Raw genomic sequence first — 127,067 nt, 5'->3', positions numbered from 1 at the left:
ATCCCCAGCTTGGGGTTGGGGTGTGGATAGGGTAAGGGAGCAGAGCTGTGTAAGTGTTCCATTGCTACTGCTTGTGCTGCAGAATAGTAAGTCTTCTGCAATTTATCTATGGTACTTAATGGCCCTCATTATCAAATTAACTGAATGCTCTCAATTTTTAAGATGTATTTACTCAAACAACACATACTCCTCTGAGGTAAGGAAGTACTATTATCCCCATTGTACCTGAACAGAACTGAGGCACAGAGAGACTAACGTCTAGATCCACAAAGGTATTTAGGCTTCTAACAGCCACTGAGATCAATACCTGGATCTGGACTTGGCCACGGTCACACAAGAAATCTGTTACAGAGCAGGAAACTGAATCCAGGTTTCCCAAGTGAGAACACCCTAGTGTTTTAACCACTGGATATCCTTCCTCTTTCACACAAAGACAAAAAGAGTCCTGGCCTGAACAAGCATGTGAACCACAGTGATGTGGAAGCACCTTGGGATTGGGGAAACATAGGAGGAATTTCCCTGAAGATCTTGCCCACAAGAATTTAATAACGAATTAAAGATTCTCTACAGAACATGTTAACCATCCTGCAAAATGTATTGTAAAGAATAATATCCATGCTATAGGGTATTTTTAAAATTCTCTGTTGAATTATATAGGTTAGTGGAATAATTTCTATAGACTCCTACTGAGTTTTCCCAGTTCAGTTCTATAGTACTCTTTCAATATGCAAAGAAGGGCAGTTTGGTCATTGTAGTGGTGGTGATGCCAGGATAATGAAATTGCAATGTAGTCATGCATTTTTGTACTCACACTGTGCAGACACAACAACAGGCAGGCCTGGAGGGATATTTGCCTAGGTGATGTGAAACATGATGGCACTGGCAGAGCTTGGAAGTCAGATGCGTAGGCTGAGGCTTGGTCTACACCTTAAAAACAAACAAACAAACAAAAAAAACTTAGGTAGACCTAGCTATGCCACTCAGGAGTGTGAAAAATTCATATCCCTGAGAGATATAGGTAAGTTGACTAGGACTTACTCTTCTGCCGACCTACATATCGCCTCCTGAAAGGGTGGATTTAATACAGCGACAGAAACCTTCCCCACTCCCCACTGCTATAGCAAATGCCTGCAGTATACTACTACTGCAGCGATACCATGCCATTATACTTGTAGCCTGATAACTTATATGATGCAGTTGCATGTAGTCAATAAAAATGGCTTTGGCATATTAAAAATAAACTCTGGGGACAAAATTAAATAAACTGAATGCATTATCAAAATGAGAAACGCAAGAGTTTCTGCACGGGTTATATTAATCAGTTCATGGAAAAACCTACATTTTTAAAGTGTAAATGAAACTGCCTTAGGGTATGGCTACACTTGAAATTTCAAAGCGCTGCCGCGGTAGCGTTTTGAAGTGTGAGTGTGGTCGGAGCGCCAGTGCTGGGAGAGAGCTCTCCCAGCGCTGCACGTGAACCGCATCCCTTACGGGTGTAGCTTGCAGCGCTGGGAGCCGCGCTCCCAGCGCTGCAGCACTGATTACACTGAGGCTTTACAGCGCTGTATCTTGCAGCGCTCAGGGGGGTGTTTTTTCACACCCCTGAGTGCGAAAGTTGCAGTGCTGTAAAATGCCAGTGTAGCCAAACCCTTAGAGGTTGCAGTTTGCTGAATCACAGTACTGCACAATCCAGGAATTACATGTGTTAAAGCATATTGAGTCAAGTTCTCTGCTGGCATAATTCCACTGATCTGTTTCTTTACGCCAGTAAAGAATTTGGCTCATTTTCAGGAAACAGACAATCACTTCCTGACCACCCTATTTGTTTGTTCTTTCTCTCTTTGTTCTGTCTTTTCTAGACTTTGAGCTCTTAGTGGCGGTGGCCTGCTGTCTTGTGGATTCATACTGTACCTAGCACATTGTGGATACTCCCAGAAACTTATACTAAATACATGTAAGGGGACTGTTATCCCCTTACTAACATTCAGTGGGGGTGCTTGGTTGCTAGCTCCCAGCCCTAAAAGGGGAGGGATCGATGGCAAATCAGGACCCTGAGGCTGACAGTTCTCAGGAACAATGGCGAGAGGCCAATGCTCCAGGTCAGCCTGATTGACAGGGCGGGCAGGCTAATCAAAGAGACAGAAGGCCAGGGTGGGTCCTGTCCTCCCTGTGACCTGAAATTGCCTGGGTCAGACAGAATGGGACCGAGCTAAGGCTAGAGTAGGGCCCCAAACCAAGCTGCTAGGAGCAGAGCTGCAGCCCAAAAAGCCAGAGCACAGCCCAGAGAGAGCAGACCTGCCCTGGGAGGGGAGCTGCAGCAACCAGAGCCAGAGGGGCCAGACAAGCAGCCCAGGAAGCAGGTGAGAGCTGAAAGCAGAGTCACAGAAGCAGCCTGCAGAGCAGACCTGCTCTGGGAGCAGAGCTGTAGCAACTGGAGTCAGGGAGGCCAGAGAAGCAGCCCAGGGAGCTGAAGGCAGAGCAGCAGCAGCAGCCGTGCTGAGGCAGTGTGAAGCTGGGGCTGGAGCAGTCCGGAGCAGGGTGCGGTGAGCAGCTGGGGAGAGCGAGGGGGACCCTGGGCAGTGGGCCCAGCACAGGGGGACACCTCAGCCAAGAGGCTCTGCAGGCCAGACTTGGAGGGGGTTCATAACCCTGACAGAGCAGGGGTGACATTGGGGAGAAGGGTCCTGCCACCCAGAGCCTGAGAGAGTGTGGTCACTGCCAGAGCAAGTGTCCAACCTGCAGCGTCCCTGCAGCAGAGCCAGGGCCTGAGAAGGAGGCCTGGGACCTACGAGGAACAGACTGTGAAGTGCCCTGATGTCCAGAGACACTGTTTTTAATGGTCCCTGCCACAGAGCGGGGTGATGTGTTTTCCCTTAACCTTTCCCATTTTTCCTTATTCTTTTTTTAAATTAATTGTTAATTCAATAACTTGTATTTGCTTTAAATTGTATGATGTGATCAGTGGGTCAGGGAGGTGCTCAGTGCAAAGAGAGTACCCCGGAGTGGGGACACCCTAGCCCCTGTCCTGGGTGACCACAGCAGGCTTGGGGGTTGAGCCCCCCAGGAATCCTGGGCCCAGCCTTGTTGGGGTTACGAGGACTCTGCCAGACAGGAGAGTGGAAGGGGAGTCCTCAAGGGCAGGGAGGCCTCTGGGTAAAGGAAGTGAGAGTGAGGACTCAGATCCTTTTGCTAGCCCACTTTACCGAGGTAGTGCAGAAGCCAGGAAAGTTCCCCACAATAGCGGGACCATTCCCCCGCTTACATACAGGGGCGGCTCCAGGCCCCTGCTTGGGGCAGCATGCCGCGGGGGGCGCTCTGCCGGTCGCCGGGAGGGCGGCAGGCGGCTCCGGTGGACCTCCCACCTGCGGGAGGTCCACCGGAGCTGCGGTACCAGCGACCGGCAGAGCGCCCCCCGCGGCGTGCCGCCGTGCTTGGGGCGGCGAAATGGCTAGAGCCGCCCCTGAGTAAATAGCAATAGTGAATTTGCAAGACACCATTTTATCCACAGTTTTATTTGCCCTCCCCACCTGCACTGCACTTCAGTGTAACAGAAGCACACAGAGAATTACTGAAATGACATCTTCATTAAAGAGCCTAAATGGCACAGCTGCTTTCCAGTCTGGGCTAGGCTTCTCCCTAAGGTTTAATTTGAATAGTTTAGCATGTGTTAAAATATACACTGTCTTGTCTATGCTAGACTTTTAGAAGGTGTTAGTTAGCAGGTGTTCTCTCACACATTCTAACACCATGCCTTCAAATCCTACTTCAGACAAAGTCTTACTGATGGAATTAAGAATAAATAACATGCTAAAAGACAGAGTTGCAGAGCCAGACAGACAGAGATGATACAATAATTAGATAGATTGTATCCTAGTGTAATTACACTGAAGTCAATGGGAGTTTCATCAAGAGTGAGGTGACCACTATTTTTTTTTCTGATTTTCTATTTGGATCAGGGAAACTAAGCTAAGTTTACCCAACCCCCATTCCAAAAAAAATCAAGTAAAATGGCTTTTGCATTCCCTTGAGGACATGTGGTTGGGCCATCTATGTAAAAGGAACAAAGCTCTCAATTCAACGGTGATAAACTACTTGGAATGATTGCAAATCTACAGATACACCTAAAAAGGCTTGTATTCATCTTTGATGGAAAGTTCAGACCCAAACCAAAATTCCAGAAAACCAATGCCAGCACACAAAGCCTGTCTGAACTTGACCAAGACTGATTTCAACTTCTACAGGTTTGAGTTGAATGTGTGTTTTAGGCTTTGATTTTGTGAGTTGGACAAGGGAGTCTGTTTCCTTTATGCTGAGTGCAACTAATAACAGTTGTAAAGTGGTGCTGGCTGCCTGTCAGAGCATAATACTTTTATCCTCTGACCTTTCTGGGAGAAGCAGCAAGGTTAGAGTATATACAAACCTGCACATTTTTTCCACAGTATAACAGGGCTGCCCAAAGGATTCAGGGGACCTGGGGAAAAGCAATTTTGGGGGCCCCTTCCATAAAAAAAAGTTGCAATACTATAGAATACTATATTTTTGTGGGGGCCCCTGTAGGGCCCGGGGCAAATTGCCCCACTTGCCCCCCCCCAGGCGGCCCTGAAGTATAAAATATTATACTGATGCAATTAATATTACACAAGCATAATTTTAGTTTTGATCATTTTTTCTGAGAATGATGAACAGTTTCCACAGCCACTAATTACTAGACAAGTACATTTTACATTCATATTTAGTCATCTTATCTGACTTGTAGTGGGCTCTCACTATCAAACTTTATGTTGAATTTAGGGTTATCAGATAGCAAGTATGAAAAAATCGGGATGGGGTGTGGGTGGGGAGTAATAGGAGCTTATAGAAGACAAAGCCCCAAATATCGGGACTGTCCCTATAAAATCAGGACACTTGGTCCCCCTAGTTGAATTCTACAATATCTCTGGCCTGAGTTTGTTATTATTTGATCTCCAAATTCCATTAAGTTAACTTGGGTTATCATTCTCTCTGCAACATACAGGGCCATATTATAACCCCACATGAGAGTTTGGGAACAGAAGCCAATCTTTTAAACTTGGGACTAAAGTTAGGCCATAAATAAAGTATCTGATTTTCAGAAGTGTAGTTGTTTGAAAATCAAGCACATTTAATGTAGGTGCCTAAATACAGATATATAAGTGCCTAACTTTAAAGAGACAAGTTGGAAATGTTGGCCTCAGTTTCCATACATGGCCTTTGTCCCATTCATTCACACACACCGAGATGGCAGGAGGTACAACCCACTAAATCCAAGAAAATCCTAGTGCCACAAAGACCTTGGGATACATGAGGCCTAATCCTCTAAGACCTTTGCATAAAAAACTCCCACTGATTTCAGGACTGGGTGCTTAGAGGGACAGGGACTTTTGCGTGGAGACCCAAGACTGCCACCTTTCCAATGGCTTCTCTCTTTCCTATGCTAAAGGAGCTATGTTGCCATGTAGCATCTGCTGACAGCAGTTGCCCAAAATAAACCCAAGCAAATGTATGGGGCAAGGGATGTATTTGCAGTCATACAGACTTCTAGTCATATGGCGTATAGTCCTTGTTGGTGTGACCAACAGTAACTTGTGGCAAATCTGCTTGCACCCAAAGGGAGCATGCTGCATCCCACTAATGCTCTTTTGGACCTACTCTTTAAACTGTAGAATTCCACCCGCACCCCGTGAGGCCTGTATGTGAGAACATGTGCACATCACCTGGGCCTCCTGTGAAGACTCTCTCCAGCTGCACAAACCCTAGCCCAGCCACAATCACATTGACCTCACAAGTTCTCCAAAAGGATGTAGAAAGGAACATTTGTTTACACCATTCCATAAAAATGCCTATACCCCCTGGAAATAACTGGAAATGAAGGCTACATTAGGTGGAAAAGCTATTTCATCCGTTATCTGGAGTAAGTAATGTGTTGGCTATATCACAGACACTGGGCAAATAGAATGCACGTTACAAATGGATCTGCAAATGTGAAGGTCACAAAACATATATTAGTAACCAAAAACATAAAGCTAGTTCAGGACGCTACCAAAAGAACAGGTTTAGCAAGACCCCCAGAACAATCAGGTTGAAAGATGTAATTCTCAGCTCTCATCTCAGGGCATCTGAAATGCCCCCACATCCCTAATACTAGCATTCAGAATAACAAAATAATCACATTTCAGCATAAGGAAAAATGTTTAACACGCTTGTTATTGTCCCTGACAAAACACAGGCCTCAGTGGGTATGTCTACACAGCAAAAACAAAAATCTGGGGCAGCAAGTCTTAGCCCGTCGACTCTGCCTGTGTCTCTCATGGTGGTGGAGTACAAAAGTAGACGTGAGAGTGCTCGGGGGTTGATCTATCATGTCTAGACTACACGCAATAAATCAACCCCAGCTGGATTGATCGCAGCCCGCTGATCCGGCAGGTAGTATAGACATACTCTTAGACTCCCAGTCAGCTGACTTGGGCTCACAGGACTCAAGCCATGGGGCTAAAAATAGCAATGTAGACATTTGGGCTTGGATTGGAGACCAGGCTTCAAGATCCTTACCCCTTGCAGGTTTACAGAGTCTGAGCTCCAGCCTAAGTGTCTACCCTGCTATATTTAGCCCCACAGCTTGAGCCCTGCAAGCCAGCATTCGGAGCCTGTCTACACTAGTGCTTTAAAACGCTCAGACTTGATGCAGTAAGGGAGGTGATTTTTCACACCCCTGAGCCAACAAGTTAGAGCACTATAAAATGTAAGTGTAGACAAGGCCTAAGATCAATGTAGGACATTTTAATTACATCAACCTAACTCCGTAAGTATCTACAGTAAACTGTAACTCCAACCGATGTAACTTACCCACTACACCGATTTAATAACTTCACCTCCGTGAGAGGCGTAGCGCTTAGGTCAACGTAGTTAGGTTGACACAACATCAGCATAGACACCACATTGCTTACATTGACTGTTGCTGCCTTTCAGAAACCATCCCACAATGCTCCACACCAACAGTTAAATCAGTGCAAGTGCCCCTGGTGAAGGCGTGCAATGCCAACACAAGGAGCATAAAGTGGACACCCAAGAGCGATTTAATTACTGCCATGGCTGTATGTCTAAGTAACTTAGGTCGGTTTAATTTTGTAGAGCAGACTTGCCCTTTAGTCAGTTGACCCAGGCTCTGGGACTCACTGCCACAGGGTTTGCATAGACATACGAAGTGAGGCTCCAAATAAGGAGAACGGCATTTTAGCTGTTGAACACTATCTCTGAAAGAACATTATTTAAATCCAGATTTCACCCATAATGTTTAATTCCTGACATATTTTTAGCAAATGAGGCACATGCTAGGGAAAGGAAAGGAATACACCAAATAGTTTTTGATTCTCTCATATAATTTAGTTAAGGTAGAGCATGCTATAGCCTGCTGGCATATCAAAAACACACAGGGAGGTGAGCTTTACTGCATGTTTAACATACCACAAAATGTAGCAGGAGTCGAACATTATGGGTGAAATCTGGAGCATTGAAGGGACAGCACCAGCACAGGCCTAAGAATTATAGAAGCTCTATTTGAGGATATACGTGGGGATTAAATTGTGGCTAGGCCTTGTACTGGCTATTGGCAGAGATGAGAATTTCACCTTTAATACAAATCATTTGATTTTGGGTGTGAGCGACACAACATACTGGCTTTCCTCACCCAACCTGTTCACCAGGCCACCAGCTCCTCTTCATTCAAAACTCTTCCGAAGTTCACTCTGCTGTGTCTCCTACAAGCAATGAGTTAATTAATCACATTCAAAAAATTATTTGCTGGAGAGTGTAGTACATTTTGTTGCTTCTTTTAGACTGAGCTTACACCTGGGGTTCTTTGCATCTCTCCACTCTCCTGCACAAGGTCCTGGTGTACCACCACCTTCCCATCCTCCTCTATCTTAGGGACCGACGGATACCTCTCCCCCCCACCAACCCCTTCTTCATGCCAGGGGTTGTGTGTGTATCCCATTCTCCTCTTTCCACAAGCTCTGATTGCTCCTCCTATACCAGGGATTCTGTGTGCATCTCCATTCCTCCCCTTTCCCTGCAGTGGTCCCATTCCCCTCATCTCCCTGTGCCAGTGACTGCGTGTCCCCTCCCCCATGCTCACACTGATTTTATAGCACAGGTGAGCATCAGTTATAATGCCTGAATTAGGAATGTTATGAATTCACATTTTGGGGATTTTATGGGTAATAAATGCTGGCTGGTTGTTTCCACAGAGAACTGATAAGGACACCAGATAATGCGAGACATTTTAGAGCAGGGGTAGGCAACCTATGGCATGTGTGCCAACGGTGGCACGCAAGCTAATTTTCAGTGGCACTCACACTGCCTGGGTCCTGGCCACCAGTCTGGGGGGCTCTACATTTTGATTTAATTTTAAATGAAGCTTCTTAAACATTTTAAAAACCTTATTTACTTTACACACAACAATAGTTTAGTTATATATTATAGACTTATAGAAAGAGACCTTCTAAAAACATTAAAATGTATTACTGGCATGCGAAACCTTAAATTAGAGTGAATAAATGAAGACTCGGCACACCACTTTTGAAAGGTTGCTGATCCCTATTTTAGAGTATGCAGCCTGGCTATCAGGAAAGAGAGAAAGGGATCCATGCCAGCAGACAGGAGCAGATGTGCAGAGGGGCATCTAAGATCAGGAATAGGATCAAAAAGGAGAATCAGTGGGAACTAGTAAGGTTGATTGCTCTCAAATTATACATTGTGACCCACATTTCTGAAGTTCTTGAGCAGTTTTTATTTAGACAAATCTCTAATGAATTCACTGATATCAGAACTTTGATTCAAGCACTTTACAAACATTAGTTAATTAAGCCTTATAACAGCTCCGTTCACTTAACCACTGAACTCCAGCACACTCTGGGTTGAAATATGCTAACTGTTCAATAGTACTCAGCAGGACTATGCAATGGTTTATTTCAGGAAGCCTGAAGTGCTTTCTCCTTATTATCTCCCTATTTTGCCTTTTCCAAGAGGTATCCTGAATACACCCACTCCACGTGATACCTCATCATCATAATCCTGATACTACAGAAAACAAAACAAAAGCAATAAACAAAACAACCTGCTGCACAAGGAAGCACATTTACAGAGGAAAGATAAAACCAGAAGAGAGCATGAAATCTATCTGAGACCATTTTTTGCACTAGACATTAGACAGTAGATCCCAACGATTATGACATTTATTTCACAAAATCCACTTAAGTGGTTTGTTTATACACATAAACTAGTGCTGTTAAAAGTAAAATGCTGGTTTGGCAGGAGCCTCTTTGCCAGGCATTTATATCAACATAAAAGCCTGTAGTAATAAAAAAAACAAAAATACAAACAAGTGGTTTATTAAGGGTCTGAACCTGCAAGGTGCTGAGCACCTCAGCTCTTACTGATTATACAGAAACAAGCTGATATCCACTGATATTAATGGGAGTTGAGGCTGCTCAGCACATGGCAGGAGATATTCAGCACTGTATAGGCTTGGCTTTTGAGGCTTATGTCCCATACTGCAGCTGCATTTCCCCTCATTATTCCAGCAAGGCACCTACTCTTAGCCTTTCAGCTCCCCAGCTGTTGCATTTCTTGGGTGGAGACCCACATCTCACTCTCTTCAGACTGGGGTATTTCCAGGCTGCACAGTTCCAGGCCTTCACTGTGTTATTCCCAGTAAAGACAGGTTACCCAAGCACAACTGCTTCCTTTCTCTTCATAGACACTGACTTTTATTTTTCTAGGGGAGGGGAGTGTGTGCGCTCTACTCCCTCTCCATCCCGAGGTCCTGCCCCCATCCTGTCCCCTCTCTCAATCCTGTCCCCTCCCCCAAGGCCCCATCCTTGCTCCACTAATTCCTGCCCTAGCTCCAACCCCGAGACCCACACCCGCTCGCCACTCACTACTCTCTGCCCTCCCCCAAGCACTTCCCCCAGCCACCAAACAGCTGATCAGTGGTGCCACCAAATGGCTGATTGGCGGCACTGCCACACAGCTGTGACTGGTGGGTGCTGAGCACCCACTATTTTTTTCCCCCATGGTGTTTGAGCCCTGGAGCACCCAGAGAGTTGGTTTCAGTGTTTCTCTTCAGAGACAGTTAACATTGTGACTTCCCACACTTATGGAAACCACACTGCTCTTTTTATACAAGCCTATTTTATTCTTAAGGTAAATGCACTACAGAGAAAACATATTAAAGACAACAAAAGAACCTACCCACATGCTAATAAGCTTATCAGAGCTCACCGCATCCTAACATAAGCTCTGGCAGGAGCAGTCCTTCCAAACCCTACCCAAAGGATTTCCTTGTGGATTCACAGCTTCTGCTTAGAACAAGCATCCAGTCTTGTGGAGCCTCATTAGGCCCAGTCCTTTCAGCCCTCCTTCCCTAAGTACTGTGGCCTCCATGGACCAGGGATCCTGTTAGTCTGCTGGATCAGGAAGGAGGCCCTCAGTCAGTTTAAAACCAGGCTATTTATCCAAAAATCCTTTCTTCGTCCGTTGATCCCTAGAGAATCCAGTTTGAACTAGTTAGTGCATAGCTCTCCAGGAGGTGCAGAGGCTTCAAAATGCTGATAACTGAAGGAATTACATGAGCATCCCCCTCCTCTTAGGGGAGTTACATTAGGATGACCACTCACGTATTCTCAAAATACCAGACATTCTGGTACTTGTGGGAATGGTGTGTCCCACCCCCAGCAGCGTGACCTCACACACAATGTGAGTACAAGCTCACACTGGACAGAGGACGTTCTTTGGAACATCACACTGCTCTGCTTCCATTGGCATGGACTCACGCATACAGTGCATGTGAAGTCACACTGGCAGGAGGGAGGGAGCACCGTGCTTTTCAAAATGGCATCCCCTCTCCGATTCTGGACAAAACCACATCTGGTTTTGTCTCAGTACCAGGTGGAGGACAAAGCACTGAAGAAGAGGACTGTCCGGTTTAAAAATGAATGAATGGCCAGCCTAAGTTACATACAATTCCACTATAACACATGCACAATTGCATTCGTAATACAATGGACCCCCAAAGCTTTAAATTTAATTCAGTAAAGTTCATACTTCAGGAAATGGTCAGTCTGCTACAGCTTTTACCCTTGATGCTACACCTCAGCATCAGCAATAAGTAATAACTGTTTTATCCTGTGTTGTGTTGTCGTCTCTTCAGCAGGTCACATCTGACATGAAAAACTTTGGCTTTGGAGAAACAGTGTGTAGATCAGGGGTCCCAAACTCAATTTACCTTAGGGCCAGTGCCAGTCCTCAAATCCTCCCAGCGGGCCAATAATGTCACTCATGCTGCCCAGAACCCGCCCCCCAAAACTCCGCCCCTACCTGCCTAAGGCTTTGGGAGGGAGTTGGGGTGGGGGAGGAGGTCTGGGATAGGGGATTGGGGTGCAGGCTCTGGGAGGGAGTTTGGGTGTGGGGGGGTCTGGGGTGCAGGCTCTGGGATGGAGTTTGGGTGCTGGGTGCAGGCTCTGGTCTGGGGCAGGAGGTGGGGATGCAGGAGGAGGGGGTGGGTTTGCAGGCTCTGGGAGGGAGTTTGGGGTGGGAGAGGTGTGTGGGAAGGGGGAGGGGGCAGGCTCTAGGAGGGAGTTTGGGGGCAGGAGGGGGTATGTGGGGAGAGGGTGGCGGTGTAGGCTCTGGGAGGGGGGAGGAGATGCAGCACTTACCTGGGGCTACAAGGCTGGGGTACCTCTGCATGCTGCTGCCCCCAGGCACCGCCCTTGCAGCTTCCTATTAGCCGCAGGGGCACTCGGGGCGGGGCCATCACGTGGAGGGGCCATCACGTGGAGGCACAGCCCCTCCCCACCCTGCCTTGAGGCAGCAGGGAGGGGCCAGCAGACCCTGCAGCTCCACTGCGCTGCCGGGGCCCCAGGCCATTGCAAATTGCCTGGGCAGGAGGAGCGCCCAGGGCAGCAGGTGGAGCCAAGGGAGAGACCTGGCCCCAAAATTGCTGGAGCCCTGTGGGCCACATTGGGGAGATTTGCGGGCTGCAGATGGCCTGGGGGCCGTGAGTTTGAGACCCCTGGTGTAGATGCTGATTTTCTTTTACGTGTTTTTATGCAGATGACAGAATAAAAGAACAGGATGTAAAGAGGCTTCTGTCCCACTTCCTGTAGCATAGCCTTTCTGTCTCATTTGTGGTAATAGGATTATGCCTAACAACATTCTAAGCAATTCAAGTTTTGCATATATGCATCTTATGTTTTCTTTAAAATTATTCTCATAGATCTGCTTAAAGAGGAGTACAAAAAGTCTTATAATTAAAAAAGTAAAAGATGGCAACTAGAAATATGTATGCAGTAGCTGTGAGTTGGGATCCAATATAATCTATGGAAGATTGATTTACATTGTCTTAATGCCATACTGCTTATTGACTGGTAACTCCTCTTTTGAGATTTTGTTCCAGATTCTGTCTGCATGTTTGAAATTTAAGTTCTTTAAAATACATAGGTCACATATGTATACGTGAAATAAATGACTGAGCTACTTAGCTATAATTGGATACCACAAACATACTCCTGGAATGCAAAAAGGTACAATTAATTTAGTCCAAAATGTTAGTAATTAAATAATATAACTGGAACCTTCTGTTGCCATATTTCATCTTTCAGAAATTAAAGAAATCCTCAAGCATTAGCAGAATGACTTTCTCCTAGTCTAATAATGTTAAAAGGATTATTCTACAATAATGGAAGGACATGGAAAATGTATCTACAATAACCTGACAGACCTTGCAACAATAATCTCATACAAAAATATTGTATTTGGAATAAAAGTTAAACTGAATTACTTTAATTCAATATAGAATCTATTTCTATATTTCATAGGGGAAAATCTAGAGACTTGAGGAAGTACAGATAGTTGTTTTATAGTGCTATGTGTGAAATGTATACATGAACATACAGATCAATACAAAGTAACATGCATGGGCCTGTTTGCTGGGTGGGAGTATTTTTATTTATTTCTATATTTGCATAGTTGTACTTTGTTGTTACATGTTGTACTGCGGGCCAAAGATTATTTTCTTTATGCGATTATTCATATAAACCAGGCAAGCAGGACTGGTCCTGTATGCACCTTTAAGGACTGAGTATATTTTTTTATATTTCAGGCATGCTTTTTTGAGAAGAGATTAGTTTTTATGTTCTTAGTTGTTTGATTAAAACATGTCTCTTCTGTAAAATTAATAAACATGTTATAAATGAAGCCATTTATCAAAAATAGAAGGTAAAACTACTCTTGAATAATGAATAAAAACAATGTCCAAGTGAAGAAAAAGCCCCAGTGAAAAAAATAGCACCCTCATCATTGGGACATTTGAGGTGAAATCCTACTTCAACAGAGCTGGAATTTCACCCTGGGTTCCTGCACTCTAAGAAACTATTAAATTATATCTTCTTCTTATTAAATTATATCTTCTTGCAGCAGCCTGTGTCAAATGGAATCTTTTCTGCCTACGCTTGGGAGAGTAACAGAGATAAAGATTATAAGTGTCTATGGCTCATGCAGGAAGTTTCAGTATTCATTCCTAGAGTCTTGTTCAGAAGGGTTCTCCACGGATTATAAATTTCAGTCAAGAGTCTGAATGTATCTCTGATATAACTATTCACTTCAATGGGGACACATTAGGAATGAACTTGGCCCAATATGCCTTCTCGCTCTGCACTCTCAGACTTGATGACTACAATGGTTTAGACTTCAGATTATGAAGCTTTGCAAAATTGTATCTACGTGATTTTCAGCTACTTTTAGAAACACTTTATTATACATGATCACCTAGCCAAGTTATATTTGGTAAACAGGGGAATGGCTCAGGGTCTTGATAACGAAATACGAAGCTTTTCACTGTAGGTCTCAGATTCAAATTTGGAGTAGGTCACTAGTGCTCAATAGTCATTGTTATCCAACTACTGTTCGATGGTCTATGTGAAAAGCATTAGAGGTATCCATATCCGGGGGAGCATGGTCTACATCAGTGGTCTCCAACCTTTTTACGCACAAGATCACTTTTTGAATTTAAGATCAACCCAGGATCTACCCAGCCCCTTCCCTAAGGCCCTACCCCAATCACTCCATTCCCTGCTCCCTCTGTTGCTCACTATCTCCCACCCTAACTCACTTTCACTGGGCTGGGACAGGGATCTGGGGTGCAAGAGTGGATGCGGACTGCAGGCTCTGGGAGGGAGTTTGGGTGCAGGAGGGGGCTCCGGGCTGGGGCAGAGGGTTGGTGTGCAGGAGGGGGTGTGAGGTGCAGGCTCTGGCTGCAAGGCACTTACTACAGGTGGCTCTTGGTCAGCGGCACAGCAGGGCTCAGGCAGGCTATCTGCCTGCCCTGGCCCCATGCCGCTCTGGAAGCAGCTGGCTGCTGGCACATCTCTGTGGCCCCTGAAGGTGAAGTGGGCAGTGGGTCTCTGTGCACTACCCGCGTCCACAAGCACCGCCCCACAGCTCCCATTGGCCAGTTCCCAATGGTCCTGGGGCAGCACACAGAGCCACCTCTCCCCTTCTCCCACAGGGGCCGCAGACACATGCTAGCAGCTTCCGGAGCGGTGTGAGCCCAGGGCAGGCTGGCAGTCTGCCTGAGCACCACTGCGCTGCTGGCTTTTAGGAGCTGGAGATCGCAATTGACTGGCAGAGGCTCCAGGATCTACCAGTCAATCGTGATCGACCAGTTGGTGCCCACTGGTCTACATCATAACCAACTACCCACACAAAATACAGTAGCACCTTCAGCAAAAACACCAAGGAGCAAGTAGACCTAAGAACAGCCAATACCAGGTCAGGCCAATGATTCATCTAGCTCAGTATCTTGTCTCTAACAGTGGCCAGTACCAGATGCTTCAGAAGGAACCAACAGAGAAAGCCAATTTGAAGTGGTCCATCGCTGGTCATCCCAGCTTCTGGCAGGTGGAAGTTTAGAGACACCTAGAGCATACGGTTGCATCGCTGACCATCTTGGCTAAATATCATTGATAAAGCAATCCTCCATTAACTGATCTAATTCTTTTTTGAGCCCAGATATACTTTTGCCCTTCACAACATCCTGTGGCAATGAGTTCCACAGCTTGATGGTTGCATTGTATGGAGTACTTCCTTTGGTTTGTTTTAAAGCTGCTGCCTATTAATTTCATTGGGTGACCACCTAGTTCTTGTGTTATGTGAAGGATTAAATAACACCTCTCCATTTTCTACTTCATTCGTGATTTTATACACCTTTATCATATTCCCCTTTAGTTGTCCCTTTTCACAAAGTCCCAGTCTTATTAATTTCTCCTTATATGGAAGCTGTTCCATATCCCTAATTATATTTGTAGCCCTTTTCTGTACTTTTTCCCAATGCCAATATTTCTTTTTTTGAAATAATGCAATCAGAACTGTGTGCAGTGTTCAAGGTGTGGGCATAACATGAATCCATATAATGGCATTATGATATTTTCTGCCTTATTATCTATCTCTTTCCTAATGGTTCCTAACATTGTTAGCTTTTTTAACTGCCACTGCACATTGAGCAGCTGTTTTCAGAGAACTATCCACTATGATCCCACAATCTCTTTCTTGAGTGGTAACAACTAATTTAGACCCATCATTTTGTATGTATGGTTGGAATTATGTTTTCCAATGTGCACTGTGATAGGCAGTGCTCACTGGCAGTGTTGCCTATAGTTATAGCACTAGGTCTCTGCTCATCCCACCTCCCACGTCTCTCACTGATCGCTGTCCTGCCCTGTGACAGTCTGCCCTTTGGTGGAGGGTTGACTCGCCCTTCAGTGAGGTCATAAATTAACTTTATCCCTACTTGGGATAACAGAGTCTCAAGGAAAATATTGGGTCCCCTGCCTTCATGAATGCAGGGTGAGAGTGAGGGCTTCCACCCATGTATTGACCCCATCCCCAGGCCTCAGTAGATCACAGCTTAAGATGCCAGATTCAGGACAAACTGCTGAGAAATAGCGCAGACCCATCCCAGACTGGTGGTTATTCTATCATTAGATATACCAAGCCAGTAACAAAGTAAACTTCTGTCTCACCACACTGGTTAACAAGTCAAAAATGCAGTCTCCAGCTGATCAGTGGGCTGCTGGTGAGTGCTAAGCACACACTATTTTTTTCAGCACCTATGGTCTGGGCCCTAGCCCAGGGCCCTGTAAGAAGCCACTAAGTCTGGCACTCAGGAATGTATTAAAGCTGCCTCCCTAGGCCACTTCCTACCCACCAAAGTCTTACAGTTTAACCCACACTAGTAAAGAAAAAGAGTAACTGAATCTTCAGCCTTTCTAGGCTCAGCAGGCCTCTCTCCCTTCCCCATCGCCCGGGAAAGGCTTCTGCAATGCCCTTCTTCAGGAGTTCTCAGGTAGTTTCCTCTCCCTGCCCTGTCAGCCCCTTACTGAGCTGCCTGGCTCCTTTTTAAGATCCACTTCCAGATGGAGCATGCACTGTAAGTGCAAATGGGCAGGGTCACCCTGGCCCAGAGTTATTTCTTAACCCTTAACCCTTTCAGTTCACCTGTTGGGTTTAATACACCCCCTGCATTACTTCATAGTTACCAATATTGAATTTCATTCTGTTAGCACCTTGAGCATCCAGTGGCACTACTAGAGAGCCCAAATTCCCCTCTCATACTCAGAAGCCACCAAGTCAGTTCTTTATAGATAAATAGCAGATTCACTATGGGGAATCCCCCATTTTAAATACGAGTTTTGGTACAGAATACCTCAACCCCTCCTTTTAGTCATTTAGATGTACTTAATATACACGTATCCTCTTGTACCTTTTACATCAGTCTAGTGTCTATGCTGCACATTATGACCAGCATTTTTATTGACTCAGATTGTGAGACATATGGAAAATTCATAATAGAAATCTTGGTACACCAATCAGAACTACAGGCTTTCAAAAAAGAAAAAAGAGAGACAAATTAAAACAGATATCAGTCAGTGGTGCGTTGTATATTTAAGAGAGACTCATCTCTTTTCCAACTCTAGCTTGTCAATAGTGAATGACCAGATCACAATTAATCCTCTGTTATACTTTTCCCCTACAAACTAATTCTCTAAGTTTCTAATAATCACTGGTGCCCAGAGAGATAGCAGGATAAGAAAAATGTGATGTTAATTAATCAATTGATGCAAGACTGGAAAGTGTTCTGGAAACCAGGCAAAACACTGCACAGCAACTGAGAAGCTCTTGAACACCAGAGGGCAGGAGATCATCTTTTAAAATCTCAAGTCCAATTCAATGGTAGCTCTTTAATTGGGTCAAGAGTTCTACAGAGTAGGGAAAATGCCTGTTCAGTCTTGGTAAATGTCAGGATTTTAAGTCCCCAACTTTGGCCTAGATCATTTCTTCAGCCCTAGATTATGTCTATTTAATTAACAAAATATCCTTTTACTAATACTCTCCAATTTTGAACTATATCCTCGCTTCTACTATCTGACTGGTATACCTAGTAAGTAGTCTTAAGTAAGGGGGCTTTGGTGAAATTAGGCTATACTCTTTCCACTCCTTGTCAGGAGTTTTACATGCTCCCTGGCAGCATTAACCCTACATCATCCTTCAGATTAATCACGCTTCCTTATAAACTTCATGCTTAACTGTAGGTTAACTCTCAGTGGTTTTACTCTAGAGAGCTGGAACCAGTAACCTGGGTAGAGGCAAAGCCTTTCATGCTGGCTGTATTAGGGAGGAGAAACTTCCCAGGAGAGCATGGACCCCCTGGTACTCATTGAGAACAAGTGTCTTTGCTTCTTTTTAATAAAAATACTGGGTTTGAGTCAACAAAAATCTGACCATTTGGAAACTGCACAATGATCAGTCACAGCAGACTGTTAAGTCTCCAGGTCTACATTTCAAAACAAATATACATGTGCATCTTGTTAAGCAGAGAATTGTTGGTTCAAACAATTTAGAAGCTGTGCTACCAAATCTGGTAGTACATGTAAGTTGCAACAGCCAGTTACTTTCAGGTGTTCTTTTTATTTCCCCTTATCCTCCTTAAAACTTTTTGTCCTGGTAAAAATATGGAATTGATGATATTTATACTGTGGTACCACAGAAAGGCCATAGTCAGGATTACTGCTATGTACAGTATGAACACAATGGTTGATATGGTCCCTTCTCCAGAGAGCTTATTTACTATCTACTTTAAGATAAGATGCAACAAATGAGGATAACAAGGAAAGGGAGATGAGAAGGATAAGGGTAATACTAATAATATGACATTGTTAGGGAGGTTAGCTATGTGCTGAACTTGATAGATATTGTCGAGCCCTTACACTGGTAAGCACTTACTCAAGTACTTCCATTGGTATAAATAACCATCTGGCCTTTAATGACTGACCTGTTATCACTGTTTTTCTGTTATGTTATAGAACAAATTAAATTTCTACTGCAGAATAGTATAAAATAGGTTTCTTAACAATATTGTTATAATAGTATTAGTATGGTTTAGTCATCAGAAAATTATGTCATTAGATGTTTTGAAAATAACCCAGTGTTTATTTTCTCTGAGTTTTTACAATGTAATTTATTCATAACTATTTACTTTTGTGAATGTTACTTACATTTTTAAACTAGCCCCCATAAATGCACCTGCCAGCTGACACTTTGACAGTCTGGATAGATTGATCACCTTCACTTTCTGACTCTCGTGCATAGTACGGTATGCTTATTCCTTGGGTTCAAAGAACTGTAGGACGATGTTCAAATTTTAACAAATCTGTTTTCAGATTTTTTTTAAATAATGCAAACATTTCCGTTCAATGTAAGTTTTGTAAGCACTCATTACTCTTTGAACAAATCTAAATTTGGCTCTCCAGCAAGAAAACTGTCCCCAGGAATATAATCTGTCTCTCTCTTTTTCTGTATCCTTTAATTTTAAACAGGAGTCTTCAAATATCATTCAAAAAGTAATTCAGCATGTTTTCCTTTAAAAAAAAAACACTGCCTTTTTTTTTTGTTTAGTGATGTGATTTATTGAAGAATCTTTTGATGTTCTGTAAGCAGATAGCTTCTCCAGCTGCAGTTCAGTTGCTGAAACTGGCCCCTTGAGGGTCTTATCTCAGGATTTTATTACCCAAAACAGCTAAAAATCAATCAAATGTTTCCCAGAAAACACTCAAAAACAAGATGCCTAGTTAGGTTAGATAAGAACAGTGTTACACATGATCTCTTTTATAAAAGTTTCATATTAATCTCCCAAAAGAGAGAACAATTCAAGGTAGACAAAACAGTCCTTAACATATTAAGTTATAAAAAGGCACATAAGCTGTTTATGTAAGGTATGACTAAACATTTTCATATACTCAGTCATCTTTAATTTGGATGGTATGATGTAAATATAAGGATCCCAAAATGCTCTATAAAATTATATAATACATGAGAATCAGCCACGGCTGAAATGCAGCAACTGCCAGGGCAAGATGAGATTGCTGTTAAATAGTGAGCAGAAAAACAGCACATTTAGGATGGTAAGACCTTAAGCTAAAGCTTATTGAAGCCAATGAAATTAGTAGAAAAACTCTGAATGAGCGTTGGAGTGGTCCCCAAGTAAATATCTTAACACTTCTTTTCAGTCATTTGCAGAATTATATTTAGCATACATTCTGTAGCTGCAAACTATTGCTCCAAAATGTCACTTTGCAAGTGCATCAAGTCTGGAAGACTGATGAGATCCACATGTGTTGCCACAGAATGATACTCAACAGCAACCAGTATGGCTACCTCCAGACATAAACTTTGCCATCACTCTAAGCTCCTGCTCTTGGTAAGGAAATTTAGTAGCATCATGCTGGGTACATCATTCAAATTCCCCCTGAATATCTTCTGAAGAAGATCTTTGGTAATTAAATACATGAAGGTTCTTATCGTCATTTTAAGAAATCACTTAAAGATGGTAACATTGCTGCTGACATTTGGAAATTCTGGCAGCTTATTGAATTGAGTGGAGAAACATTGTCAGAAAGGGAATAATGTTCTTTGAGGAAACCACATTGGTAAATCTCAGACCATTTTTGATTCCAGGCCATCTGGGATTTCTTCATCCTTTCCTATCACCTGGGTGCTATACTGGGAACTGAATCCCCAAAATAAAAAAAAACAATATTTACATTAATTCCAAAATAAATGTATAATCATAGAGGCCAGATTCCCTTCTCTAGATCTGATCTTTTCTATTGTTCAGAAGATGATGAAGAGTCAGAGTCTGGCCACAGCTGAGAATTTCCTCAGCAGATGCGAGGATTGAGAAAGGTTTTGAGCTCAGCCTAAACCAGCACAGTAGTTCCAGCATCCACCACCCTTTCCTTTGGAGAGGGGATGTCTCGAGATTAAGACAGCAGCCCTCTGCTGGTTCTGAAGTGGCAAATTATATGGTTTCTACAGAGACATGCTCAGTTGGTGTAAAAGAACCATTGGTTTGCTGAAACTCATGTCATGGCTGTGAAAGAATCGAACAGCTGTACCAGCTTCCTGGCACCCTTTTCCTACCCCCTCCTGAACAGAGCAGATGTAAATACAAAGAGGAATCTACCCATGTGCATATTAATATATATTTAAGCCCTGAAATGTTTTATATGAATGGTTTAATTCTTTAATAATGAAACTGAGAAAGTAAATAAAGAGGTATGTAATTAAATAATTTTGAAGAAATTATAGAAAGGAACTCAATCAATGATACTTTATTATCTCATGCAATTACGTGAAAGTTAGTAATACTTTGATTTACTGATACAAAATGTGTCTGTTGTTCAAGGACAAATTTTATAAAGTAACTGCAAGAAGAAACCCCTATAAAGACAAGAGCCAACTACATATTCATCCTTTTTAAAGATAAGAAGAGTTAGTTTTCCCATTTAAAATTTTTAAAATATATGCAGACAGAGAGATTTTGCCCTTTCTAACTGGTACAGCTATGGGTTTGTTTTGAAAACTATGGTTATGTTTGAAATGTTATAAAAGGGGGTGGATGAATCCTCTCACTGTAAGTGATAATAAGAAAAAAAGAATATTTACTTTTCAGTTTGGTCTTTCATATTTTTAGATGCATTTCGTATGCTTTTACTATTCTATGGTTTGATATTAACATTTGAATAGAATAAGGATTCATTTAATGTATTCTGAAACATTTTAGTGATTTTTAAGTTTTTTTGTTTTTGAAATGGTTAGAATGTGAAAGATTTATATCATGTTTAGCTTTAAATATTGACTCAAATTAATTAGGCTTTATTAATAATGTATGCTTTAATTATTTATTTTGAAGTATAGAGGGAAATTACTTAAACTTTGATCTTAAAATTGGGGGAAAAATGGATTTTGTGCAAACCTGGATGTCCCAAACACAGAAATTTAAAAAATGTACTTTAAATATTCAGGAATTGAAGAATATGAACTATTAACATGTATCTAGCTCTAATGTATGTAAAGTTTCAGGACAACAGATCCCTGAATTGCAAGTATCATTTGAGAACAAATGCCACCTGCCACTAAGCTTAATCTAGACACCTTTATCGGCCAGTTAGTCAAAGTCTTATCAACTTCATTTGTATATGCAATGCTTCAAAAATAGTGCAGCCAAATCTTTAAAAGATTCCTCAGGCAACTGAACCCAGAAGAGGGCTGATCTATAATGTCATATAAATCAGTGAAAGACAGACATAACAAAGGCCTGATCTCTACAAAACTTATTGTATACCTGCCCCAAATTAAAACAGTATGAATTATAACTTCAGGGCTATATAATCACTCAGAAACCTGTAGAATACCAAAGATATACAACAAATATGAATAGTCACTTAAATTTATCATGCACAAATGTTGCATTAAAAATAATTCAGAACTTGAGTTATCTAACTTTACTTGCTGAAACGAATGTTCTGCTTGCATCTAACTCTGAGAATATTTGTGCTTGCAAGAGCTTAGCTGCTCCCTTTTCAACAGATTTCACTGGATGTTTGTTATGGTGTATGCGGTTCAATGCCTTCGTCTTCCATTTATAACTCCTGAATTAACTCATTCTCTCCGTTTTTCTACACTTTTAATAACCGTCAGCTTTTCAATATTATCAATTTATTTTATTTTACCTGTGAGACCAAATGTTTTGGGAAGGATTTGGAGGATGGATGGACAGAGTTTGTTCTATCTTAAAATAGTATCCTCCATCCAGATAACCCAAGCATTGAAAGACATCTGAGAATTTTACTAGTATGCAGTCTGTGCTGTTTGCATTTTGGTGGCAGGCATATAGATCAAACATTTAATTCATTGCACGATTAAGTAGATTTTTAGATGTAACATAAGTAGTACATCTGCATTTACTATGTATTAAGTCATACTGTTTTTAAAAAACACATTATAGGTCACTTGTACTACTATTTTATTTAGAATATGAAACAAACTTTGCCTTGTATTTCTGCACCTTTTCGTTAGCTACTGTACTATATATTACAACCCTCCCCTAACAAAACAAACAAACAAGGAATTGTATTCCAACATCCTATCTGAAGACTATAATTCTGCCATTAGGGTTTACCAATATTTGCACATCTACATTACTTTACTCTGCAGTCGCTACAAGGAAATTTGCATCATGGCCTTTCTTGGCCTTAATACTATGACATTCTTTTGAAAAATTATTTTCCCCCATCACGTTTATGGCACACTTGACCTAAGGCCAAGAAAATATTTTACTTCACATTCCCAACCATAGCTAGGCACTTGCTACATAGATTAACTGCTCAGTTAGTATTGGGTCACTTGTGAGCCCAAATCGTCCTTTCCGATATCACTGCCTCTGGACGTCCATGGTTAATATTTCAGGTTAAATAATAAAAGCACAGGTTGAGCTAGTCTAATCATTAATATACAGCAAGTAGTGCAAGTGTGCTATTGCTGGGGAAGGATTTCTGCCCTCATTCAGTATTCCCTAGACCTTTTAAACGAGTGGTACTTGGCCCAGTGTGGCAGCCCAGGCCTCCTCACAATGGGGGGTAACAGAGACAGAAGAGAGAGCCTCTATGAATAATATCTTGTAAGGTGCTGAATCGTGCCAGCCCTCCCCCCGCGGTCAGTCCTTTAAAGAAACCGTAGGATTAAATACATAATAATACCATCCCCCCCGCCCACGCCACTTTGGGAGCTTTCTCTTTCTCTTCATCTGAGCCTGAGCCTTTAGGGTGCAGCGGAGCACGCGTTCCCCAGGGCTCTGGGGCCGTTCCCTCTAATGAACGCGGAGGCTCTGGCCAAATAACAAGACTCCAGGAGCTGAAGACTTCAGAGAAACAGCAGAAACGTCACAATCACTGGCAGCGCTGGGTCACAGTCCCGCTTTCTCCCCCGGGCCCTGCCCCAGAAGGGAGCGAGACAGGGTAGAGCCGCCCCCTTCTAGCGCCTCGGCTCGGCTCTGCGCGCGCTGTGGGAACCATCCGCGCAGGGTGGCGTTTCTGAGGGGAGTGACTTCGGGGAGACACCGGAAGGGGGGACGATACCGCGCGCACGCCAAGAGAACGAGGCTGGCAGAGAGTGCGGGGTGCCCGTGCCGCGCGCTTGGCGCGTGACAGCTAGACCGTTACCTGAGTGAGCGGCGCGTGCGGAGCATCCCGAGGCCACCCGGCTCGCGCGCGTGGGGAGATGAACCTGGAGCGGCTGAGGAAGCGGGTCCGGCAGTACATAGACCAGGTGAGGGGGCAGCAGCCTCTTTCTCCGTTCAGCTCCTAACCCCGACCCGGCCCTGACGCCCCTTTGCTCTCTGAGTGGCTGTGGGCCCTGGGGAGGTGCGCTCCTCGGGCGGGGCCTGGGGTGCGTCTCCGCCCCTGTTTCCTAGGGGCCCTGACAGCGGAAAAGAGGAGACTAAGGGGGGACATGATAGAGGTCTATAAAATCATGAGTGATGTGGAGAAAGTGAATAAGGAAAAGTTATTTACTTATTCCCATAATACAAGAACTAGGGGTCACCAAATGAAATTAATAGGCAGCGGGTTTAAAACAAATAAAAGGAAATTCTTCTTCACACAGTGCACAGTCAACTTGTGGAACTCCTTACCTGAGGAGGTTGTGAAGGCTGGGACTATAACAGCATTTAAAAGGGAACTGGATAAATTCATGGTGGTTAAGTCCATAAATGTCTATTAGCCAGGATGGGTAAGGAATGGTGTCCCTGGCCTCTGTTCGTCAGAGAGTGGAGATGGATGGCAGGAGAGAGATCACTTGATCATTGCCTGTTAGGTTCATTCCCTCTAAAGCACCTGGCGTTGGCCACTGTTGGTAGACAGATACTGGGCTAGATGGACCTTTGGTCTGACCCAGTACGGCCGTTCTTATGTTCTTATGGGTGCGAGAACCGGAAGTGTAACGGTCTGCTCTGGAGGGAGCCCCTATCAGCTCTGGGCCATATGTGTGTTACTGGGAAGGTCCCGTGTGTGTCATGTTAAGTAACGTCACGCACCGAACAGCTCCAGGCCATTATTGCCATTTCAGGGGTTAGGAGAGTCCTCGTGCACGCCATGGCGTGGTTCTCCCCCGGGCTGGGCAGGGACTGCGGCGTGGTCTGGTGGGCCCCTGCCTTGTCTGCTGCAGCCCTGGAAGGGGTGTGGACAATGAGCAGAGGGTGGCAGGATGGTCTCATGGTAAAGGCTGATTAATGTTTCCCCTGGGAACTGGATTCTATGGCTGCCTCTGCTACAGAGTTTGTGGGCAAGTGACTTACACCAGCCTTTTCACAGGTGGCCATTAACAGCCTGTCCCGCTTTTTCTGGGTGCTTGAGACACCTGGGGTCTGATGTGCAGCAGTGCTCAGCACTCACAGCTGCAGCTGAAGTCAATGGGATGGAGTAGCGCTTGGAACAGATAAAGTGCCATATAATCCAAATGACTTTGAAAAATCAGGTCTGATTTGTTTCAAATTGGATGAGTGGACAACTAATCTTAGACATTTTGTGCTTCAGCTCCCTGTCTGTAAAATGGGGTAATACCACTCACTTGCTTCACAAGAGTGTTTGAAGATAAATTATATCATAGAAATGTAGGACTGGAAGGAATCTCAACAGGTCATCTAGTCCAGTCCCCCAGGTCTGAGGCAGGACTAAGTATTACCTAGTCCATCCCTGACAGGTGTTTGTCTAACCTACTATTAAAAATCTCCAGTGATGGAGATTCATAAGTTCCCTAGGTAATTTGTTCTAGTACTTAACTCCTTTCCATTTAGGAAATCTTTGTTAATGTCTAACCTAAATCTCCCTTGCTCCAATTTAATCCCATTACTACTTATCCTGGCCTCAGTGCTTAAGGAGAACAATGTACCATCTTCCTCTTTACAGCAAAATTTTATGCTCTTGGAGACAGTTATCACACCCCCTTCAGTCTTCTTTTTTCCATACTAAAGAAACCCACTCTTTCAATCTTTCCTTGTTGGTCATGTTTTCTAGACTTTTAATCGTTTTTGTAACTCTCTGGATTTTCTCCATCGTTCCCAAAGTGTGGTACCCCAAAATGGACACTGTACTCCGGTTGAAGTCTTATCAGTGCTGAGTAGAGTGGAAGAATTACTTTCATGTGCCTTGGTTCCAACACTGCTGCTAATACATCCCAGAGTGATATTTTTTATTCTTTTGGAACAGCTTTTTTTGGTTGACTTGTACCTAATTTGTGATCCGCTATCACCCCCAGATCCTTTTCTGCAGTATTTCTTCATAGACAGTCAGTTCTCATTTTGTATTTGTGCATTGATTATTCCTTCTTAAGTGTTGTACTTTACTTTTGCCCTTATTGAATTTCATCCTATTTATTTCAGATCATTCCTCCTGTTTGTCAAGATCATTTTGAATTCTAATCCTGTCCTCCAAAGTACTTGCAACTCCTCTGATCTTGGTATCATATGAGTGTATTCTGTATGGCATTATCCAAATTGTTTATAAAGATATTGAATAAAATCAGGACCGATCCCTGTGGATCCACTCAATATGCCCTTTGAATTTTACTGTGGTCCATTGATAACTATTCTCTGAATATGGTTTTCCAACTAGTTGGTGCACCCACCTTGCAGTAGGTTTGTCCAGGTTATGTTTCCCTAGTTTGCTTATGAGACAATCATGTGAGATGGTATCAAGAGCCTTACTAAAGTTGAGATATATCAGCTTTACTGCTTCCTCCATCCAGATGTTGACTTTTAAGTATCATCTTTTCTTCTAGTTTCTTACAAATTGATTATTTGCTGCATTATCTTCTGAGTACCAAAGTTAAGCTGACTGGTCTACACATTCCCTGGCTTGTCCTTATTCCCCTTTTTATAGATAAATACTATATTTCCCCTTTTTCAAACCTCTAGGCTCTCCCTTGTCCTTCACAAATTCACAAAGTTCTCTTCAGCTAGTTCCTTAAGTATTCTAGGATGTATTTCCTCAGGCCCTGGTGACTTGAAGACATCTAACTTATCTAGAAAATTCTTAGCCTGTTCTTCTCCTATTTTAGTCTCAGATCCTACTATGTTTACACTGATGTTCACTATGTTAATCGTCCAATTAATGCTAACCTTTTGGGTGAAAACTGAAATGAAAAAGGCTTTTAAAACTTCAGCCAGTCCTGTATTTTCTGTTATTGTCTTTCCTTTCTGCTTAAGTAATGGGCCTACCTTGTCCTTGGTCTTCCTCTTGCATCTAATGTATTTGTAAAATGTTTTCTTGTTATCCTACCTTAGCTAGTGTAATCTCATTTTGTGCTTGGCCTTTCTAATTTGGCCCTACACACTTATGTTGCTTTTAATGTTTGAAGCACTGTAATTTTATGATAGATGCCGTAGAAAAGCCAATGAGGAAATTAGTAATTTTCTTCAGAGCAGGGTTTGAATAGTGTACAGTAAATAAGGCTTAGGGCCATGCATAGAACAAGGAGGTGAAAACAGAATATTGCTGCTCATCCTGAGCACTGGAAAAAAGCTCTCTAGAGTATTTTTTAAATTGCAAATTAAAAAATGTTTTTAATAACCTAGTTTTTAGAGACAGCTTTAAGAAATAGGCTGAAGCAGATAACCACTATGGAAAATCTTGGCCCAAATGGTAAAAGTTTGGTGAAGTTATAAGCAATTGAAATCAGAGCCTTATAGTGGTTTGTGTTGGACAACCTTAATAATAAGCTGTGCTATTAGCCTTGCCTATAATAATTATATTTGACATTTATATAGCATCTTTCTTCTTGAAGATTCTTAAAGCACTTTAGCCTTAGAGATTTCATGCAGCCTCTTCTGGGATGGAGGGTCACAACAAATGGTATAGAACGTATGGTCTGCAAAAATTCCCATATGTTGTGAATATCGCTTCATTCAGATCCCAAATACTTGTATAATCACTGACAACAAAATTAATTAATGCTGAGTTAAGCTTGCCCAGTGGTATCTTATACTCTTCCAAAACATCAAATTCAGAAAAACTCAAACTTCTGAAAACCAAGAAATATAGAGTTAAAGCACATGCTCACCCAACCTTAACTCTGACCTCTGGACCAGCAGTAGCCACTGAGAATTATCTGTGTACAGTCCAGCTGCATTTACTGTGCTAAGTGTAGCTGTATTGAATATTGGACAGATTAATTAGAGCAGTTTATCAGAGTTGTGCTATGGCAACATCTTGGGGAGCTGTGCCCCCTTGGGGAGGATTAGCTCCTCTGCCTAATCCCCTGTACGTATGATCAAAGGAAAAATGTGCAGATGTATCTTGGGCATTCCAGTATGCCTTATTTCAGCACTAGGTTATGTCAACTGTGGGGTATATGGGTCTTCTAGCCTTGGGAATTGTCAGCAGTTAGGTGAGAGATGAGTGTAGTCTGTGAGTTTAATGATGGGTAAGTGAAAATATAGTGTTTGGCGTTATGTGCATAAGGGTAAAGTGACTGTAAAAAGGGTGGTAAGTTTTAGCAGATGAGCTGTTTCCTGTAGAGTAGAGTGAGTGTCTGAGGAGAATCTGGGGCTGACACACCCTCTGTCCCAATCCCTCCCACATGGCATGCCAGCCACCTCCGTATCACCCATCTCTTCCTCCACTTCTTCTATTTCCAGGATCACTCCAGAAGGAGAAATGGTGGTTACTGAGATGCCGTCTGTCCTTCTGGAGTGGAGAAACTGGGTCAGAAGTATCAGAATGCTGTTCCTACTCCCCCAACAAATGCCAAAACACTATTCAAGAGCATTCTGGCACAACTAAAGCATGGCACAAACCCTCATTCCTCCTCCTTTCCTAGCAAGCACTTGACTGTATAATTTTTTTTTGAGTAGTTTGAATGTGTTCTGAATTTTCAGCAATACTCTGATTATGTTCCCCTGTCCCCCAAACAATACTCTGACAGACCATGTCTAAATTTCATTTTCAGATTTCTGCTAGAGTTGGGTTTGAATTTATAGTGACTGGGTGTTGCTCAGGTTTAGTGCCCTTAACATGTCTTCTTGAACGAGGAGTACTTGTGGCACCTTAGAGACTAACTAATTTATTTGGGCATAAGCTTTCATGGGCTAAAACCCACTTCATCAGATTCATGCAGTGGAAAATACAGTAGGAAGATATATATACACAGAGAACATGAAAAAATGGGTGTTGCCATATCAGCTGTAATGAGACTAATCAATTAAGGTGGGCTGTTATCGGCAGGAGGAAAAAAACTTTTGTAGTGATAATCAGGGTGGCCCATTTCAAACAGTTGACAAGAAGGTGTGAGTAACAGTAGGGGAAAAATCAGCATGGGGAAATAGTTTTTACTTTGTATAATGACCCATTCATTCCCAGTCTTTACACAGCTCTTAATCTTATCTGTAGCAGAGCTGGCTCTCCAATATAATCAAATGCTATTCTTCCATCTCTCTTATTCCCAGGATTCACAGTAAAGCCCCCTGCCTCAGTTTAGGGTAAATCATAAATGTTTGTGGAGTGCCTTAAGTAGTCTTTACAAACATGTTAACTGCTTTGACTTATTTGGCAATCAATTAACTCAAAGTGTGTTGTTTTGTTTTTTTGTTTGTTTTTAAAGATAGTTTAGACAGCCACCAGTGAAGAATCTGGTGTTATGCTCCACCTTAAGTAACAGCAAGATATATCAAGCTAAATAATATATTTAAATAAACAAACCCTAACATTTCTAACATTCTTTTCCAGCAACAGTATCAAAGTGCCTTGTTTTGGGCAGACAAAGTTGCTTCACTGTCTCATGGTAAGTAATCATTACGTTGTATTTCACTTAATTTAAAATATTAGTTTCATTAAAACTTTTGCCTGTGATAGTTTTTTTCAGCTTCTTGTATATTGTTGAGGTTCCACTGTATATTTAATATTCTTGTGAGCCTCTCTGCAATACCATCTACCCATACAGAGCATTAAATTTTTGACCTGCTAGAATAGATAGCATGCAATTCAGCATTTGTGCATGTTTAACTCTTGTGCTTGAAAAATGTACTCTAACTACTAGTGCAAGAACTAAGCCTGTTTCCCAGGCTGGAAAACATTCTATCCTTCAGGGCCAGGAAATGCATGGAGGGTCAACTCCTTCCACTTGGAAAAATCTCTATTGCTCGCAAGAACCTTTTTGCAGATTCATAAACACTGAAATTAAAAATAATGATTTTTTTATTATTTAGTCTAGTCCACTGCCAATGCAAGATTGTTTCCCACAGTACCTTTTCTAGTGCTTAATCTATTGCACAGGTGGCCAAACTTACTGACCCTCTGAGCCACATATGACAATCATCAGAAGGCTGAAGCCCTAAACCACAGCAGGCACGCCCCTCGGGGCTGAATTCCTGAGACCCTCCATCTCTGCTAGGCAGACACCAAAGGAGATGTGTGGGGAGAGCACATGGAGTCACATTCCCCACCCCCCAGATTTTTACCAGGGTTTGCTGGTCCTGGTTCATCACATAGTGCCACTGGGCACCCTTCTTGCACGGCAGCTGCTGAAGTCTGCAAGCTGGGAGCTGCGACCATGGGGAGAGGCAGTGGTGAGCAGCAGGGAGAGCTGCTGCTGCTTCTCCCTGTGGAGCTAAAGTAGTGACCCCTTCCTGCAGCTCCCACCTGTTTGCCACTGCCTCTCCATGCAAAGCTAACACCTGGGAGCTGCAGGGAGGAGCCACTGAGGGTAAGGGGCCGGCATGACTCAAGCTGTCGTGGGGGTGGGTTTTAAATTTTTGCACCTCCCCCCCACTCTCAGCAAGCACCAGTCATCTCTGGCAGAAGCCTCTATCTAGCCCATCATCCTGCTGCAGGGTGGAAGCCCTGAGCTCCTGCCCCGGCCTGGTAGGTGGAGAATGGAGGGTGGATTATGCGGCTTCGGGAGCCATACTTTAACTGTAAAAGAGCCGCAAGCGGCTCACGAGCCACAGTTTGGCCACCCCTGGTCTATTGTATTTATGGAGTAGTAATTGATAGGGTAACTTTTTTTCTTTCCTTTGAAGTCATTTTTGCTTTTCTTCAATATTGAAGATTCTCTCAGTGCATTATGACTCTCTTTAAATATAGTTTTTGGTAGATGCATGTCACCTGGACCAAATTATTTGTCTGTGTTCAGATTCTGGAGTATTTCCTTATCTGCTGTTTATATCTGTTTTGCAATGGCTTTATTACTTACTAAGTACCTGATCCTTCAAATGAGATTATGCACAGTGTGTAAATTTAAGCACGTGCATAAGTTTTGGGATCAGGACCTAATTGTCATACTTCTAGAACTTGAAAATAATATTTTGCTTTTGGAGGCACTAATTTCTGCACAAACTTTGAAAGAAAAAAAGCAGTTTTCTGCTGTTACTTCATTCAAAGTCTGGAGTCACCTACAGCATACGTGTGTTATTTTTCTTTTTTCCACATCAGTTTTATTTCCCCTCTGTTACTTATGGTATGCAGACTGGTGTTAGATTTTTTTTTTTTTTATATCCTCGTTTGCTGCTGAGAGTGCGTACAGTCTTGGTGTTAGGGTTTGGTTTAATTCTTAAATTTTCTTATTTCTGAGGTGTGCAAAGAGATGCATTTTATTTTTAGAGTAATTTCTTGAGATGACTGTTTGAGGAAGAGCAGTATACCTTTTAAATGTCTGTAAGCAGTATCTTTTAAATGTCTGAAAATCTGAAAATGTCTATGCCATGCAAAATTATGATAAAAGCAAGTATTTTAGGATTGTACTTAAAAGGGTTTTATATATATTTTATATATTTTTAGAGGAACCTCAGGACATCTATTGGTTGGCCCAATGTCTCTACCTGACGGCTCAGTATCATAGAGCAGCACATGCCCTTCGATCACGCAAGCTAGATAAGGTAAGTAATTTCAAACAAGAAATAATACTTCTGTTATTTATTTAGAACCATAGTGTTATACCTGGTGCTAAACAGCAGCTGAACTATGCTAAATGCACTATAAGTTCTTCACCTTCAGAGCTAACAATCAAAATTTAAAGGAAGAGTAGTTATGTAAACTGCATAATGTAAGGTCATGGTGAGAGAATGATCCATAGAGAAAAGAAATGGGCCAAGGGCTGACCAGAGAGGGGACCAATAGGTTTAGGGAAGGAACTGTGTGCTGTCCTAGTTCTCCTCCCACTTTAACTAGAGTTGTGGAAATCAAAAGAGGAGAAAGTGTCTCCAGAGTTGGAGAGGTTCAAAACAATAGTATAGAACAGGGATCGGCAACCTTTGGCATGCAGCCCATCAGGGAAATCCGCTTATGGTCCGGGACGGTTTGTTTACCTTCAGCTTCCATAGGTTCGGCCGATCGCAGCTCCCACTGGCCGCGGTTCGCCATTCCAGGATAATGGCTGCGGGAAGCGGCGGCCAGCACATCCCTCTGTAATGCGTAATCCCATGACCAACAAGGTAGGTAAACAGGTAAACAAATGGTCCAGGCCCGCCAGTGGATTTCCCTGACAGGCTGCATGCCAAAGGTTGCCGATCCCTGGTATAGAAGAAATTTACAAACTGGGCTAGAAGGTCATTAGTGATTTTGGTCAGAGAAGTTTTGCTGAGGTGGAAAGGGTGAACCACACTGGAGGAGTTAAAGGGGAGAGAGCCGAGGAAATCTAGTAGTTTGAATAGATTACATGCCCTATGATTAAAGTCAAAAGGTAGGAAGGAAATAGGGCGATATATAAGAGTATGCTTATAGGGAAACGGGGAAGAGTCATAGGGAAAGAGTATCTCAAGATAAGGGAAATGGAGGGGATAAGATAGGGTTAAGGAAAGAGGATGATGGATTGAGGTTTCCCTGTTTACTGTTTGCCTCAAGACTTAGAGACTTGAGAGAATGATTTGGGGTAGTAAGAAAGAAATCTTTAGTCAGATGAAAAACAGTCATTGATGTAGGAATAACAGCTTTTTGCTATTAATACTAGGGAGTTTTGTTTGTAGCTTCCTGATAAATTTAAGTATTTCAAACCTCTTTATTTCTCTTAGTTATATGAAGCATGTCGATACCTTGCTGCTAGATGTCATGTGAGTATATATTTTAGTTTATGGTTGGATAAAATCAAATTAAACAAAGAATGCTACATAAATACGCAAACCACATATGGCACACTTTACGCTAGAAGGGGAATATTTAGAGGTCTAAATTTCGGGGTTGAAATGGTTATACTCACTGGAACTACAGGTTCAGATCCTGTGAGAAAAGACTTATTCCCTCATCTTTGTAAGATGGGTAAACTGAGTTCTATACAGCATGTACAGTGTTACTCCTGAGGGAATTCTGCACCACAGCGCTATGGAGAATTTTGCAGAAATTAATATTGTGCATGCAGAATTTCTTTTCCCCCACAGAAATGGGCTGCAGAGCTGCTGGCTGTCACTAGGGGCTGCTGGACCTGGCAGAGACCAGCTCGCACATAAAAGATATTGCTGGGGGTGGGTGGGGAGGGAGCTAGAACAGTGGTTCTCAATCTTTTGTACTGGTGACCCCTTTCACGCAGCAAGCCTCTGAGTGCGACACTCCCCCCTTATACATTAAAAGTGCTTTTTAATATATTTAATGCCATTATAAATGCTGGAGGTGAAGCGGGGTTTGGGGTGGATGCTTGCAGCTCATGACCCCCCATGTAATAACCTCGTGACCCCCTGAGGGGTCCTGACCCCCAGTTTGAGGACCCCGAGCTAGAGGGTTTCTGTCAGCTGCAGTTCCCCGCATGCCCTGAGGGAAGGAGATGGCAGTGCTCTGGGGTGGGGGGCTAAAGGGGACACAGCTGGGCTCTGGGGGGGAGGGTTTATGGGTGTCTGACCTCCTGGCTGGGCTCGGGGTGTGGGGGCAGAGAAACAGGAACTGGGTTGTCATAGGGATTTCTTTAACTCCTGGAGGGAAATTTTGTGTGTCTGTATTGTTACAAACATACCCGCTGACAGGTATTTTGAAATAAATTACCAAAATAACTGAGACTGGCGTGATTATGTAGAGTTATTTTGACAAATAAAATTTGCAGAATTTTAAAATTGTGTGTGCAGAACTTTTATTTTTTTGGCGTACAATTCCCCCACAAGTAGTTTGTGGGTCTCTTGAATGAGACCAGAGAACAACAAATATCTGCCTGCTCGGCACAGATGCTATAGATCCCAGGACACTTCCTTTAGAGGAAGGTGTTTGACCTGTTGTTTGTGCTCCAGAATTTTCCTCCTCTCTAATAATGTATAGTGTGGTTTATACTGGTGGTTTGCTGAATTTTGCCCCACAGGTAGCTTTGTTTTATTGGTGCTATAAGTATATAGTTGGCAGTATGCTTTTGGTCCCTTCTGGATTAAAAGTGCTATCTAAACAAAGCGCAACCAAAGAAATGAAATTGTCTGGAGGTTGAGTAAAATAAATGGAACAGCATGTATTTTGATTGATTGTAACTACGGCTGTTGATTAATTGCAGTTAACTCATGCGCTTAACTAAAAAAAATTGTGATTAAAAAAATTAATCGGTTTTAATCGCACTGTTAAACAATATGATACAAAGAAAAATTTTAATAAATTTCAATGATTTTCTGCAGTTTCGAATATATTGATTTCAATTACAACACAGTATACAAAGTAGACAGTGTTCACTTAAATATTATTTTTTATTACAAATATTTGCACTGTAAAAATGGCACACAAAAGAAATAGTATTTTTCAGTTCACCTCATACAAATATATAGTGCAATCTTTTTATGGTGAAAGTGCAGCTTACAAATGTAGATTTTTTTTTGTTACAATAACTGCACTCAAAAACAAAACAATGGAAAACTTTAGCGCCTACAAGTCCACTCAGTTCTACTTCTTGTTAAATCACAAGTTTGTCTACATTTGCAGGGGATAATGCTGCCCACTGCTTGTTTACAATATCACCTAAAAGTGAGAACAACGGTTTCCATGACACTTTTGTAGCTGGCATTGCAAGGTATTTACGTGCTAGATTTGTATGCCCCTTCATGCTTCGGCCAGCATTACAGAGGACATGCTTCCATGCTGATGATGCTCTTTAAAAAAATAATGCATTAATTAAATTTGTGACTGAACTCCTTGGTGGAGAATTGTTTCCTACTGTGTTTTACCTGTATTCTGCCATATATTTCATATTATAGCAGTCTCTGATGATGACCCAGCATGTTTGTTTTAAGAACACTTTCACTGCAGATTTGACAAAACGCAAAGAAGGTACCAATATGAGATATCTAAAGCTAGCTCCATTACTCAACCCAAATTTTAAGAATCTGAAATGCCTTCCAAAATCTCAGAGGGAGGAGATGTAGCATATGCTTTCAGAAGTCTTAAAAGAGCAACACTTCAATGTGGAAACGACAGACCCCGAATCACTAAAAAACAAAATCAACCTTCTGCTGGTGGCATCTGACTCAGATGGTGAAAATGAACATGTGTCAGGCCGCAGTACTTTGGATGATTATCGAGCAGAACCCGTCATCAACTTGGACGCTTGTCCCCAGAAATGGTGGTTGAAGCATGAAGGGACATATGACTCTTAAGTGCATTTGGCGCATAAATATCTTGTGACGCTGGCTACAACGGTGCCATGTGAACACCTGTTCTCACTTTCAGGTGATATTGTAAACAAGAAGTGGGCAGCATTATCTCCTGCAAATGTAAACAAACTTGTTTGTCTGAATGATTGGCTGAACAAGAAGTAGGACTGAGTGAACTTGTAGGCTCTAAAGTTTTACATTGTTTTATTTTTGAATGCAGTTATTTTTGTACATAATTCTACATTTGTAAGCACAACTTTCATGATAAAGAGATTGCGCTTCATTACACTTGTATAAGGTGACTTGAAAAATACTATTACTTTTGTTTTTTACAGTGCAACTATTATAAAAATAAAGTGAGCATTGTACACTTTGTATTCTGTATTATAATTGAAATCAATATACACCTCTACCCCGTTATAACGCGACCCCATATAACACGGGTTCGCATATAGCATGGTAGCAGTGGGGCTCCAGAGACGCTTTAAAGGGTCCGGGGCTCCTGCTGCTGCGGGGAGCCCAGGGCCCTTTAAATCACCACTAGAACCCTGCTGCTGTTATTCCGGGGCTGCGGCAGCAGGGCTTGGGCAGTGGTTTAAAGGGTCTGGGGCTCTGGCTGCTGCAGGGAGCTCCAGGCCCTTTAAATTGCCGGCTGAGCCCCGCTGCTGCAGCCCCGGGGTAGCCGTGGCAGGGCTCCAGCGGTGACTTAAAGAGCCCGGGGCTCTTTAAATCACTGCTGCAGACCTGCCACCGCTACCCTGATATAACGGCGTTTGACCTATAATGTGGTAGGGATTTTTGGCTCTCTACGACCGAGTTATATCAGAATAGAAGTCTATTTGAAAATGTAGAAAATATCCATAACTACTTAAATAAATGGTATTCTATTGTTTAACAGCACGATTAATCTTTTTAATTGTGCGACATCCCTAATTGTAACAAATGATAGAAAACCCTATCTTAATTCATTTTAAGATATGTTTGTATACTTTTGTGATCACATCATGATAGGCACTATGATAATTTTGCAGGTATTTATTTTCCAAATGTTTGGTTGAGCAATACTGAAATATTGTGAATTGTTAGTGTGAGGTGGTCACGGCTCTCTCCCTGTCTGTCACGGAGGTAGTCCATGCCCCCTCGCTACAATGCCTTTTGAGCAGCTCAGTTCAGGGGGGAATTAGCTGACAGTTAGTAGGCCCAAGCCTTCAGGCCAGGCAGCAGTTGAGTCTGTGACCCTCAGCCAGAGCGGGCAGCCAAAAATTAAGGGCTCTGGCCTGCATTCAGTCAGAGCAACACAGCAGTCTAGGGGAATCAGCTCTCTTGTGGGGCAAACAGCAAACCCAACTGGCGTCCTCTTGGCCCAAAGGTAGGGAGGCTGCCTCCTCTAGGAGAGGGGTGGCAGTGAGGGTTGAGGGACGCACCCCCACCTGACTCCACTGTGTCCCAGTCCAGGGCCTGAACAGTGGCAGAGTGGTCTGCCACTGGGTCAGCGGGGAATCCAGCTGCAACACACTTGCAGTCAGTAATGTGGAGAACTCTATTTGGCTTCCCTGGGCTTCTTCCTACACTCCCATTCAGGGAGTACCTGGGTTCTGGGATCGTTGGTCATCTCACTGAGGTAAATGGCGAGTGGCAGCCCCAACAGTTCCTCGGTGTCCCTGGTGCCTGGCAGTTCCAGCAGTCCCTCTGTATCTCTGACACTGTAGCTGCCTCCGTTGGGTCTGAGCTCCAGTAGCGGGCAGGGGGAGATCTCCTGCTCCTCCGGTAGTTTTCCTCCAACTGAGCTGTAAGGCCTGCCTTTTATATTTCTGTTTCCTGTCCCGCCCCTCTGCCCACCAGAGGGTGGTCGCAGTTCTCTCCCCATCCATAAGGGAGGGAGACCGTGCCCTCTCACTGCGATTAGATTCTGATGACAAACTGATATACAGCTAAATAAAGATATGCCTAAATGTGAAGTGGCTTGGCCTACCAACTCTATAATTTTTACTTGCCATAGTCTAATTATTGGTGTTTTAATGTTAAATGCTTAACATCTTACCCTTGTTTTCTCTGTAGTATGCTGCAAAAGAGCATCAACAGGCTCTTGATATTCTTGACATGGAAGAGCCAATCAACAAAAGACTATTTGAAAAATACCTGAAGGATGAAAGTGGGTTGAAAGACTCTACCAGTGGCTGGGAGATGTCACAATCCTCTGTAGGTAGCATTTTCAAAACATGATGTTTTCATAGTTGAAGAAGAATATATTGAAATTGAATGCGTGTTTGACTTGTATTATAGGATAATAAATATTTATTCCAGAAGTATTATGTTTTTTCTCCATTTAGTCAGACATCTATATTACTAGCTATCTTGATTATTGCCTACATTAAATGATAATCCTGGTTTGTCACTATTACTAGTGTTGTTGTGCAAATGCTTGCTCAGAATTAATAATTGAGAATTTCTAGGGAGTTCTACGTAATCTATTTCAGTTTTAAAATAAATAAATTCTAGGTCTTCCAGATACGAATCGAGTTTTGACAATGTAAACTATCATCTCTTTCAGTTGGACTGCAGATTCTTGGAGATAAATAACAATAAGGGAATGAACTTCCTCTGCCTTTTAAGTATTTTTTTGAGGTGTTAACACCATGTAATGAGTTTGCACTCACCTCTTGCGAGCACCCCCTGGCGGAGTGCGTGTGCCTGCACTCTCTTTTCCTGTTTGTGGTAGGTCTTCACTGACCCAGCTGGCCGGCCAAGTCATACACAGTCTGTGAGATAAAAGCAAAGCAAACCCTTTTTGGGGTACAAGCCCAGCAGGGGCCTCTCTCAGTGCTCTCTAATGTCTCTCTGGTTGTCTGTGTTCCAGAATAGAGCAGTGCGCCAGGGCTTCTCCACTGGAGGCAATATCTTCACCCTCTCAGGGCCTTTCTGGCCATAACCCTTCAGCTGGGCCACTACAATTCAGTTCCCCCTCTGGGGTGCCTCAGTGTCCAGGCCACTTCCCCTAGTGACTAATGGAGGGCTCCGGGTCCCAACCCAGGGACCCTGTAGATTCCAGCTGTCACTGTGTCCCTTTATCTAAGTCATGCTGCTGTAATTCCCTGGGCTACTTCCCTGCCATCTTGTGCTGTCTTCACCCTTATCTCAGGGCCTTGTCCTGATGGAGTCCCTGCCTTCTGTTCAGGGCTCCTTCTCTCTTCCTGGCTTCCGGCAGCACTACCTCATTTGATGTCCTGCAGCTCCCTCAGCCAGCCACACACCATCCATGCTCCTTCATCTCTAGCAAGGAACTGAACTCACTCTGGCTCTGCAGCTCTTCTTATACTAGGCTGCTGGGCCTTAATTGGCTGCTTCCCACACAGCTACTCTAGGCAGCTTGGAGGACCTCTCTACTGCCCTCTTCTGGGAATGGGTATAGCAGGGCCACAAGGTCTCCAGCAGGGGGCCTCAGAGCCTAGTCCACCCCATCACACACTGGCTGTGTCTTCACTAGGAATGCAGCGACACAGCTGCAACTTCACCGCTGTAGCACTTCAATGTAGGCACTCACTACAGCAATGGGAGTGGTTCTATCATTGCTATAGTTAATTCACTTCTTTGAAAGGTGTGGAATTTGCCCCCCTGACTGGAGCTGCCACTTCCCTCCTCCCCCTCCCCCAAAGTATAGAAGTCAAATTATGCTTGTGTAGCTAGATCAGTGGAGAATTCTTCGTCAACCTAGCACTGTCTACACCAAGGGTTAGACTGACTTAACTACATCATGCAAGGATGGATTTGTCATGACCCGGTGCAGCACAGTTATGTTGATCTAACTTTTTAGTGTAGACCTAGCCTTAATCTCTTCATTGCTTCTGTCAATGAGGAATGGCTTGACTACACTTGCATCTGAGGAAGTGGGTATTCACCCACGAAAGCTCATGCTCCAAAACGTCTGTTAGTCTATAAGGTGCCACAGGATTCTTTGCTGCTTTGACTACACTTGAATATTTATTTGGATTAAGGTAGCATGTGAATTTAAAGGGTAAAACTTCAAGTGTAGACAGACCCTTAAATACCAGCATTAAAAATCACTTACCTGCTTGCAGTAGCAATTAGGAAATTGTCCTTGGGGAGCTAGAGTATCACAAGGGGCTGAACCATCAATTTCTCTGGGATTTAAGATTTAATATTAATTGTGGTTTCAGTGATAATCTTTCAGATGTGAATATAGAGTTTGCCATCCTCTTGAGTGACAGATATAGCTCCACTGTTTCTAGTATTACTCATAGGTTTCTCAAGAAACACCAGAGTGACACTGAAAAGTTAAGACAATTTGGGCTGTAATAAAAGAGGTTATCTTCCGACTGTGAAACAGTGTAGTAAAATTAGTGCTCTCTTTAATAACCCTCAAGGGCTCTTGTTTGAATTATTGCATATTAGTCTACGTATTTTTGTCATGTATTTAACCAGTTCTTCTTTGGTTGTAGACAGCTTAATGTAGTATTCGTTTTGGTTTTAGATTATTAGTAACAAATGTTATATATCAAGGCAATAAAAAACAGATTCCATCATATATGAAATGCTTTTTACTTTTCAGGTAGTCCATTTCTTTTGTGCTCAAAACCAAATTGCATACATTGATTCAGTGTCTGACCTCCAGCCCTGCTTTTCCATCACTAGATCAAGAGTTCTATTTGCCTTTTGCGAGGGAAGATCTATGATGCTCTGGATAATAGAACCCTGGCAACGTACAGCTACAAAGAAGCCTTGAAGCTTGATGTTTACTGCTTTGAAGCATTTGACCTTTTAACATCACATCATATGCTAACAGCACAAGAAGGTTTGGATTAGCAGTGTTTGTTTCTCATCAAGGCCGGTGCAACGATGTTTCGCGCCCTAGGCAAAACTTCCACCTTGTGCCCTCCCCCCCCCCAATGCCCCCATCCTGAGGCACACACCCCCAGGCTGCAGCTCCCCACCCTCTGCCCTGAGGCACCCCCCGCCCCAGCTCACCCCTACTCCGAGCACGTGCATCCCGAGCACTCCGTGGCCGCTTCACTTCTCCCGCCTCCCAGGCTTGCGGCGCCTAAGCTGATTGGCGGAGGGAGATGGAGCAGGGGAGCGCGGGGAGGGCCGCCTGCAGCAAGTAAGGGGGGGCGGCATGCAGGGGAACTCCCTGCCCCAGCTCACCCCTGCCCCGCCTCCTCCCCGAGCACGCCGTGGCTGCTTCACTTCTCCCCCCTCCCAGGCTTGCAGCACCTAAGCTTATTGGTGCTGCAAGCCTGGGAGGGGGGAGAAGTGAAGCAGCCACGGCGTGCTCGGGGAGGAGGCGGGGCAGGGGTGAGCTGGGGCAGGGAGTTCCCCTGCATGCCGCCCCCCCTTACTTGCTGCAGGCGGCCCTCCCCGCGCTCCCCTGCCCCAGCTCCCTCCACCTAAATGCCGGCAGTGACCGTGGCGGCCGAAGATCCAGCCGCCGTGGGTGCTGCTGAAGAAAATGGCGCCCTCCAAATGCCAATGCCCTAGACGACCGCCAAGGTTGCCTAAATGGTTGCACCGGCCCTGTTTCTCATATATAAATGAAATCATCTCCAGTTTCACCATACATTTTGTCCAGTAGATAGAAGTTAGGGTAATCAGTTTAAAATTATTTTGAGAAAATATTCCATGCCCAAAGATTAGCAACTCTTTGTTTATATTAAATGGACAAAAACTGTTAATCATTTAAGCTGTAGGTTTCAGCAAAAAATAATCACCACTCTTGGGCACAACCAATGAGGGTTTGACGACTGGGTCTCATAAAATGACAATCAATAAAATCTGCCAGGCGCTAGGAGCAAGATAACCCGAGCTCTTCTGCCTCCAAACCAGCACCTCCTGCAGCTCCAGTGCTCCCTACTCAGAGTTAGCAGCCTGTTTTTAGGTGATCTCTTTTGAAGCAAAAAAGGATTGTGGGATTTGGGTTGCTTATGGCAAGAAACCACAGTTGGATTTGGCATTATGGATGCTAAACTGTTGTGAATCCTTTCTTTAGACGACAACATGCATTTCAGTGAACAACTTTAGCCAACAGCATAAGTATAAAACAGTAGGCTGTGGTACTCCATCTTTATGTTAACTTTAATTTAGAATTGTAGAAAGAAAGGGCCTGAAAACAAAGAGGATTCAGTCATTTACTTCCACATCTCTCAATATTATAGCAGAGTGCAGTTAGTCACTTTTGGTGTATTTATGTTGTGCTGTTTTCTTTGTGGTATTGGGGTGGACATCACAAAACTTTTCACAGCCTTTGCATTCAATGAAAATCTGTTCTTTACAACTTGTTGAAATTTTTTTTTATTTACTTGAAACATAGTTTACCTCAGGTTCATATTTTTTTAATTTACACAGAAAAAGAGCTTCTTGAATCTCTACCTCTTGGTAAACAGTGTACAGAAGAAGAACAAGAGTTGCTTCATTTTCTGTTTGAGAACAAACTGAAAAAGGTAAAAATCTGATTAATCCTATGGAAGTCTTGACTTCAGATGTAAGTATCATATACAACTATTTTTGTCCTTAGCTTCAAAGATATAATTTAAATATTCTTTTATGATTTTGATTGTGTTATGATTAAATTGCCATTATAGCGCTCCATTAATAGAAGTGTGTAACATTGAAGGAAATGAATATGAAATTGTATGTTATAGCCTTACTTAATGGAAACCTCTAATTCTGGCTGACTTAAAATGTATTCCTTCCAAAGTGTGTTTTTTCTAGAGATAAAAATGTAGCATAGGCCAGCATGGAACAGTTAGTGCTATGACACTCACAGCATTGCATCCTTTTTGGAGACTACCCTTCAAATTCTGACAGTCAAATATCTTTCATTGTTGGAAGTTGCTTATGCCAAATATGTCATAAAGAAATGCAAAGTTAGTTTTATACTCAATACAGGCTTTTTATTTGGAGTCAAAATTTGAAAATTATCATTTTCAGAACTAAAAACAAATATTGAGAGAACAATGCTTGAGTTTTCCCATTTTATGTCATATTTATGTTACAATTATGTTTTTCAGTATAATAAGCCAAGTGAAACAATAATTCCTGAATCTGTAGATGGTCTTCAGGACAATCTGGATGTAGTAGTCTCCTTAGCTGAAAGGCATTATTATAACTGTGACTTCAAAATGTGCTACAAGCTTACTTCTGTGTAAGTACATGGAGCAACTTTGATATTTATTTTAAATTTCATTTTGCTACTTTTCAGATGGCTTGCAGAAATAAATTCTGTATAATTACAAGTTCACCCAAATATATTATTGACTCAGTTGTTTAATGTATATTTTGCAAGCTAATATCTCATCTACAGTAAACATGCAGTTGACTCTAGCATTTGATGTTGTAAAAGTATGTCTGTTTTACTGTGTGGCACAAAGCAAAATACTTGGCCTTTATATGATGCTGCCTTATGTTAACCCCTACATTTTCTCCAGGTGAGTACTCTTAATATATTGGTCTTCTAAAATGAAGATTTGAAAGTTTTAACTTTTATTTTAAAATATAATTAATCTTTTGGTTGGCCAATGCAAGCCAAGACCTTGCCAAATGAGATACAACTTTGAGTCCAGTACTAGCAAGGTTTGGGAATACTGCATAGGCATAATACTAGCCCCATTGGGATGTGCAGGACCTGGAGTGAATCGTGGCTGCACTGAGGCAAATAGCAAAGTCCTACTGACTTCAGTGGAGCCAGGATTTCACCCCTTGTGTTCATTTTCTAGCACCCTTTTCCCACCCGTCAGACTGCTCAATATGAGGATGCATTATCCACTCCACAGGGATTTGTCCAGCTGCCCTTTGTCAGAAGGAGAGTTGTGACAGATTCTTGAGCCTTTGTGGTGGGAGTCTCTTCAGAAGTCTGAATCCTTGCAAAATTTTGGTCTTCCTACAGTGAGAGACTCTGGGACATTTTAGGAGCATAAAATGGGTATTTTCTATGCTCTGATATTTGAAAAAAGGAAACTAAACTATTGCAGCATGAAACATGGTTATGAGGTTTCCCTTTTCAGTGAGTGGAATCTAACAATAGTGCTTTTGATGTAAGAAATTCTGTAGAAAGGTGCTTTGCATCCCTGTTCACAAGAGAGATGGTTATCATGATGCAAGGCCATTTGAGGAGGGCAGAGAGTAAAGGGGAATATATTAAGGTTTCTTATGTTCCAGCCAGAGCTTGTGGGTTCTAGAGGATGGATGGACAGAAAAATACGTACATCTCTACCCCGATATAACGTCACCCAATGTAATATGAATTCGGATATAATGTGGTAAAGCAGCGCTCCAGGGGGGCGGGACTGCGCACTCTGGTGGATCAAAGCAAGTTTGATATAAAGTGGTTTCACCTATAACGCGGTAAGATTTTTTGGCTCCTGAGGACAGCGTTATATTGCGGTAGAGGTGTACTCTGCATTCATTTGGTAGCAAAGTGTGAAACAAATACAGTGAAAATTGCATTCAGTTTTCCTAATGTGTCTTCCATCTATCAGAATTTCTTGTTAATGTATCTGTTTAGCTAAATCAGTTTGTCATAAACAGATAGCTAAGGGTTAATGTTCTTTTACCTGGAAAGGAGTAACCTGAAACACCTGACCAGAGGACCAATCAGGAAACAAGACTTTTTCAAATCTGGGTGGAGGGAAGTTTGTGTGTGAGTCCTTTGTTCTTGTCTTCTGCCTGTACTCTCTCGGCTATGAGAGGATTTTTCTGCCTCCTGCTTTTCTAATCTTCTGTTTTCAAGTTGTAAGTACAAAGATAGGAAGACCATAGGTTTGGTTTTTTGTATTTACATGTGTGTGTTAGATTTACTAGCCTGACTTTGCATTCCCTCTGGGTGAAGGAGGGGGGCGGGGGGGAGCTTGGCTCTCTCTCTCGGTACCTATTTCCAGGACTGGAAATAGGGAGGGTGGAATCCCTCTGTTTAGATTCACGGAGTTTGCTTCTGTATATCTCTCCAGGAACCCAGGGAGGGAACACCTGGAAAGGAGGAGGGGGAAGGGAAATGGTTTATTCCCCTTTGTTGTGAGACTCAAGGAATTTGGGTCTTGGGGTCCCCAGGGAAGGTTTTTGGGGGGACCAGAGTGCCCCAAAACACTCTAATTTTCTGGGTGGTGGCAGCTTTACCAGGTCCAAGCTGGTAACTAAGCTTGGAGGTTTTCATGCTAACACCCATGTTTTGGACGCTAAGGTCCAAATCTGGGAATATGTTATGACAATCCTTCGTAGACCCCAAATGTCATAACATATTCCCAGATTTGGACCTTAGCGTCCAAAACATGGGTGTTAGCATGAAAACCTCCAAGCTTAGTTACCAGCTTGGACCTGGTAAAGCTGCCACCACCCAGAAAATTAGAGTGTTTTGGGGCACTCTGATCCCCCCAAAAACCTTCCCTGGGGACCCCAAGACCCAAATTCCTTGAGTCTCACAACAAAGGGGAATAAACCATTTCCCTTCCCTTCTCCCTTCCAGGTGTTCCCTCCCAGGGTTCCTGGAGAGATACACAGAAGCAAGCTCCGTGAATCTAAACAGAGGGATTCCACCCTCCCTATTTCCAGTCCTGGAAATAGGTACCGAGAGAGAGAGCCAAGCTCCCCCCGGCCCCCCTCCTTCACCCAGAGGGAATGCAAAGTCAGGCTAGTAAATCTAACACACACAGATTTTCCCCCTGACTTCTTCCTCCCACCAATTCTCTGGTGAGCTACAGACTCAATCACCTGGAGTTCCCCACTAAAGAAGAACTCCAACAGGTCTTAAAAAGAAAGCTTTATGTCAAAAGAAAGAAAAATACATAAAAATGGTCTCTCTGTATTAAGTTGACAAATACAGGGTCAATTGCTTAAAAGAAATATGAATAAACAGCCTTATCCACAAAGAATACAATTTAACACATTCCAGCAACTACACACATGTGCCTATGGTCTTCCTATCTTTGTACTTACAACTTGGAAACAGAAGATTAGAAAAGCAGGAGGCAGAAAAATCCTCTCATAGCCGAGAGAGTACAGGCAGAAGACAAAGAACTCACACACAAACTTCCTTCCACACAGATTTGAAAAAGTCTTGTTTCCTGATTGGTCCTCTGGTCAGGTGTTTCAGGTTACTCCTTTCCAGGTAAAAGAACATTAACCCTTAGCTATCTGTTTATGACACAGTTCTCATTGTTCTGTTGTGTGGTTAGACTTTATTATGCTATCAGGGAATGACCACTTGTGAAGAGATCATGATTACCCTTTATCTGTCTGGGAATTCGGCCTGCTTTGTGGAGGGGTTGGACTAGATGACCTTCTAAGATCCCTTCCAACCCTGATATTCCATTATTCTATGATTATAGATTAATTAAAGTGCTAATTGCTCACTATGTAATATGTTATAACAATAATTTATCTCCAAATCAATTAAATGATTTTTAACTATTTATTTTATAATAATCCTTCTTGTTTCTGTATTTTTAGAGTAATGGAAAAAGATCCTTTCCATGCCAATTGTTTACCTGTGCACATAGGGACACTCGTGGAGCTGAATAAAGCAAATGGTGAGAAATATTGACTAATTTTGTAATATGATTAGAGTCAAATATAGATGTTTATTTTTAAAGGACACTTAGGTTATTTTCCTAATGTCTTTAGGGTAGCCTCTAAAAATAAAACCAAGATTTCCCCACAACTCTTAGATTTGAACCAGCAAGAAATATCTGACCCTCTGCATGCAGTTTCCACAGGATGGCCATAAAGAGGGAGGGAAAAGGAAAAAACACCCTCACAACAGGGATTTGGAGAGCTCCACAGAGAAGAGGACTCATGTAAATGATTGTCCTGTACCCTTTATCAGTCTTCTCTGTGTCTTGTCCCTTGGGCTATGCAACCAGTGAGTCACTACTTTGAGCCAACCTATTATTGCTTAAGTTCTGACATGTTTTCAACAGCCTCGTGTTCAAACAATGAAAGAAAATGTATTTTAAAAAAATATAGAGGGAAATTTTCAAAAGTGGCTACTTGGAACCACAGAATACATGCACATATCTATTGTGTATGCCAGAAGTTTTCAAACTTCCATAATGTGAACTTCATCCTAATAAAGAGTGTTTCACAAGCTGCCTCCTGTCCCATTTACAGTCACATAGATCTCATCTCCTTTCAGTTAAGATGCTGTTCACAAGTACTCAATATCCCTGTGGCAACTACAACAATAGTGTAAGCTTAGACAGCTGATTCTTGTTTCCAGCTGTTTGTACAGTCATCCATGCTCTTTCAAAAGAAGAACTTGGAGGTCTTTGGAAACAGCTGGAAATGAGACTGAGGAGCTGTCATCAAATGACATGCAGTCTCTCAATGGACGACAGTTTGGGAAATGCTGGCGCAAATGCTGGCATTTGTATGCACGAGTGGGCCATTGAAGGTTTGTGTGAACAGATAGCTAGTGTGTGGCAAGTTGGGGCATAAATCTACAACATAGGAGTGTGCTGCATACTAATTAGCCATATGGGCCATGCACTAAAAGTTTCCTAGTGCGTTTTGATCTACTCCTCTTTGGAATTGGAACTTTTACTGCATGGTAGCAGGGTCCACCTGGCTAGTTAGTGCCAGCTCACTTAGGTGCTGTAGAATTACATCCCAGATTGTTGCATGCTAACTCTCTAGGCAAGTCCTTAGTGTGCTAACTCTTGTTTGTGTGCTATAGGTGTGCTTGCAGATTTTGCAGTTCAATATAAGGTTTCAGAGTAGCAGCCATGTTAGTCTGTATCCGCAAAAAGAACAGGAGTACTTGTGGCACCTTAGAGACTAGCAAATTTATTTGAGCATAAGTTTTCGTGGGCTACAGCCCACTTCTTCGAATGCATAGAATGGAACATAGATTGAGGAGACACACCCACCCACCATGAAAAGGTGGGAGTTGTCTTACCAACTCTGTGAGGCCAATTAAGAAATTGAAGTGATAATCAAGATAGCCCATTAAGTTTTTTTCTTACTTAATTGGCCTTTCAGAGTTGGTAAGACAACTCCCACCTTTTCATGCTCTCTCTATGTGTATATATGTATATATCCTCAATATATGTTCCATTCTTTGCATCCGAAGAAGTGGGCTTTAGCCCACAAAAGCTTATGCTCAGATAAATTTATTAGTCTCTAAGGTGCCACAAGTACTCCTGTTCTAGTTGCAATATAGTCAGCCATTTTCAAAAATGTAGCCTGTAGTCTTGTTTTTCTACAAGTATGTCTTGAGACATACTTGAGACTTTGTCTGGAAAACAAGCATTATGACCTCACACAATATGCAAAATGTAGTGTGATTTCTTGTTACACGGCATAAGCTTTATTATCAGAGAACTGTGTTTGGTTTCTTAAAGTAATTAAATGATGATAAAAAATGTATTTCAAACTTTACCAAGTAGCACCATTTTTACCAAAAAAAAAAAGTAAGAACTCTAGATTCAATTGTTGAATTTTTTTAGCTTTTATTTTCAAGCGTATTTTATTATATGAATTTTGAAGCAACATTTCTGAAGTTTTAAGTTCATGCTATCAAGATTCCAACTAGAGACAAACCAACGTACTTAGTTATTTTTAGTTATAGGCAGATTAACTTTTGAGTTTCTGATGTATTTTGCAAGACTTTTGAAAATGTAAATGTAGTAATCAGTATATATGCTGTACGGTTCATAACCATATTAAGAACATAAGAATGGCCATGCTGGGTCAGATCAGTGTTCCACCTAGCCCAGTATCCAGTCATCTGACAGTGGGCAGTGCGAGGTTCTTTGGAGGGAATTCTAAGTTGTTTTGAAGATATTGAAGCATTTAGACTGGGATTTTCAAAGGTACCTAAGAAAGTCAGGTTTACAGTTCATATTCTTTCATATACCCTTCACAAACCAATTTTTTTCTTTTGTTGTTTAAATGCAAAATAACTGAATATTCTAATGTTTCAAATTTTGAAAAAAAGATGAACATGTAAAAGATTAAATTATTTTTAGTATCTATCTTTAAAGAATGGAATATTTGAGTTTATATACTAATTTGCAATTTGTAATATGAGATGATTTAGCACTGCTTTAGAAAAGTGTATTGGCCAAAATATGTGTTAGTGTTTGACATGCTTTAATTTTCTTTTCTTTTTTTCACCCATACAGAGCTATTCTATCTTTCTCATAAATTGGTGGATTTGTACCCAAATAATCCTGTAAGTTGTTATAGGTCCCTATAGTCTGTGTTCCTCCAGGTTTGCATAAGTAAAAGTAACAGAAATTGTAATTTAATAATCAGTTTGAACAACCAGAATTCAGACTCAGGAAGAGATAGTGTGGAAATAGTTAATTTATTTCTTTTTTTGTCCTGTACCATAATTTGATTAAATTTATAATCCATTTAGAATAAAAATATTTCTTAATATAAAATATATTAGTTTGTAGAATTTGCCACTGACGGAGATCATGAAAACAGGTACTCCAGCTAGATTTTAAAAAAATAGATCAATTTACAATTACTAACACTGTTATTTTAGCTTCAGTAACTAAAAAATAATGTTGTGCTTTTGAGTGTAAAATGATTATCTGCAGCAGGCATGGAGGAATTTCCCTCCCATATTCAGAAGTATTACATAACTGACATTCCTTCAACATTTTATATTGGTGAGAGTCTTCTGATGCTCCAAAAGATGGTGTGGCTAAGAAGTTTAAAACCCTTTGTGTAAAAAATAATTGATTTAAATCACTTAAATGCTGCATTCTCCCTTCTTGGGGAGATATGTGCAAGAAAACCTTTTCCCCACTTCACAGAATTGTTCCCAATGCTTTTTGCATAGATAACTGAAAAGGCATTGTCTTTTAAAACATCAAACTTAGTGTCAATGATTTTTAGACGTTTGAATGTTTGTTTTATAAACAGTGTTCTGATAGTTAGAAAATTTGTGTACTGTGCATGCCGTTCACTGCTTACTACCAACTTTAACAGTGCATAGAGATAGTGTTCCACCTACGTGATGGACTCTACACATACATAATTAGGCATGTAACTAGGGTACTGTACATTGAAATAAATACAGCTTCATGTATTCAGTGAATACTCTTTCAACTAAGCACATAACCTGTGCAAATATAAGAACTATTCAAATAAACACAATGTGTGGAGAATGTCCCATCATCACTGGTATCAGTGAATTTAAAATATATTTATTTTGTATGTTTCTATGAATCTGAGTTGCATTTGTTTGATTTGTAGGCAGACAATATTTGTTATTAGATCAAAGTCTGATGATGAAAGAGACAAGCTTACATAGGGCTCTTCTTCAGCTCTGAGTAAGCTCAAAATCTTGTTCTTCACCAACAGATGTTGGTCCAATAATAGATATTACCTCACCAACCATGTGTGTCTAATATCCTGGGACCAACACAGCAAACAACTTTCTTTGATTGTGTGATTGATCATAGTTTTCTCTTCTTTAGAAAACAAATCTAATGTTAAAAAAAACCCACTAATCTAAAATTTAGATTATCTGCTCAGAATTCAAAGTCCTCCTTTTAGAGTATCAGAGGGGTGGCCGTGTTAGTCTGGATCTGTAAAAGCAGCAAAAAGTCCTGTGGCACCTTATAGACTAGCAGACATATTGGAGCATGAGCTTTCGTATCTCCATATTCTGACCCTATTTCATCTATTATTATGCCTGAAGTTCTTTAGCATCCTCTTGTTGTCCGTGTAAGTTCAGCTGTCTGCCATCTGGGCAGAGTACTCTCCTATTGACAAATGGAAAGTCTTCAGCCATCCTACTCTCACAACTTTCCTCAAAGAGCTGGATAATGCTTTTTCACTAGTTATGCCTTTCAAAAAATCTGTCCAAATATGTGATTTCAACATAATGCTGATGTAGTTAATGGATGTACATTTTGAGCCTTTGAGAGACTATTTTATTGTGATTGTCTCTGTACGTAAAACTTTTAATCACGACTACTTCTGAGAGAAGAGCGAGTGAGCTGAAGGCTTTGATGGCTGATCCTTCATTCACTATATTTCTTAGGACAATATTGCATTGTGTGCTCCTTCATAATTCTTGTCTAAAATAATGTCTGATTTCCAGTTAAATCAGACTATTAATTTCTTGTCTTTATTTCAAAAACATTCTCATCCATGGGTAAATTAGTTTGGATGTTCTTGATGTCAGCTTTGAATTTCTGTTTATCTAGAATGAGGGTACGGAGGAAGCCATCGGAACTTTTTGTAGCTTTGTAAATGGAATGGCATTTCTACTCAAAACCTGTTGAAAGATGTTAGATTGTGCAATGAGTAAGCTAAGATTATGTCACAGAGGTCATGGAAGTCACAGATTGTGTGACTTGCAGAGATCTCTGTGTCATTTTCCGCTTCTGCCCCGGGGCAGCGGGACTAAAGTTGTCAGCTCATAGGGCCCTGCAGCTCCCAGCCACAGCCAGGGCCCCCCCAGCGCCACAACAGCAGTGGGTGCTGGACCCTTCACCTTCCCATTTTGTCCCAGTTATTTTTATTAAATTCAGGGGCAGGTTATGGGCTACCCTGAAATTTTGTTCATTGCCTGTGGACCTGTCTGTGACTCACTAAAAATAACTGACAAAATCTTAATCTTAGCAATGACACATGTTATGGCAGGGGTGACAGTACTTAAGTCTTAAGGCTCACTCTCCTGAGGCTAAGCCAGATGACCTGATTCCATAACAGAAAACTGCAGTGCTGCTATTTGCAATTCTGTTCATATCTATGCAACACTACTCTTTTTGACTTGGAGCATAGAGCTGATGTTTGCTTTAGAAGAACTACTTTGAAATCCTTGTTTAATTAGAATTTCTCAACCAACATTAATGGGGAAATAGTATAGTTAGCTAGACTTCCTCCAGTGAGAGTATGGAAAGGAAACTTCGAGGACGGAAGAAAGGGTACTTACTAGTAATTAGTTCTTCAAAAATGTTGATTCTGCATATTCATACTACTTGCTCACCTATCTCCTCTTGCTTGGAATTCTGCTTTCTTAATAGTTTTGGGCTTTAGCGAAAGGAACTGAGACAGTGATTAGGACTTCTCTCGCTTCTTATAACCTCTGCTTTGAATGTTCAAGGATGCATCCCCAGCAGCCATTGCTTTTCTAGAAGATTCCTGAGGCATGGTGCCAGGGTATATCCCATAACTGAAAACATGAGGTGGCACACTTATACTAGTGGTCCTGTTGAGGATGTTGAATTATAACCTTTAGTTATTACTAAGTCCGGTTCTTGCAGTGACTGTAACTGCCTCCATATTTAACACATACAAAAAGTTGCTCTTTCTATTCTGTACAGTTATAATGTTGATTGAATTGTTACAATTTGTACATTGTGTAACACAATTCTTTTGTTTCATCTGAGTTGAGGGTTCATTGAACCTGTTAAAATATCAATGGATATGTTATGATTTCATTGTTATATATTGCTAACCTCTTAGGTAAGACAGTTAGGATATATACTTGATGTGCATGTGCAGAGGCCATTTTTCCAAGTAAGTCAACTGAGATGTTCAAGCCTTAAAACTTTTTTTTAAGTCAAAATAAAATGAATTCATGTCATAAACTAAGTACTTACAAAATTCCTCCTCTTTCTCTCTTCCTTTTTCAAACACTGAGGGCTGGTCTACACTGAAAAGTTACATTGACATAGCTATGTTTCTCAAGGATGTGAAGAATTCACATCCTCGAGAGTCGTAGTTAAACCGACGTAATTCCCAGTGTAGACAGTGCTAAGTTGACAGAAGCATTCTTCTGTTGGCCTACCTACTGCCTCTGGGGGAGGTAGATTTTCTACAGCAATGGGAGAACTCCTCCCATCACTAGATAGTAGCAATGACTACGCTACAAACTTTGGTTGGTGCAAGTTACACCAACATAAAGCTGCTGCATTTAGTGTATCACTTGTGCGTGTGCATACTTGACTCCGTGTGTCAGCACTGAATGCACTCACCAGGAGTGCTTATGTCAATACACAGCATAGTGCACCATGGGTAGGTATCCCAGTATGCAACCACTCTCTAGCACACTGTATTTTGGGAAGTTTGGCAGCGCATGATGGGCAGAAATGAGTTGCACAGGGTGACTGGGAGCAAGGCGTCAACTTTCCAGTGTGCAACTGTTTCCATCCCATAATGTCATCCATATCTCATCATTTTTCCATCTTTTTTTAAAGATCCCACAAACCTTTGTGGCCTTTCTCCTTTCAGAGAATGGCAGACAGAAAACATGGAACCTGCACAGCTCTGCATTATTGTCATAAGCATTCCAAGGATAGGACACATGATCCTTCAGTATTTCTAGAGCCATAAGAGCAACAGAATCAGCAGGGAACATGACGATTTCTTGAAGGGTTGGTTGCTGTGGGACATAGTGAGAACCAATTCAAGGTTTTTGATGGCATTCCTAGAGCAGCTGCTGCTGGAACACTGCTCCTGGCCCAAGAAATAAGTACTGACTGGTAGGATCAAATTGTTATGCAGTCTTGGGATGATGAGCAGTGGCTATATAACTTTCGAATGCACAAAGCCACATTCCTAAATGCTGAGTTCACCCTAGCCCTTCTGCACTGGGATGCAGGATGAGAGCTGCACTGACAGCGGAGAAGCAAGTGGTGATTGCACTGTGGAAATTGCGATGCTGGATTGCTACCAGTCAGTAAGAAACCATTTTGGAGTTGAAAAAATGCACTGCCCAGGTGTTGTCATGTGAGTGTGCAGGACCATTAATCATTTCTTACTAAACAGGATTTGTGGCTCTCAGCAATGTGCAGGACATCATGGATGGATTTGCAGCAGTGGGGTTCCTAAACTGCAGTGGCTCAATAGATGGCGCGCACAACCTTATTTTGGTGCCATACCATCTTGCCACAGTGCAGATCAACAAAAAGGGCTACTTTTCTTTGGTTATGTAAGCATTGTTGCATCACTGGGGATGCTTCATGGACATAAATTTTGGCTGCTCAGGGAAGGTGCATGATGCTCACATCTTTAAGAACACAAGACTGTTCAGAAAGCTACAAGCAGGGACTTTCTTTCCCGACCAGCAGATTACCATTGGTAGTATTGAAATGTCAGTAGTGATCCTGGAGGGAACTAGTGAACCCCTTGCTCCCTTGGCTCATGAAGCCATACACTGGCCACCTCGACAGCATCAAGGAAAGATTCAACTACCAGCTCAGCAAGAGCAGAATAACAGTTGAATGTGCTTTTGGTAGATTGAAGGGACGCTGTTGTTGTTTACTCACAAGATTGGATCTCAGTGGAAAAAAAAACTTCCAATAGTTATAGCTGCCTGCTCTGCATAGTATCTGTGAAACAAAGGGGGAAAAGTTACCGCTGGGTTAGAGGATGGAGTTAGAGCTGCTATCTGCTGAGATTGAACAGCCAAACGCAAGGACTATTAGAAGAGCTCAGCACAGAGCCTTATAGCTCAGGGAGGCTTTTAAAGACCACTTTAACATTGAGCCACAGTAATACGTTGTGGTCTTCTGTGCTCTATGTGGCCTTGCTGTTTTGAGGCCTGTTAGGAATTGTGTGGTGCTTGCTGTATATCTATGAATATAACACTGTCAATGCACCTATTAATTTTGCAGTGCTTGCTGTACATTTATGATTGTTACACTGTTTATCATGAATCCTAATGGTTGCCACACTGTGTTGTAACAAGCCATTAGGTGCTTTCAGAATTGCTAAGCACTCTGCAGTATATGTTGTGAATTAATAAAGATAAATTATTTTCCAAATAATATACTTTTATTCAGTAAGAAAACCAGTGCAAAATAAAATTGGTGCAATTTAAAATCCAATACATTAAAAATGCAATAAATTAATGGAACAGAATTTAACAAGGGATTGCTTATGTCCACATACAGCAACCATGGCTTCACAGGTCAGTGTGTGTGAAGCTGTGGTTGTCCTGAATGTCCCCTTGGGATAGAGTGGTAGGAAGAGGGATGCATCCCTTGATACCATGTGGAATGTTGAGGCGGTGTGAAGGGTGGTGCTGTATAGGATTTCTCCATGGATTGTTAAGTGAGACAAGAGTCTGCAGCATCTGTGTTTGGTGCCAGAGAAATCCCATTATGTGATGGAGCAAGGTGAGATAGTTATAGAAAAGTAGTGGGAGATAGATATATTAGCCCCAGGTTAAACAAATCCCTTGTACCAGGATAAGTAAATGACAGCTGCTCCAGGTCAATTAAGACACCTGGGGCCAATTAATAGCTTTCCAGAAGGCAGGGGGGATGCTAGGTTGATTGGGACACCTGAAGCCAGTCAGGGGCTGGCTGAATCTAGTTAAAAGCCTCCCAGTTAGTCAGGTGGGCACGTATGTCAGGAGCTGTGAGAAGTTGCGCTGTTGGAGAGACTGAACTGTACACACCATATCAGGCACAAGGAGGGAGGCCCTGAGGTAAGGGTGGAGTGGAGCTTGAGGAAGTGGGGGGCTGCTGTGGGGAAGTAGGCCAGGGAATTGTACGTGTCCTGTTCCTAAAAGGTCAGCTACCATAGCTGATACTATTAGGGTCCCTGGGCTGGAGCCCGGAGTAGAGGGTGGGCCCGGGCTCCCCCCCCTTTGCCCCCTGATTAATCACTGAGACTGGGAGACAACAGAGACTGTACAAAGGAGGATAGTTTCTCCTCACCTGCCTTGCTGGCTTATGATGGAAATGGCTCAGTGGACTGTGACCCTTGTCTCTAGAGAGAGAAGGGTTAAGTGGAGGGTCACAGTGAGCCTCTGAGGCTAGTGAAATCCATCAGGAAACGCAGGACCCACAGAGATAAGGACAGAGCCTTGTCACACCTGGTACATCTCTTCTTTTCCTGCTGGTACTCCTAGGTCTTTCTCCTGCCCACTCTTTCCTTCTCCAGGCATCTGCAATATTTGCCTTCCAGGCCCTTTTGCTAATAGTCTAATAAAGCACTGGCTTGCAGTACCTCATTGAACATTGTATCCAGGGTCGTTGTCTTTCTCTTCCTTATCTAGCTCAGGTGTTCTGTGCGTGTGGAGGAGGAATTCCTCAAGACCACAGTGGCAGCAGCTGTAGATAAAACACAGAGATATAGTCATAACAGAAAGTGAAAGTTATGATTCAGAACTCCCTTCCCTTGCTCCCCTAAAATTTTAAACAAGACATGCTTATTGACACTTCTGCTTCGGAGTGCCTGTACATGGTGCCACTCTCAGCACCAGCCATGGTGCATATAGCCTGTCAGGAGTGAGGAAAATGAGGAGGGAATTGCTCTGTTGCATTCAACTGAATATAGGGCAGTGGTACTGAATACTGGTACCATTTTCCACATGCAGTGGGGATTTTAGCTGGTATCTTACTCTTGAAGGAAACAAAGGCACTGGGAGCACAGCTGCTGCTGGTGTCCCAAAGCTACCCAGGCGCATATGCTGCTAGCCTGCATATTGCAATGGTGCTATCGAAGCCATCACCGACTGGCATGGGAAAGTGTCCTGTTGTGGAGAAAGAAATAAGGCTGCCATCCTTAGAAACCTTCAGGAGAGGATTTGAAAGTACCTTCACGAAAGTTCCATTGAGATCTCTCAAGAGGATTCAAGGGATATTTCTGTGTATATAAACTGCTCTGCATGGCCCCCTGCCTAACTGTTCAGGAGAATGAAAAGCAGATAACTCTACCTCTCTTCGTTGTTATCACCTATCACCTCTTGCAAGAGTAAATTAATGAAAAGTCAATAGCTGTAACTTGTTAATTTCGGAGTGCCGTCAGTACGTCATTGCAATGGAAATACAATTACACATCTGATATTCCTGCTCCTGCATTGGACTCGCCAGTGCTCGACTGCTGGGACTGACTGGACTGCGTAGAGTCTCAAACAAGTCCTGGCTCGCAGCATAGATGGACCCCCCCCCCGGTTGCATGTCCCCAATTCCCCTCACTGTTCATGCCAGTGGCCTGTGGCTTGGCCTCCTCAGAAGTATCCACAGAGGCAGTGGGATCTCTACCAAATATGGCATGCAGCTTCTTGTAAAAGTAACAGGTCTGCGGCACAGCATTGGAGTGACTGCTGGCCCGCCTCGCTTTGTGATATGCCTGACTCAGATCCTTTTGCATTCACACACCACTGCTGCTGGTCCTTGTTGTACCACTTCTCCTGCATTCCCCATGCAATCTGCTCATAAATATCCATGTTTCTATGGCTGGTCTATATCTGTGCTTGCACAATCTCCTCTTCCCACAGGCCCAGAAGATCTGATCTCTCCTGTCTGCTCCACGCTGAAGTGCGTCTGGAGCATGAAGCCAGCATGGTTAGCTTGGCAATTGCACACAACAATGGGGAGCTGCTATATGTGCTTGCCAAGCTGGACAATCTGGAAAAGACATTACAAAAAGTTGCAGGGCTTTAAAGGGGAGGCGGGCCTTCTAGTCTCTGTGACCCCTGGGCAGTGTAGTTCACAATTATGACCAGAGTGGTCAGTATCTGGCACTGTGGGACAGGTGCTGGAAGACTGTTAGGGTCAACATAAATGGAGTATCTGCACTCTCGCTGCATCGATCTGAGTACGTGGCTCAGTGATGCTCGGGGAGATGGTGTTACTGTGTTGCTGTAACTGGGCACTTGCATCGGTGGGAGGCAAATTTGAGCATAGACACATGCACAACTGGGTCAACGCAAGATGGCTTATGTCAAATTAACTTTGTAGTGTAGACCGAGCCTAAGCATCTACACTGAAGTGCTACAGCTAAATGTAGGCATAGCCTAAAAGAGTATTCAAAGACATCAGTGGCAAATGACTGTTGGCGTTAGTTAAGTGCTTAATACCTATTGAAAGTAATTTGCAATTGGTGCTTTTGAATACCACCCTGTAAATCTTTGACCAAGTTATAATAGTTGGGAGAAAAATAGAATACATTCAGGATTATTTTTCCTTCCTTTCCATGTTTTCTAAGGGCTAGTCTGCACATGAAGTTTTCCTTTTAACTCCATGTGTGGGCCCTCTTATTCTGTGTATAAACATAGTGTCTTAACTCATTTTGAGCCCTATTTTAGGTGAGGCTTTAAGTGGATGAGATACAAATAATTGAAAACTGTTTATAGTGGAAACAGGTCTAGCTATGCTAATAGATGCTGCTATAATAATTTGAAACTCTGAGAGTGATGACTTCAAGTGAAATATTGTAACTTCTCTGAATGCTCTCTGCCCTGTATCATTTTTTGTAGATGTATCATTTTCATCATCTGCTGTACTCTTAGTATTGTTCTTTTGACATTGATGTTTAGGTCTCGTGGTTTGCGGTAGGATGTTATTATCTCATGGTCGGTCACAAAAATGAACATGCCAGAAGATATCTCAGGTAAAAGCTTAACTTCATATCCAATAATATTAGATTTATTATTGTGTTGCTTATGACTTGTTAGGTCAATATTATTCAGGATTTAATTTTCAAATAAAGAATAGTTAACTATAAAAGTATTACACAAGAGCTGTTCATTGCAAATAAATGTAATAACAGAAACCTAGGAATCCTGGCTGCTGTATGTCCCCTGTGTTTACCCTTTCTTTGATATGGCAATCAATCAAAAATGTTTTGTTACAAACTGGCCTCATATGGGGGATGTTGCAAGTGAATCCAGTCATTGGGTCCCATGTGCTTCTGACTGATTGTAATTCTAGTGACGCTCTGGAACTCTAGAGCATACTTTCAAGCTTAGACATCTTGTCTGATGAAAATAACAAAGGCCTGAGATGCATCTTCCCCATCTCCGATGTCACCTCTTCTGTGAGTCTGAAATTTGTCAGTGTTTCAGCCTCCTCTCTCCTTCATGTTTTTCTTGTGGTGATGGTTGGCTCCGTTCAGAGTCTCTGCTCTTAAATAGGGCCTCAGTCTCTGTGCCATGTACTGAAATTGAGAAGCTCCAGACACTCCAGTCATGCTTGCCCCCTTCTTGTGGGCTCTCGTGTATGGACACTATTGTTCCATGGCTAAGGGGCAGTAGTTGGCAGATGATCAACATTGATGACCCTAAATTGCAGTTTTGATGGCCTTTTGGTGACAGTCCTTCAAAGAAGTGTCAAACACTTTCTTTCCCATGCAGGGCAGCTGCCTGGAATGGAGAATAATAGGCTTGCCTTAGGCAAGCCCAGATTTTGGCAGTCACATAGGCAATATTTCCACCCACAGACTATGTCTACACTTACAACCTTGCAGAGGCACAACTGTACCAATACGGCTGTGTTATGCCAATGGGAGAGAGCTCGCCTGTCGACATAATGAAACCAGCTTAATGAGTGGTGGTTGCTATGTCGGCGGGAGAGGGTCTCCTGCCGACATAGTGCTGGTGCACGTAAGCGCTTATGCCAGCAAAATGTTTGTTACTCAGGAGAGGGTTTTTTCAAATCCCTGAGCAACAAAAGTTTTGCTAACATAAGTGCTAGTGTAGACATGGCCTAACTATGACATAGAAACGTCATAATTTGCCATTACCTTTCACTTTCACATATTTAACATTGTTTACACTTCATGAATAGAGATTTTCTAATGTAATGTAGTTTTTGTTTGCTTTTTGTTGGTGTCTTTAAGATTTATATGTAGATATAAAAAACATACCTCTTTTGCATGCATTCACACCGTTAAATTTAGTTCCTTGCAGTAAGAATTTAGTTCATCAGTTTACCTTTGGTGTTTCACTATGCACACTTACCAGCACTATCTAAATAATATAGTTTAGAAATTTGCTAAAATCAGTTTAGAAAATGAGAATAATACATTCTCTTAAAATGTCAAATAATGCGTGTCAAAAGGTAAGCTTTCACCAGTATGATAATCATTTAGAGACAAAGTTCTTTATTAAACACTCATTAGTTTACTACAAATTTATTAAATATATACATGATACACAGACTATTTATACTTCACCAGGCTTACTGCTTAAGTGTTCCAATAAGATGAATATAATGAATTTCAGATGTAGTTATAATGTGTTGGTCTGATTTTGTGTGTGTGTGTGTGTTTTAGCAAAGCCACTACACTTGAGAGAACCTATGGACCAGCTTGGATAGCATATGGACATTCATTTGCAGTTGAGAGTGAGCATGACCAGGCAATGGCTGCTTACTTCACAGCAGCACAGCTAATGAAAGGGTATGTCAAAAGTAAACTATGCCATTTTGTATATATTTTTTTCATTGATAAAAATACACTTAAGGCAATAACTCAAATGGAAATTTCGGTACCAGGCAAAGTAGTTGAAACTACAGTAAAGAACAGAATTATCAGACACTTAGATGAATATGATTTGTTGGGGAAGAGTTGACATGGTTTTTGTGAAGGGAAATCATGCCTCATCAATCTACTAGAATTCTTTGAAGGAGTCAACAAGCATATGGACACACGTGATCCAGTAGATACAGTGTACTTAGATTTTCAGAAAGCCTTTGACAAGGTCCCTCACCAAAGGCTCTTAAACAAAGTAAGCTGTCATAGGATAAGAGGGAAGGTCCTATCATGGATCGGTAACTGGTAAAAATATAAGAAACAAAGAGTGTGAATAAATGGTCAGCTTTCAGACTGGGGAGTGGTAAATAGTAATGTCCCGCAGGGGTCTGTACTGGGACCAGTACTGTTCAACATATTCATAAATGATCTGGAAAAAGGGGTAAACAGTGAGGTGACAAAATTTGAGGATGACACAAAACCACTCAAGATAGTTAAGTCCAAAGCAGACTGTGAAGAATTATAAAGGGATCTCACAAAACTGGGTGACTGGGCAACAAAATGGCAGATACAATTCAATGCTGATCAATGCAAAGTAATGCACATTGGAAAACATAATCCCAACTATAAATATAAAATGATGGGGTCTAAATTAGCTGTTATTGCTCAAGAAAGAGTTCTTGGAGTCGTTGTGGATAATTCTCTGAAAACATCCACTCAGTGTGCAGCGGCAGTGAAAACAGCTAACAGAATGTTGGGAATCATTAAGAAAGGGATAGATAATAAGACAGAAAATATAATATTGCCTCTCTCTAAATCCATGGTATGCCCACGTCCTTTGAATAATGTGTGCAGATGTGGTCACCCCATCTCAAAAAAGATATATTGGAATTGGAAAGGTTCAGAAAAGGGCAGCAAAAATTATTAGGGGTAAGGAACGGCTTCCATATGAGAAGAGTTTAAAAAGACTGGGACTTTTCAGTCTGGAAAAGAGACGGCTAAGGGGGGATATGGTAGAGGTCTATAAAATCATGACTGGTGTGGAGAAAGTAAATAAGGAAGTGTTTTATACTCCTCAAGAACTAGAGGTCACTAAATGAAATTAATAGGCGGCAGGTTTAAAATGAGTATTTTTTCACAATGCATAGTCAACCTGTGGAACTCCTTGCCATAGGATGTGGTGAAGGCCAAGACTATAACAGGGATCAAAAAAGAACTAGAGAAATTCATGGAGGATAGGGTCCATCAGTGTCTATTAGCCAGGATGTGGAGGGATGGTGTCCTTAGCCTCTGTTTGCCAGAAGCTGGGAATGGGCGACAAGGGATGGATCACATGATGAATACCTGTTCTGTTCATTCCCTCTGGGGCACCTGGCATTGGCCACTGGCATAAAAGACAGGATTCTGGGCTAGATGGACATTTGGTTTGACCCAATATGGCCTTTCTTAGGTTGAAAACAAGGGAGGAAAAAGATAGGTAGTGTTCCATTATCCTTCTGCTTGTTGAATTCATTATTTGTATTTGAGTATTGCTTACAGTTTAAAAGTTTAGAGAGTGTTACTACCTAGTGTGTCATTAAAGTCCAGTTATTTGTCTTTTCGGTTTATAGGTAAAGAAGCAGAACTAGATTAAACTCAGAATTAACTTGGGGATAGGAAAGGTCAATATACATTTCTAGGCTAAAATACTAGTAAACATTAGAATTAACTTCTTACTAAACATTTTCCCTTTAAGGTACTCTTCAGATTAGTACTTCATTTGGAATCTGTTTCATGTAGCATTACATAATACATATTCTTCCTTGACTTACTGCACATTTCGATCCCTTTTAGTGTCCATGTGCCTCAGCATGGGTGTTTGGAACATTTTCACTAGCAGCGTCCAGTAGCAGTGGTCCATGCGCCCTGTATGCCTCCCCGCTGCACCCTCACAGGGCATAAAGGGCACAGTGACCCCAACCGCCTTAGGCAGTGAGTTGTAACAACATAAGAGTCTCTTTGTAGTAATCTTGTTACTTAGCATTTAGTCTGATAGTTGGTAGTTAATTTGTTTATAGGTAGTAGGTTAGTGCACTTGTTACTGTTTAAATTAGCTTATGGGGGAAAAAGCAATTTATGGCAGAGCCCAAATCTCTGGGCTTCAAGACAGGCCCTTTTGTAGGGGGAATGTTCTTGTGACTGACACTAAGACAGGTGCCTTTTCTGTCTGGTTGAGGAACATATTGTTGCAGAGCGTATGATTTGCAAGTCCTTCAAGAAGCACAGACAAAAGGAGAAGCAGTTCAGCTTTTTCTTATGGAAAAGTCCATGTCTGACTCAGCATGAACTTGGTACAGAGGCTTCTGTTTTCACAGCTTATCTCGCCAGTGATCCTGTCACCAGAAATGTGACAGCTAATTCAGCAGCATTTAAAAAGATGAGATTCAGAAAGGTCAATCAGAGGAGGCAGGGACTCCCATTGTTAGAGGACTGAATGACTCTAAAGGCCTGGTCTACACCCAGGGCCGGCTCTAGGATTTTTGCCGCCCCAAGCAAAAAAATGTTGGCTGTCCCCCTTTTTTTCATGCCCCCCAGCCCGGCCCCAACTCCACTCCTTCCAAACCCCTTCCCCAAATACCCAGCCCCGCCTCCTCCCCCGGGCGTGCCACATTTCTCCCCCCCCCATTGTTTCCTGGGGGCCCCCTGCAACCTCCCGCCCTAGCTCACCTCTGCTTCGCCTGCTCCCCCAGGTGCACTGCCACTGTGCTTCTCCCCCCTCCCTCTCAGGCGAGAGAGGACAGAGAAGCGGAGCAGTTGCGCATTGAGGGGAGCAGGCGGAGTGGAGATGAGCTAGGGTGGTGGGGCGCAGGAAGTAACGGAGTAGAGGAACCGCTCCTCACTCCAGCTCACCTCCCCCGAGCGCCCCGCTGCTCAGCTTCTCCCTCCCTCCCTCCCAGTCTTGCCGCATGTGAAATAGCAGCAGCGAGTTCAGGGGAGCAGGCGGAGCGGAGGTGAGCTAGGGTGGGGGGGTGCAGGAAGTAACGGGGGGTAGAGGAACCACTCCCTGCTCCAGCTCACCTCCGCTCCACGATCGCTGCCTCGCCCAAGCGCACTGCTGCTCGGCTTCTCCCTCCCCACTTCTCGACTTCTCCTCCCTCCCAGACTTGCTACGTGAAACAGCTGTTTTGTGCGCAGCAAGCCTGGGAGGGATGGGGGAGAAGTAGAGCAGCGGCAGCGCGCTCAGGGGAGCAGGCGGAGGCGAGGTGGGGGCACTTTTTGCCCATTCCCCGGAGTCAGCACCTATGATGGCTGGCGCCAGAATGCTGCCCCTAGAAATGTGCCACCCCAAGCACTTGCTTGTTTTGCTGGTCCCTGGACCCGGCCCTGTCTACGCCTAAGTTGATCTAGCCACGGTTGCCTAGGGCTGTGAAAAATTTCATGCCCTGAACACTGTAGTTCTTCTTCGAGTGCTTGCTCATATTGATTCCAATTAGGTGTGCGCGCGCCGGGTGTATGCTCGTCGGAAGATTTTTACCCTAGCAACGCTCAGTGAGTCGGCTGGGCGCCCCCTGGAGTGGCGCCGTTATGGCGCTGGATATATACCCCTGCCGACCCAACGGCCCTTCAGTTCCTTCTTACCGCCCGTGACGGGCGTTGGAACTGTGGAGCGCGGCTTTGCTGATCTCAGCATCCCTAGCTACTCGTAGTTTTTTGCTGTTACTGTGTGTATAGTTCGAGTTCTTGTAGTTATAGTTAGTATTAGTTGTTGTCTTTATAGTTAGTGTATATAGTTTAAGGGGGGATCGGGGATTAGCCCCTTTTCCTCCACCCCGGTGCGGGCCCATGCCCAAGGCACTGAGGTTCAAACCGTGTTTGGCATGCCAAAAGCCGATGCCAATAGGGGATCCCCACGACTCCTGCCTCAAGTACCTAGGGGAATTCCACCTTACCGATAAGTGCCGCATCTGCAAGTCGTTTAAACCAAGGATGAAGAAGGAGCAGGACTTTCGATTGAAACAGCTCCTCATGGAGTTGGCACTTAGTCCTGCAGCGTCGGCACCGAGCGCCCAACAGACTGCTTTGGTAAGGAGCGCTCCTTCGGCCCCGGACCGCTCCGGTACCAAGAAGGAGTCCTGGCCCCGACCCTTACCGGGACCGACATCTGCTCGGCACCGTTCCCTGTCCCCGAGACCCAGGAAGCAACATAGTGCTTCAACTTCTGCTCCACGGAAGGAGCACTCTTCTAAGACGGTTCGTCTGGCACCGTCATCTGCCCCGGCACCGTCGACTGTGGCACCGCAGATTGCGCCTCTGCCAAGCACGGCACCGTCGATTCCGGTCCCACAAGGGCCATCGAGTCCGGTGCCTGACAGCTCCCCGGCTCATGCTGTGGTTGAGCTTGCCCTCCCTTCTATGCCGGAGACCTTCTCCATGGCAAGAGAGCTCATCTCTATGACAGAGTCAACACGGCCTCAACCCCCAGCACTGCCGGTGCAGGTCATACAATCCATCGGCAAGCCGACCATGGTAAGGCCTCCTTCTGTTGGTCCACCAGAGAAACATCGTTCAGGATCCCGGTCTCGCAGACGCTGTTGATCGCGCTGTTCCCACTTCTGGCACTGCTCGCAGTCCCGGCACCTCTCTCCATCGCGGTACCGGTCGCACTTGTGGCACTATTCGACATTTCTTTCAGTGGACAGATACTCCTGGTACCGATCCGGCTCACGGCACCGATCTCGGCACCGTGTATCCCGCAGTCGCTCCAGACAAAGGGACTCGAGATCTCAGTCGACCTCCCGGCACCGATACGGTAGAAGGTCCCGATCTTGCTTGCGGTGCCGTTATAGCTCTCGGTATCGCTCCCCAGCAACGCCCCGGGCCTGAGTGTCGAGAACAATGGCGCCCTCCCAGGGCCTATCGGCACCGCCATGGCCTTCCAGACACACATCGGTGTCATCGCAGGCTGGTAGCGCATCCTATCATCAGGAGTGTGACTCTGACGTCCCCAACCATATATTCCCAGAGAGACAGAGCCACGAGCAAGGGCCTCATCACTGGTCCTTCTGGACACCATGGGCATGCCACCAGAGCCAAGGTGCACCATCAGTGGCTCAACGGTCGGCCCTGTCAGAATACCGGGTACCAGAGGCAACATTAAGCCGCTGCCCCCCTACAGGCACGGATGAGGCTCCAATTCCATCTGCAGTCGCCGAGGTTCCACTGGATGCAGATGATGCCCCTCAAGTACAGGAGCCACCACAGGACCCTTTGGTCCCGGGCCTCTCCTCCTCCTCCTCGCCTGATGAAGTGGTGGCAGGGACATCCTCCTCAGGCCCTCCACCAATTGACCTCAGGGCCCATCAGGACCTTTTGAGGTGAGTGGCTCAGAATATGAACTTGCAGGTGGAGGAGGTCCCTGAAATAGAGGACCCCGTCGTGGACATCCTATTGGCTGATGCACCTACTAGAGTCGCTCTTCCGTTCATCTGCACCATACAGGCTAATGCGGACACCATTTGGCAACCCCCAGCTTCAATTCCACCTACAGCAAAGGGAGTAGAGAGAAAATATATGGTCCCCTCAAAGGGGTATGAATATCTCTAAACTCACCCACCTCCTTGCTCTCTAGTTGTCCAATCGGTGAACAAACGGGAGCGTCATGGCCAACAAGCCTCGGCTCCTAAGTCAAAGGAGGCTAGGCGCATGGACCTCTTAGGCTGCAAAATATACTTGGCCGGGGGCCTCCAATGTAGGGTGGCGAACCAACAAGCCTTCCTAAGTAGGTATAACTTTAACACTTGGGTGTCCTTGGGGAAGTGTACGGAGCTTTGTCCCCAGGAGTCCTGTCAAGAATTCACAGCCCTACTTGAGGAGGGTAAAAAGGTAGCGAGAACCTCCCTCCAGGCCTCTCTGGATGCAGCGGACTCTGAAGCCAGAACTCTGGAATCAGGAGTGACGATGAGGCGTATCTCCTGGCTCCAGGTATCAGGCCTTCCCCCGAATTGCAACAAACTATTCAGGATTTACCCTTCGAAGGCCAGGGCCTTTTCTCAGACAAGACCGACCCCAGGTTGCAAAGTTTGAAGGACAATCGCGTTATAATGTGCTCGCTGGGTATGCACATGCCAGTGACTCAACGCAGGACCTTCCGGCCCCAGCTACACCGTCCTTATGCCCCGCCTAGGCCGCGTCAGGACGTTACCAGAAGGTGTGGCAGGGGAAATCGTTGGAGACAGTCTGGCCCTCAAGGAGCTCAAAATCAGGTGCCCCCTGAACCACCAGCGAGGCCCAAGCAGAACTTTTGATGGGACGCCTGAGGACGGCCCACCAGTTACCCTACCGGACCCTACCGGATCCTTACCCTCCCTTTTTCAACCGCCTCTTCCAATTCCTCCCTGCCTGGTCCCAGCTAACTTTAGATCGTTGGGTCCTGCGCACGGTGGAAGGGGGATACCACCTCCAGTTTGCTTCAGCCCTGCCTTCCCATCCTCCCTGCCCGTCCCCCTTCAGGGACCCCTTTCACGAGCAATTCCTCTTACAAGAGGTCCAGTCACTCCTAACCATGGGAGCCATAGAGGAGGTGCCAAAGGACATGATAAGCAAGGGGTTTTATTCCCGCTACTTCTTAATCCCCAAGGCAAAGGGAGGTCTACGCCCAATCCTAGACCTGCAAGAACTCAACAAATTCCTGATAAAGCTGAAGTTTCGCATGGTATCCCTGGGGACCATTATCCCGTCCCTGGATCCAGGAGACTGGTATGCCGCCCTCGATATGAAGGACGTGTATTTCCACATCGCAATTTATCCACCACACAGATGGTACCTCCGTTTTGTGGTCAACCACCAACACTTTCAGTTCACTGTACTTCCGTTAGGCCTTTCTACACCTCCACGTGTCTTCACAAAATGCATGGCTGTAGTCGCCGCCTCCCTCCGGCGTTGTCGAGTACACGTCTACCTGTATCTCGACGATTGGCTCATTCGAGGGACTTCCCAGTGGCAAGTATCACAGCACCTGCACATCGTCAGAAACCTCTTTTTGAGCCTAGGCCTCATGATCAACACAGAAAAGTCTACTCTCACACCCACGCAGAGAATAGACTTCACTGGAGCGGTTCTGGACTCCAATCTGGCCAGAACCTGCCTCCCGCAGTCGTGTTTTCAGGCAATGGCTTCAATAATCCAAAGTCTTCAAACCTTCCCGACAACGTCAGTGCGCACCTGCCTCAGCCTTAGTAGGTCACCTGGCCTCCTGCACCTTCGTGACCAAGCACGCCAGGCTACTCCTCCATCCCTTCCAAGCCTGGCTTGCTTCAATATACCAACCACGCAGAGGCAGCCTGGACTCGGTGCTCACTATCCCCAGGAAGGTTCTGGGCTCCCTAACCTGGTGGCTAGACCCCACTCTAGTCTGTGCAGGGATGCCATTCCACCCACCACAACCCTCGATGGCCCTAACCACGGACGCGTCATCTCTGGATTGGGGTGCCCACCTCGGGAGCCTTCGCACTCAAGGCCTCTGGTCGCCCCAAGAACTGGCCTTACACATCAATATGCAGGAGCTGAGAGCAGTCCGTCTAGCATGCCAAGTGTTTCAAGACCATCTCCAAGGCCGTTGTGTACCAGTGTTCATGGACAACACAACGGCCATGTTTTACATAAACAAGCAGGGTGGAGCACGCTCCTCCCTCCTTTGTCAAGAAGCCGTCCACCTTTGGAACTTTTGCATAGCCCACTCAATCGAATTGGTAGTGTCTTTTCTCCCAGGAGTCCAGAATACTCTGACGGATCACCTCAGCAAATCCTTCCTGTCTCACGAGTGGTCGATTTGCCTGGACGTCATCCATTCTGTTTTCCAGAAGTGGGGCTTTCCCCCATAGACCTCTTTGCCTCCCGCGAGAACAGGAAATGCAGGTGTTCTGCTCCTTCCAGGGACGCTCCCCGGGCTCCCTCTCAGAAGCATTTCTGATCCCATGGAACAGGCACCTACTTTATGCCTTCCCACCATTTCCACTCGTCCACAGAGTCCTACTCAAGCTCCGCAGGGACAGCGCCCACCTGATCCTGATTGCTCCAGAGTGGCTGAGGCAGCACTGGTACGCCATGTTGTTTGATCTCTCAGTGGCAGACCCAATTCCCCTGCCACTCTGGCCGGACCTCATAACACAGGACTTCAGCAGGCTTCACCATCTGGATCTGCACTCCCTTCATCTCACAGCATGGTTGCTGCGTGGTTGAGCCAGTCTGAATTGCGTTGCTCTGCCTCGGTTCAGCAGGTGCTCCTGGGCAGTAGGAAGCCTTCCACTAGGATGACATATCTCGCCAAGTGGAAGCGTTTCTCCTGTTGGTGCGCTCAGCGTAACTTAGTCCCCAGACAGGTGTCCGTTCCCACTGTCCTGGACTATCTTTGGTCCGTAAAAGAGCAGGGCCTAGCGGTCTCTTCCGTAAAGGTGCATCTGGCAGCCATTTCTGCCTTCCATCCGGGGGAAGATGACCAATCAATCTTCTCTCACCCTATAGTTTCAAGATTCTTCAAAAGATTGGAACGTTTGTATCCTCAAGTTAGATGCCCAACCCCTGCCTGGGATCTAAACCTGGTGCTAGCCAAGCTTATGGGTGCTCCTTTTGAACCACTGGCTACCTGCTCGCTGCTGTACCTTTCCTGGAAGACAGCCTTCCTCGTTGCTATTACTTCGGCAAGACGAGTATGTGAGCTTCGGGACCCCTGTACACAGTATACCATAAGGACAAGGTACAGCTGTGACCTCACCCCTCTTTCCTCCCTAAGGTGGTGTCTGCCTTTCATGTCAACCAAGACATCTTCCTCCCAGTCTTCTTCCCGAAGCCGCACCCATTGCGTCGGGAACAACAGCTACACGCCCTGGACGTCCGCAGTGCTCTTGCCTTGTATATTGAGAGAACCAAACCCTTCTGAAGGTCACCTCAGCTCTTTATAGCTGTCGCAGACTGGATGAAAGGCCTACCGGTCTCTTCCCAACGGATTTCATCTCGGGTAACATCCTGCATCCATACATGCAATGAATTGGCTCATGTTCCGGCTAGCCACCTTCACTGCCCATTCTGCTCGGGCGCAAGCTTTATCTGCTGCCTTTCTGGCCCATGTCCCCATCCAGGAAATATGTCGGGCAGCTACCTGGTCATCAAGTCACACCTTTGCTGCACATTTCGCATTGGTTCAACAGCCCAGAGATGAGGCAGCATTTGGCTCAGCAGTTTTGCATTCTGCAACATCTCACTCCGACCCCACCGCCTAGGTAAGGCTTGGGAATCACCTAACTGGAATCGATATGAGCAAGCACTCGAAGAAAAGTCGGTTACTCACCTTTGTAACTGTTGTTCTTTGAGACGTGTTGCTCATATCCATTCCAAACCTGCCCTCCTTCCCCTCTGTCGGAGTAGCCGGCAAGAAGGAACTGAAGGGCCGTTGGGTTGGCAGGGGTATATATCCAGCGCCATAATGGCGCCACTCCAGGGGGCGCCCAGCTGACCCACCAAGTGTTACTAGGGTAAAAATCTTCTGACAAGCGTGCATGCGGCGCGCACACACCTAATTGGAATGGATACGAGCAACATATCTCGAAGAACAACAGTTACTAAAGTGAGTAACCATCTTTTATGTCGTCCTAACCCCGGCATAGACACTGGAAGTTGATGGAAGGATTCCTCAGTCTACCTAACTACAGCCTCTTGGGCTACGTCTACACTACAGGATAAATTCGAATTAGCTTAAACCAATTTTATAAAACAGATATTATAAAGTCGATAGTGTGCGTCCACACTAGGCACATTAATTCGGTGGTATGCGTCCAGGGTCCGAGGCTAGCGTTGATTTCTGGAGCGGTGCACTGTGGGTAGCTACTGTAAAATAATGAGGCCAATAACGTCGATTTGCGTCCACACTAACCCTAATCCGATATAGTAATATCGATTTTAGCATTACTCCTCTCGTTTTGTAGGAGTACAGAAATCGATTTAAAGAGCCCTTTAAATCGATATAAAGAGCAGTGTAGTGTGGACGGGTGCAGCGTTAAATCGATTTAACGCTGTTAAAATCGGTTTAACAGCGTAGTGTAGACCAGGCCTTGGAGAGTGGGATTACCTACATTGATGGAAAGCATTTTCCCATCAATGTAAGGAGTGCCTACAGGAAAGTAGCTGTAGTGCTGCTGTAGCAGCGATAGGGTAAACATGCCCTAAGTCAGTTTCCTGGTGCGAAGCCTGTCTCCGGTGGCAGGAGCAAAGAAGAGCTCTTCAAAGGAGCCCTTACTGCTGGTGCCGAGAGAGAAGAGAAACTGTTGAAGGGAGCCATTACTGTCGGTGCAGGAAAGAGTGGGACTGAGACCTGCCATGTTGCACTGCATTACAGAGCTGGTACAGAAACCTGCTTCTTCATCTAAAAGATCCCAAAAGAAAAAGAATTCATAGTCATCTGGCTTCTTCCTTTTTGCACTGGCTTCAGCAGCACTGTCATTCTCAACATCAAAATTAGGACAGACTTCTACAGTGCTTCCCTTGTCAGCATTGGCAGCTTTGAATTACAGCCAGGAGTTTCAGCTGGAAAGGAAGGTTTAAAGCAGAGAGGCATCTACAGTGCCTCACTGTAGGGACCTCTTACAACTAAATTTGCAGCTCCAAAAGCTTATTTTTGGGGGTGGGGGTTTTTTGTCAAACCTCAGGGTCATTCCAGAACCCAAGTCACCAGTCCTAGAGGTTTTCCTGATCTTGATACCAGACAGATCCCGTCTTCAAAAAGAAGCAAGCATATCTGTAATGAAAATTTATTTGAACCAGCACGGCAGTACAATTAAGAATTTGAGTCCCACTCGGATCCTTCAGTCTGCTGTCAAGACTTCCGCATTAGAAGTTTCTTCATCCACGACTGATTCTTCTGCAGACTCTGACAGGAGTCCACCACCAAGAAGGAAATCACATGGACGGAAAGAAAATAATTCTAGGGACGCATATGGAAAAGAGCCTCCTAATAGACTGAGAGTGCTAATCCATCTAGGCTATATTTCCCTATATTTGTTTATGAGAAGGTCATGCAAAACACTATCAAAAGCCATATTAAAGTCAGGGTATACCACATCCTCCCTATCTACAATGCTGGTTATCCTGTCAAAGAAAGCTGTTAGATTGGTTTGACATGATATGTTCTTGACAAATCCACGTTGACCATTTTATCACCTTTTTACCTACTGGGTGTTTGCAAATTGATTGTTGATTATTTGCTCCACTATCTTTCTGGGTAAGAAGTTAAGGTGACTTGTCTGTAATTTCGTGTCTGTAATTCCATGTCAGTGTTCTGTTCCAATAATATTAGATTAACTCTTATCCTTAAAGCACTTGGCACTATTGCTTCGATCAAAGTTCATTTGACAGCGTTCTATTCCATATCTGTATTTCATTCTCCAGTAGAAGAAAGTACCATCTTCTCTCTTCAGACAGTGAATAGATTTACAGAAGGGTTTGTCTGCGTTTTTCTTCCCGTGAGAAAGATCACTCAAATATGGGACTTAAATTCAGTGGGTTTTTTGCTTTTGGACCCTTCTCCCCTCCCCTTTTGAATCTCTCAGATTGTCCAGTTCCTCTGCTATCTCTGAAGGTAGCATTTCTGGTGGCAATTACATCAGCTTGTAGAATAAGCGAATTACAAGCCCTAATGATAAATCCTCCATTTACAGTTTTTCACCTGTCTAGAGTAATGATGAGACTGCATCCATCTTTTATGCTTAAGGTACTATCAGATTTTCATATCCATTCATTCACCAATTTTTTTCCAAAACCTCATTCTTCACCTGTTGAATATAAATTACATACTTCAGAATTGAGAAGATTGCTGTTATATTACCTCGATAGAGCTAGATCTTTTTGTAAAACTTCAAGACATTTTGTTCTGTGTGGTAATAAATCAAATGGAATGACTGTTTCATCATAAAGACTTCCAAAAGAGGTATCCAATTGTAGTAGAACTGCTTATGATATTAGTAAGAAGAGTCCTCCATCAGAGTGCAAGCTGCATCAATAGCATGCTTAAGTCAGGTTCCTGTATTGGAAATACGTAGAATGGCTACCTGGTCCTCAGCACACATGTTTACAAAATGTCATTGTTAGTCACCACTTCAAAATCTGATGCCTGTTTTGGAAGAACCTTTGCAATCTCTTTTCAGATAACTCTTAGCTCCCACCTCCTTTAAAAAATGATTGCTAGCTTATCACCATAAGTGGGATCCACAGGTCCAGTAGCTCAAAGAAGAAAGAAAGGTAACTTTTAGCTAATAGTAGATGTTTGTTCTTCAAGATGTTCTGCACATGTGCATCCCACAACCCATCTTTGCAGTTCAGTTTTATGAATGAGGATTTTGGTCAGCAGAGGGACTGAGTGGTGGTTGTGGTCGCTGCCCTCTTTATGCCCTGGGGCCTAAAGGGCACATGCACGACACCTACTGGATACTGCTAGTGACAATGTTTTGAACTCTTGTGCTGGGGCACATGGACACCATAAGTGGAATCCATGTAAGAACATCTCAAAGAATCAGTTACTATCAGGTAAGTAACTGATCTTTTTAAGTTTTTTTTTGTTTGTTTGTTTTTTTTTTAATTTAAAGGATTTTTTCTTTAAGGTATACTTATAAAGTATCACACAATTAAATGCTTTTAAGATTTCTGCAAATTATTAAATATTTACATCAAGAAAATAAATATATGAAGCTTCCTTTTATCCTTATTTTTTACAGCTGTCATTTGCCGATGCTCTATATTGGACTAGAATATGGTTTGACCAACAATTCAAAATTAGCTGAAAGATTTTTCAGCCAAGCCCTAAGCATTGCACCTGAGGATCCTTTTGTTATGCATGAAGTTGGAGTGGTTGCATTTCAAAATGGAGAGTAAGTTTGCAAAAGGAGATAAAGACAATACTACTAATCTGTATTCTTTTCCTAAATGTAATGTAGTAGCATATATTTTGTTTTTATAAAAGGGCTTATTTTGATATACAGAACAAGAAATTGCTTATGATTCTAGTTAGTTAGTATTCACCCTAAACTCTTACTTATCAAATTAGTTTCTCTTCTAATAGGGTATTTTATCCAGTTTGATGTTTTAAGGATTGAGTCAGGAAAGAATTGATACTTGGAGATTAGGCACATATAGAACAGCCAGTCATCACATGAGGTATTCAGACATGCAGGAGATTCCATGTATTGAAACGGTATTTGTAATGTCATACAATGAAGCATTCTTTGTTTTTGACAAATCGGGAAGTGCCAAGATGATTCCAGAGAGGGGAACAAATTTTTAAAAGGTGTATAAGTTTAAGGTTTTTATTGTTATCCATAGCCTGGTTATTGGGAGCATTTAACATGTTTCTGGGCTATACTCCATTTTAATTTTTGCTCTGTAGTTTGGCTTTAAGATCATGCACCTTTGTGTGCAAGATGTTTGTCACAACTGCTTGTATTTCACCATTTAATGTGAATGAACTTATCTGTGCATAAATAGTGTAAAAGATAACTTTTCTCTCTTTCTAACACAGCGTATTCAGCTTTGTCATTAAGAAGGGACTTTTGAATGGCAACTGTATGATAGATACTTCATTGGTAATTCCAGTAATGTTTTTTTTCTTATTTTAGCTGGAAAACTGCAGAAAAGTGGTTCCTTGATGCTTTAGAGAAAATTAAAGCTATTGGAAATGAGGTAATTTTTAATTAATGCGTACTTAATTTTATGTCAATAGACTATTTATTAAAACTGCAGGTTCTCATATTATATTGCCTTATGTAATTGGATTGTTAGAATAAATGCAGTAAGTTCTGAGACATTGTCCACCCCAATGATATAGATTGACTTAAAACCTTAGCCTATTATCATTAAGTTCTGCCATCCAATGTTTTCATATTTCTACATTATGCTTATCAGACATTCCTTTTTACCCTTTCCCATAATACCTAGAACAACAAGCCTTCAGCTGAAATTAAAAAGTAACAGATTTAAAATGTATTCCTACATTCCTGTGGCATAGCTGTTAGCAGAATCCAGATCTGACTCCCAGTTGTGTGCCTAAACTGTTAGACTATGCTCCGTCCCATATGAATTCTCCAATCTCATATGAAACTCAGTGTAGCAAGGTATCTTTAAAAAAATGCTTAGACATGCATAGGAATAAGAATAGAGTTTGCAGTTACGGTATCTGTGAAAAAGTTACAGCTCTTCTTCTGATGCTTAAGAGCATAAGCTAAACAGCATGACCAGAAAGGAATATAAGGATTTTGACAGCTAAGATATTGGCATTATGTGGCCAGTAAACGGACTAATTTTTTTAGATCAGATAAATTTAGACCATGGAAGAAAAGAGAGAAAGCCAAATGGGATATTTAGTATTTGCAATCATTCTTTCAAGATCTAGTTTTACTTAGGGTCACTTCTATACTGCTTGTTGATGAACCCAGCTGTGCTAATAAATAGTAAAGGGTTAAGTTTGAAAGCGCAAAGCTGGTGTTGAATTTGTAAGGTAAAGGTAACATTTATTTGGACAAGTTGGCAAACAAAAATAATGATATCACTGCAGTTTTTAAGGCTATTTAACTGAGATAGGGTCTGGAAGATCCTGGGAAAGATAACTAATATGGGGAGGAAGATTCACTTTAATAAGTCAATGGTTTCATTGGACAACATATTTGCTTATTTTACCTATAAAATTATATGTAGTTAACTGTTTAATGTAAACGGAATTTTAAATGCCTGTCTTCAAGTTTTCATTCTCCATGAATGAACTGCCTTGTTCATTTATGTGCTGATTTCTCTCTAGTAATTGAACACACAGAATTTAATTAAAAGCTGTGAGGTTGATATCATTAGGTTGGATGTATTATTTTTCAGGTAACAGTTGATAAATGGGAGCCTTTATTGAACAATTTAGGACATGTGTGCAGAAAACTCAAGTAAGTGGAAAATGTGAAATGTTTTAAAGCTACATTTACCTGGTATGTTAGAAAAAAGTTTGTTGTTCTTGGACCCACTGCTTATTTGCAATAAGACTTTACTCTGTCAAAGGGGGTCGTCTTGTAAATCAGAATGTGGCCATCTAAATCTGTTTGTGCACATTCATTTTCAATGTGTTTACATATGGACATAGTGTTCAGACAGAGGATGCCTCATGTATATGCAATAATTTATATAAAATCTTAAGTCTTACTATTATTTTATTAGTTGATAAAATTTTAATCATAAGTGCTCTGATCTACATTTTAACTGACTTCTGCATCAATATTGAAGCCCTTGCTTATGGCCAGATTCTGCAGAACAATCTGCATCAGTGTAAGGGTCTTCCTGTGCAGACTGCTTTCATGGATCAGAATGTGACTTATTACTCAAGCAAAACTCTCACTGGCTTCAGTGGGAGTTTTGCCATAAGGACTGTAGAATTACTGTTGAGAATGGAAAGTTCAAGGTTTGCAGCCATCTTTCCACCCATATCTAGAAGCTTTACTACAGATTTGCTGTGAAATAAAATATATACTCATTCATAAGCCGAAGATTTTTTGGTAAAAAAGTGACGCATCAAAGAGTGGGGGTCAGCTTATTAAATGGGTTTTCACCAAAATTTGATGATTCTAAACTCTATGGAATCATTGAATTGAATATCTAATACGTTGTCATTTTGTTTACCAGGAGCGTTCGCAGGCATGGAGCCCCTCAGCTCCCTGTGGCCGTGGTTTGCTGTTCCCAGCCAATGGGAGCTGCAGGAAGTGGCACTACTTCCCGCAGCTCCCATTGGCTGGGAATGGCAAACTATGGCCACTGGGAGCTGAGGGGCTCCATGTCTGTGAACGCTCCAGGTAAACAAAACAGCCAGGACCGCTAGCATCTTACCCTAACGGACCAGGAGCCAAAGTTTGCCAACCTCTGAAATATAGGGTTAGCTTATGAAAGGGTCATACAGTTTTTGCTATTTTTACCTATCCATCTTGAGGGGTCGGCTTATAAACAAACGGGCTAATGAACGAGTATATACGGTATGAATACTTTTCTGACTGCGTTATAAAATAATACTTGAAATAAATGTAAAATCCAAGGACAGTTGTAAAACAAAATCTGAGCATATTTTTCTCAATAATACATTAGCAATGGACCATCTTTTAAAGATATTTATTTTTTAAAAATATTCTTTGATGGTAGGACTATTCCGTATTTTATCCAGGTTACAACCATGACAAAATAATGTTGCAGTACAAAGTATATATAGGAATTATACCTTTTGTAGCAGACTAAATAATTATATCAGACTAATATTTTTAATAAGAATTAATTAAATAAAAATGTTTGCAATTCAGAAATTTATTCATAGCTATAATTTTAAAATCTGATTTTAATAGTTAAATATAATTTTATTTTGTTTCATATGAACAGTGCTATAATTCCTTAATTGGCCATGTGGTTTATAGCTATTGTGTTTCAGAATAATTAATGTGAAAGCAATTAGAATGGAGAGATACTCTGAAGCTGTACTATTGCTTTTGGCTTCAGTGTTAATTACACCTTTTACAAGAGCTGCCAATTAGTGTCATAAACAGATAGCTAAGGGTTAATGTCTCTTTCACCTGGAAAGGGGTAACAAAAACCACCTGACCAGAGGACCAATCAGGAAACAAGACTTTTTCAAATCTGGGTGGAGGGAAGTTTGGGTGTGAGTTCTTTGTTCTTTGTCTTGGGTCTGACCCTCTCGGCTCTGAGGGTGATTTTTCTATCTCCAGGCTTTCTAATCTTCTGTTTCCAAGTTGTAAGTACAAGGATAGTAAGACAATAGGTTTATATTGTTTTTTTTTTTGTATTTACCTGTATGTAGTTGCTGGAGTGTATTCTTTTTGGATAAGGCTGTTTATTCATTTTTCTTTTAAGCAATTGACCCTGTATAGTGTCACCTGGATACAGAGACTATGTTTAATGTCTTTTTCTTTCTTTTTTATATAAAGCTTTCTTTTTAAGACCTGTTGGAGTTTTTCTTTAGTGGGGACTCCAGGGAATTGAGTCTGCAGCTCACTAGGGAATTGGTGGGAGGAAGAAGTCAGGGGGAAAATCTCTTTGTGTTAGATTTACTAAGCCTGACTTTGCATACCCTCTGGGTGAAGGGGGGAGAGAGATTAGCTCTCTCGGTACTTGTGTTTCCAGGACTGGAAGCAGGGAATCTCCTAGGGTCGTCCAGGGAGGGGAGCCTGGGAGGAAGTAACAAGGAAACAAGGGGAGGGGGTCATTTCCCTTTGTTGTGAGACTCAAGGAATCTGAGTCTGGGGGTCCCCCAGGGAAGGTTTTGGGGAGACCACAGTGAGCTAGGCACTGTATAATTCCTGGCTGGTGGCAGCTTTACCAGGTCCAAGCTGGTAACTAAGCTTGGAGGTTTTCATGCTAACACCCATATTTTGGACGCTAAGGTCCAGATCTGGGAAAAATGTTATGACATGGTGTGCAGCGTTGTGGGATAGATAGAATCCAAAAGCCAGTAGGAATATTATATTTTTCTTTTCTCTGCTAGGGGCTTTTAAGCAGAGAGGGTTTGGTTTTAAAAGGAACCAGAGAGAAATTTTTTTTCTGTTCTCTCCTGGCAGTAGCTTGCATATTAAGCAAGGAACTATTAAGGGTCTTTTGTTATACTATAGGACTCCGATTGACAGTCAAGTACCCAGCACAATACACATGCAAATAAAGTGGTTTTTCTGGTTTACTTTACGTTTAAAAGATTAGCTAGAGGAAGAAAGGGAAAAAGGCACTGTTGCTAGGCAGACCCCAGGAGGCAACAGAGCCAGCAGTTCAGACAATAAACACCGGAGGGCACCCCAACACAAGAAAACAGGAACCATAACTTCCAAGGAAAAAAGGGAGGCAGACGAACAAATCAAAGAAGCAGACCACAGGCGACAACTGGAAAAAAGAGAAAAAGAGGTGGAGCTGAAAGAAAAGGAAGAAAACATCAAACTGGCAGCCTACAAAAGAGAACAAGCAGCCAAAGAGGCAGCCCACAAAAGAAAAAAAGAAGAAGAAGAGGTGGCCCACAGAAGGAAACAAGAAGAAGAAGAGGCAGCCCACAGAAGGAAACTACACGAAAAAGAGCTGGCCCACAAAATAAAACAAGCAGAAGAAGAGGCAGCCTACTGCTGAGAAATGGAAAAACAACAAAAAGAAAGTGAAGAGAGGCAAAAACAGAGAAAACATGAACTGGAGTTAGCGCAGGCTGGGCAGCATACGCCAGCCAATCCTAACAACCCTTCGCCAATTATGTTTCCACATCCCAAGAAATTTCCCACCTACAAGGCAGGTGATGACACTGAGGCCTTCTTGGAAAATTTTGAAAGAGCCTGTCTTGGGTACAGCATCTCTGAAGACCAGTACATGGTAGAATTGAGGCCACAGCTCAGTGGACCTTTAGCAGAGGTGGCAGCTGAAATGCCTAAGGAGAAAATGAACGACTATAAACTTTTTGAAACCAAGGCCAGATACAGAATGGGGATAACCCCGGATCATGCCCATCGGCGTTTCAGAACCCAAAAGTGGAAACCAGATATGTCATTTCCCAAACACGCCTACTACGTTGGGAAAAATTATGAGGCCTGGATATCAGGAAACAATGTTAAATCCTTGGACGAACTGCACCTCCTCATACAAATGGAGCAGTTCTTGGATGGTGTTCCTGAGGACATAACACGGTACATACAAGATGGAAAACCCAAAAATCTCACCGAGGCAGGGGAGATTGGAGCCAGATGGATGGAAGTGGCAGAAAGCAAGAAATCTACTGTCAAGGGGAACGAATACCCCAGAGGATACACCGACAATAAACCCTACAACCGAGGGCAGCCAAAGACCCCACCTACAACCCAAGGAAAGCCACAGACACCCTATTCTTCCACCTCACCAGTCTCCAGTAACTCACCTCGACCCAGTGACCAGTCAGCTGGAAGATGCTTTAAGTGTAATGAACTGGGACATATCAAGGCCAACTGCCCAAAGAACACCAACCGAGTGCAGTTCATTACACCACCATCACACCAAAGATCCCCAGGCCCAGATGCCTCTCAAATACCCTTGGAGGGAAGGGAAAATTTGAGAGTGGGCGGAAAGAAGGTTACTGCGTGGAGAGACACGAGGGCACAAGTGTCAGCTATCCACCAATCCTTCGTAGACCCCAAATTCATCAACTCAAAGGCCCAGGTGACAATTTACCCATGTCACAAGCTGTGGACTTGCCTACAGCTGAACTGCCTGTCCAGTACAAAGGCTGGTCAGGAATGTGGACTTTTGCAGTCTATGACAATTATTCCATCCCCATGCTACTGGGGGAAGACTTGGCCAACCAGGTGAAGCGGGCCAAGAGAGTGGGAATGGTTACACGTAGCCAAGCCAGGCAAGCTTCCAGACCCATTCCTGTTCCTGAGCCGTCCACAGAGGCCCCGTCTGTGTTACCAGAGACCCAGACAGAGGTAGTGGACCCTGATTCCATGCCAACCACTGAAACAGCCACAGCATCTCCAGTCCCAGGCCCGGAACTGGAACAGCAACCAGCACCAGCAATTGCAACCACATCTTCAAACTCAACCCCAGAGGGCGCCAGCGAGCCAGAACTGGCAGAAGCAACAGACAGCCATACCCAAAAGGCTCAGCCAGAGCCTGAAATACCCTCAGGTGCACCAGCGGAGAGCGGTTCACCAGCAATGGACACAACCCCATCACCTACATCGCTTCCAGAGGGACCACGCCCAAGTCCACAGTCTGAGGAAGAACTGGTGACCCCAGCCTCAAGGGAACAGTTCCAGACTGAGCAGGAAGCAGATGACAGCCTTCAGAAAGCTTGGGTGGCTGCACGGAGCACCCCACCGCCTCTCAGCTCTTCTCACCGATCCCGGTTTGTTATAGACCAAGGACTTTTATACAAGGAGATTCTTTCTGGTGGACACCGGGAAGAATGGCAGTTGCAAAACCAGTTGGTGGTTCCAACTAAGTACCGGGAAAAGCTCTAAAGCTTAGCCCATGATCATCCCAGTGGCCATGCTGGGGTGAACAGAACCAAGGACCGGTTGGGGAAGTCCTTCCACTGGGAGGGGAGGGGCAAGGACGTTGCCAAGTATGTCCGGTCTTATGAGGTATGCCAAAGAGTGGGAAAACCCCAAGACCAGGTCAAGGCCCCTCTCCAGCCACTCCCCATAATTGAAGTCCCATTTCAGCAAGTAGCTGTGGATATTCTGGGTCCTTTCCCAAAAAAGATGCCCAGAGGAAAGCAATACGTACTGACTTTCGTGGACTTTGCTACCCGATGGCCGGAAGCAGTAGCTCTAGGCAACACCAGGGCTAACGCTGTGTGTCAGGCCCTAACAGACATTTTTGCCAGGGTAGGTTGGCCCTCCGACGTCCTTACAGATTCAGGATCTAATTTCCTGGTAGGGACCATGCAAAAACTGTGGGAAACTCTTGGGGTGAACCACTTGGTTGCCACCCCGTACCACCATCAAACCAATGGCCTGGTGGAAAGGTTTAATGGAACTTTGGGGGCATGATACGTAAATTTGTCAACGAACACTCCAATAATTGGGACCTAGTGTTGCAGCAGTGGCTGTTTGCCTACAGGGCTGTACCACATCCCAGTTTAGGGTTTTCACCATTTGAACTTGTGTATGGCCACGAGGTTAAGGGGCCATTACAGTTGGTGAAGAAGCAATGGGAGGGGTTTACCCCTTCTCCAGGGACTAACATTCTGGACTTTGTAAGCAACCTACAAAACACCCTCCGACACTCTTTAGCCCTTGCTAAAGAAAACCTAAAGGATGCTCAGGAAGAGCAAAAGGCCTGGTATGACAAACATACCAGAGAGCGTTCCTTTAAGGTAAGAGACCAGGTTATGGTCTTGAAGGCGCAACAGGCCCATAAGATGGAAGCATCATGGGAAGGGCCATTCACAGTCCAAGAGCGCCTGGGAACTGTGAGCTACCTCATAGCATTTCCCAAGTCCTCACTAAAGCCCAGAGTGTACCATGTTAATTCTCTCAAGCCTTTCTATTCCAGAGACTTACAGGTTTGTCAGTTTACAGTCCAGGGAGATGATGCTGAGTGGCCTGAAGGTTTCTACTATGACGGGAAAAAAGACGGTGGTGTGGAAGAGGTGAACCTCTCAACCACCCTGGAACGTCTGCAGCGGCGTCAAATCAAGGAGCTGTGCACTAGCTTCGCCCCATTGTTCTCAGCCACCCCAGGACGGACTGAACGGGCATACCACTCCATTGACACAGGTAATGCTCACCCCATTAGAACCCCACCCTACCAGGTGTCTCCTCACGCCCAAGCTGCTATAGAACAGGAGATCCAGAACATGCTACAGATGGGTATAATCCGCTCATCTACCAGTGCATGGGCATCTCCAGTGGTTCTGGTACCCAAACCAGATGGGGAAATACGCTTTTGCGTGGACTACCGTAAGCTAAATGCGGTAACTCGTCCGGACAACTATCCAATGCCACGCACCGATGAGCTATTGGAGAAGTTGGGACGTGCCCAGTTCATCTCTACAATAGACTTAACCAAGGGGTACTGGCAAGTACCGCTAGAAGAACCTGCCAAGGAAAGGTCAGCATTCGTCACCCATGCGGGGGTGTATGAATTTAATGTCCTTCCTTTCGGGCTTCGAAATGCACCCGCCACCTTGCAGAGGCTGGTAGATGGTCTACTAGCAGGACTGGGCGAATATGCAGTTGCCTACCTCGATGATGTGGCCATTTTTTCTGACTCCTGGCCCGAACACCTAGAACACCTGGAAAAGGTCTTTGAGCGCATCAGGCAGGCCGGACTAACTGTTAAGGCCAAAAAGTGTCAAATAGACCAAAATGGAGTAACTTACCTGGGACACCAGGTGGGTCGAGGAACCATAAACCCCCTACAGGCCAAGGTGGATGCTATCCAAAAGTGACCTGTCCCAAAGTCAAAGAAACGGGTTCAATCCTTCTTAGGCTTGGCCGGGTACTACAGGCGATTTGTACCACACTACAGCCAAATCGCTGCCCCACTGACCGACCTGACCAAAAAGACCCAGCCAAATGCAGTTAAGTAGACTGATGAGTGTCAAAAGGCCTTTACTTAAGGCAACACTCATGTCTGACCCTGTGCTCAGGGCCCCGGGCTTTGACAAGCCATTCCTAGTCACCACAGATGCATCTGAGCGTGGTATAGGAGCAGTTCTCATGCAGGAAGCAATGGATCACAACTTCCATCCTGTCGTGTTTCTCAGCAAGAAACTCTGAGAGGGAAAGTCACTGGTCAGTCAGTGAAAAGGAATGCTGTGCCATTGTGTACGCCCTGGAAAAGCTACGCCCATATGTTTGGGGACGGCGGTTCCAGCTACAAACTGACCATGCTGCGCTAAAGTGGCTTCATACTGCCAAGGGGGACAACAAGAAACTTCTTCGTAGGAGTTTAGCTCTCCAAGATTTTGATTTTGAAATTCAGCACATTTCAGGAGCTTCTAACAAAGTAGCTGATGCACTCTCCCGTGAGAGTTTCCCAGAATCCAGTAGTTAAAAAGTGTTCTTCACATGTAAAAGTCTGTTAGTTATATACTTAGTGGTATATGTAAAGGTGCATGTGTTGTATTAATCTGTTTATTTTAAAGTTCTAGGAGGAAATCGCCGCCAGTGAGGTTCCCCACTGTCTGCAATTTGGGGGGCGTGTCATAAGCAGATAGCTAAAGGTTAACATCTCTTTCACCTGGAAAGGGGTAACAAAAACCACCTGACCAGAGGACCAATCAGGAAACAAGACTTTTTCAAATCTGGGTGGAGGGAAGTTTGGGTGTGAGTTCTTTGTTCTTTGTCTTGGGTCTGACCCTCTCGGCTCTGAGAGTGATTTTTCTATCTCCAGGCTTTCTAATCTTCTGTTTCCAAGTTGTAAGTACAAGGATAGTAAGACAATAGGTTTATATTGTTTTTTTTTTTTTTGTATTTACCTGTATGTAGTTGCTGGAGTGTATTCTTTTTGGATAAGGCTGTTTATTCATTTTTCTTTTAAGCAATTGACCCTGTATAGTGTCACCTGGATACAAGAGACTATGTTTAATGTCTTTTTCTTTCTTTTTTATATAAAGCTTTCTTTTTAAGACCTGTTGGAGTTTTTCTTTAGTGGGGACTCCAGGGAATTGAGTCTGCAGCTCACTAGGGAATTGGTGGGAGGAAGAAGTCAGGGGGAAAATCTCTTTGTGTTAGATTTACTAAGCCTGACTTTGCATACCCTCTGGGTGAGGGGGAGAGAGAGATTAGCTCTCTCGGTACTTGTGTTTCCAGGACTGGAAGCAGGGAATCTCCTAGGATCGTCCAGGGAGGGGAGCCTGGGAGGAAGTAACAAGGAAACAAGGGGAGGGGGTCATTTCCCTTTGTTGTGAGACTCAAGGAATCTGAGTCTGGGGGTCCCCCAGGGAAGGTTTTGGGGAGACCACAGTGAGCTAGGCACTGTATAATTCCTGGCTGGTGGCAGCTTTACCAGGTCCAAGCTGGTAACTAAGCTTGGAGGTTTTCATGCTAACACCCATATTTTGGACGCTAAGGTCCAGATCTGGGAAAACTGTTATGACAGTTAGTCTTCATTTTCCTTAAGAAATAAGTATATTCTGTGTAACAGCTGCCCACTTTGCCAAAGCAAACAAAATGCCATGCTGCTGGGAAACTAATCATTATACTCCTGGTGGAATTCTGTGCCAAATAATTAAAAATTCTGCAACAAAAATATAAAAATTCTGCACACAATATTTTAAAATTTTGCAAAATTCTGCATATTTTATTTGTCAAAATAACACAATATAATCACACCAGTTCCAATTATTTTTGGTCATTTATTTCAAAATACCTGTCAGCAAGTATGAGTGTAACAATACAGACAACAAAAAAGATTCAGGAAATGTTTTTTGACAAAAAGATTCCTTACTAGGCATATTGATACAGAACTCTGAACAATAATCCATTTAAACTACAATACAAAACTGTATTTCCTGCACCCTTCAAAAGCAGTGCAAAGGCTTGGGGGAGTCAGGGGTAACGGAGGAGCTGAAACAACGAGGAGTCTGGTGACACCTTAAAGACTAACAGATTTATTTAAGCATAAGCTTTCATGGGTAAAATGCCCACTTCTTCAGAGATGCTGAGGGAGAGGGAAGTAAATTGCTGAGAAGGCGCTTGGGTGTGAACTTGGAGAGTTGTTGGGTATGGATGGGAAAAGTATGGAACAGTTTTGGGGTTTTTTGAGGGGAGGAGGGGGCAGACACTGGCTCACTCCTAGCCTCTCCCATTCAGTCAAGCACGTCTGCCCCTGTCCCCATGTGCCTCTATGCCCTCACCCAACCATTCCCCTGTCCCTTTGTAGCTCTGCACACACACACACACCCATCACCATGTGCCCTGCACCTCCCTCCCCACCCCCGTGGCCCTGTGCCTCCACTCCCATTCAGCCACTGCCCCAGTCTGTCCTCCCCCACTAGCTCTTTTGAGCCCCTGTCTGACCCCCCCCCAAGCACCTCACAGCCCTTGTCTCCTGACTTGGCCTGACAAGCGCTGCCAAGGCAGTTTTCTCTCTTCCCTCAATGTGGGGTGCTGCAATTTTGTTCTAGCACCCCAGCCCCGTCTGGTGGGAAAAAGGCAGAACTGCGGCAACTTTTTGTCAAAAAGTTTTTTTCTGTGCAAAAAATTAGAAATCTGCGGGGCTCATTAAATATGTGCATGCGCAGTAGCATAGAATTACCCCAGGAGTAGCGTTAGTATAATTATAGAGGGTTTTTCCAAAATCCTTGTCTTGATTAATAACACTTTTGTCTTGTTAAATTTTCTACAATAAAAAAAATTCTAGATATTTACATCACATTTAGAGCAGCCAATACTGTATTCTTTGTTTGAGTCCATGTATTTAAGACATTTTTCTAAATACTGTAAAACATTTTTAATGCAAAAAAATAATTTTAATTTAAAATTAAATTGACAGACTACAGTGAAATGCTACATGCTAGAAGAGATATGAATGTTGTACAGTGTGGAAGGCTTGGTTGCACAGCGAACAAATTTTATATTTAATTGTTCATTCTCTAGCATTTCTGACAGATTTACATGTTGCTATTTAATACAGTTTTATATAATAGAAATCAGAGTTAACCATGAAAACAGATGTAACTTTTCTGAATAGAGAAAATACTATCTAACAGTCCTCTGAGATTTGTGATATCTGTGTTTTAATTACAGTAGCTTGACATTCTTGTAGTAATGACATCCAGCTGTAAGCATGTGTGCTTTTGTATGTGTCTTGGGTTCTGAATGAATGATTGCAATACATAATTTGATTCATGGATGATTTTAATTTCAGGAAAAGCTGTCTGGTATTTGAAGGGAATTATGGGATATACCTAAAATGTTCAGAAGCAAAGTAAAGAATTGCTTATATCTTGTTTCATTTGAAGGTTTTAAAATATCTTGAAAATCCTCATATTCCCCATAACATCAAAATATCTAATTTCGTAAATGCTATGTTCTTGCCTGCCTCTGGAACGCAGAATTAGAAGCAAAGTGGAGGTAGCAGAAATACTATTTTCTGTGCAGCACCTGAAGATTTCCATAAAATACCTGCCACAACCCCAACAATGTCAGAAAATCTACAGAGAATGCTTAGCTTCCTTAAGCTTTCCATGTCCTTTCCTACCCCAAGCAACAGTGGCAGCATGATTGGCCCAGTTATGCTGCCATTCACATCTCGAATGTAGCTGTATCCAAGTGAAGAGGTAGATAGTGCTGCCTCAAGCAGCATTAAACCTCTACAGTAGTTTGCTACATAAGATAGGATCCTATTCAATGGGAGGTGACTGCAGGAAGCTACTGCATCTTATATCCACCCCCATGCTTTTGCAGATGGGTACAAATATGCATATGTGGCAACTTTAAATTAAGCTTATCTTTAATAATTAGTAAGATGTTCTTTCCACACACAGGATTTAAATCTAAGCATAGAGTACCTTTTTCATGAAGATTTTTCATACACTTCAATTTTTGTAAATCTTAAATGTGAAGGGATATGTTGTATAAGGGAAAATTTGGTGGTTCTTCAAGGAGTGTCCCTGTGGGTGCTCCACTTTAGGTGTCGGCACCCTGCTCTTGTAATTGGAAATTTGTGGTAGCCATCTTGTGCCGCTCCAAGTGGTTACATAGTGGAGTGCAGCCAACCATCCCCCAGTTCCTTCTCTACTGCCTTTGGCTTGAATTGGAGCTACAGCAGTGCCCTCTTTTACCTTTGAGAGCTTAATAGTTTGCAGTTGTTCCCAATAGTGTTAGCTTAGTCGTAGTTAGCTACCCTAGCCTTTTGCCCTTTATATCTTATATTTTATATTTTAATTTATATATTTTTTAAACATATATATATATATTTTTCTGCCTTTACCCCGCCTCTCTGGCGGGTACTCAGCTATTGATTAAAGAAAAAAAGAGAGAAAAATGGGGTTATTCGTGTTCTTTCTCCAAAGGAATTGCTCTCTCAGGCATTCCCGGCTCACCTGGCTTTAAACGCTGCCTGACTTGCAGACTTTCCATACCAGTCTCTGACAGCCACGCTCCATGTGTCAGCTACCTCGGTGAGGCACACGTTACCGAAAAGTGTCCACACTACAGAAAATTGACTGCCAGGACAAGGAAAGCTAGAGATCTCCAATTAAAGCTCCTGATGATGGAGAAATCCCTCAGACCAGCCTCCAGCCCCGAGTCCAGGACACCTCCTGGTCACCAACGGCAGTGTCTGACAGGATCTACTTCAACAACGGATTTTAAGGAGCCTGCTTCTAGAAAGGCTACCAAAAAGCGGTCAGACCCATCCCCACAATGAGAATCACCTAAAAGAAAGCAGTCTCCAAATGAAAAATCTGCCCTGGTACCAATGGCACCAAGAGCGCCAGACCGTGAGGCACTGGGAACATCTGTACTGAGATGTCCCGAGGAGCTAAAGACCCTATGTGGGAAAGCTCTAATGGAGATGCATGCGATAAAGCCAAACCTCCCAGCTCAGCACCTATGGAGCCCAAGAAAACCTCAGCACCAAGCAGTACAGTTTCACCATGTGCTGTGTACCTATCCAGCACAGCTCCAAGTAATCGGCAACAACAGCTTTGACCCTAATTCCTGGTCAGTGCGTGATGCCATCCCTGGCACTGAGCCTTATGGTTCTGCAGCAATTCATGAGGCATTCAGACCTGATAGTGGGCTCAACACCTGGAATTCCCCTACTCAGTACCAACGGTACCCCAGCAAGACCAGGACCAAGCCTGGTAACCACTCCCTGTGGATCAGACCCTCCCTTCTCCAGTGATGAGGAAGAAGAGGATGAGGCAGTAATATACACTTCTTGTGATTCCTTCCCTAAACCTGGACCCTCTCAGCACCAAACATCTACGGACATGCGGGGCTGGTATGGTCAACCATGGGCACTGCCGCCTATACCCTTCCCATCCAACTGGCCATACTGGGATCCAGGGGCTATGTATAGGGCCCAGAACCTCAGGCCTCTTAACCCACCGAGGTCCAAAACAACTCTGTCCCCTTCACCAACTGTCCCAACACCCTCAGAGACACAAAAGGAAGAGATAGAGGAGCCCGATGACACACCTGAAGGTGACACCCTGCTGCCCACCCACATATCATCTTCATCACAGGACGAAATGATAATGCCACTCCCCCCCCACACACACTACAGGGGATGATTTCAAATCTTTTCAAGACCTCTTCAAAAGTGTAGCTGAATCTCTGGACATTTCGTTAGCTGAGCTACAAGAGACCCAAACACAAGCGCACAGACATACTCCAGGCATCCTCAACAGCAAAGATAGCACTGCCAATTAATGATGCCATTATGGACCCAGCAAAAATAATCCGCCACAGCCCCTCCCCCCTGTAAACATTGTGTGCCAGTGAAAGTGGTGGAGTTTCTATTCATCCACACTGCACCAAACTCGCTGGTGGTGGATGCGGTAAATCCAAGGGGGAAAACCACACTAGTCCGGAACGACACCATATGATAAGGACCGGAGAAGGCTAGACCTCTTCAGATGGAAAGCCTACTCCTCTGCCACACTCTACTTCCGCATAGCCAATTATTCAGCCCTTCTGGCAAAATACACACACAATCTATTTACCAAAATTTTGTAATTTATTAAAAGTTTACCTGATGACAAAAGGGAACACTATAAGGCAAACATCTCAGAAGGGTGTCTCATCACCAGGACAGCCCTACAGGCCTCTTTTGACTCTGCAGACATGGCAGCACAGTCCATCACTACATCCGTGATCATGCACCAGGCATCCTGGCTCCCCCTCTCTGAGTTCCCCAGGGAGGTCCAAGCCACCATGGAGGACTTACCCTTTGACAGTCAAAAATTGTTTGCAGACAAAACCAATGTATCTCTACATACCTTAAAGGACTCCTGGATGACCTTAAAAACCCCGGACATCTGTGTACCTGCAAACAAAAAGAAACAAGGCAGGTTTTACAACCAGAGATTCCGGGCTGCTCCATACTCTCAGCCCCAAAGAGAGTATGACCAATGACGTAAACAAAGACAGACCAGACGTCGGCAGAATCAAGATCAGCCTTTGATGTCTCAACCATCCACCTCCAGACAGTTATTTTGAAGGTGTGGTTGAGGGCATGAGACATGCGCACTCTCTGATTCTTGATCCAGATCTGGTCCCCAGCCCATTCGGAGACCGTCAGGTAATATGGGGACAGTCTGGAACTGTCAGACAACAGACAAATGGGTTCTGGATATTATCCAGAAGGGTTACTCCATCCCCTTTATTTCTCCTACTCACTCCCCTCCCCCATCCCTCTGTGGGAACTCTCTCATGAGCAGCTGTTACAACAGGAAATAAACAACCTCATACAGCTAGGTGCTGTGGAACCCGTACTATCTCAACACAGGGGGAGAGGTTTTTATTCCCATTATTTTCTTACTCAGAAAAAGAATGGCAGGTGGAGACCCATCCTGGATTTATGAAAAGTCAACAAATTTGTGAGAACGCAGTTTCAGAACGGTGACTATCTCCACAATAATTCTGGCAGTAGAAAAAGGAGATTGGCCCTCAGCCCTCAACTTCCAGGATGCTTATTTTCATATTACCATTCACTCGGCACACGGAAGATTCCTAAGATTCACCCTAGGGAATCAGCATTTACAATACAGAGTGCTACCCTTTGTCAACTGTCCGAAGAGTTTTTTCCAAGATTCTTGCTGTCATTGCAACTCACCTCTGCAGACAGGGAGTGATTTTTCCATACTTAGACGACTGTCTCCTAAGGGCACTAATGCCATAAGGAGTGATAAATGCTACACATACCACAATAACCCTGTTCATGGGCCTGGGGTACAGATAAATGTACAGAAGTCCATGTTGGTCCCTGTCCAACAATTGGAATTCATAGGAGCCTACCTCGACTGTCTCACAGCAACAGCAATGTTACCCCAACAGCCCTTCCTCACTCTAGTCAACCTGATTTCAACAGCGATGAACAGCCCACAAACATCTGCCAGAATGTGTTTACAACTGTTGGGGCACATGTTGGCAGCAACGTTTGTTATAAAATATGGCAGGCTCCACATGAGTTTCTTACAGGCCTGGCTTTGAACAGTCTATATACCACACAGACATTCTCTCAACTAACACCTCATGATGCCCTTGTCATAAACAGATAGCTAAGGGTTAATGTCTCTTTCACCTGAAGCACCTGACCAGAAGACCAATCAGGAAACCGGATTTTGTCAACTCTGGGTGGAGGGAAGTTTGTGTCTGAGTCTTTGTTTTCTGTCTGCCTGCTTTCTCTGAGCTTTGGAGAAGCAGTTTCTACTTTCTAGTCTTCTGTTTCTAAGTGTAAGGCCAAAGAGATCAGATAGTAAGTTATATGGTTTCTTTTCTTTGGTATTTGCATGAATATAAGTGCTGGAGTGCTTTGATTTGTATTCTTTTTGAATAAGGCTGTTTATTCAATATTCTTTTAAGCAATTGACCCTGTATTGTGTCATCTTAATACAGAGAGACCATTTGTATGTATTTTTCTTTCTTTTTATATAAAGCTTTCTTTTAAGACCTGTTGGAGTTTTTCTTTACTTCAGGGAAATTGAGTCTGTACTCACCAGGGAATTGGTGGGAGGAAAAAATCAGGGGAGATCTGTGTGTTGGATTTGCTAGCCTGATTTTGCATTCCCTCTGGGGGAATAGGAAAGTGCTTTTGGTTTCCAGGATTGGGAACGGAGAGGGGGAGTCACTCTGTTTGGATTCACAGAGCTTGTGTCTGTGTATCTCTCCAGGAGCACCTGGAGGGGGGAAGGGAAAAAGGATTATTTCCCTTTGTTGTGAGACTCAAGGGATTTGGGTCTTGGGGTCCCCAGGGAAGGTTTTTCAGGGGGACCAGAGTGCCCCAAAACACTCTAATTTTTTGGGTGGTGGCAGCAAGTACCAGGTCCAAGCTGGTAACTAAGCTTGGAGGTTTTCATGCTAACCCCCATATTTTGGACGCTAAGGTCCAAATCTGGGACTAAGGTTATGACATGGTGTAGCAGTGGTGGGATATAGACAGAATCCAGAAGCCAGTAGGAATATTATATTTTTCTCTTCTCTGCTAAGGGCTTTTTAGCAGAGAGAAACAGTTTGGTTTTAAAGGGAACCAAAGAGAATTTTTTTTTTCTGCTCTCTCTGGCAGTTTGTGGCTTGCATGTTAAGCGAGAAGCCATTAAGAGACTGTTAAGGGTCTTTTGTCACACAATAGCCCTCCCATTAGGAGGCAAGTACCAGCACTATAGGCATGCAAATAAAGTGGTTTTTCTGGTTTCCTTTCATTGAACATTAGCTAGAGAGAGAAAGGGAAAAAAGCCTTGTTGCTAGGCAGACTTCAGGAGGCAACAGAGAGCCTGCAGTTCAGAAGATAAACACCGGAGGGTACCCCAACACAAGAAAACAGGAATCATGACTTCTAAGGCAAAAATTGAGGCCGAAGAGCAATTCAAAGAAGCTGAACACAGGCGACAGATGGAGATGAAAGAAAAGGAAGAAAGCATCAAACTGGCAGCCTTCCAAAGAGAACGGGCAGCCCAAGAGGCAGCACACAAAAGAAAACTAGAAGAAGAAGAGGTGGCCTACCGAAGGAAACGAGCAGAAGAAGAGTTGGCCCACCGCCGAGAAATGGAAAAACAACAAAAAGAAATGGAAAAACAACAAAAAGAGAATGAAGAGAAGGAAAAACAGAGAAAACATGAACTGGAGTTGGCAAAAGCTGGGCTGCATGTGCCAGCCAACCCTAACAACCCGGCGCCAATTATTGCTCCACAGCACAGGAAATTTCCCACCTACAAGGCAGGTGATGACACCGAGGCCTTCTTGGAAAATTTTGAAAGAGCCTGTCTTGGGTACAACATTCCCGAAGACCAGTACATGGTAGAATTGAGGTCACAGCTCAGTGGACCTTTAGCAGAGGTGGCAGCTGAAATGCCTAAGCAGCAAATGAATGACTATAAACTTTTTCAAACCAAGGCCAGATACAGAATGGGGATAACCCCAGATCATGCCCGTCGGCGCTTCAGAACCCAAAAGTGGAAACCAGAGGTGTCATTTCCCAAACACGCCTACTACATTGCAAAAAACTATGAGGCCTGGATAACAGGAAACAACATTCAAACCTTGGAAGAACTGCACCTCCTCATACAAATGGAGCAGTTCTTGGATGGTGTTCCTGAAGACATCACACGGTACATACAAGATGGAAATCCCAAAGATTTCGCTGAGGCGGGGGAGATTGGAGCCAAATGGATGGAACTGGCAGAAAGCAAGAAAGCTACTGTCAAGGGGAACGATTACCCCAGGGGGCACACAGACCATAAACCCTACAACCGAGGACAGCCAAAGACCCCACATACCACCCAAGTAAAGCCACAGATACCCTACCCTTCAACCTCACCAGTCTCCAGTAACTCACCTCGGCCCAGTGACCCAACAGATGGAAGATGCTTTAAGTGTAATGAACTGGGACATATCAAGGCCAAGTGTCCCAAGAACACCATGCGAGTGCAATTCATTACACCACCATCACACCAAAGATCCCCAGGCCCGGATGCCTCTCAAATACCCTTGGAGCGAAGGGAAAATTTGAGAGTGGGCGGAAAGAAGGTTACTGCGTGGAGAGACACGGGGGCACAAGTGTCAGCTATCCACCAATCCTTCGTTGACCCCAAATTCATCAACCCAAAGGCCAAAGTTACAATTTACCCCTTCATGTCACAAGCTGTAGACTTGCCTACAGCTCAACTGCCTGTCCAGTACAAAGGCTGGTCAGGAATGTGGACTTTTGCAGTCTATGACAATTATCCTATCCCCATGCTACTGGGGGAAGACTTGGCCAACCAGGTGAGGCGGGCCAAGAGAGTGGGAATGGTTACACGTAGCCAAACCAGGCAAGCTTCCAGACCCATTCCTGTTCCTGAGCCGTCCACAGAGGCCCCGTCTGTGTTACCAGAGACCCAGACAGAGGTAGTGGACCCGGATTCCATGCCTACCACTGAAACAGCCACAGCATCTCCAGTCCCAGGCCCGGAACTGGAACAGCAACCAGCACCAGCGATTGCAACCCCATCTTCAAACTCAACACCAGTGGGCGCCAGCGAGCCACAAATGGCAGAAGCAACAGACAGCCATACCCAAAAGGCTCAGCCAGAGCCTGAAATACCCTCAGGTGCACCAGCGGAGAGCGGTTCACCAGCAACGGAAACAACCTCATCACCTACATCGCTTCCAGAAGGACCAAGCCCAAGTCCACAGTCTGAGGAAGAACTGGTGACCCCAGCCTCAAGGGAACAGTTCCAGACTGAGCAGGAAGCAGATGACAGCCTTCAGAAAGCGTGGGCGGCGTCACGGAGCACCCCACCGCCTCTCAGCTCTTCTAATCGATCCCGATTTGTTATAGACCAAGGACTTTTATACAAGGAAATTCTTTCTGGTGGACACCGGGAAGAATGGCAGCCGCAAAAACAGTTGGTGGTTCCAACTAAGTACCGGGGGAAGCTCTTAAGCTTAGCCCATGATCATCCCAGTGGCCATGCTGGGGTGAACAGAACCAAGGACCGGTTGGGGAAGTCCTTCCACTGGGAGGGGATGGGCAAGGACGTTGCCAAGTATGTCCGGTCTTGTGAGGTATGCCAAAGAGTGGGAAAGCCTCAAGACCAGGTCAAGGCCCCTCTCCAGCCACTCCCCATAATTGAGGTCCCATTTCAGCGAGTAGCTGTGGATATTCTGGGCCCTTTCCCAAAAAAGACGCCCAGAGGAAAGCAGTACGTACTGACTTTAGTGGACTTTGCTACCCGATGGCCAGAAGCCCCTGCAGGGTAAAAGACTCGCTAACGTGGACACAACCACAGAACATCTGCTGAGGAATCCCTTTCCAACAAAAAGTTCCAACCATAACAGTCACGATAGATGCTTCTCTAGTTGGTTAGGGGGCACATTTACACGACAATATGGTCCAGGGGCGCTGGTCTTCAGCAGAGTCCAACCTGCACATAAACTTACCGGACACTAAGGGCAGTCCGAAACGCATGCAGGCACTTTCTCCCTTTAATCAAGAACAATGCAATCAAGATCCTTATGGTGGTTTATGTAGAACATGCATGCAATATTGTCCAAGGGGGAGCATGATCATATCCCCTATGTTCAGAGGCAATACACCTCTGGAATTGGTGCATCACCAACATAGAGATTTTGACATCCTGTTTGCCAGGATGTCTGAACGCAACAACAGACCACCTAAGCAGAGACTTCTCACAAACACACAAGTGGGAAATGGATCCTAGAATTCTCAAAGCCATAGTTGAACTATGGGGGTTCCCCACTATAGACCTATTTGCAACAGCTCAGAACATCAAGTGCCCACAATATTGCTCTTGGGCCGGATTGGGACACCACTCCCTGGGCAATGCTCTCCTCATAAAATGGGAAGTGCCAATGTTGTATGCATTTCTTGTGATCCCACTGCAAAGCCGAGTCATTCACAAGATCAGGCAGGACAAATCCAGGGTCATTCTTGTTGCACCAACATGACCAGACAAACATGAGACAGATGAGTCTGTCCCATACCTGAGACAGATGCCAGTAAAAATCACCTCAAACCCTTCCCTTAGTGCCTCACTTTCTGTCATAGGACATGGGGCATGTCTGTCATCCTAACCTCGCAGTACTCGACCTCCAGGCCTGGTTACTCCATGGCTGATGGGGGTGAAAAAGGACTGTTCTGAAGAAGTGAAAGATATACGACTTAACAGTCACAGACTAAGCACAAGAAAGACATATTTACATAAGTGGAAATGATTCTGCACTTCGTGCCAGGACAAGCAGATCTTTCCACAGTTGGCCCCACTACTTAGAATCCTCGACTATATACTGGGTCTTAAAAAATCTGAGCTATCCCCCAGCTCTGTCAGAGTACATCTGGCTGCCATCACCTCCATCCACAACAAGGTGCATGGAATCACTATCTTTACTCACTCGATGACTAAACGCTTCCTTAAAGGAATAGAAAACACTTAACCCACACTAAGAAACCCTACTCCCATGTGGGACCACAACCTTGTTCTATGCGGTCTCATGGGAAAACTGTTTGAATGCCTTGCAACTTTCTCGCTGTTACTTATTAATTAAGGTTGCTTTCCTCATTGCCATCACGTCAGTAATACAGGTGGGAGAACTAGGTGCCCTAATGGCACACTCACCTTGTACTACATTCTTTAAGGATAAAGTAATCCTATGACCACACCCCAAGTTCATACCCAGGGTTGCCTCCCCTTTTCATTTAAATCATCGCACATACTTACCTGGATATTTCCCAAAGCTACATACCAACATCAGGGAGGCCTTACTCCACACACTAGATGTCTGCAGAGCACTAGCTTTCTACATTCAGAAAATCATCTGAACTATGAGTTTCCATAACAGAACGCTTGAAGGGCCAAACCGTCTCAAAACAAAGACTATCCAAATGGATATCTGGATGTATCCATTTGTGCTATCAAAACAGCAATCTGCAACCTCTACTGGGAGTTTGCACACACCCCATCAGAGCATTATCAACATCTATGGCCTTTCTCAATAATGTACCTGTGATGAGTTCCCCCCAGGATGCCACCTGGAACTGTGATACAGCGAGCCCCCCTGACCCACCAGCCTGGGCTCCTTCTCGCATTGTGATGCTGTGATAAGTTGCCAAGCTCTCCAAGCTTGTTCTTTCACCAGCACACACACAGGTAGGGACACACCTAGCTGCAGAACTTACAGGGTGCTGTGATCAGTTCTGCATGGGGAGTCTACAGCTAAGGAACTGTCCAGCTTCTCAAGAGCATACACCCCCTGGCAGGTAAACCCAAAATTATACTGCCTTGCGCTGCACAGAGATTAGTACAGTGTAAGCTCATGAAATTCACCCTCTACATTTGTAATAGATACATAGACAATATTCCTAACTTCAGATACCAAAATGATACATGCATACAAATAGGATAATCATATTCAGTAAATCATAACCTTTACAATATTATCTCACAACCTATCTTGTATTAAAATACATCATAGTTATGCCATAATCATACCATAATAGTATATCTATGAAGAATATGGGATGCAGTGTCACAGTACCTATTACTGACATTTGTAAAGCAGCTACCTGGGCATCTGCCCATACTTTTACTAAACACTATGCTCTAGAACAAGAGTCAGCAGCAGATGTTCAGTTTGGACTCAGGGTTATCCAACTCAGTGAACCAACTCCAAAGCCCCTCCCTTCCACTGAGGGGCATTGCTCAACAGTCACCTAAAGTGGAGCACCCTCAGGGACACTCCTTGAAGAAGATGACGAGAAGGTTACTCACCTTGTGCAGTAACTGAGGTTCTTCGAGATGGTTGTCCTTATGGTTGCTCCACTACCCCCCTTCTTCCTCTCTACTTCGGAGTTTCACGCCAATCCCCTGGGGTAGAGAAGGAAGTGGGGGACAGTTAGCTGTGCACTGCTAAGTAACTGCTTGGAGCAGTGCAAGACAGCTGCGGCATGTGCGCGGCCAACCATGCACTGCTACTACAAATCTCCAATTAGAAGTGCAGAGCACCAAGACACTTAAAGTGGAGCACCCACAGGAACACGCATCTCGAAAACCTCAGTTGCTGCACAAGGTGAGTAACCTTCTCTTTCCGAATTATTATGTAATAAAATTGTGATTATGTCATGAAGGTTTAGTCCATTCTTTCAGCTTGCAAGTATGAAGCAATAACTTATTATTTAACATTTATATTGCAGAGTCACCTAAGCCTTTAGTAAGGGTAAATCTTGTGCTAGTCAGAGTACAAACGTAGTACAACGACAGTACTTGCACTGTAGAACTTACTAATATGCACTCTATATTTAAACTTAACAGGAAATATGAAGAAGCATTAGAATATCATCGTCAGGCCCTAGTATTGATTCCTCAGAATGCTTCCACATACTCTGCTATTGGATACATACATAGTCTAATGGGCAATTTTGAAAGTGCAATTGACTATTTTCATACGGTATGTATATGGTTTAAATGAGAGAGGTGCTGGTCACAGCTGCATATGTAGGGTTACATTTTATTTGTGTACTTGAAACAAATTCATTGCCTTATGTGTGAAAAGTACAATGTATCCTTCCCAAACTTACAGCAGTTACTCTTTTGAATAGAGAATAACTGTTCTGAGTATTTACAAGTAAAACTTGTTAATTAAATTAAAATAATTTTAAAAGGATCCCTTAAGAAATGTAGTATGTGTCATCCTTTGTGTCCCAGATTATCCTAATAAGTGAATGACATTTACTCTTCAGATTTACCAGATAGTTAGAATTCATTGAAATATGGTATAATTTATGTTTCAAGAAATTAGGTTCTAAATTAGCTACCTCTTCCCTGTAGTGACACGGAGAGGGGAAAAAAATATGGAAAACCGGTGTATTTAAAAATCAGTCTAATCTAGTCTGTGGCCACAAACACTAAAGTACCATAAACATAATTATATGATTATAATATAATATCACTGCAGAGCAGAATGAAGGTTCTTTGAGTGTAAGGGTTCCACACCTTAACATGATTGGATTTCTTCTAAGTATAACCTTAACACTGAATTTTTTGAGTTTTTGTAATGCTTGGTTTGGGGATAACATTCCTGCAATGCTTTTTACCCCTAAATTAAACTCAACGTCAACTCATATTAATATATTTTTTAGTTTGAGTCTATATATTCCAATTTAGCTCTACAAACAAACAATAAACTTGCTCAAAGATTCTTAGTATAGAAGCTGTAAGTATTATATCTTATTAATTCATCTTCCTTCATGGAGGAGGAAAGGTTGCACTACTGTTCGGTGGACAAATTTTAGTACTGGAACAAAGGTAGGTTTAGTGTACCTAGTTTTAGTTTTGTTAATCATAGAAGATTAGAGTTAGAAGAGACTTCAGGGGGTCATCCAGTCCAAACCCCTGCTCAAAGCAGGACCAACCCCAACTAAATCATCCCAGACAGGGCTTTGTTAAGCCAGGCCTTAAAAACCTCTAAGGATAGAGATTCCACCAGCTCTCTAGATAACCCATTCTAGTGCTTCACCACTCTTCTGGTGAAATTGTTTTTCATAATATCCAATCTAGACCTCCCCCACTGCAACTTGAGACCATTGCTCCTTGTTCTGTCATCTGCCACCACTGAGAACAGCCTAGCTCCATCTTTGGAATTCCCTTTCAGATAGTTGAAGACTGCTATCAAATCCCCCCTCACTCTTCTTTTCTGCAGATTAAATAAACCCAGTTCCCTCAGCCTCTCATCATAAGTCATGTGTCCCAGCGCCCTAATAATTTTCATTGCCCTCTGCTGGACTCTCTCCAATTTGTCCATGTCCTTTCTGTAGTGGGGGGCCCAAAACTGGACTCCAGATGTGGCCTCACCAGTGCTGAATAGAGGGGAATAATCACTTCCCTTGATCTACTGGCAATGCTCCTACTAATGCAGCCCAATATGCTGTTAGCCTTCTTGTTAATAAGGGCACACTGTTGGACTCATATCCAGTTTCTCGTCCATGTAATCCTCAGGTCCTTTTCTGCAGAACTGCTGCTTAGCCAGTCGGTCGCCGGCCTGTAGCAGTGCATAGAATTCTTCTGTCCTAAGTGCAGGACTCTGCACTTGTCCTTGCTGAACCTCATCAGATTTCTTTTAGCCCAGTTTGTCTAGGTCACTCCAGACCCTATCCCTACCCTCCAGCATATCTACCTCTCCCCCAAGCTTAGTGTCTTCCATGACCTTGCTGAGGGTGCAATCCATCCCATTATCCAGATGTTGAACAAAACTGGCCCCAGGGGCGCTCCGCTTGATACCTGCTGTCAACTAGACATTGAGCTGTTGATCGCTGCCCATTGAACCTGACTATCTAGCCAGCTTTCTATCCACCTTATAGTCCATTAATCCCGTCCATACTTTTTTAACTTGCTGGCAAGACTGCTGTGGGAGACCGTATCAAAAGCTTTACTAAAGTCAAGATATATCACGTCCACCGCTTATCCACAAAGCCAGTTATCTCATCAAAGAAGGCAGTCAGGTTGGTCAGGCATGATTTGGCCTTGGTGAATCCATGTTGACTGTTAATGATCACCTTCCTCTCCTCCAAGTGCTTCAAAATGGATTCCTTGAGGACCTGCTCCATGATTTTTCTGGGGACTGAGGTGAGGCTGACCAGTCTGTAGTTCCTCGGATTATTCTTCTTCCCTTTTTCAAAGTTGTGCACTATATTTGCCTTTTTCCAATCGTCCAGGACCTCCCCTGATCATGAGTTTTGAAAGATAATGGCCAATGGCTCTGCACTCTTAACTTTTTGTCATTTAAAGAGGTAGCAGTATTTTTTGTTCGTTTGTTGGAAGGGTAGCCTCATTTTATAGTGAAGACTGTGTGTTCTTCTATCATAACAATCTGCAGCAGCAACTAAAGTAAACAAAAAAAGAAGAGAAAAAACTATGATGTTATTATGATGCTATGATGTTGCAAATATCTGTTTCTCCTATTGAATATTCTGTACTCTTGTTTTTTACAGGCCCTTGGTCTTAGGAGGGATGACACATTTTCAGTCACCATGCTTGGACATTGCATTGAAATGTATATTGGTGATTCTGAAGCTTACATTGGTAAGTATCAGAGGGATAGCCGTGTTAGTCTGGATCTGTAAAAAGCGACAGAGTCCTGTGGCACCTTATAGACTAACAGAAGTATTGGAGTGTAAGCTTTCGTGGGTGAATACCTACTTCGTCAGACGCATGTGACACCCACGAAAGCTTATGCTCCAATACTTCTGTTAGTCTATAAAGTGCCACAGGACTCTGTCACTTTTTACATTGGTAAGTATATCATTTGTCGTGATATGTAGTAAAATTATGAATAGTAAAAAAAAACAAAAAACTTTTTAATGTGTATCACATAAAAGATCCTCTAATGTTACATGTACAATAGAAACCTATCAGAAAAAAAATTGTTAGCTAGCTACTGAATCTAGAGAGAGTTCATTAAATTGAGTGGGAAGAGTCTTTTATGTTAAGATCAGAAAGGAAAAAATATAAATCTGGGACAAGATTATTTTTTTTTGCATGGAGGACATTAAAGACCATTCCATCATGGAGGAGATGTATACTTCAATATTAACTGGTTGAATCTTGGCACTGTCTGGAGAAACTAGTTATTGATACCATAAATAATGGCTTCTAGGGCAGTTTATTTTATCATCTATTTTCAATAATCATTCATAGCACCCCAATATACATGTCACCATACAAAATGCTTGAAGTCAAAGAAATAAGTATGGACAAAGAAGGAAGTCTAATGTTAAAGAGTTTGGGAGACTTGGCAGTTTTTTAAACAAACATTATTAAGGGCACAAGAGCAAACTATCCTAATGCATAGAAAAGATAGGAAGTATTATAAGGGACCACCTTGGCTTAACCAGAAGTTCTTCTTTGAGTGCTTGTTCATGTCCATTCCAATCAGGGGTGTGCAAGCGCACATGCATGGTAGCTGGAAGATTTTTTCCATAGCAGCCTCCATTGGGTCAGCATGGGTGCCCCCTGGAGTCGTGCCTTCATGGCGTTCAATATAGAACCCTGCCGACACGCCACTCCCTCAGTTCCTTCTTACTACCAGTGACGGTTAGCTGGAACATCCCATAGTCCTTGCCCAGCAAGTGCCTTTATCTCCGTTAATTATATAGTAGTTAGAGTTAATTGGGGGTTCCCCCCCACACTTTTGACTCCCCGGAACTGGGGTATGCTGCAGTCCCTGGGTTTCAAAACCTATGAGGTCTGGTTAAGCACATGCCAAAGAGTGACCCCCACGCTTCTTGTCTAAGGTACCTAGGGGAAGGTCACCAAAAGGACAGGTGTAGGATCTGCTGCAAGTTCCATCTCAGAACTACTAAAGAAAGGGAACAGTGACATATGGTTCTCCTAATGGAGGCAGCTCTTTGCCCCCACTCAGACCTTGGGTTGGGGGACCCCACACCCAGCATGTCCTCGTTGGTGCGGAGTGCCCCGGCACTGTCATCCTGGAAACCGGTGCCAAAAAAGGACTCCTCCCAAGACACTCAGCACTGGCACAGCTCCTGCCATGGCCAGTCAACCAGGCACTGGTCTCAGTTGCCAGTGCCTCAGAAGAAGAAGCAGCAAAGAGGGAGTGTTTGCCCCCGGCTAAGTCTAAGGAGCTAACAGCTGTGAGACCCCAGTCAGGCCACAGCACCAGGTCTCCGGGCAGGGCTGTGCCAACTCCTGCCCAGGCGAGGTAATTATGTCCAGGCCCACCGTGATTGCCAGACCCTACTGTCCAGCAACTGCCAAGCAACTTCCCTCAACACTGGAGAATTTCGAGGCAACTCAAGACTTGCTGCGTCTCATGGTGCTGTTCTCGTCCCCTAGCACAGAGGTGGCTCCAGCCCCGTCTGCACCACTGCAACCCCAGGTGCAATGAAGAGGGAAGCTGGCGATGATGTCCTGGTACTCTCCTTCTCCACGGCACCCACACCTCCAACGAGAGAACCCATTTGGTCCCCGAGCTCCCAGCACTGCCATTATTTGGGGCTTCCTCCTCATCATCGCTGGACAAGGCACTGACTGGTACTGCTGTAGCCCAGCGCTCGAGGACAATTGGGTGTTGCAGCAGTTGCTGTGCCAGGTTGCCCAGCGTCTGGGCATCAAGGCAGAGGAGGCAGTAGAGGACTCCAATCCCCTGGTGGATAGCCTCACGGCCTCTGAACCTTCCCGTATTGCGCTACCGCTCATAAAAACGATTGCAGACACCAACAAAACCCTGTGGCAGACCCTAGCCCCATTTCCACCCACTGCCAAGTGCAATGAACAGTGATATTTTGTGCCCTCTTAACAGTTATGAACATCTTTATTCCCACCCGCAACCTGATTCCCTTTTTGTAGACACTGCTAACCTGCACACGGTTTTCAAGGCCACTCCTCCAAAAGCAGAGAGGCTTAAAAAAATGCGACCTTCTCAGGGGGAAGATCTATTCCATGGGTGGGTTTCAGCTCCATATTTCCAATCAACAGGCCGTTGTCAGTCTGTACTCTTTTAATACCGCTACTTCAGTGGCAAAATTTGTGGAACTGCTCTCGCTACACTCCCATGTGGCGTTTTCAGCCTTGGTTGAGGAGGGCAAGCTAATCTCCTGAGCTTCCCTCCAGGTTGCACTGGACAGTGCTGACGCAGCTATGAGAGTCATGGCTACAGGGGTGGCCATGAGAAGGGGCTCCTGGCTCCAGGTCTCTGGTCTCCTGTAAGATGTCCAGCAAACCATACAGGATTCTGTTTTGAGGGTGTGACTCTGTTTTAGGAGAAGACAGATAAAAGACTATATAGCCTAAAGGACTCTAGAGCCACCCTCAAATCCTTGGGCCTACACACTCCCATCACACAGTGAAAGCCTTTCAGGCCTCAACCTCCTCTGCGGTTCTACCAACAGGAGGAATAAGAATGGCAGAAAGAGGCCACACTTGTCTTCAGGCCAAGGCTCTGGCCAACCAAAACCACTTTCTGGCCCCAAACTGGCCTTTTGAAGGTGCAGTTGAGGACAGTGCACCAGAAAAAAAAATGGATCTACCTCACCTTACCTTTTTCCTCCCGACTGTCCCCTTTCTGCTGTGCATGGTCCCATATCACTTCGGACCGCTGGGTGTTCCGCACGGTAGAGAGGGGATACTCCAATCCAACTCTGTGCCCTCCCACCCTTCCACCCCCTTTCCCCATCACTCTTCAGGAACCCCACTCACAAGTTACTCCTTATACAGGAGGTGCAGTCACTCCTTTGGCTAGGAGCAGAAGGGCAGGGCTTCTTTTCCTCTAAGGAAAAAGGGCGGCCTCAGACCTGTACTAGACCTGTGAGAACTCAAAAAATTTGTGAAGAAGCTCAAGTTCTGCGTGGTCTCGGCCTCCATCATCCCTTCATTGGATCCAGGAGACTGGTATGTCACCCTTGACTTGAAGTCGCATATTTTCACATAGCAATAACTCTGTTCCACAGAAAATACCTCAGGTTTGTGGAAAAACACACCCACTACCAGTTCACAGTCCTCTTGTTTGGCCTGTCAGTGACGCGTTATGTTTTTACCAAGTTCATGGCAGTCATGGCTGTGTTCCTGCACAGACGGCAGGTACAAGTGTTCCCATACTTCGATGACTGTTGATGTTCGAAGAACTGGGCCTTCTTCTGAACATGGGGAAATCAACACTGTCCCCAGTTCAGAGGGTAGAATTTATAGGGGAAGTATTGGACACGACACAAGCACTCGAAGCAAGGTTTCAGTCCCTCGGCGACATCATACGAGGTGTCAGGCAGTTCCCCACCACCACAGCAAGTAATTGCCTGAAACTCCTGGGACTACATGGTACCTATGTAGTACAGCATGCCAGACTCAGACTTCCACCTCTTCAATCATGGCTAGCGTTAGTGTATTGGCCAGTCCGGAACAGCTTGGACAGGATCATAACCCTGCCTCGCATGGTACACTATTCCCGCCTGTGGTGGCTTGACGCACAGACAGTATGTGCAGGCATCCTCTTCACCAGCCCTCAGTCATCCCTCTCACTAGTGACCGATGCATCAGTTCTGGGCTGGGGAGCACATTTGGGAGAACTCAGAACACAAGGCCTCTGGTCTCAGGTGGAACTCAATTTCCACATCAGTGTCGGAGAGCTGAGAGAGGTATGCCTTGCATGCCAGACTTTGAGATCACTTGCTAGGGAGATGTGTATCAGGTAGGACAGACAACACCACAGCGATGTTCTATATCAACAAACGGGGGTGAATGATCCTCTCTGTGCCAGGAAGCCCTCATGTTGTGGGACTTCTGTGTAGAGCACTCAATACATCTGCAAGCATCATATGTCCCCGGAGTACAGAACGAGTTGGTGGAATATCTCAGCAGGTTGTTCCATGGCCACGAGTGGTCTCTTCGCCCGGATGTGGCAGCCTCAGTCTTCCATCAGTGAGGCTTTCCCCAGATAGACTTGTTTGCCACACAACACAATGGGAAGTGCCAGAGGTTTTGCTCCTTCCTGAATCACAGCCCAGGCTCCATCACGGACGTATTCCTCCTCCCATGGGGAGTCCATCTCCTATACACATTTCCACCTATCCCTCTTGTTCACAAGATACTCTTCAAGATACGGAGGGAACAAGCTTCAGTGCTATTGCTAGCTCCAGCCTGGCCCTGCCAGCACTGGTACACATCGCTCCTGGAAATGTCCGTGGAAACTCCAGTCACTTTGCCACTCTTCCCGGACTCACCAACTCAGGTTCACGGCTATTTCCAACAGCCGAACCTCGAGTCGCTGCACCTCACGGCGTGGAAGCTCCATGGCTGAACCTGATGGAGTTTTCTTGCACAGATCAAGTTAGACAAGTCCTCCTTGGCAGTAGGAAACACTCCACAAGAGCCACTTACCTTACCAAGCTGAAGAGATTTTCAGTCTGGTCAGCACAGCACCATTCGTTCCCAATGCTCGCCTCTGTGCCATTTATTTTAGAATATTTTCTCCATCTCAAGCAGCAGGGGCTGTCCATGTCATCAATAAGGGTTCATGCGGCCGACATCTCTGCCTTCCACCCAGGTGCAGAGGGCCACTCAGTCTTTGCTAACCCTAGTGTCAGCTGCTTCCTTAAAGGTACCCACATGTCCGACAGCCTGTCCAAGCTTGGGACCTCAGTTTGGTCCTTTCCAAACTCATGGCCCTTAGAGCAGGAAGCACGTCACTAAAGGTTCAATCTCTCATACAAGGTAGTGTTTCTGGTAGCAATAACCTTCAGCCAAGAGGGTGTCTGAGCTCAAGACACTGACATCAGAGCCTCCTTACACACTGCTCTGTAAGGACAAGGTTCAGCTCAGGCTTCACCCGGCCTTCCTCCCAAAGGCTGTCTCCCGGTTTCACATTAACCAGGACATCTTCCTCCCAATATTCTATCCTAAGCTGCACTCCAGTGCGCTGGGAGCAAGGGCTTCGCTTGTTGGATGTCCACAGAGTGCTTGCCTTCTATATCGAGAGTACGAAGCCTTTCTGAAAATCTGTCCAGTTATTCGTGGCAGTGGCGGACAGAATGAAAAGTCTTTCCGTCTCCTGTCTACATATCTCGTCATGGATCACGTCGTACAGCCATGAGTGCTACAGCCTGGCAAAGGAGCCTCTCCATCGATCACTGCACACTCTACCAGGGCCCAGGCCTCTTCAACGGCATTCCAGGTGCAGGTTCCCACCCAGGAAATCTGCAGCGCAGCGACACTGTCCTCCATTCACACTTTAACCACACACTATGTGATCACTCAGCAGGCCAGAGACGATGCAGCCTTTGGAAGAGCAGTGCTCCAGTAAGTAGACAACTTCGACCCCACCTTCTGAACTTGGGCTTGTGAATCACCTGATTGGAATGGACATGAACAAGCACTTGAAGAAAAAACGGTTATTCATTTTCTCGTAACTGTTGTTCTTCGGGATGTGTTGTTCATGTCCATTCCAATACCTACCCTCCTACCCCTCTGCTGGAGTATCCGGCAAGAAGGAACTGATGAGGTGGTGGGTCGGCAGGGCTCTATATTGAGTGCCATGAAGGCACAATGCCAGGGGGTGCCCAGGCCTACTCGAAAGAGGCTGCTATGGGAAAATCTTCCAGGTACCGTGCACGTGTGCGCGCACACACCTGATTGAAATGGACATGAACAACACATCTCAAAGAACAACCATTAACGAGAAGGTGAGTAACTGTTTTATCTTCAATTGCCTGAAACTCAGTGTCATACAAAAAGTGGAAACCAGGTCAAGTTACAAAGGAAGAATGCAACTCACCGCCACTCCCACACACAATATTAGAAAGGCCAAGGCACAAATGAGATTAAACTAGGTAGGGACATAATGGGTAAAAAGAAAACATTTTACGGTACTTTAGAAGCAAGAGGAAGATCAAGGACAGGGTAGGCCCATTACTTAATCAGGAGGGAAAGACAGACAATAACAGAAAACTCAACAAAGGGCAAAATGTTAAATAACTTTTTTGTTTCAGTTTTCACCAAAAAAGTTAGCAGTGATTGGATGACTAATATAGTGAACACCAGTGTAAATAGGGTAGGATCTGATGCTAAAATAGGAAAAGAATAAACTAAGAATTACTTAGACAAGTTAGATGTCTTAAGTTGACAGGGCCTGACTAAAGCCATCCTAGAATACTTAAGGAACTGGCTGAAGAGATCTCCAAGCCATTAACAATTATCTTTGAGAACTTGTGGAGGACAGGAGATATACCCAAGGACTGGAAAAGGGGCAAATATTGTACCTATCTATAAAAAAGGGGTATAACGACAAGCTAGGGAATTTATAGACCAATCAGCTTAACTTTGGTACTGTGAAAGATACTGCAGAAAATCATCAAATCCGTTTGTAAGAAACTAGAAGATAATAAGGTGATAAGTAACAGTCAACGTGAGTTTGTCAAACAAATCATGTCAAACCTCATCTCTGAGAGGGTAACAAGCCTTGTGGATGGGGAAAAGCAGTAGATGTGATATATCTCAACTTTAGTAAAGCTTTTTATACAGTCTCTTGTGACCTCAAAAAATAAACTAGAGAAATATAGCCTAGATGAACCTACTATAAATTGGGGGCATAAATGACTGAAAAATGTAATCAGAGTAGTTATCAGTGGCTCACAATCAAATTGGAAGGGCATATTGAGTGGAGTCTTGCAGGGATCTGTTGTGGGTTCAGTTCTACTCAGGATCTTTAGAAATGATTTGAATAATGGCATAGAGAATACACTTACAAAGTTTGTAGATAATATCAAGCTGGGAGTAGTTGCAAGCACTTTGGAGGAGAGGATTAGAATTCAAAATGATCTTGATGAACTGAAGGAGTGGTCTGAAATAAATAGGATGAAATTCAATAGAGACACATGCAAAGTACTACAGTTAGGAAGGAATAATCAGTTGCACACATACACAATGGGATCTGACTGCCTGGGAAGGAGTACTGCAAAAAAGTATCTGGTGGTTATAGTGGCTCACAAACTAAATATGAGGTGACAGTGTTGCAAAAAAAGCAATCATATTGGGATGTTTTAGCAGGAGTGTTGTAAGCAAGTCACAAACAGTAATTCTTCCTGTCTGCTCAGCACTGATAAGGCCCCAACTGGAATACTGTGTCCAGTTCTAGGTGCCCCACTTTGGGAAAGATGTGGATAAATTGGAGAAAGTCCAGAGGAGAGCAACAAAAATGATTAAAGGTCTAGAAAACATGACCAACAAGGAAGGATTGAAAAATATGGGTTTCTTTAGTCTGGAGAAGAGAAGACTGAGAGAGGACATAAGTCTTCAAGTAAATAAAAGGTTGTTATAATGAGGAGGGTGATAAATTGTTCTCCTTATCCACTGAGGACAGGACAAGAAGTAGTGGGCTTAAATTGCAACATGAGAGATTTAGGTTAGACCTTAGGAAAAACTTAAGAACATAAGAATGGCCATACTGGGTCAGACCAAAGGTCCATCCAGCCCAGTATCCTGTCTACTGACAGTGGCCAATGCCAGGTGCCCCAGAGGGAGTGAATCTAACAGGTAATGATCAAGTGATTTCTCTCCTGCCATCCATCTCCACCATCTGACAAACAGAGGCTAGGGACACCATTTGCTACCCCTCCTGGCTAATAGTCATTAATAGACTTAACCTCCATAGTTATAGTCCTAGGCTTCACACCTCCTCAGGCAAGGAGTTCCACAGGTTGACTGTGCTATGTGAAGAAGAACTTCCTTTTATTTGTTTTAAACCTGCTGCCCATTAATTTCATTTGGTGGCCCCTAGTTCTTATATTATGGGAACAAGTAAATAACTTTTCCTTATTCGCTTTCCACACCACTCATGATTTTATATACCTCTATCATATCCCCGCTTAGTCTCCTCTTTTCCAAGTTGAAAAGTCCTAGCCTCTTTAATCTCTCCTTATATGGGACCAGTTCCAAACCCCTAATCATTTTAGTTGCCCTTCTCTGAACCTTTTCTAATGCCAGTATATCTTTTCTGACATGAGGAGACCACATCTGTACACAGTATTCAAGATGTGGGCGTACCATGGATTTATATAAGGGCAATAAGATATTCTCCGTCTTATTCTCTATCCCCATTTTAATGATTCTTAACATCCTGTTTGCTTTTTTGACTGCCGCTGTACACTGCATGGATGTCTTAAGAGAACTATCCACGATGACTCCAAGATCTTTTTCCTGATTAGTTGTAGCTAAATTAGCCCTGATCATATTGTATGTATAGTTGGAGTTATTTTTCCCAATTGCATTACTTTACATTTATCCACATTAAATTTTATTTGCCATTTTGTTGCCCGATCACTTAGTTTTGTGAGATCTTTTTGAAGTTCTTCACAGTCTGCTTTGGTCTTAACTATCTTAAGCAGTTTGGTATCGTCTGCAAACTTTGCCACCTCACTGTTTACTTCCTAACTTTAAGTATAGTTAAGCACTGGAACAAATTACCTCAGGAGATTGTCTAGTCCATTCTTAAAAATTACAGATATTGCACAAACATCTGTCAGGGATGGTCTAGATAATACTTTGTCCTGCCTCTGTGCAGAGGACTGAACTATATGACCAATATAGGTTTCTTCAATTCCTACGTTTCTGTGATTCTGATTCCTAGAAGAAATGTGTTTAAAGGTGGAATATGGAGAAGATAGAGACTGCTTTAAACTTGAGGTCTTCGTGATTGGAGATACAGAGGGGGATAAGGAGAGAAAACTGGAAAATGTGTTCAAACTGCTTGCTGCTTACTGGGAACAGACCATCTCTAAAGGATGAAGAGAGAGTTCAGTTTCCCTGCTCATTTAATCCTTGGACACTTCAGTCTTTCCGTAGGAGTGTCAGTAATAATGGTTTTTTTTAATGTCCTGTCCACTAAGAACAGGACTGAGGCTACCCACTCATTTCACCAAGCAGCTTTTAGGTGGTAATTTTTTCCTCATTACTGACCAGGAATCTGTTTGAACTGATGATCACAACACATCAGCTTTCTAGCCACTGTCAAGTGTTTTTTGTAAGTATCAAAACAGAGGAGAATTCTTGGTTGAAAATTACAAAAGTGTAATTGTGTGAAGATAGGAAAGAATTTTAAAAAACGAAAAATACATGTCTTTTTATTAGCAAAACAGTGACTGTTTCTTTAAATAAAAATTGCTTGTCACAGTTTAAAGATGGGGGGGTGATCAATATTTAAGAGCAATATTATCTGTAGGAGTTGCTCACAAATGATACATCAGATAAATTTATGTAAGGAATCTCTGGCTAACACGTCTTTGTGGTAGTGAATGAATATCACACTTGTCCCCTGTAGAAGCAGTAGGGATGCATACACCCCGCCCCTCCCCTCAAAAAAAACAACAAAAAACAATACTTTAAAAATAGGAAGATGGTCCCATATGAGGTAATGAAGCCCCCCATGCTGCCAAAGTTTGAGATATTTATGCAGTATGGAAGCAATTTTTCACACACAGCTTCCTAGTTGTACATATTTTTCTGTTTCACTGGAGTTGTTCATTTCTCCATGGTGAATAATAGAGTTAGTACACCGTGAAGCATGTTAATGAGACTGAAGCCAATTAGGAAGTAATGTCTGTGTTGTCATTCCAACAAATTGGTTTGGCAGTGTGAAAAGCAATTGAAAATACATTTCCTCTAAATGTTAGGGCTTATTGCACATATAGTCAGTTGATATATTCTGATGTACTATACAGTTATTTGACTAAAGGCTACAATTGAGCTATATATGGTTAAAACTGACTTAAGCAACTGGACAGGAAATAGTTTAACAGAAAGAGGTCATCTTGTAAAAGTGAAGCTGAATTGTACTCAATATATTGGGATACCGTGGGTCTTTTTAAGACAGGAGATTGCCTACTACCGGTTCTAGTGCACAAAGCATAAAGCTTATAGACTTTCTTATCACTGGTCTGTGGGTGTATAAGTGGAGTGATTATTTTGCTGGTAAACTAAGTATTTTATGAGACGTGAAATCTTGGGGATGTTCATTTGAACAGTAACTAATAACATTTCTTTTTAGGAACAGAAATTAAGGACAAATTAAGATGTTATGACTTTGATGTGCACACTATGAAGACATTAAAGAACATTATTTCACCTCCCTGGGATTTCAGGGAATTTGATATAGAAAGACAAACGCTGGATGAAAGTGGTATTGTGACACTGGAAACATCAAATCAAAGGAAAACTGCAGATACTACTCGTCCATTAGAAGAAACCTTTGAGATTGAAATGAATGAAAGTGATATGATGTTAGAAACATCCATGTCAGACCATAGTTCATGACTAACACTGGTACAGATCTCATTTTGTAAAAGTGTAAAACATTTTGATTTAGCTTTTTTGTTGCTGTGTCATGCATTCAGGAATTTGTTATTTTTATACAAATCCCAACTACTTCTTTATGCTTAACACCAGAGAAGTAATGTCTGCCTTAAGAATGTTAAAAAATATTCATTACCAACAGACTATTTCCAATTTTATCATTTCTACAAAATAATCTTACATAATGGAGTAAAAGGTGAAATTCATATATTATATTTTTAAAACTGGTTACTGTACCCTGTGACTGCTCTTAAGACTGTGAAACTTTGAAAATATGTCCTGAAAATGAAGTAATGTACAATATTCATCAAATTGAGTAGCCAAGGGCTACTGTAGTATGATTGTGGCTTCTAAGTTTTCAACGTATCTCTGAGGAACACTCAAAAATAACTAGGGTTTTGTTGCTAACGTAATATTTTATTCTTTTAAAACAGGAATAATTTCAACAGTATCCATTATTTTGTTCAGCCTCTACATGCATTTGTGGAGAGCAATTTTTATCAGCTGAATCTAATTTGCTATATATTAAATTGATGTCAAAGCTTTTTAAGCATGGGTAATGAATATTATGGGTTCTGTTTTGTCCTATTTTTGATAATTGTTTAATCTTGTCATCTGTACTGTACTACTGGAAGATAAGTGTAAGCAAAACTGCTTTGGGAAAGCTGATCAGGCAACAAATGTGAATGGCACAAATATTCAGAATATCATAAATATTTTAATATATACATCTGATACAGTTTTTGGAAATCAGTGACATTCTGAGCTATTATTTTCAAAAGTTAGCTTGATTATAAGCAAAGCAGAATGTGCTGATTATAAGGCTGTAGAAATTCTCTTTACATTTCACTTGGTTATTTTGTCAAGGTAAAGAACTAAATAGTGTGTGTACAGTACTTTAAAAATTTCTAAGTCTGTGGTATTTTATTTTTGAATCCGCTCTGTGCATCACTATTTACAATTAACAACCTCGTGTTTTATGAACAGAAATGATTTCTCCATCCAATAAACTAAGTAGGGCCATTCTGTGCTCCTGCTTAAAATGAATACTAACCATGTTTTGTATAAACGTCTCCCCTCTCTTCTTCCTTATCCTTACTTGCCGTAAAATTTGTGCATATTTGGGGGGGAAGGGGAGGGTTAAGTTTAAGTAGTTTAATTCAGGATAGCCTTTAATTTTAACTTATCTGTGTTTTGTTAATTAAGTTGAGCCACCTTGGCTAAATTTTAAGTTTTTTGTGTTTGATAATGTATAGAAGTGAAAATCCGCATGAAGAGAAGAAGAAAAATAGTGTAGCAATCCAGATGTTTTGAGTACTTCAAAGCTCAAGAACCAGCAAATATATTACATGTTCTTTTTCCTCAGATAGAAAGGTGATTAATTCACTTTTTAGTAATCAGAATCAAGTAATAGGCCTAAAATATCATCTGATATCAATTATAAATCTGGTTAACAAGCCACCTTAAACATTATGTTGGAATAAAGTCAATCATTTCTGACAGTGCTTTTAGGGGGGAAAAAAACAATAAAACTACCTGACATATCATATGTTTCGTAGTTATCAAAGTAAGATGTGGGGGGAAAAAAAAACACTGGAAGACTATCATTAGTGCTGTTAGTTAAATGCTATATATTACTTGATCTTTCCATAGCACTTTGATAAGTTGAGGATATTGATACTTACCTCCTTGGTAAAGAGCTTTAAGATCTATAGATGAAAAACACTCATCACATATGCTAGATATTTTTACATCTCTGTGCAATAGATAAGCATTTTCCTTTGGTTTTTGGACCTTTTCTCTGTGGGGAGCTTTAGGTTTTTCTCCCCTTTCCCCTATGCTCTTGCTTCTGAAGAGAAATAATTTTTATTTCCTTAAAAACTAAACCTTGAGCGACGCAGTTTTCCCTCATGCTGGTTTTTTTTTTTTTTTTGGGGTGTGTCCTCACTGCAAAATGAAAGGGTGAGTGTAGCATGATAGGCATACCCGTGCTAGCTTTTTTAGCTAGCGCTGGTAACAATAGATTGGTGAAGATGATCTGGCACAAGCTTGATGTGGCACAGAGTATCGCCAATAATTGTAACTGGGGAAAACTCCCTCTCTCAGCAAGGACTGAATCTGGTTGGTCCAGCTGAACAAGGGATGTGGGATGGGAATCCTCTGCATCTGATATCCTCTGAAACTCCTTCTAGGGCATCTTCCTCTCATAGTGGGATGCTCATATCCTTAGTGCCCTCTACTGGCAGTTTAAGGAAGTTACAGATTGTTCTTGTTTGGATTGCGGGTGGTATGAATCCTAGCTGTCATGAGGGAAGAATTCCAGAAGATCGCCTGAAATTGGGCTAGGAAATTGGCCTAAAAATGTGTTGAAGTGGGGTACCCAGTGGTAAAAAAGAAAACAAAAGAGCCCGTGCTCAGTGGGCATTGGACATGGAAACCACACAGCAGGGGCACCGTATAGAAGAAAAAAGGTCAAACACCAGGAGAGCCTGTTGCAGGAAGGGTTACTAGCTCCTATTTCTTTGGTATGTAGGAACTGTGTAACACCTCATCCGTTCAGACAGACAGGAAGCTCCTGTTGGTTGGGCATTCTTAAGAAGGGCCCTACGGTCTGGATCTTGCTTTCACTCAACGCGCACATTGCCTCAAACTAGTCAGAATCTTTTCATCTTCGAGATGTGCTACAAAGCCTATCTATTCTACTAGACTCTTGAGGAGGAAGGGTATTTTGGCGGGGGAGGGTTGGGTGGGGTGAGGAAAGAAAGGTGGGAATTTTGTATGTAGTTAATTTTGTTCCGCTGAATGGGTGAGGAGGTTGAAAAGTCTTGTGAAGGTTTTTAATGTACATGTGCCTAGGGCAATGGATAGGCACATCATATAGAGATCTTTTTTTTAAAAAATACATTTTTGAGCTTTTTCTTAGGGGGAATTCTTAAGTCAGAAAGGGAGAGTTCATAATCTCATGTTCACATACATACTTTTAAAAGTGTTTTGTAAAGGAGGCAGTTGAATGTTCAGTTCCTCTCCTATTTTAACACAACTGTCAGCTGAGCTACTGCTCTCCTCCAGCTGCAGGCTGATGTTTTTTCTCAACTGGTTTTTTGTTTTGTTTTGGTTTTGGTTTTTTGCCTTCCCTTCAAAATAGCAAGAGCATTTTATATCAAAGCAGCAGAGGCTGCCTTCTCAATAAGAATCTGGGGGACCTGGCTCTGCCAGAAAAGCTGTTGCTGCTGTCATCAACGGTCAATTTGTCTGTGTAGAAATAGAGGTTGGAAATACTTGGTAAAAGTAGGAATCTTATTTTTGTGCAATAAATTAATCATTTTAGAGTATGTTATCATAGGTGACTTCTTTATCCCATGTATTGCACTTTGGATGCTATATATCTTGGTATGTTTTTTAACCAAGTTGGTAATCATTGCTGAAGTATAAATTGTGCAAAGTAAAGCCACATTCCAAAAATAGTTAAAATTAATAAATCATTTGTAAGGATTTTTTTAAAAAAATTGAAATACAGTTGCTCTAAAGATTCAGACCTGGCTCCTATTAAGGTGTTTATTTTTTTTAAGGAAAAAATAAACATCACCATCTATATGCACCATCAGTCATTCACAATCCCCATTAGCCTTCCCCCCCCACACACACTCCTCTCCAGTACACACTCACACTGCTCACCTCTCATGATTAGACACATTTTCTCCCTTATTCAGACACATACTCAGCCACTGTCCCCTAATCCTCTCCCCCGCACCCTAGCATGCATAAGCAATCAGTGTTTTGCTTTTCTGGGTAAAGAAGACATAAGTGATAAACGTACAGGGATATTATTTTTCTGTTGCTTGCAAGAAACTGAAAAGCAACATTCAAAGGTAAGGTTGATATTTTGGGATGGTTACTTGGTAGTCCTGGAAGAAGACACATTTTAATTTGAGAGAGAGAGAGAGAGAGAGAGAGAACTTTCCTGTTAACAGCTTTGAGATGAAAAGTGTATAGACCGCATTCTACTGTCAGCCCACCAATCATATGCCCAGTACTGCTTTCTTCATCATCCTCCACTTTGGTGCTGGCTCCACCTTTTGCAAGGAACCAGCAGCTAGGAAGCTAACCATGCTTCCTCTGCTGCTGCATTCCCAGCATAGATCCTGGTCATGATCTCCAAGAGCTCCTCCCACCCTCAGTACTGCACCACCTTGGTTTTCAGAATATTCCACTTCAGCAGAATCTGAAGTGGGGCCTTGAGTCTCACTATCGAGAGTACAGGGCTCCCTCCAGGTCCCGTTCTCCTACTTACAAATGGAGATCTTTGAGACGAATAGAGCCAGGGATTGGGACATTCAGGCCAGGCATAACTGGGGCCCGGTATCATTCCTGCTTTGTTGCTGACCATACTGGATGGCCTGGGGGATGCTCCAGCACCCAGATCAACATTGCCACTCTCTCTCAAGAGCTGATTCTGTAGGAGAGAGCCTTTGGCTGCTGGTACTGAGAGGCCTGTGACAGTTGGTACCAATCAACCTGTGGACTCTATTACTGGACTTCCCCCCATGTCAGCGTGTCATAAACAGATAGTTAAGGGACAATGTCTCTTTTACCTGTAAAGGGTTAACAAACAGGGAACCAAACACCTGACCAGGGGACCAATCAGGAGACAAGATACTTTCAAATCTGGGTGGAGGGAAGCCTTTGTTTGTGTTTTTTGGGTTTTGCTTTGTTCTCTCTGGGTCCTGGAAGGGACTAGACATGCAACCAGGTTTCTTGCCAATCTCCCTGCTACAGCCTCTTATATACTCAGTATAGTGAGTATTTAGTAAAGAAGGTGGTTATAGTCTTTTGATTGTTTTCTGTATTTGCAAATGTGTAGTTTGCTGGAAGTATTTTAAATTGTATTTCTGCTGGAGGAGGCTTCTTCTCCAGTTTCTATAAGCTGACAGACCCTGTAACTTTTACCATCTAAATTGCAGAGATAACTTTTACTCTTTCTTTCTTTTTATTAAAAGTTTTGCTTTTAAGACCTGTCTGATTTTTCCCCTTGTTGAGGCTCAAGGGAATTGAGTCTGTACTTAACAGGGAAAAGGGGGAATCCCTTTGTTTAAGATTCACAGAGCTTGAATCTGTTTTGCCTCTGGGTGAGGGAGAAAGGGGAGGGGGAGGGAAGGGACATTCCTCCCTGTTTTAAGATTCAAGGAGTTTGAATCACAGTAGTCTTCCAGGGTAACCCAGGGAGGGAAATCCTAGGAGAGGCACGCGTCATAATATAATTCCCAATTCTGGACCTTAGCGTCCAAAATATGGATATTAGCATGAATTCCCCTAAGCTTAATTACCAGCTTAGATCTGATAGGCTGCCACCAATCAGGACTTAGAGTAGAGCGCCTGATTGACTCTAGTCTCCCCCAAAAACCTTCCCTGGGGGTCCCAAGACCCAAATTCCCTGAGTCTCACAACAAAGGGGAATAAACCATTTCCTTCCCCCTCCCTCCTTCCTCCCCAGCTCCTTCCTGCCCTGGGAACACTAGGAGATCACCTGATTCAACTCCGTGAATCTAACACAAAGAGGAACTTTACCATTCCCTCCCTCAGGCAATACAGACTCAAGCTTCTTTGAGCCTTAACTAGGAGAAAACACTCAAACAGGTCTTAAAGCAAAGCTTTTAATAAAAAAAGAAAGAAAAAAGTAAGAGGTTTATCTCTGCACTTTAAATGGTAAAAAGTTACAGGGTCTTTCAACTTATAAACAATAGAAAGAAACTTTCTCCAGCGGAAACACAATTTAAGCTACTTCCAGCAAGTACACGTATGCAAATGAAAAAGAAAACAAATTAAAAGACTATGACCGCCTTTTCTACTTACAATTCTGAATAGATAAGAGACTGTAGCAGGGAGATTGGCAGAAACCTGGTTACACCTCTAGCCCTGTCCAGACTCAGAGAGAACAAAGCCAAACCCAAACCCAAAACCCACAAACAAAGGCTTCCCTCCCACGAGATTTTAAACTATCTTGTCTCCTGATTGGTCCTCTGGTCAGGTGTTTGGGGTCCCTGTTTGTTAACCCTTTACAGGTCAGAGAGACATTAACCCTTAACTATCTGTTTATGACAGCATGGGTGAGGGAAAGAGTTTACTTTCCTTGTGTTAAGATCCAGGGGGTCTGGGTCTTGGGGGTCCCCAGGGAAGGTTTTGGGGGGACCAGAGTGTATCAGGCACTGGAATTCCTGATTGGTGGCAGCTTATCAGATCTAAGCAGGTAATTAAGCTTAGAGGAATTCATGCTGGTACCCCAACTTTTGGACTCTAAGGTTCAGATTGGGGAAAGATACTATGACACAGCACAATAGTCATTCCCGATACTGCAGGACAAACCTTGGAAAGTTTCTCTCTTGCCTTCCCTTAATGCATCATCTTAATCACCAGATAAGACACTAGTACCAGAGGCATCCTCTCTGGTACCAGATGATTTTAGGGTATACCAAGAGTTCCTCAGGAGATTGGCTGCTTTCGTTCATATATACAAGTAGAACTAGTGGAGGAAAATATACATAAACTGATGTTTTGCACTTGGCTACAGCAGGAAATAACTCTTCTCATAAATGAGGTCCTCATGCAGCCTACCTATGGCAAGCCCCTTCCTCCATTCCCCCTGTGGCCAAATGAACAGAATGTTTGAGAAGTATTTATTTGCATGCTACGCTGGACTCACTAGTAGTGGCCATGGTGAATGAGAAGAGTAGTCAAGACTGGGCAACAGCCACCCCCAAGGAAAAAGATCCAAAAAAAAACTTGGTGTCTGGGAGAAAGATTAATTCTGTGGTGAGTTTACAGCTCTGCATTGCCTAAATGTGGTTATAATAACAGGAAGGCAATCTCTCAATTTGCAAATAAATTGCTGGAAAGGACTAGGGAGCAGTTTCGGTCCTTTATTGTGGAAGGTTATCTAGTCATCAATCAGCTCCGCAGGCTTCCTTGGATGTGGCAGCTTATGCTGCTGCAGGTATGGCTACAGAAGTGGCTATGTACCATTCATCCTGCAAAATGCCCAATTGTAACATGGGAAATTCTGCAATGACAGCAAGTTGCCATGGTGACTTATTGATGTAAATGTTAACGAAGATAAGGGGAACTAAGAAAATAGCCTGTGAAAAGCAGGGCACCCCCAACATTTATGGGATGTGGAAATCCAGATAAGGGAAATGGGCAGTTTGCAGTATTGGTTGGGATATTTTGTGGCATATTTTCACAATCATCATCAGTTAACACTTCTTCGAGAATCTTGCCGCTTTACTGGTTACCCTGGGCCAACCAGTCATGTCAGCTTCTTTCAGCCTTCTTCTAAAGCCTGATATGGCTAAGCTGAAATTTGACAGGCCTCAGGCCTGTAGGCCTTACCTTTATAGTCTTCTCTTACTTATATACATAACACACACCAATAATATATGCTTATCAATCCGATACCCCTATCCTACATATTCCCACCCTTGTACCTACAGTTTAAATCTCTTAATCCCCCATTGATTACTTATGAATTAACCACAATATATAACGATTAAATTATTAAATAAGGTGATTAGGTTGTAATGTTTATCCGTACGGGTTATAGGTGTGTGTAACACAGAATAAAATGGGCTCCCCAGCATGAATAGGGAGGGAGAATCCATCAGGAAATCCTCCACAGATGACCACCTGTTGAGAGATCCACTGACTCTATGGTGCCCATAGGGGTGTCAGTATGAAAACATTGATGCTGTGGCTTCTCTGATTGGCTCAGACTTGCTATTGAAGTCAGAAGGAGGCACAGGAAGTTCTCCGAGCAACTAGGTGAATGCCTGGCTGGCTGCTACACTGGATTCTGCCTTCTTGCCTGATTCCTGAGCCCTGCCTTGTCCATGGTACCTGTTTCTTCTTCGAGTGTTCCTGTCAATTCCAATCAGGTGTGTGCGTGCGTGTGCACGCATGGCAGCTGGAAGATTTTTCCCCTAGCAGTATCCGTCGGGTCTGTCCAGGCACCCATAGAGCCCTACCGAGCCACCGCCCCTTCAGTTCCTTCTTACCACCAGTGGCCGATAGCTGGAAGTTCCCCTTGCTCTTGTCGTGACAAGTGCATTTAGCAGTCTGTATATAGTTATTCATTAATTTTTATAGTTTAGTGTTAAGTAGTTAGTAGGTACTTAAGGTTAGTTCTTAAGTTTCCTTTGGCATGGTTTCCCTCCAGCAATATCCCAGCGCTACGGCATGCCACTGTCTCCAGGCTTCAAAGCCTGTGAAGTCTGCAGCAAGTGTATGCCCAGAAGCAATCCTCACACTTCATGTTTGAAGTGTTTGGGGGAGAGCTATCCAAAGAATTGCTGTAGGATCTGCAGGGGAGGTTGCCCCAGGACATTAAAAGATAGGAATCAGCGCCTGAAGAGCCCACTAATGGAAGCTGCACTCTTCCCCCATCCGACCCCAGACTGGCAGACCCTGCACCGAATATCTCCTTGGTACAAAGTGCCCTGGCACCATCAGCATGGGGATTGGTGCCAAGTAAAGATAAAGACTCTGCTCTGTCCTGACTCCACTCACGGTTCACATGCCACAGGCAGGCACCGGTCGCAATCGGTGGTGCCGCAGAAGAGGAGGAGACCAGAGAGGGGTCGTTCTCCCCTGGATAGGCCCAAGAAGCTGGCCATCGTGAGACCCCAGTTGGGCCACACTAATTCAGTCCCACTGCCAGTGACAGTCGCGTCGACTCCTGTCCTTGTGGAAGAGCAGTCGAGTCTGGTCCCTTCTTGCTTGCCAAGGCTGAGCCGAGAGCTACGCCTCCCATCAACCCCAGAGGCGTTTGCGGCAGCCCAGTGTCATAACATTTCTTCCCAGATCTGGACCTTAGCGTCCAAAATATGGGTGTTAGCATGAAAACCTCCAAGCTTAGTTACCAGCTTGGACCTGGTAATTGCTGCCACCAGCCAGGAATTATACAGTGCCTAGCTCACTGTGGTCTCCCCAAAACCTTCCCTGGGGGACCCCAAGACTCAGATTCCTTGAATCTCACAACAAAGGGGAATAAACTATTTCCCTTCCCCCTCCTTTCCTCCAGGTGTTCCCTCCCTGGGTTCCTGGAGAGATATACAGAAGCAAGCTCCGTGAATTTAAACAAAGGGATTCTACCCTCCCTGTTTCCAGTCCTGGAAACACAAGTACCGAGAGAGCTAATCTCTCTTCCCCCTCCCCCAGAGGGTATGCAAAGTCAGGCTTAGTAAATCTGACACAAAGAGATTTTCCCCCTGACTTCTTCCTCCCACCAATTCCCTGGTGAGCTGCAGACTCAATTCCCTGGAGTCCCCACTAAAGAAAAACTCCAACAGGTCTTAAAAAGAAAGCTTTATATAAAAAGAATGGAAAAAAGGACATAAAAGGATCTCTGTAATAAGGTGACAATATACAGGGTCAATTGCTTAAAGGAAAAAAATGAATAAACAGCCTTATCCAAAAAGAATACAATTTAACACATTCCAGCAACTACACACATGCAAATACAAAAGAAAACAATATAAACCTATTGTCTCCTTGTACTTACAACTTGGAAACAGAAGATTAGAAAGCCTGGAGATAGAAAAATCACTCTCAGAGCCGAGAGAAGAGAGAGACCAAGAACAAAGGACTCACACCCAAAACTTCCCTCCACCCAGATTTGAAAAAGTCTTGTTTCCTGATTGGTCCTCTGGTCAGGTGTTTGGTTCCCTGTGTTAACCCTTTACAGGTAAAAGAACATTAACCCTTAGCTATCTGTTTATGACACCCAGGACCTGCTCCATCTCATGGGACCATTCTCCTTGCCTAGATGGGATATGTTGCTGTCACTAGTTGCTCCCCTGGCACCATAAAGGAGCCAAAAGCCCCAAATGATGTCCTGCCAGTCTGCATCCCCAGTGCACTGATCCCCAGCACCAGAACAGAGTTATCAGCCTCGTCAGTTCCTGACCCCTCAGCGCAGACTGCCAGCACTGCAAAGTACCGCTCCTCTGTGGTCCTCCTTTTCGGAGACCATGGCCCATGTAGTGGCAGCCCCTGGCACAGTGGCCCTTTTGGACTCCCTGGGCCTTTCACCAAGGCCAAGGGCGGAGCCAAGGGTTGCATTCCAGGGCAGCGGCAGTGGCCAAGGCCACTTTTGTACCTCCTCCAGGACTGTTGGCCTCAGCAAGATCGGGGGTAGCTCCATCACTCCCTGATGCCACCATCCCAACCCCTGCCGCACCAGCGCTGTCTACACTGGCTCCAACGGTATCAGCACTGACGGCCTCAGCCCTGACAACCCCTGCACTCATGTATACAGTCCCAGCACCGAGGGGCATGGCACCGTCGGTGTCAGCAGCAGCCCAGGAACCCCAAGCACCACGGGACCCCTTGGGTGCGGAGGAAATAGAGCAGCCACTCCTTACAGAGGTCTCTTCCTCTCTAGATGAGGCGCTGGCAGGCACCTCAGTAGCCCTGGCTCTAGAGGACAATAGGGTCATGCAGCAAATGCTGAGGAGGGTTGCCCAGGGTCTGGGCATTCAGGCAGAGGAGGTAGTGGAGGACACAGATCCAACGGGTGGATATCCTCGGCTCCTCCGGACCTGCACATATTGTCCTCAACCTCATAAAGACCATTGCTGACACCACAAAAACCTTGTGGCAGACCCCAGCTTTGTTGCCCCCTACAGCTAATCACAATGAAAGATGCTATTTTGTGCCATCCAGGGGGTACAAGCACTTATATACCCATCTTCCACCAGATTCCCTGGTATTGGATGCTGCTAACCAAAATGAGTGCCAGGGCTACCAAGGTCCCTCCCCAAAGAATCAGGAGGCGAAACTACTCTACCTTTTTGGGAGAAAGATCTATTCCACCAGCTGCTTGCAGTTCCACATTTCCAATCAGCAGGCCATTGTCAGCAGGTACTGCTATAATACATGCGAGGCAATGGCGAAATTTGCAGAGCTGCTGCCACAGGACTCACACTGAATTTTTGGCCTTGGTGGAGGAGGGCAAGCTGATTTCCCAAGCTTCACTACAAGCCGCAATGGACGGAGCTGATGTGGCAACTCGGGTTATGGCGACAGTGATAGCCATGAGAAGATCTGTTCAGGACCTCCCCTTTCAGGGTTTGGCTCTCTTCTCTAAAAAGACAGATGAAAGGCTACATACCCTAAAGGACTCGAGAGCCACCCTCAAGTCGCTGGACCTCCATATTCCCAACATGCAGCGGAAGCCTTTTAGGCTGCAACCTCCTCTGCGGTTCTAACAGCTGCAGAACTGGCAGGACAATTCAATGGAGGAGAAACAGGAGCTTCAGGAAGAGGCTGCACCCATCCTCAGGCCAGGGCTCTGGCTAGCCCAAGCCTTCATCCATCCAGAAGCAGGCCTTTTGAAGGTGAGAACGAGGCTGGCGCACTAGTACATGGACTGGATCCAACCCACCTTACCTTCTGGTCCCGACTATCCCATTTCCTCCCTGCATGGTCCCGCATCACATCTGACCGATGGGTGCTCCACACTGGTAGAAAGGGGATACTCACTACAATTCTCAACCCTCCTGCCCCTACACCACCCTTCCCTGTCCCTCTTCAGGGACCCTTCTCACAAGCAACTCCTCATACAGGAGGTGCACTCACTCCTGTCGCTGGTAGAAAAGGAAGAGGTTCCTCAAGAGCTGAAGGGCAAGGGCTTCTATTCCCAGTATTTCCTAACATCGAAAGCCAAAGGCAGGCTCAGGCCAATCCTAGACCTGTGCGAGCTCAACAAGTTCATGAAGAAACTCAAGTTCCACATGGGCTCTTTGGCCTCCATCATCCCTTCCTTGGATCCAGGGGACTGGTGTGCTGCTCTCAACTTGAAGGACATGTACTTTCATATAGCGATTACACCGTCCCACAGAAAGTACCTCAGGTTTGTGATGAGCAACAACCACTACCAGTTCACAGTCCTCCCATTTGGTCTGTCAGCGGTGCCTGGTGTGTTCACCAAGTGCATAGCAGTTGTGGCCACATTCCTACGCAAGTGGCAGATACAGGTGTTCCCGTTCCTCGATGATTGGCTGATCCAGGGCTCAAGTGAAGGCACAAGTTGACTTCATAAGAACAATGTTTGACCAACTGGTCTTCTCCTAAACATGGGGAAATCGACTCTGTCCCCTGTTCAGTGGATAGAGTTCATAGGGGTGGTGCTGGACATAACACAGTCCAGGGCATACCTCCTGGCAATGAGGTTTTGGGCCCTGGACGACATCATTCGAAGTCTCAGGCAGTTCCTCACCACCACAGCAAGGAATTGCCTGAAACTTCTAGGACACATGGCCGCTTGCACCTATATGGTACAACACGCCAGGCTCAGACTCTGGCCTCTCCAATCGTGGCTAGCCTTAGTGTATCAGACGGTTTGGAACAGTTTGGACAGGGCCATAGAATCATAGAATATCAGGATTGGAAGGGACCTCAGGAGGTCATCTAGTCCAACCCTCTGCTCAAAGCAGGACCAATCCCCAGACAGATTTTTGCCCCAGATCCCTAAATGGCCCCCATGACTCTGCCTTGTCCAGTCCTCAACTCCCTCCACTGGTGGCTCGACCCACAGGTAGTGTGTGCAGGGGTCCTCTTCACCGGTCCTCAGCCATCCCTCTCGCTAATGTGTCAGCAGTGCCTCGTGTGTCAGCCTTGTGCTGGGGAGCCTATCTGGGAGACCTCAGAACACAAGGCCTTTGGTCTCAGGCAGAACTCGCTTTCCACATCAGTGTCAGAGAGCTGAGAGCAGTGTGCCTGGCATGCCAGACTTTCGGAGCCCACTTACAGACAGATGTGTATCAGTTATGACAGACAACATCACAGCGATGTTATATATCAACAAATAGGGGTGCACACTCTTCTCCCCCGTGCCAGGAAGTGCTCAGGCTGTGGAACTGTTGTGTAGAACACTCAATACACCTACCAGCATCTTACCTCCTTGCAGTACAGAACGAGTTGGTGGACTATCTCAGCAGATCATTCCATGGCCACAAATGGTCCCCAAACCCAGATACTGCAAACTACATCTTCCAATGGTGGGGCTATCCCAAAATAGATCTTTTCACTACACAACGCAACAGGAAGTGCCAGTGGTTTTGCTCCTTCCTGAATCACAGCCTGGGCTCCATTGTGGACACGTTCCTTCTCCCATGGGAAGCCCACCTCCTATACACGTTTCCGCATATCCCTCTTGTTCACAAGATGCTCCTCAAGATACAGCAGGAACAAACTTCAGTGATATTGTTAGCTCCAGCTTGGTCCTGCCAATACTGGTACACATCACTCCTGGAAATTTCCATGGAAGCCCCAGTCACCTTACTGCTCTTCCTGGACTTAATAACTCATGATCACGGCCGTCTCCAGCACCCAAACCTCGAGTTGTTGCACCTCACGGCATGGAAGCTCCATGGCTGAACCCAATGGAGCTCTCTTGTTCGGACCTGGTCAGACAAGTCCTCCTTGGCAGTAGGAAACCCTCCACCAGGTTGGCTTCCTACCTTGCCAAGTGGAAGAGATTTTCAATTTGGTTGGCGCAGCATCATCGTTCCAAATGTTGACCTTGATACTTATACTGGACTACCTTCTCCATCTCAAGCAGCAGAGACTGTCCATGTCATCAATAAGGGTTCACTTGGCTGCCATCTCTGCCTTCCATCCAGGCATAGAGGGCCGGTCGCTTTTTGCCAACCCTACAGTCAGCCATTTCCTGAAAGGTCTCGACAACTGGTCCTGACCTGGGACCTCAATCTGGTCCTTTCCAAATTGATAGGTCCGTCCTTTAAACCACTGGCTACTTGTTCTCTGCTCTACCTCTCATACAAAGTGCATTTCTGGTAGCAATAACCTCAGCCGGGAGAGTGTCTGAGTTCAAGGCCCTAACATCAGAGCCCTCTTACATGATGTTCTATAAGGACAAGGTTCAGCTCAGGCCACATCCAGCTTTCCTACCGAAGGTTGCCTCTCAATTTCACATGAACCAGGACATCTTCCTCCTGGTGTTCTATCCTAAGTCCCACGCAAGCAGCAGAGAGTAGAGGCTTCACTTGCTGGACGTCCTCAGAACACTAGCCTTTTACACTGAAAGGACAAAACCGTTCTGGAAGTCCATTCAACTGTTTGTGGCTGGCAGACAGGATGAAAGGTCTTCCAGTCACCTCCCAGTGAATTTCGTCATGGATCACATCCTGCATCTGAGTTCTATAACCTGGCAGAGATGCCGGTCCCACCTGCTCACAGCGCACTCCACCAGGGCAAAGGCTTCTTCAACGGCCTTCTGGGTGTGTTCCCAGCCAGGAAATATGCAGAATTGTGACATGATCCTCAGCACATACCTTCACATCACATTATGCTATCACCCAGCAGGCCAGAGACGATGCAGCCTTTGGTAGAGCAGCGCTTCCATCAGTGGACATCAGAACTCCGATCCCGCCTCTGGAATTTAGGCTTGGGAGTCACCTGACTGGAATTTACATAAACAAGCTCTCGAAGAAGAAAAATGGTTACTCGCCTTCTCATAACGGTTGTTCTTCGAGATGTGTTGTTCATGTCCATTCCAATACTCACCCACCCAGGGCCGGTGCAAGGATGTTTCGCGTCCTAGGCGAAACTTCCACCTTACGCGCCCCCCCCCCCCCGCCCTGAGGCGCCCCCTCCCGCAGCAGCTTCCCCCCTCCGCCCTGAGACACCCCCCCTTGCGGCAGCTCCCCATCCTCCACCCTGAGATACCCCTGCTGCCCCAGCTCACCCCTGCTCTGTGAACGAGCACCCCAAGCACGACATCACTGCTTCACTTCTGCCACCTCCCAGGCTTGCGGCACCTAAGTTGATTGGCCCTCAAGCCTGGGAGGCAGGAGAAGTGAAGCAGCTCACTCCTGCCCTGCCTCCTCCCCGAGTATGCTGTGGCTACTTCACTTCTCCTGTCTTCCAGGCTTGCGACGCCAATCAGCTTAGGCGCCACAAGCCTGGGAGGCGGGAGAAGTGAAGCAGCCACGGCGAGCTCGGGGAGGAGGCGGGACAGGGGTGAGCTGGGGCGGGGAGTTCTTCTGCATGTTGCCCCCCCTTACTTGCTGCAGGTGGCCCTCCCCATGCTCCCCTGCCCCAGATCCCTCCGCCTAAATGCTGGCGGCGACCAGGGCAGCTGAAGATCCAGCCGGTGCCGAAGAAAATGGCACCCCCCAAATCCCAGTGCTCTAGGCGACTGCCTAGGTCACCTAAATGGTTGCACCGGCCCTGCACCCACCTACCCGTCTGTCGAAGTAGCCAGCAAGAAGGAACTGAGGGGGTGGCGGGTCAGTACGGCCCTATATTTAGGGCCTTGAAGGCGCCAATCCAGGGAGTGCCCAGACCAACCTGATGGATACTGCTAGGGGAAAAATCTTTCGGCTGCCATGCACACATGCGCACATGCACCTGATTGGAGCTCCAACTCGAGGTGGAGGGTCTCCCTTTTAATCAGGAGAAACTCTTCTCCATAAAAACCAATGATGTTCTTCACTCGATGAAGGACTCTTGGGCCGCTCTACACACTTTAGGCATATATATGCCACCAAACAAATGATGTCGGTATCAACCATACCAAAAGGGCAGAGACACCTCTTTCCACCAACCACAACAATGGCACTTTGACCAGAACAGAAATAAGCAATGCTCACTGAGATGTAGGGCTCCTCAAACTCAGTCCCTGTCTTCACAACCATCTACCACCAAGCCACAGTTTTGAAGTCTTGGTCAAGGGTCTGAATGACCTTTCCCACAATACAGTGCTGTTAAATACTCCTATCCAATCTTTTGGCCACTGCCTGTGTCCATTCTACCACACCTGGGAAGCAATAACAGACCAATGGGTACTGGAGATTATAAGATTGGGTTACGCCATCCTTTTCCTCTCCCCTCCCCCTAACCTATCCCCTTTCCTGCCCCTCTTCAGGGACCCTTCTCATGAGCACCTTTTACAACAGGAAGTGAGCCATCTTCTACAACTAGGTGCCATGAAGCAAGTTCTAACTCAATACAAGGGGAAGGGCTTTTACTTCCATTGTTTTCTCACCAAAAGAAAAATGGTGGGTGGAGACCCATCTTATACCTTCAGAAGCTCAACAAATTTGTGCAGAATCACAGATTCAAAATGGTCACACTGGTCACATTTATCACAGCACTAGACAAGGGGGACTGGGTTTCAGCCCTTGACCTCCAAGATGCCTATTTTTATATTAACGTACACCGTCTCTCAGACAATTTCTAAGATTCATGGTGGGTCTCAATCACTGTCACTACAAAGTACTACCTTTTGGCCTTTCCACTGCCCCTTGAGTTTTTTCCAAAACCCTCGCAGTAGTGGTGGCCCACTTACGAAGAAAAGGAGTGATGATCTTCCTGTACCTAGACAACTGTCTACTGAAAGCTACAACTCAGGAAGAAATGACACACATGGTACAGACCACCATCACACTGTTCTAGTCACTAGGATTGTGAATAAACATACAGAAATCTACACTGAACCAGTTCAACAACTGGAATTCATCAGGCCTACCTCGATTCCACACAAGCCAGAGCACTGTTACCCAATCACAGGTTCAGAACAATAATCAACCTCATTTCAACAGTCACCAGCAGCCCTCAAACGTCTGCCAGGACCTGCCTACAATTATTAGGTCATACTGCAGCTACGATGTTCGTTGTGAGACACACAAGATTGCATATGCGTTGCCTACAGGGCTGGCTGAGCACAGTGTACACTCCTAGCAAACACAATCTAAACAAAAGGGAGACAGTACCCCCAAAAGTCACTGGATCACTACAGTGGTGGATGAAACCAGAAAACATCTGCACAGGGATCCCCTTCCAACAGGATCCACCATCACTAATAATCATGAGCGATGTGTCATTGATAGACTGCGGCATTCACTTGGACCAGCACACCATACAAGGCAAGTTGTCAGCAATGGAAACCCGGCTTCACATCAGTCTCCTGGAGCTCCGAGTGGTATAGAATGCGTACAGGCAATAAGTCCTGGTCAGACGAAACGAATCAATCATCATACTGACAAATAACATAGCATGTATGTTCTATATCAATTGCCAAGGAGGAGCTCGCTCCTATTCACTCTGCACCGAGGCCATGAAATTTTGGAACTGGTGCGTTCACCCCAACATGAATGGGAAATACAAGACAGTGTCTTCCAATCAATATTCCAGGAATAGGGCTTTCCATCTGTGGACCTTTTGCATCAGCAACAAACAACAAGTGCCCACTTTTCTGCTCCAGGGTGGGCCTAGCACCCCAGCCCCCAGGGGGATGCCTTCCTCGTCACATGGGACACAGCACTCATATACGCATTCCCACCGATACCTCTAATCCCGACAAGGCCCATAACATACTGATCATTCCAATGTGACCCAGGCAGACTTGGTTCCCTTACCTGATGCGCTTGGCAGTGTGTGCTCCACGAGCTCTCCCCTTGAGAGCGGACCTCCTCTTACAGAACAAAGGACGGACTCTCCACCCAGACCACTCGGTCTTACGCATGGTAGAATTGGGATATTCTCTCCAGTTCTGTTCCCTCCCTCTTCAGGGAGCCCTCTCACGAGCAACTTCTCATACAGGAGATGCAAATGCTCCTAGAAACTTGAGCAGTAAAGCAGGTTCCTCAGTAGCTCAAGGGCAAGGGGTTTTATTCCTGGTATTTCCTCATCCCAAAAGCCCAGGGTGGGCTCAGACTTATTTTAGACCAGCGAAATCTCAACAGATTCATGAAGAAGCTGAAGTTCCGCATGGTCTCCCTGGCTTCCATCATCCCTTCCCTGGATTCACCCTCGACTTGAAGGACACGTACTTTCACGTGTCCATACTCCCGT

At 44.0% G+C, this 127,067-nt stretch overlaps 1 protein-coding gene across 2 annotated transcripts; it reads left to right on the top strand.

Moving 5' to 3' along the window:
- Positions 1-23,543: 23,543 nt before the first annotated feature.
- On the top strand, positions 23,544-110,244 carry CDC16 (cell division cycle 16). Of its 2 annotated transcripts, XM_050922027.1 has the most exons (19): positions 23,544-23,733; positions 24,777-24,939; positions 29,187-29,241; positions 31,236-31,333; positions 32,465-32,503; positions 37,058-37,198; positions 39,650-39,809; positions 41,357-41,451; positions 42,022-42,155; positions 45,452-45,531; positions 48,127-48,176; positions 57,246-57,319; positions 58,982-59,107; positions 71,917-72,069; positions 72,814-72,877; positions 74,060-74,121; positions 95,661-95,796; positions 98,336-98,426; positions 108,895-110,244. In XM_050922027.1, the coding sequence occupies exons 2-19, from the start codon at positions 24,922-24,924 to the stop codon at positions 109,158-109,160; spliced, it is 1,842 nt and encodes a 613-aa protein (XP_050777984.1). In that variant the 5' UTR covers positions 23,544-23,733; positions 24,777-24,921; the 3' UTR covers positions 109,161-110,244. The 2 variants fall into 2 exon arrangements, with proteins under 2 accessions (XP_050777984.1, XP_050777973.1); XM_050922016.1 differs by lacking the exon at positions 24,777-24,939.
- The last annotated feature ends 16,823 nt before the right edge of the window (positions 110,245-127,067 follow it).

The sequence above is a fragment of the Gopherus flavomarginatus genome, chromosome 1, assembly GCF_025201925.1.
Source record: "Gopherus flavomarginatus isolate rGopFla2 chromosome 1, rGopFla2.mat.asm, whole genome shotgun sequence".
Taxonomy (NCBI): Eukaryota; Metazoa; Chordata; order Testudines; family Testudinidae; genus Gopherus; species Gopherus flavomarginatus.
This window is presented reverse-complemented; position numbering and strand designations above follow the sequence as displayed.

Bases quoted from the DNA above. Each gene is read 5' to 3' on its own strand.
- CDC16 (XM_050922016.1), top strand. From the start codon at position 23,686: ATGAACCTGGAGCGGCTGAGGAAGCGGGTCCGGCAGTACATAGACCAG. The intron at 39,810-41,356 runs GTTTGGATTAGC...TAATTTACACAG, and splicing joins TATGCTAACAGCACAAGAAG to AAAAAGAGCTTCTTGAATCT. The intron at 72,070-72,813 runs GTAAGTTTGCAA...TTCTTATTTTAG, and splicing joins GTTGCATTTCAAAATGGAGA to CTGGAAAACTGCAGAAAAGT.